The 128,123-nt window shown below is 32.9% G+C and overlaps 1 protein-coding gene across 5 annotated transcripts; it reads right to left on the bottom strand.

The window, feature by feature from the left end:
* Positions 1 to 359: 359 nt before the first annotated feature.
* On the bottom strand, positions 360 to 91,483 carry LOC129002319 (broad-complex core protein-like). 5 transcript variants are annotated; one of them, XM_054430027.1, is made up of 8 exons: positions 91,424 to 91,483; positions 28,537 to 28,727; positions 27,795 to 27,980; positions 26,861 to 27,010; positions 24,573 to 25,023; positions 21,583 to 21,645; positions 2,267 to 2,541; positions 1,193 to 1,281 (listed from the first exon to the last, which is right to left on the bottom strand). In XM_054430027.1, exons 2-8 carry the CDS (start codon positions 28,720 to 28,722, stop codon positions 1,273 to 1,275), a joined length of 1,320 nt encoding a protein of 439 aa, XP_054286002.1. In that variant the 5' UTR covers positions 28,723 to 28,727; positions 91,424 to 91,483; the 3' UTR covers positions 1,193 to 1,272. The 5 variants fall into 5 exon arrangements, with proteins under 5 accessions (XP_054286003.1, XP_054286002.1, XP_054286001.1 ...); XM_054430026.1 differs by lacking the exon at positions 91,424 to 91,483 and adding an exon at positions 35,227 to 35,741; XM_054430028.1 differs by lacking the exons at positions 2,267 to 2,541; positions 91,424 to 91,483 and adding an exon at positions 35,227 to 35,741 and having other exon boundaries at positions 360 to 1,281.
* Between the last annotated feature and the right edge of the window lie 36,640 nt (positions 91,484 to 128,123).

A 128,123-nucleotide genomic window follows, 5' to 3' on the forward strand; every position in this document is an offset into this window, starting at 1 on the left:
TACTAATGTCGTAATAATTAGGTCAAAAAATGTATAAAATATTGATTTGAGGTGAGGTGGAAGAGTGTTTATGTTGGCACACAACTACTTCGACATATTGGCTGTATAGTTTACGAGTGGAGACTTAGCAGTAGCCTCAGAACAATATGTTAGAAAAGGTTATATGTTATAACATGTCAAATCACTTTATATTGGTTATAAAAATGTCTTGTAAATATGCGACACCAAAGGAACCTTTATTTGATTAATATAAAAATACCAGTACTGATATTTGAAAAAACATTATTAGCTTATTAATGCATATATCGTGCCATTATTTATTTATCTTTCTAACAAACACATTCACCTAGATAGTTCAAGAAATGCGTTACCTACTAGTAAATTAAGTACTGTAGAAACCGCAATCAGAGAACAAATGCAGAGCTAAGTTGAAAACTGGAAAAATTGTCTCTCGGTTCAGTAAAAAAATATGACAGTGGATTTTTGCAAAATGCATCATAATACGCTGCCCAGATTGTAATGACTGTTTATCCAATAAAAACAACCAACATCTGGGAGAAAAATCAGAATTTTTTCTTTGATTACTTGAAAACTTGAAAATATTATGATGCAGAATGACAACCACAATTATTGATTACCTCACTCACTGTTGTTGGGAATGTCTATAAAAATACCAATTCTATAACATTAAGATTTCTCAAGATTAAACATTATAGGGCAAGATTCTTTACTGCCGGTTGAATAATATCGCTCAGCTGTTACATGTATGCATCAATCCGCTCAAAATTGTCCAAACATTATCTGTGAGCGTTAAAAATTGAATTTAAGAAATGTTCGTCTTTACTTGTGTGAAATATATTCAACTGAGTTACTATTACACCTCTATCCATACCATTTCGATAAGATTTGTAATTTTTGCTAAGATTTTAGAACATATTCAGCCGAGCAGACAGCAGTATCACAGGCATCTCAGCCCCTACAACATGAGTCGGGCGTTATCGTGTAGTTAGAAGGGCGGATGGCCGAAGAAAGCCGATGTTTTGAGCAGTCGCTTGAGCATGCCGGACGTACCGCGGTGCTGAAGACTCTTGTGCGTGGTCAGACTGTTTTTGGTGCGGTAACGACGATGGCAGAACTCACACACGTAAAGTGTGTCCGACTGCTCGTGTTTATCCTGGAAGTGACGTTTAAGGGAGTAGTAGCAACTGAAGGTGCGGCGACAGTAGGGGCAGTCTTGGGGTTCGTTTATCCCTCCAATCATGGGCGGTGGCATCACCATCCCTGTAACAAGAAGTATGAAACTAAAAATCGGGTTTTTTACCTCATTTTGATTGTTTTACTTGTGGTCAACACTGAAGATCTTATATTTTTATGTCGAGTAACTAATTGGATAATGAGGTCATCTAGTATTCAGAAGGTTTCCAGATTGATCTAGAAAAAAAGTAACTACCTAGCTTTTTGATGGTTTGAATATGAACGCAGCTCTACTTAATCCATTGGGCTTCATTTAATGATCCTAACTAAAATAATGATCTTAGAACAAATGTCATTTCTATTATTTAACTCTCATCTTCGCAATAGCTACGCACAATGGTGTGTCATACAAATCAAATTTAATAAGCTACAAATCCAACTCCCTAAAAGTTTTGTAGGATAAGTTCAATCTTCTTTGTCATTCATTCAATTGAATTGTGCCAGAGACAAATCTGTTTAACTTTTTTTTTTGTGCTGTTGATTCAATGTCAACATTACAGGAAATATATTAATAATTAGATAAGTCCAAAGTACACAAAAAGACTTTTTAAGATTGGAATTGACAGAACTATACATTTAAAAAGATATCACCAGTTTTATAATGCAAATGCAAATGCAGTTGAATCGACCTAGCAAAAGCCTGAGTTAATGGAAAATTACTGGTTTCGGTGCAATACGTCAACTTCATAAATAAGTCAATCTAATGAAATCAGTCTAATGTAATGAGTCAGTCTTTAGCTCAATCTGTGAGTGGTTCATTCAATTATGTTCTTTTAAAATAGAATATAGGAAGCAGCTGGTCCATATTGATGGGTTGACTACTTCAATATCCTGAAGTCGATGAGTCTTTATATTGATTTATTTTCATATTTGAGTCTCTCAATGGTTTATTTTAAGTATTCTCATGTGTATTTAGAACTGTATTTGTCAGTAAACTATCATGACGTGAGTAATTGTGAAAGTTACTGAGAAACACTAGAGAACCGTTTTGATTTGATAAACCTAGGCATACCTGGGGCTTTATATCAGGGTTGTACATAATATCGGTGAAGGCCGCGGCAGCAGTGGCGGCAGCGGAGTGGTGATGTAGGTGGTCTGATGGCTTAGGCTTGTGGTACGTGTAGATGTGCGTCATTAGCGAGTTGCGCGAGCAGTAAACTCGCTCGCAGATGGCGCATCGGTACTCCTCGTGGCGTGAGGCGTGTTTGTCAGCCACGTGGCGCTTTAGACTCGCTTTGGAGCACAACACCTTTCCACACGCCAAACAGGTGAACACCTTACGTAGACCTGCACACCAGCACACCATCAGACCACCACACCACCACCAGCCACCACTGCGATGTACGGGGCTTTACAAGGAGAGGTGTGTCGCTTCTGCGCGTCCTTTGTAAAGCCCTGTACAGCACAGGAATTACAGGGCATAAATCAACAGACAGAACATACACAAGGTTATACATGCCACTGATATTGTACGTTTACATCAGGAAAGAAGGAACAGGTCAAAAGTATATCCTGACTCAGGTCAAGTTGAAGCAGGCTACCTAACCAAAGAGTAGAACAGGACCATTGCAGGGCCCACCCTTCAAGAAAATCCCAATACACAAGCGTTCCTGAATACATCTCTTAAAAATGAAAATGTAACCAATAATTTGAAAATATTATTAATTTGTTACCTTGTTTTTTTCTAAGATAACGATTAATTATATTTTAAAATAATTGATAGCATTTTCACTTTTAAGAGTTTTATTCAGGAAGACTTGACTAATGGGATTTACTCGCAGGTTGGGCCCTGCCATTGTCCTGTTTTTCCTTTCGGTCAGCTAGGCTACTTAAACTAGACCTGAGTAAAGATATAGGCCTAACTTAAAAAAAAGAGTTCTAGGAAGTTGATAGTAGACTCAACAGGCACAACACATTAATTATTAATACTTCACCCTCTAAGATAGCTTACGCTTCATTCCCACTTCAAGATAAGTGTGTTGTAACCTTTTGGTTTACTAGACTGCCTGGAACTTTTTTCTTAAGCAATTTCTGCATCTGTTCCTTTTTTTATGTTTTAGTAAAATAAATGTTTAAGATCTGTAATATTCCAAATATTTCAAAGTCAACTGATGGTATAAAATATGATTAAGGTACAGGGAGCGGCAAAATGATCTGACGGTTTTCTTAGCTGCACTGTCGAGCGAGTAAGTGGCGGAGGGTGGTGGGAATAGGGGCGTTACAAAGCCAACGTGCGGACATTTTTAGTAGCCATGGGGCTGTGGACGACTGAGCACCATGTATTTGTAGTGGAAGTGTTTTTAAAAGTAGCAATTCTTGTGTAGCTGTTCAGTAGGCATTTCAATGTGGGTCAAAGAAGAAAAGTCCCAACTCGAAACACCATTTTGCTGTGGGTGGGTAGCTTTAGAGCTACTAGTTCAGCATTGAAACTAAAATCAACAGGCCATCCAAGGTCAGTCCGGACGCCAGAGAACGTCAAGAGAGTGAGGAAGATTGTGTGGTGTGGTTGAAAGTGCGATTCGTCACTCATAACGACTATTTTGTCACGTGTAAGTAAATTAATCACTTGTTATGAAAATGAGATGCGCTTTACGTAACCACTGTGCTTCAACTGCTGCAAGATTGCCATTTTGTATGAATGAAAGTGCGGGTCGTGCCGTAATACTCTTATACCGAGCGACCAGACATGTGCAGAGCTGCAGCTTATTTACGTGCAGGCCGCTGGGGACGGCTTCCACAGCTTCTCTCACTCACTAGACGTTCTCTGGCGTCCGGGCTGACCTTGGACCTGTTGGACTTTTTTCAATGCTGAACTAGTAGCTCTGAAGTTACCCACCCACAGCAAAATGGTGTTTTGAGTTGGTACTTTTCCCCTTGGGCCCACATTGAAACGTCTACGGAACTGCAGCTGAACAACTACACAGGAATTGCCACTTTAAAAAAAAACACTTCCACTACAAATGCATGGTGCTCAGCTGTCCCCAGGTCCATGGTTACTAAAAATGTCCGCACGTAGGCTTTGGAACGCCCCTATTCCCACCACCCTCCGCCCCTCACTTGCTCAACAGGGCGGCAAAGAAAACCGTCAGATCATTTTGCTGCTCCCTGTATAATCAATTCTTCCAAATTTAAATTACTATATTTAAATAATCTCAGTGGCCATGTATACTCCTAACGACAAGTGGTACTCTCTGGTGTGAAAAGTATTATACAGTAGACTCCCTCTTATCCAAACACCTTTAAACGGGACATCGGTTTAACGGGACTACACTCGATGGTAATGACATCTCTTTAACCGGACTAGATCGGCAGGAAGTGGGTAGTACTGAAACAACTGTTCTCAAAGGAAAAGATTTGAGACCAGTGATCACGTGTCTAAATACAATGCTCTCCTAAATTTAAGTCAAATACACTATACAGTACGCATTTAAACGGTCAGTTTTAACGAGGTTTTGGAGACGTTGGTTAAACCGGAAAAACCGTTATCCGGATTAGCCTTGGTCCCGAGGAGTCCGGATAGGAGGGAGTCTACTGTAAAGCCAAAAACAGAAAACAAATGTTCAATGTAATATGCTACCCTTATTTAAAACTGTAAACAATACTACTCTTCAGAATTTGTCTTTAAGGTATTTTGAGATGTTTTGTATTTGCAATCTGCGAATAAAATGTACAATCTGCAAATAAAATGTATATCTGTGGATAAAATAACATACTTCATGTTGATAAAGAAGTTATTTTACTTGTCTTGGAAAGTTAAAGTAAGTGAAAACCAAATGTTTAGATTAAAATGGTAATTTAATCCATGTTACTCAGCCTTAGTTTGCTTGTATAATGATAATATTTTCTTACCTTAGCATTTAGCAATCCAACCCTGATAACTTTTTCTAGAATCAAGTTATAAGTAGAAATTTCATCATAGGCTAGGTGATTACAGATATAATAACAAATATAATATTTTTACTTTAAATTTGATTCTAAAGAAGTTATTGATTTCAGATTACGTAGTTAAGAAAATACAATTGAAATTACATGTCTGCAGATTTCAGGCCTTGCCCAATATAAGGTCATGTGTTAAATTTGTGTTATTTATCTGTTAAGGTTGAACCTAAAATGTGTGGTAAATCTTAACTCTCTAAATATTCGGTTTTAAATTTAAAAAAAATCTATCTCACTCTCTTTCTACACCAATCTTTGACTGATATTCAGATTTAAATGTGCAGAATTGTGCTCCTGCCTAAATTTAATACATTATGAATGATTAATGGTCTTGTTTATACTCATTTCAAAATAATAGTTTTTCATCACAACTTTGTCTCAAAAGTATGCAAGGCGAGCGGTGAGCTTGATAGGGAGGAGGGAGAAAGAGTTGATTTCATGTTTATACTCGTGTGCTAGCGAGATGGTTTTTGTAGGTATCAGACATCAGGGGTCTTGTTAGTTACTATCGTCAGTTGTCTACTTTGACTAGGTTACTCCTGCTGTTTCTTAACATATTTTATAGTGCCGAAAACATAAACAAGTGTACTCAATGGAGAAAAAACATAGACATGTGGACCTCCAACCTGGTCATATTTCACGAAACAAAAATCTGGCGTAACCACCCTCGTATCAACTTCTTATGATGAAGAATCAGATTTAGATGTACACTGGCTCACGGCGGTTAACAGTTGAAATGGGGGGTTTTGGACATAGTTCTAGGTGTTAAAAATGGCTTTAGAAAGTCACCAAATGGCTTTAAAAATACTAGTTTTTATCATCCTTTCAGTAAGCAATTCATTAAGATTGTTCGAGTTTATATTATTGGAGTTCAATTTCACTGATATCGACCGACGTCTCATTAATCGTAGGGTTTGATCACCATGTGAGTTGTACTATTAAGTTCCAGACTAATGATAGTTAACTGTAACTCAATCTACCTAAGAATGCACTGTTAGTATTTAAACCATATCAAGGATATCCACGGAATGTTATTATGTGACGACATTTTACTTGTACAGAAACAAATCAATATTTGGCTCGTTGTTTATAATACAATTTCATTTCCTACCATAAAAATCATCAATTTTTCTTTTCATGTTCTTCTCAACTTATAAGCAATCACTAAAACATCAAACTTTTTGTCTATGCTTGAAGCATTTAGTCAAAAGTGAAATGCAAGTGAGGTAAAAAGCCTATTAATTTTTTTATATTTCAACCTTACATTATTGAAAACTTATTTAAACTTAAATTTATTGTATCAGATTTAATTCTATAAGATTTAAATTCTAGTATACGTAAATAATTTACAAGACGAGAAATATATGTAAGGTGTTAAAATGGGTCTCCGGAATTTTATCCCCCTGGAATTTTACCCCCTGGGCAAAGCTGACGTCACTATGACGTAGTAACCTGAGTGGCCAAAAGTTTGTTCGCGGCCGGAATTTAACCCCCGCGGATTTGGAAGTCTAATGAAAATAGTCAGAGCGGATTAATTTGATTAGCGTTAAAAACCGGAATTTTACCCCCTGTCCATATAAATAGCGTTTAGACAACTGAAGATGTACGGGCCGGATTTTTACCCCCGGATTTTTACCCCCGGAATTTTACCCCCGAACTTTTACCCCCCGGAATTTTACCCCCTGGCTGCTTTTAGAAATTGAATGATTGATTTTCTTTTTTCTGTTTTTAATTAATTGTAAACATTTCATTATTTAGTAGCCTATCTTTATTTATTTATTTTGTAATCTAAACTAAGTAAACAGAATTCACTGTTTTATTTTGATTATATTAACCAACAGTTGGCTTCAAAGATGGAATCCTTATACTCGAATCTCAAAATTAAAATTAAAAACCTGTTCGATTAGTTAAGGTTACAAATAAATTAAGATAGACTACTCAATAATAAAATGTTTACCATTAAATTAAAACTGAATGAAGATAATTAATAATCATTCTCGCTAATTAATTTATATATCTGGCCAGGGGGTAAAATTCCAGGGGTAAAAATCCAGGGGTAAAAATCCGGGGGGTAAAATTCCGGGGGTAAAAATCCAGGGGGTAAAATTCCAGGGGTAAAATTCCGGGGGTAAAAATCCGGGCCGTACATTCTAGTTTTTTTATAATTTGATGTGTTCTGATTAAATTCACAACCGTGAAAATATATGTTTAATTCCGCGTTTAATCCACCGAGCTGATGTCGCGAAACTCAAAAGTTCGCGGCCGGAATTTTACCCCCTGGTTTGTGACATCACGTTTGCCCAGGGGGTAAAATTCCAGGGGGATAAAAATCCGCTACCCCGTTAAAATGACGATACAGTATATAAGCCACTTAATTGTTTAAATTTTATGGAGTTTACTTCCATTATGCTTTGTGCAAAATCGTTTGATCCACCAGTTGAAGTAAAAAACAGTAAAAAAGTTCCCTGTTTTCTAATATTAAGACACTAATATTAAGAAAATCTACACCGTAGCTAGGAACGCAGTTGGAGACGGTGAATATTTTAACGCCTTCAATCTGAGAGACGCAATACTTCATACTGTTGGATCAAACTAACTCACATTTTAGTTATGGATCAAACGACCCAATCGAATGATCCAAAGTGAAACGTACAGTCTATTTCATAAGTTAACTCCATGATATAAAATTGTATTCCTGGTTATGACTGTACTTTGGATCAAATGATCGGCTTTATAACTGGTGGATAAAATGATTTTGGATCAAAGGAACGGCTTTTTAACTGGTAGATCAAAAGATTTTCGATCAAACGATCTGCAATATAAAGGGTGGATCAAACGATTTTGGATCATTTGAAGATGGTCCTAATTTGCATAATGTAACTTACATTTTTTAGGTAAAATGTATTATACACTGATTATATTTGAATAGTGAACTGAGGATGATAACTTTACAACAAGGGGATATCATAGTCGGTTTAGTAAATAAATAACTGTTTAATAACCAAACAATATAAACAATTCACCCCAAAATACTCAAGATCTGTTATAATTTGAGTAATGTCAATTGATGATGCTGATTTAATTCAGAATAATTACTTTACAAAATTCTATTGTAAAAATATGTTTGATTATGAAATCATACAAACTAATTAATAATGCGGACACATTAAACTTATGTAAAGTGTTAGTTTCTATTTGTAAAAAATCTTAAAACTTAAAAAATAAAACTATTAAAATTTAAAACCTAATAAATAAAATAGATTAATGTAAAACCCCTAAATTTAATCGAATAAATCGTCCAAAATTTCTAAATCACAAAACCTTTAATATATTCCCGAAACAAATAAATCCATACTATTATTAATTTTTACAACCCTATTTGCATTATAAATAATTTATTGTATATTTGAAATTTCTGTAGACTAAGTTTGATTATAAAACTGATCTACGGCAATCTGTTTTTAAAATATTTACTATTAAGGTGATTGTGTTTCAACATATATATTGAGGTATTTACAAATGTATAAACCTAAATATTTATAACAAACAAGTGCAGTGTTTTTATAGCAGTCTTGTACTTGTATGAACAAAATCCATACAAATATTTAATAAGTCTCTCAATAATTAATTGTGACTTTTTACATAATAAAAGGTGGTGTAATATTACACTATAGGTAAAAAAGGCATAGCATTGTGTAAAAAGATATGTGTAAACTGTATTGAAATTTATTATGTCTTTAAACAACTGGATGTTTCCAACAAAATAAGACTGGTGTTCTGAATTTTCAACATTAAATAGGAAGCATATTCCGAAAAAAGTTGATTCAACGATAATTAAACTTAAGTAGAAGAATAATGTTTCACATCATAGTATTGTGTATAGTCAATGACAGTATCTAATTTTGTTACTACAAAAAGATCCATCTCCTACTTTCCCCTAAGTAAAACGACTTATTGAGATAGAGTCTTGAAAATATTACCTATATAACATCAGGAAAATTAAATAATAAACAAAATAAAATACCGATCGTACCCCCACCGCAGTAAACCTGCAGACTAGGCAAATTTCCATATGTTTGATTGGATTTTTACTCAAATATTTTCTTAAACTTGTCAGATTATTTATTCCCTATTTTTTAAATGATATTCAATTTTATGAGAACCTATGTTTGCTGCTACAGGGAAAGAAAAATAATATTTTTTTGTAAATGTTAATAGTATAGTATGAAATAAATAACTTTGATTAAAATATATCCGCTCTACACAATGGTCTATTACGAGTGACGGTCAATATGTACATAAATTAAGAGTAAACATTTAAAAAAGCCATTATTGCAAAATTTTAAGCCCCAAACCCCATTCTCATGACCCAATCCTGCTAGTTAGCGAACCAATTCAAGTGTATCCAGCCCTACATTATCATGCCAAATTTGTTTGAAATTGGACCAAATTACTCGAGTTATCATGTTCACAGACATATATAAAAATTTGTGCAAATACCCAGTGTTTTGTCCTCTAGGGACATAGAAATGAAAAAGTAAATAGGTCCCGGGGCTAGGTCTTTTTCCCTTTAGGGAAATTCGCTAAAATATCAAATAAGTATTCAAAATTACTGTCATAGGAAATTCAGTTAAATAAAAACCTGACCATAAAATAAATATTTTTTGAAGGAATCTAAAGTTTAGTAGGCAAATCAACAATAAAAACGAAGTATAACAAAATAAGCTTACAAACTATTAAAATAATATGGGAACCTTAGAAACAAATTGTTACCCATAAATTATGTTTATTTTAATTGTAATGAAGTCTTAATAATGGAAAATGTAACACAATACGCTACAGAAAACAGTTTGTCATAGGAAACCTAAACTTAGATTAGTAATCATAGACAAATAGAATTAAATATAGACCGACAGCAGTGGTGCAGTTAGCGTTCTGGCGTCCAGCGCTGGGAGCACCGTGTAGTTAAGGTGCACGTGCTATGTAACTACACAGCGCTCCTGGCAGTGGACGCCAGAACAGATGCTAACCGCAGCACTGCTGTCGATCTATATTTAATTCTATTTGTCTATGGTAATATGCTTTGATTCTGTGTTAGATATGAACATTAAGTATATTTAATACAATACTCAATTCATCATTCCCCAAAATATAGATGCTAATACTTTTAGACTAATCAGTATTTAAAATAGTTTAGTATTTTTATAAAAATAAGCTTGAACAATTAAGAAGGCAAGCATTACAACGAATAACATGTATGCGGCACTAATATATAGGATTAATGATTTACTATATATATCTCTAAGTACATACTACAACAGGTAAGTATTTTTTTATACAATGTTTTTAGCCCTTATCATAACTTTCACATTGTTAAGGTATGTTTCATTTTATTTTTACATATCAATTTAAGTTGTTTGTACAAGTGCCAAGATGTATGGGAGAGTGTTTGCATCAAAACAAGCCTAAAACACATGTAATGGGGACAAATTTTACTGCCGTTTTCCCTTATACCGGCATTCATGGCAGAATTTTTCTATTGAAACACGACTTGATCCAGGCACATTTTCTCTGCACAAAACCCACAGTAGATGCATTTAAATGGAAAGTTAGGTTATTTTACAAGTGGTAAGACATGTGCCAGTTTTATTTTTTTTAACAACACCTGAAGAAACATGTCTCTGGCACATTTCTACAGGGAATTTTCTAAAATGATATATACCTTTTAAACTGTTAGATACCATAACACTGTTTGGAAATCATACTTTATACAACCAAGATGTAAAAAATGTCTCATCACACTGTAATATTTGGTTGGAAAGTTATCATTCCGAGTGTCAGTTTTGGAATGTAACAAATCACTCGCGTCACTTTACACTCTCACTTCACTTATTGAAACTGATTCCTGTCATCCTGTGTCGCAAAATGTGAGTTGCTCTCAGTTCGGAACTTTCTGTGGTAGATGCTGCGGTGATTTCGCAGGCTGTTCATTGTTCGATAACTCTTGTTACAAATGTCGCAGAGTAGTTTGGTGTCGGGCCGCGGGCCACCTCGCCAGCCTGCAACCAGAAGTCAACGTCACTTCTTCGCCAGGCTACGGTCCAAACACTTGTCCTCCGTCACTTCACTAACAACCAACACTAACAGGTTCACTAACAGGTTAGTCTTATTTGTATACATGAGTTTTGACTGGGGATTTCTCTGCTCACACTGCCTTGCTTCATTTACCCTTCCCTAGCAGCAAGAAAATGTTGTAAATAATTTGATTGACCCATCTTTATGGACACATTGAAGCCAATTATTTATCAAAACATAATTGAACGAACCACTCATACAGTGTGTTACCTCCTAAAGTCAAATTGTCTACCTTAATTTTTGTTACATAAATAGTTGAAATAACTTCTTGATCAGCATTGTACGTGTTATTAAATTTACGGAAAGTAAATAAAAGAAACGTCTTATAACACTTAAAATTTTAAGTGTTATAAGACGTTTCTTTTGTTTACTTTCCATAAATAGTTGACAAAAGGTGGTCCCTTCACTTTGGGTTTGTTAAGTGTTTCTATTTGATAGACATCAATAATGAACATTCATTCACTCTGTTGGTGGTCAACTGTTCATTTTTTCTAAAACTGACAACAACATTAAAATGGGAATAGAATGTGTAGTTCTATCCATAGTTGAAGATGATTTTTTATAGCCTTTTGTAAAATGCTTTTGACATTATTACATAATATTTTGATCATACTTACTTTTTGAAATATAATGCTAAATAATTCTAAATATTGTAATATTCATAAATTATTTTAACAAAAGGTAATATTTTACAAATATTTACAACGTGTCCTTGCTACTAGGGTTGGTTACACTTAGGTTACTTAAGGTGATAATGGTCTTAAATGCTGTAAAAAGGAAGCGCATATTTTTAGGAGGTATTATAAACCATACTTACGACTTTTTTATAGTTCAAGCCACATTTGTTTGCATATTTTACATGTTGAATACACTTTGAGCAGATGGTTTGTAACATATAATACATGGAGGAACTGATATATTGTGATTGAGGACATTTAAGTTCAGCAACAGTTTTCTGAGTCAAACAAAACATACAATAATTTGACACAACGACAAATACATTACAGTATGTGTATTCTACATGCTACAATACATAATCCAGACATTTACTTTCACAATATTGATCTTACAAACCATCTTGGCTCAATAAAACATTCTGTACATGTACAATTTTTATTCATTTAATTTTGTTCATTCAAAAAGTTTTATTGTTACATATACTCTCAATGGTATGGGACAAATGTTGCTAGGCCTATTTATTTATTGTAAAACTAACAGTTGAGTATAATTAATTACAACTTTACTGATCCCTACTTATCGTTTATACAATTATATTACATTTTACTTTTAATCTTCAATTTTAACTGACAAAGAAAGTTTTCAGTATTATGTATTTACAAAAATATTTATATTTCAACAAACCTACTCAAATGGGCTGAGCTAATAAGTAATGTTATGTGCATTCAATGAAATGCAAAACTTGCTAAACATTTAGAGATAATGAAAATTAATTAGCTGACTTAAAAATATCAAACAATGGTTTTACTGAAAGCAAAATCATACATTTTCCTTGGATATATTTTAGAATTGAAAATTACAATGCACAGATTTCTCACTTGCTCTTGGCTTGTTAGGTATAAAAAGATAACAAAAGACCCAACAGTAATTTGGAAAAAAAAGTCCTTATAAACCTGAGTGTTCAATTGATTATGTTCCTAAAAGAACTTTTCTCTGGTTAGGTTTGTTGACTAAATCAGATTAATTGAAATAGCTACATACTGTTTTGATCAAGAGCCAGGGACCAAAAAAAGTGACAAGATTATTTTAAAGTAGGTTAATTGAATTTTGTGTTAAACTAGCTTGTGCCGTTCTAGACAGGTTGTGTTACTTTTTTACAAATTTTGAGCTGCAAACCCAGGATATTTTAACTAGCTACTTAAATATTTTGCTACTTACACTTTTTAGGAGCAAGAAAATAGTTTCAGTTTTAATGCTGTATCTTAACACTAATTGTTGTGCATACACAAGATGTATAGGCCTGCTCTTTGAAAACCAAAGCATTGTAATTGTTGTTTAACCAGTACAATAGTAAATAAAATTTAAAAAATGTTTTTGAAGAATTCATATCACTTTATTGGTCTTGTTACAGTTCAACATCTCTGTTCTTGAAAATGTAAATAAAGTACAAATGGTGTCAACTTCTTTGCTGGCTCTTGCTCTAACAGTTGTGCTTACACATACTGCATACCCTTTGTTTCAATCACCACTACAGATTATTTAACTCAAAAAGTAAACAGTTTTTCTCATCACTTGACTACACTCTGTTCCAGTCTCTGTTTTTGGGATGGTACTTGGAGTTGTGTACGAGAAGGCTGTTGCGGGTGCGGTAGGGCTTGCGACATCGATGACACCAGAACTGACGTGTCTGAGAGCAGTGGATATCCTGAATGTGGCGTTGTAGTGTCGCGTAGCTAGCGAGACCTCTGCCGCAGACAGGGCATTGACAGCGAGCCGAACCTAACCAACATCACTTCTCAGCCTACCTGATAACACTGCCACTTCACCCAACTATAATTATGTCAGTCACTCAACTCGGGAGTTATCGTCATCCATATTTTATTCAAGGCAATTATGAATTTAAATTTGATCTTATATTCATAAATTTGTGGTATTATTTTATAGATAGATTTTGTATATAAGTTAAGGATCAAACATAGAGTACAAGAGTGTAGGTTTTAAGAATTTTGTGAGTGCAGCAGGATTACTTGTATGGGAAAGAGTACACGCTGGCACAAGAAGAAACACAAAACGTTACACTATATACATCAGAAGAGTGTAAATTATCATCAACTCAAACCATTCTCTGTTGAAAATGCTCTTGGTGACAGTGGAATGTTCTAATTTCTTAATAGTATAGTGTAAACTTAAATTGTTTTGTTTTTAGTGCCAAAATAAACTCTTTTCTATTCAGGTAGGTCTGCGTTCCTCACAAAAATCCTTTTCTCTCGATATATTATAATCAAAACATCTTATATAAATGTTTGGTTCTATGCCATAAAAAACACAGTAATAAAACTATATTAGTAATTGCCATAATTGGCGGTATTTAGACCCAACTTACAGGACAGAAGGTTTTTGTTTTAACACTAGACCAGTTGGGCCGTATTGGTGATGATAAGATGAACTTATTTAAAAAAATTTGTGCACAAATCTTCTACCATGACTTGCAAAAATTTAGTTTTTACAACATGGATTTGTCTTTTGATATGATTACATTTTTGGTAGTGCCTCGACTAAGGTCAAATCAAATCCCAGTTCCCACAACATTGGTAAAGTCATTAGTAAATCTTTCCGAGTTAAAACCTACCATTTCTATATTTATTGCCCCTTTAATGTGTAGCGTTTTCTAAGCATAGGTAATTAATTTCATAAACTAACGTCCATTTATGAATAGACCAACAAACAACTAACACAATAAAATAAAAAGGAGAGTGCTACCTAACTTATGACTCAGTTCCTACTCATCTAATACTTGTGTTTTTGTGTATAGTATACACCAAAAGTAAGTAAACAACTTAATCATAATGGTAGGTATAGATAGGTCCACTCTTTTAACATCTTAGATGTTTGAAAGCTGCTAAAAGACAATTATTTAATGAGGTAGAAACTTTTCAAGAGTTTGTGTCTTCTTTACTTTTTCAATGTCAGTTGACAGATTTGCATTCAGAAAAGTATTACGATGTAGATAATGTGCTTAGGTGGCTTTCTCGTATGTGCACTATAAGACTGTTAGAGGGGATACAGTGATGAAGTTGAGAAAATCTTGTTTGCTGATCGACAAGCTTAAGACTACCAGAATTCACCATCGTCCTTTATAGTCTCATCAGTTCATAAATCTCTTGTTAATTAAGTGGTTCGCTTTAAAATTTCCTCTAACTTTGGCCACTGTTTCAAGCAAGACTGATGAACAACCACAGTTGACAGTATGAAGAAAACATAAACATGGTGCAAATATTCAAGACCACCTTCAAACTCCCTCCAACCCTTAACAAAAGTTTTCTACATCCAATCACTTACATTTATCCACGTCTATCAACTGTCGATGAACTTAAATAGCAGTTAACGCCTTAAACTACAGAAATCTAATCACAGAATGTGACGTGTACTTGGTGGGAGCGTCGATTTACCTTTACCTTGTTTTCAGATACTATGATGAGATAAATTGTTGCTTAGGGGTTAGAAACAGCTATAAATAGAAATAGGGGTAGAGGAAGAAGCATCACACGGTTTGTCTAAGATTTGCACTAGCTTGCTTACCCGCAACGGGAGGTACACTGAACACCTTAAATTATGGAGTCTCATAATTTATTTCTGTATATAGGATTTTTCAGGCTATGGCTTTCAAAATGAATGGTATATAACTATAATACTATAAATACTAATAATTCTAAAGTTGATTAAGCGTCCAAAAGGGCATTGTTAGTTATTAGAGGTGAAATATTATCAAGTAAAATAACTGTTGCTTTATTTATTATTTAATATATTTTTTTATTATTTACAATTTTTGTTAATGAAGAAAGATCACCATTGTAGTTGAATATAGATAGCCAATAAAATAGTGAAAGTTCATACTAAAAATTCTTAAACTAAATCTTAAAAAAAACTCTAGTGAACTAACTAGTCTACCTACCTAAAATGTCATTTTAATTTAATGACACTATTACTACAGAGTACAAAAGTTAGTTAAAGTGCATTTTGTATATATATTATTTGCTAAAAAAATTGAACATAATCTTTCTTAAGGAATAATTTACAATGTTAGTTTTTAAATGATTTTCCTCTTACATATTTATAAAAATCTATTTTTAACTCCTATCAATTAATGCTTATCGGATAAAAATTGTTTTAAGACTGATTGAAATTGAGAAATAATTTTTATTACCTTTTATAACACAATACAGTGGTGCAATCCGTTTTATCTACCTAAATCAATCTAAGCATTTAAATAAATGTTTTAAATGTTTGACGTGTTTACAATTAATTTAGCATTTTTTTTAAGATTTCATTGTTCTTAAGCTTACAGTTTTGTAATTTTTATATAATACCAAATTGTAGGCTACTTTGAACTTGCCTTACACCAATTTGCCATAAATGCCAATCTCATCTTTGAAACTTGCTTTTGGTAATTAATAAAAAGTTTGTATTACTATTATATCATGTGCCGTCCTGTGCATGATTTAATAATTATGATTTATTCTACTATGGACGAGAATAACTCCCACCTGTTTTTGATTTATGTCCTACTGTTTCCTTACGAAATCTTTTTTTGTCTTCAGGAGTATCAACTGATATCAAAGGGTCATCATTAAACTCAGTTAGTCCAATATTTTTTTTATCGTTAAGATTTTGATTGCCATTTTTACCGGCCAATTTCCTAGATGGAGCATCTCTTTTTCCTTTACTGGGTTTATTATCCTCTAGACCACTTTCAACAGTAAGACCAGAATCTTTTTTCTTAGCAGACTTGGATTCATTTCTTGCATCTTCTTTCTTGTTAGATGTTGATGTAAGTTTAGTTTCTTCATTCTCTGCGTCTTCTTTCTCATTGGGTGTTGGTGTAACTTTAGTTTCTTCATTCTTTTTATCTTCTTTCATGCTAGATGTTGATGCAACTTTAGTTTCTTCATTCTTTGTGTCTTCTTTCATGTTAGATGTTGATGTAACTTTAGTTTCTTCATTCTTTCGGTCTTCATTCATGGTAGATGTTGGTGTAACTTTAGGTTCTTCATTCTTTGCATCTTCTTTCTTGTTAGATGTTGATGTACCTATAGTTCCTTCATTCTTTGTGTCTTCTTTCATGTTAGATTTTGATGTAACTTTAGTTTCTTCATTCTTTGTGTCTTCTTTCATGTTAGATGTTTCTTCATTCATTGGGTCTTCATTCATGTTAGATGTTGGTGAAACTTTAGGTTCTTCATTCTTTGCATCTTCTTTCTTGTTAGATGTTGATGTAACTTTAGTTACTTCATTCTTTGTGTCTTTTTTCATATTAGATGTTGATGTAACTTTAGTTTCTTCATTCTTTGCGTCTTCTTTCTTATTAGTTGTTGGTGTAACTTTAGGTTCTTCATGCTTTGCATCTTCTTTCTTGTTCGATGTTGATGTACCTATAGTTCCTTCATTTTTTGCGTCTTCTTTCATGTTAGATGTTGATGTAACTTCAGTTACTTCATTCTTTTTATCTTCTTTCTTGTTGGATGTTGATGTAACTTTAGTTTCTTCATTTGTTGCATCTTCTTTCTTGTTGGATGTTGATGTAACTTTAGTTTCTTCATTTGTTGCATCTTCTTTCTTGTTAGATGTTGATGTTCCTTTAGTATCTTCATTCCTAGAACTTATATTCTCTATAGATGTCGAATCTTTGGTTTCAGTACTCTTAGAACTGTTATCATTAGTAGATTTTAATGTACGTATAGTTTTTTTAATCCTGCTGCCTGAGGTACCAGTAGATACTCTAGGCATATCTTTAGTTTCTTCATTCCTGTGACTTTCAATTACAGTAGTGGTAGTTGATCCATCTTCAGGTTTTTCAATCATAATATCTTCATTTTCAGTAGTAGTAGTTGCTTTATCTTCAGTTTCTTCATTGCTACGATCTTCATTTTCAGTAGTTTTACTTGGTCTACTTTTAGTGTCATCATTCCTAGCACTTTCATTCTCAGTGGATGTTGATCCCTCCATAGTTTTATCATTCCTAGGATCTTCATTGTCAGTAGTGGTTGATCTACCTTTAAGTTCTTCATTCCTAGAAGTTTCTTTCTCAGTTGATATTGATCTACCTTTAGTTTTTTCTTCCCTAGAAACTTTATTTACAGTTAATGTAGATATGGCTGGAGTGGGAATAAATGTCGGACCAATTTTGTTTTTTTCACTCGCACTACCTTTTTCATTACTGGTCATGATTGATAGTGGACTCCTAAGGATCTCTTCGCCATTAACTTCTACACTTTTGTTCTTGCTATCAACTGTTGTCATTACATTTTTAGGTTGCATTGGTCTAACAGTTTCACTTAAAGGTGAATTGTTTGTTTGCTCACTAGGCTTGGTTTCTTTATCGGCATTGGATTTTTGCCTAACAGCTAAACTTAACTGCTTGATGAACTCATCAACTGATACATCTGGAATTTGAGCAGGAGTATTTTGTCCAAGACCGGGTGATAAACCCTTGTTCACCAATCCAGAGTTTCCATTGGCTAAAACAAAAACTGGAGTTGTTTTGAAATTAGAATCATCGGACTGGTCTCGCAATTTGTTGTTATTTGTTTTAAAATATTTCACACATAGGTTGGTTATGAGTTTTGCAATAACTTCACAAAATAGTGTTAGCCAAACTCTTTTTGCTATTGTTAAAAATGTTTCTGATCGAACGAACAATGTAACAGACCTAAAAAACGAGGATAAATAGCTAGACGAGGTTGAGTTTGCAAGTTCAGATGACTCATTGTAAGTTGTTGAGGTTTCTTCTCCATATTTATATACTTTCTTACTATTACTTACATTTGCTGAATTCTCTTTTTCAGTTTTGATCGAAGGATTTTTCCCAGAATTACCAGTCCCATGCAATTTCTTTGCCACTTTTTTTCCAGTTTTTTTCACAACATCAGATTGTGATTCCATGATATATTTTTTCACTGTTAGATATCCTTTTTCTTTTTCTATCTTTCCCCAATATTCAAAAGGTTTACCTGACTCCTCTGGCACGATAAACCTCTATCTACCTCTATCTGCAGAACCTAGAGTTTAAGTAGCAAAAAAAGTTTAGGTAGTTTGCAAATTTGTGTAAGTAAAATAACCTAATCTGATACCTAAATGTTTTGAAAAATGGTACATATCTTTTTTATTTACATTATGCTAATAAATTACACAACAATTATTACTCAAACAACAACCACACTACACTGGATAAAACTAAGTTAGAGAGATACTTTTATCTCTTTAAATATTATCTTAAATGAGCAATCTAATTACAAATATAACTTTACAATGATAATAAATATTGAAAGCATAGTAGATTCAACATTTTTTAATCTGAGTTAAGGCCAGTTTATTTGAACGCTGTGATTTTTCTGTATTTGTCAGCATTTTTAATTAAATATTTATAGAGATATTAATTATTAAGAGTTTGAGGTGAGTTAATAATATTGAACACTGTCATAGTTAAATATTTCATTATTCCTTGTAGTTCAATGAAGTGAACAAATTTAAGGTTTTTAACACCTTACTGAATTTGTACTTTTAGAGTCTGGAGTCTGCCGTTATGATTAACTTAAAATAAAATTAACATTTTTTTGGATTAGCTTAAAAAAATAGTATTACTAAAAATTATAAAATAAGGGTTTGGTTTTGTAATTAATTAGCAATTGATTTAGTTACCAGTATGCTTTACTTTGATCAAACAAAAAAAAAATCAAGCTTTGAATATCGATTAAGTTTTGATCCTGCTTTGCAATATAATATATAATTGCAATATAATTTTTCTATTATAAAATTTATTAAAAGCAATGCAATGTTGCAATAGACATACAATAAAATAGCAATCAATATTCCTCTTTATCCAATACAGTTTGCATGAATTTGTGGGAGTAATAATTAATAGGTTAATTGAAATATATCAAAGTAAAATAAATCCATTCTGCTTTTAACGTCATTGGCTAAACATTTGTATTATTTTTATTTATGATGTCTGATGACAAAAAGTCATTAATAAAAGTCATTAAGTGTATTTGTTAAGAAATTTGAAAATTATGTGCTGAAACATTTAATAGCTATCAATAGAATTTTACATCCATAAACTTAAACATGGCCATTTGAAGGTCCCAATAGGCCAATTTATGACCTGCGGTAAAAAATACTAACAAAAGTCTAAAACGCCGTGTTTCAATCGCATCACAACCCCTTCAATATTCAGTTTGAATGTTTAAAATTGGATCTTTTCACTGCTATGATTAGTACCGATATTGATATTGATTTATTATTATGATATATTTTTAATAAGCCTACTCACAGTCACTGCAGATTATTATAATAAAAGTTGTTATTGGCTTGTTGTATTAATAGTAAAATAACATTCAATTGACGTGGACTCATCAAAATTAAACTGTTCTAGAAGTGCCAAGAAAGTAATGGGAATATTTTTTTTCATAAGCCCAACGATACAATCCTTAAGGCTTAAAGTCGATATTAAAGGTGTCAAGGCTGATCAATTTGAAAACTACATATCTTTAAAGTCGAATGTGTCATGGTCTAGTTGCCAAACATCCCCCTTACTCTCCAGCTAGCTTTACAACAGTTGTAAAGTGTCATCAATAGTTCTGTTGTGTTTGAAACTGTAGCTTGTTCAGTAGAGCCACATGCCCTGTTGGGCCTGTTGTCAGATCTTGTGTTCTGCATATTGTGTCTAAATAGTATGTCTTAATTGAACATATAATTTTAAAACCTTAAATGTTTTAGTAAAACTGTTCAATTCCGCAAGTGATAGATGTTTGCCCCTACATGCTATGAGTGAATGCCAATTACAAGTATTTTAAAAACATCCAAAATCTTTTAAACACATCTGATAACTTTGGAAAGATGGCAAAGGTATAAACGTTTTCAATAGATATTCCAGTTAAAAAACATAAAAATTAATAAATAGGTAACTCCATCCTTAATGATTACTGTACTGTTGTGTTTTCAATCAGATTGTAGGTGTTGACAAATTAATGTAGTCAATGAGACTGGTTTTGCACAAAAATATTCGGTTAAGGTAAGTTTGTATTCAAATTGTACCAATGCCTCAAATTTAAACAAAAATCCTTCAAGAACTACAAAGAAAGGTTTGTGAAATTTTAAATTTAACAGAAAAACCCTCTGCTGTTGAAAACCTTTTTAGTACACAAGACTAATAACCTCAATAAATCAACAATGTAATGGCAAAGTCTGCACTGATCTTTTTATTCCCTCATATAATTAACATTTTTCTTCCAAAGAAACTCAGCAAGATGTGACAGGAACCAAATTTGTACCTTGTTTGAACGGACTATGGTTTTTAGCAGGTGGAATGTAAATGGGAAATGAGATAACAGATAATTATTATAAAACATGATGCCATTAACTTCGCCGTCTGTTGATTGGCCTACCAAAAATTTGAGTCGTTACTTTCCAGCCACTTCCTATATCACAGTTCAACCTTTACCATTTCAAGACAAAAAATTTATTGAACATGGTACATCTACTGATAATTTATCATTTTGCAGGTTCTATACATTTTTCTCTTACCTTGGGAGGTGCCTGCAGGAACGAGTTCATTTCCACTGCCAACGTGACCTTGATTATTGAGCCCTGCAATACAGAAAAGCGTTGATAACATAAACTAGCAAATATTCATGCAGAATAAATATCTGTTGACATTTTAGGTTTGAAATTGTTTTAGACTGGCTGCAATAATAATTTATCAATGGTATGACAAAGGAATGGAGGACATAAAGTATAATCAAAGAAATTTCCAGTAAAAAATAAATATGCTATTTTTATAAAATGAGTGAATTGATTTTGAGAAATTTAAAAAATAATTAATAATCAGCTAGAATCATTTCATATGAATCATTACTTAAACTGTTACCGCTCAATAAACCTCACAAACAAATTCACAACTAAAAATCTCCAATACTTCGTTATAGAAAGACTGCAGCATGACTACTAATTACAATTTAAACAATAGTGAGTTACTGACACAACAAAGTGTTAAAAATAACTTTGGACGGGTTGGCTCTTGTGGGGTCTTGGAAAACAATGGATATACAGCACAAATCCATCAAAACAATGGATATACGGCACAACTCCAACAAAACAATGGATATACAGCACAACTCCAACAAAACAATGGATACACGGCACAACTCCATCAAAATCAATATGAGGATGCCTCAGGGTACTTACGATACCCTCAAAATCTTGGAAATCCGCTTATTGAGGACCCTAAATTTGGAAACCATTTTGAACCTATCCCGCACAGTCCACATACTCCACATCCAGGAGCAAATTCTAACTTTAAGCCAACAATATCAACTCCAGAAAATTATAGTAATAAATTTAAAGAGGATAAAACAAATGACAAAGAACAATTTGAAAATCACGAGAGAGATATTGACAAATTCATAACAGATAAATACACCAAAGAAGTTGATATTTTAAATAGTTACACAGAGGTAAAATCAACTGTTTTGAATATGTTGAGAGGCGTATTTAGCAACAAGTGTGAGAGTTATAAAAACTTTGAAGATAGATTAACTGAGAGCCTTGACATTGGTGATGATGGAACTTCTCCCCCTGTAGAACACACTAGTCAAGCAAGGAGTCATAAATCAAACGATGCAAATAGAAACCATCCTAAGAATAATTTTGACTTGCCGTCTTTAAATGACATGTTCTTGAGGTACACAGGAAAAAACATAAACTTGGAAAATGGTCCAAGTTCTAAGAATACCATCATTGACAGAATGAACTACAATGATGAAAACAAGGATTTTTACAAAAAACAAACTCCTAATAGTTTTGAACAACATGAACTACCAATTTCGGGCGATCAATCTGAAGATTTAAAAATTGATTCAAAAACAACAAATGGACCTAGACGTACAAGTTACAGCTTTAAACACAGAAAAACTGTAAATGATTTGACCAATTTAATTTCTGAAAACGATGATAAACTTAAACAAGCTTTAGAAAATATTCAAAAAATGTATAAACAATATGACAAATCGCATACAACAAATGACACTACAGTAGGAGAAAGCTTAGATTTGTTAAAAAATACTTTCTCAAAAATGTCTGAACTGTCCAGAACAATATCAAACCAAAAGGACAATGTTTCAGAACACAAAGTTAATTCAGAGGAACAACTTGATAAGATAGAGCAAGATGAATCAGAACCTGTAAAATCCCAGAAGTTTCCCATTAATGTTGAAAGTTCTAGCATAAAACTTGTAAGAAAGTCAAGTAAAACACCTTTTTCGCCAAAAAGTGTTAGAAGCAAGAAGATAACTAATGTTTCGCAACAGGCAAAATTAAACGTGGCCAATCAGCGTGGAGCAAGTCAGCTTGAAGATTCAACTAAAATAATCGACAAAGGACGATCAACTATAAGATTAGGGAATCTTTCTTCTCAAGTCGGAAGCTTGTCATTAAAAGATCAAAGTGACCAGTACGGTTTAAAGAAATTTGCAAACAGCATAAATATAAATAACTCTAAAAATATTGGGAAAAATGTAAGATTGGATATCAAGACTACAACTGGAGTTGATGAATTTGATAGATCCAACGTAGTACGCAAGTCTGAATATACCGAAAATAGTCGTAGAAGTAAAAAGATGAACTTAAAACAAGTAAAAAATCTTAAAGTTGAAAATACTTCTGATAACACTCAAGAAACAACACATTTGTACCCAAAAACACCAGTTAATTCTAAATCGTTGAACATTTCAGAGAAAAAGGATAATGAGAAGGAAACAAGGAAGAGAAATGTAAAAATAGCAACTGCTGACCTCAATAAATTGGAATTTACAAAGGCAGTAAAAAGTATGGGAAAAACTACAAGTATTCTTTCAAAAGTGACAACTACAAAGTCGATGAAAGTACAAAATGCAAACAATAATTCTTATTTTCAAGGATTTAATTCCAGCAGTCGATTTCACAATGAAGATGCTGAAAATCCACAAGCTGGAATCTTGGAAAACATGACCCAAATGAGAGATATATCGATGAAACAAATTAGTGACAAAGATAGTATTTCTGTACTTGATACAAATGATACAAACACGGTTTCACCTACAAACAGTTCAAGTACAAATATTCAAGATGAAAACAATCAAAACACTGGTTACTTTGTGTTTTCAAAGCATGCAAAGTACAGAAGAATGTCTACACCTCAAAGAAGAGAACGAATTTCGAAAAAAGACTCTAAAAATGCAAGTCTAGAAGAGCCAAATGTTGAAACTATTTGAACCGACATACTGTATAACGATTTATGTTAGGAAATAAATGTACCTATATAGATTTTTAATATCAACTCAAAATAATAATACTTTTGTTTTACGTTTCTGTCTTAGAATTTATTACTACTATACTTATATTTATTTGTAGCTTGTCCTACAAATCACCTAAAGAAAGTGCATATAGGGATTTTATGTTGGTGCGCACTGTTTCAAAGCAAAAGTTTAACGACTTTACTTTAACACATGGATATATATGACAGATTGCAAGGTACAAACCTGCTAAAGAGTCAGCCGCTAGGGCTGCTGCCATACTGAAGTTGAAGGAAGCCCCGGCGACTGCGAATAGTTTGCTGTCGAAGTAGTTCTGGTGTGGTCCGCTAGGAATGCTGTCATCATGTTCTGTAGTTACAATCTGCGGCTCGCTGATGACAGCTGACTCGTTGCTGTCCTCAGGTTCTCCCCCTCCTCCCATTTCCACAGGCTCTGACTTGACGGGAGCATGGGAGTGGTTCTCATCTCTCCCTTCTCGTTCTCTTTCTCGCTCCCTCTCCCTCTCCCTCCCAGGCCCTGGACTGCTGCTCTCTGCATCTTGTTTCTTTACTTTTGAGAAGTCTACCGGAGGTTCAGAGTCGTCCTTGTCTTGGTGGTTGTTTTGTGCCTGCTGATTTTGCTCGTGAGCTGAATTGGACTCTGTCCTTATTTTCTTTGATGGAACTGAATTGCTCTCCTAAAAGCGACATTGTTTTAAAATTTAATATAAATAATGAAATATTTTAAAGTACAGTAAATAGTTTTGCGTGTCAAAAATCAATCTTTTAATATATTGACTGACAGTTGGGTAGCTTGTAGATGTTTTTAAAACAGAGCTTTACCATGTAAATCGTAGCAAAATATTAGTGAACATTTCATGTTAGTTAGATAAGTTACCGGTACTGTTACTGATTTTTGTTTTGATCACAGAATGTAATTTCACATCGCACAGAATGTAACTACCCACATCGCAGCAAACCTGCAGACTAAGTGAATTCTGATTGGATTTTACTAAAATATTGCCTTAAACATGTCAGATTTATTTTTATACTTAATACAACAAGGGTTTTCTATGTAACATTCCTACTTAATCAATTTAGACTGGGACGGGTGGCGTCGTCCTGTAATCCAGCTACTAGGAGGTCACGAATTGTGGATATTTATAGGGATGCACTGTGGATGTGATGCTCCCTGGTGTGGATTAACGTCCGCACTAGTGAGTACTTACAACTATCCGCAGTACTATCCTGATAATTAGACCAATTCGTAAATTACGAGGAAAAAATGTGGTTCGGATTCCACTATAAACTGTAGGTCCCTTAGTTGCCATTAGCTGTATGGGCTATTAATTAACAGCTGTGTCTAAGGAACATGTCGACCTTAGTCACTAACAAGACTACAAGATCGCGCCACTCATCCTACACTCATCCTTCACTCATATTTGGGTTAAAATACGCACATAGTGGCGTCCCCATCTTAAATAATTGATAATTGATAAAAAAAATGTTTACGCTTTGATGTGTTTTTTTAAAGCTTATGATCAGACAGATTGACGATTGGTAACAAAAAGGTTATTTCCTTTAGAAATTTGCCCCCCCCCCCCCACCTGTGTTTAATTTATTTCTAGAGTTCATTTTCAAAGATGCAGTGATGCTGACAAACTTTCTTTAAATGGTTTAAATGTTAATTGTAATTAACAGTTTTTCCTTTAGTAGAATATTTCACCACAGTCAGATTTAACAAGAGACAAAACAGTTTATGAAAATGTATTATTTTAAATAGGCTACTCTTTGACAATTATTGTGAACTGATTGTGAACTGATTGGTGGTAAATCACCTACCTCGTGGTAATTGTGTATAGATCTATTAACAAATGTATTGAAAATTAGTAAGATTATTAACATAATAAATATAAGTAAAAGGTTAAATGGCTATTGGCACTAGACATTATGACTCTACTCACTTTTGACTGGAAACTAGTTTTGAACCCTATTAAACTGTGTGATTTGCGTATATGTCCCCTCATTTCTAAGCCCAGTCACGTTTAGTGTTGGACTTTAAAAAAAACACAACTGTCTCTCCAGCATTTTCAAATGAAATTTTTTTTCTGGTAACATATTTTTATTAGAATGTTTACTTGTTTATCACTACATTTTCCCAAACTTTATAATGACTTCATAATAAGGTGAGAGGATAATTGATTATGTTTCCACAAAATGTTAGATTATTTAGTACTATCAGCAGGCCCGTAGTTTGCACAAGTTAGGCTACGTGCCCAGGGGATAATTTTGCACCCTTTCCCCTTCCTTGCAGGTCAATTTTTCACATCCTTGCGCGCCCAACAAACCGAAAACCTCTTGCACCAATGGGTCCGGGTTCACCGGGCCTGACTATCAGACAGCTCTCCCTTATTTTGATGGTCATATTTGTTCGTTATTATTAGGCAATAATAATTTAATTATTTCCTAATGGCTTAGAGGTAACATAATTTGAATTAGAACCATTCTTATTCAAGCTGTGAGCTCTTCAAATACCTGAGTGTCTGTATTTTCTGAGTTGGAAGGTCTGCGCTCACGATGCCTGAACTGCGGGTGATTGGTGGTAGGGGCGCTGGTGGTTGGGGTGCGTCTGTACGCCAGCCAGTTCTCCTTCTCCTCTAAACCTTCTTTTCCTTTTTCTCCAGCCTAAGGTAACAAAATAAAACATGATGACATGTAAGAAAAATTCACTAAGTAGTGTTTGTGTTTATGTCTTACATACTACTAGCATTTTACCATTTTTTTAAGGCTGTAGCGGTTCAAACTCTGGTCTCAGTACTATTTAAAGTGGAAGGGTACTGAATCCATCCAGTCTTGAACCTGCCGCCTTCAGATATATAGCGGATACCATAACATGGCTACCCTACACAATGGGGTATGCACTTAATCAAACACACTTTATCTAATTTAACTTTTTTTTATTTTAACCAACCCTCTTAGATTTAATTAGATCTAAGATTTAATTATGTTATTTTATCATGTATTTCTCAATTCTTATAATGCTGAAAATCCAAATCATTAAACAAAACTTTTTGTGGACACACACACAGTAAGGTTGGGTAACCAGTAGTAAAATATCTGATTTGAGTTGTGAACCACAATGAAATCAAGCTATTAATTTTCTCCCAATCCGTTTTATGTTATGTTTTGGTAGGCCTCTACCATCGAGCTTCGCCACAGACTGGCGAATTCTTCATGAGGTACAATCCAGACAAAAATTGCAATTCTTGATTTACGGTGCCCTGGACGGTGAGGCAGTGCCTTAGACAAGTGAAGCATAGTAACAGTACTAGTAAATCCCAAAATCCTAAGTAAGTGTGGTATTTGTCTAAATTTGACTCCAGTTTTGCAGCAGGTTACAATACTTTACAATGGCAACTAACAAAGAATGTTTCTATCAGTTATTATTTTTCTTATCTACTTCCATTACCTCTTCCTTGGATTCAGACTGTTGAGTAAGGCCGCTAACTCGCAGAACTTCTGCTGTTTTGAGGAACGAAGGCAGGGCTTTCTGATGTACATTCACTTCACCGTGGTAGATGAACTCTACGAGAGCGTGTAAATCTTCGAATATTACATCTTGTAACACAATAACTGGGTGTTTGCATGGTGTACTCTGTAAAATACAGGCTTAAGCTTTAGCTATAATGTAAGTGATAGTAGTTAAATAAGTTTAAGAGGACGTAAGCCTATTGCTCTTTGAAGTGAACAATTTAATATTTTATTGACAATAAAACTAGTTTTTTTGGCAAACAAAATTATAGAAATCTATTGCTCAAACAAATAAAGTTTTTAACCATTTCTCTCTATCAGAGTGGGTCTTAGGTGGTGCGGGACCACTGCAAACATTCAAAGCAATGCCCATTACACATAAAAAGAGTTTATCCCCAACAATATCGTGTTTCACCCCCGTATTTGCAAGACCCTATGCATCCACACCTTGTGCAAGTGCCCAAGGCCGGCTTTGCTCTCTTTGAGCCTGTCAACATTTTATTAAACTGTAAATTCTCAGTTGGCACTCGTTAAACTTTAAATAACGGAACTCTAATGCTATAAAGGGAAGGTGGTCCCTCAAAACTTTGTGGATATGCCATGAATCAAACATGTTTCTCTTACACCAAAGTCCAAGACATTTAGGCTAGTAACATCCCGAAGATTCAATCTTTACGCACCTTTAGCAGTTCTCGGAAGTAAGGACTGCAGGCAGACAGAACTACTCTGTGAGCCTTGAGACTCTTGCCGTCGCAAGCTAACGTGACATCCACAAAGTCTTCGTCATCTCGTAGGTTCTCAAAAGCTGAAGTGATGCTGGACTGGTAGTTGTTCCATCTCAAACAGAAGTGCTGCAAGTCCCCCATGGCCCCTGAAACAGACAAATATTTAGCGGAATTCTTTGTTTGAAGTACGTTTTTACTCATTGTAAACATATGTTAGTTTGGGGACTGTTAAGTAAAACAAGATAGGTTAGCACACAAATCCAGCCAAAGCTGGAAAATAACAAAAATACCCCCGCCGCAGCAAACCTGCAGACTATGCAAATTTCAACTTGTCTGATTACATTTTTACTAAAATATTTCAATAAGTACGGTAAGACTTATTCCCAATTTAAATAACATTACATTTAACAAGTGCTTAGGTTTGCTGCTACTGGGAAGGTAAAATGTGTTTTTTGACCATATGTCAATAGCATTGGATGAAATAAATAAATTTGCCAAATTTTACCAACGTATATCCATAAACAAGTAAACTATAGTAGGAATCAAAATTGAAGTCCCATGTCTGCAGGTAGAGTGGACCCATCCTAAGCCTGCTTGTCAAAAAAACGCTATTGTTGGGGGCTCGGCGATACAGGCAGGCCGGGAATACCGCCCTCCTTTCGCAGTTCCTAGAAATTCTGTGTCCTACTACAATTTGCATAAATCTAACCATAAGACTTGAAGCATCATGCGAAGACTCATTTTGTTCGTCTGAGAAAGAGGTACGAGCGGGATTCACAATGCTGATGGACGTGTTAGTAGGCGGGAGCACAGCGTTGACGTCGTTGTCGGTGTCAATCCCGCGTTAGGAATCCCGTCAGCCATTCTACCTGTAGCGGTATCACCGGGCGCGGCATTTCAATCCTCGACATCTATTGTCCAGTTCCAGTTGCTTTTGAGTTCTATGGTGCGATGCAATGTTCGAGCAGTTTTTTCGCGAGATAGAGGCTCGGCCTGCACTATAATGTGAAGAGCAAGGAGTATTCTGATCGCTATATAAGGCAAAAACTTGGAACGAAATTGGCATGTTCATGGAACGTCTTGACAGAAATTCTGTACATCTGGAAAAACTTTTCCAGTTATACCTCAAGTGGTCACAAAACATGGCATGGAATGTCCGTCTGGTTAGGCTGTTCGATAAAGTGTTGGATATGTCCACAATCGCCTCTTCTTTCCTAAGCAGTTCGAATGGCTGGAGTTGGATAATCCCAGCTATACAACCGAGCTCCACCAAGTCCATCCCGCGTCTGAACCGCCTAGTGAAGAATGGCCCAACAGGTTTCTCGCACACGCGCCACTCAACTCTGATCCCACCACGTGTAGTTTGCACAAATATTCGGTGCCTCCACACGGAAATTCCATCACGGTTTTCACGCTCGTGTAGAATGGGCCTTAGTGTGGTTCACTCCATCATTGTTTCTCCAACCAAAAGCAAGAAAAACTGCTCTCATTCATTGAGTAAGTGGAGTGGACCGCTGTACTCTGCAAATCCATGAGTAACTTTTGTGCCATACAATATAAGTCTACGAAGATATAAAAAGCATTAGGCATGTTAAGGAAATTGAATCGAGAGGAAATAAAATTTTGTTTTTTAGGACATACACAGGTCAGCTGTGCAAGATATCTGTTGCTTTACTGCTATGGTTGCATCTTTCTTCTTACATCCTACTGTCGAGAAAATACTATTATATATATTGCTTTACCTGTGCTTTGTAATAGGTTTGAGGACGCAGAGGAAACTAATATAGGTCTTCCAATCTACTGCAGCAATCAGTCACCCAGCTACTTATGAAAATAGAAAACATACTAAATTCAAGTGCATCAACTTTGGCCTAGTTCATGATCTACGGTATAATACAGAACGATTGATTTGGTAAATTCTTCATTCACTCAGATTAAACAGATACAGAACAGAAACCTCATCTATTTCATGAGGGGTTTCTTACACATATTTAAGTGCATTCTAAACAGAAATGCTCTGAAAATTGGATAAATTTGGCTTGAACTATAGATATTCCATTTGAAAATGAGTGATCCACAAAACCAAAATGTTTTGGAATTAAAAACATAAAATTAAAAATCCAATTTCAAAAGATGTTCTCAGGCTCAGGACTGTTGCAGCACGATTTCGCCGAATATTCGCTTTGTCCCACGAGCCAATCTACAAGTTTCAAAAGGTCACCCACAAGTTGTGGCAAAACAGGAATTTGGCAAATGTGGAATGGCGAGTAGATGGGTTCACTTTCACAATATATAGCGGCGATGTGCAAATGTGATGGGTGACAAATCACGATACAAAGAAATCATCTTAGCGACCGGATGCAATCCTTCATGTAGCCATTAAAATCAGCTTTTATCAGCTTTTTTAGCAGAATAGGTAAAATGCTTGGTTAACACAAGTTGTAAATTTTGAGGGATTCACTATCTCAAAGTGTACACATTGACTGACTGTACAATTCATGGTCTGCGATAACAAACTCTTAAAACTTTGTAAATTTGGACTTCATTCTTATCGAATACTATGTAAAGCTGGAATGAATTCAGAAGTACAGATTTATAGGATTTAACTGCAAAATGTAAAAACTAATTCATTACCTAACACCAAACTGTAATGCAAATAATGAGTTAAAACAAACCAAGTTTAATTTGTGATGATAGAATATATGTATTTGTGTGTCAATGTATTCTGTTAATTTCTTTTGATTTTATTAACTTTACAATTTTCAACTAATGTAGAACAGTGTCTTTAGACTATTGCTTACTGTCCAGTGTCCAGTGTTGGAGAGTAACAGTGCACATTGCAAAATTTACCCCAAAAAAAGGGAGGAAGGTGTATTAGTCATGAAATCACCCAAGCTTTGGGAAGCAAAAATACATATCAAAATTTTGAAGATTTTACTACACAATGAGACGTGTACTTGGAGTGCTAAAAACAGAGCTAATAACTTTTATAAGTTTGTGAATGCTTTTTGGAGCATGGAGAAATCAGCATGATCCTCAAAAAAGATTTTGAAATGTATGATGAGAAGTTTTTAATCCATTTATACACTTATCCAATTCACTAATTTAACTTCTCTGAATACATTAATCCAAGATTTGTGTTTAATACAATCTTAGCTGTTAAATATTTGATTAAAACATTGGATAAAGAGTTTGAAGCTCAAATTGTCTATGATTCAACAAGAAAACAATCTTATCTGATCTTCTCTGGGCAATTAATTTAACAATGTGTTTGATATTGTAGAGTATTTTCTATGTTGGGTATTTTAAAGATTTGATATTTCATTTTGTTTGTTTCACTGAAACATGTTTTTAAGGAGAGTGATCCAATGGTTGCTAACAAAATCAACCCAATGTTCATATTTAGATATATAGATGAAAATTACAAACTAAACTGTGGCAAACATTAGAGGGATGGTCCTAGTCATTAAAAAAAGATTTCTGTCATGGTTGAATTGGTATCCTTCACCATCCCATCTATTTACCTACTACAATTAAAAAGAGTAATGTATGGATCTTGCATCCCTCCAAACAAAAATTATGTCATCAGTAAACAAGAGTTAAGATTGCTTATTTAAAAAAAAAAAAACAATATTTATATTTTACATGCATAATATATCTTTTATTTTTGGCATTTTAAGTTCTAACAGAACTGGTCGCTGAAATAATTTGTCAAGGAGTATGGTCCATATCCTTTTTTATAGTAATCTCACTTACTTTACTTTTCACTTTGCTTCACACACTATAGGATGAAAAAGTGACTCAACATTTTTTGGACATTGACAATAATAGTTTGAATTAATCTAAGCACATATAACCTCAGGATTTAAGTTGGAGAGGTTTTGAATATCAATTTGGGGGAGAAAGGTTTCCATTCCAGTACCGTACCGTACCTATTTTGAATTATAGGCCTAATGGTTTTATTCACCGTATTTTCTCAAAATTTAAATAACTGTGTAATTGCTTTATTAGTACTTCTTCTTATCATAGATTGTATGTTAAGGGCTGAAAGTATCAACAATTGACCAGATGAGGTTAGAGGTAAAAAGTTATTTGCATCACAATATTTAGGGCAGGTGAGATAGGCTCATCGTTACAATTAAGTTAATCATCCTGATTACTGCCAATAGGTACCTAAATGATTTTTCACCCATTATACAGTGCACCTATCAGAAGTCCGAGCTAATATTTTATAAGCCTTGCCACAGCTCTCTAGATGGAATCTCAGTTTTTCCTACCTATAAATTTTCTGTAATCAAGTATCGGTATTGAGGACTGATTTAAATGTGTTGCAGCAGACAAAGGCGTCGTGTCAACTATAGATTTGGGGGGCACAACCAGTACACTTGGGGGTCTGGAATACCCCCATAACACTTGGTAACTACCATAGCTTATGAGTATAACACCTTAAGAAAGTAACAAAAATTTATTATTAGATGGATTTTTACCGTTGGTTTGCTAAAAAATTAATAATTTTAAGTTGGGGCGCATGTGCCTCATTATGCTCCCCCGGTACGACGCCAATGGCAGCAGAAATTTTCTGTGACATACTGCACAGGAGATTTGGGTATTATTGACTGCTCCTGTTTGTATGCACTTTACTTAAACATGTAACACTTTGGGTGATCCCCATACCGGTAAATCAAGTGCTACTTCACATCAAGGCAAAGTATTGGTGACCTAATATCAACTTTCTGCTAGATTCAGACTTTTAGAGAGCGTTGTGTGTATCAACACGAGAGGAACTATTGCGGTTTTCATAGAGAAAACTGTCAAAATGATATTAAAGTAAAGTAAAAGTGATATATTAAAGTCAGCTATCATTCGTAATTGATGTATTAATGATTCTAACAAAAAACTGAGCTCGCCTGAGTCTGTGGCGTGGTTAAAATAAAATAATTTTACCCATTCCGCAACAAAGAAATGAGCTTTTTACGAAATAACGACAAGTATAATAAACTGAGAGCTTACTGAAAGTGCTTATTAAAATAAACAAGAATTTACAGTACAGTAGCCTACTTAAACGGAAGGACATCATAACCTTTTGAGCCTAACTGTGGTGGGCGTTACAAAGGTTCGACAAAGTAATAAGGTTACTTTTAGTCATTGTTGTGGTTGTTTCCAATGAAAGTATAGTCTAATATTGATAGATGTTTGTATTTCAAGGCTGGGATAATCTATAAAGACAGATAATTTACAGAAAATAGGTAGCCTACTTCATTTACTGGACTAACCTAAACTAACCTCTCCAGACCTATACTAACCAACTAATGTGCTTTAATTTAAGAACTAGGTCTAACAAGGCTGTTCATCTTAACTTAAAGCCAAGACTTAAGATATTAGACAAAGTAGAATACGTCTGAATATTAATTTAATTAGCTTAAAATTAGTACAGTATCAAATGTGAAGGGAAGGACGAATAAACACAAATCGATACTCTGCCAGAGTTTTCGAAGAGGAAGCACACACTTTTGATTTATACTACAATATATAGGCATATCGTTCCTTTTTTCTTTTATAAATATTAATCTTACACTTTATAAACAATAATCAAAACTGTTATTTTTATATTAAAAGCCTATTCCTTTAGTTATCAACAAGGTATCGAAAACCAACCTCAACAGATTCCCCTCTAATGTTTTAGAAATTAAAATAAATTTAATAGGTCAAGTGTAGGCCTACTTTGTTTTTTATTTTGTTGGTGGATAAAATTTTCCATTTAAAAATGTTGTCATTTGAATAGTTTTAAAGTTGTATTTTAATATTCTGCAACAATTTAAAACTTAAAATAATTAGGCTAAATAATCGTGGTGAAATTTAATACTTTAATCAAATTACTCTAGCCTAATTTAGATTTTCTATTTAAGGTCTGACCTGAACAAAGGTAAAGTTAGTACTTAAGTTAAATATGAGGTAGCCTACAAAATGTAAGTTAAGTTTTCTTTCAAGTATAAAAAAAAATATGTAATTATATGGTTATGATTGCAACTACTTGTCATGACATCGACTATAAAAATACAATGTGCTTTCCCATTTCAAATTTTACTGTGGTTAACTCATTAATAAACTACACAAACTTATTTTCCTGCATTTTTAATATATGTAAATCAATAGGCATAATCGGCGAACTTGGTAAAAACACAAAGTATATTTAGAGTATGTAGGCTTAAATTATTTTTAATAAAATATATTTTTAATAATTAATTATATTAAGTAAAGATGAGTATTAAAAGTATATTTCACATTGCACGTTTAAAACCTGACAGTAAACAGGACGCATTCTATGATTACTTGATTTTATCAGTGGTCTAGGATTGTTATCTAGCTCTATTTCCGGTTTCCCATTTGATAACAAATCGTCTAGTTTCAAATTTGACGTTTGTAAACATTACTAGGCAAACATTGATTGTTATTCTCTAATGACAACATGGATCGATATGATAAAACGAACAAGACGAAAGAGAGAGTACGGTACAACATCTACAATGAATCAAATGACGGTCTAGGCGTATAGGCTATGTTGAGTTGTCATTCATTCTTTTGTCTTTTTAAACCGGATTCAAGCGATAAGAAACTCAACCTATTGATAACAGATGAAGAACTTACCTTATGTAGTATGTGGTCAATAGCCGGGGTCCAAATATGTAAAAGTAATTATAAAAATCCTAACTTAAGATCACAGCATTTTCTTTCTTGGCCATTATAGACGCCTGACGGAGTCTAGCGACATGCGCCGAATTTTCTACGCACCAGAGAAATTGATGTCAATGAGAACCGCGAAATTCAAACGCGACACTGGGACGCTGAACGTTTAGACGTTGTTTTGTCGAGATTTAAGTCGTGATCGGTAAAATTCTTGAATGTTAACGCGTGTATAGCAAGTGGTGTACTGAAGGGTTGTATATACTTTAGCCTATAGCAGAGAGAAAAATGTGAACCGGTATTATTGAGTTACGAGGAAAGTAAAAATGGCGGAAGAAAGTGAAACTGGAGAAAAAATATCTAGAACGTGTAAAATGCACCGAAACGTTTGTAATTTATCGAACGAAAGACGAGTGTGTACGGCCTAAAACTTCAATTTGGAAAAGAGTTTAGAAGGAATTCCGGTACGGAGACGCTACATGAGGCACTGCCCCGCGTCGAGAGATCACTAGCTATAAACTAACGCGGGGAGTGAAATCGCATATTCGTACACTTTAATGAGAGCGATTCCCTCCCTCGATTCGCACTACCCCCTCCCGCGCGTGCAAAGGGGTGGAGAGAGAAAAAATCATTAAATTCGTCGTCGCCCCCACGCACTTTTCATCTGCGCATGTGCCGGTAAAAAATTTAATTCGTTTTAACACACTACTGTAAATAGTGAACAATGTTATTCAAGTTTTATCCCGGCAACCCCAGCGCGTGCACCGCCCCTTCCACCGCCTCCACCCCGCTCAATGTAATTTACGACGGCCCGAATCAATACTATTGATATGAAAGTATGAAACGAAAAAACGCAGCCATGATTACGTTTCATCTTGACTCGTCCCGCGTCCTGTTCATCCACTGGTGACTCGATCAGCCCGAATGATGACGTCACCTCACAACTTCCGGTCGCTAATTACTCTCTCTCTCTCTCTCACCCTCTCCCCAACCTCTAACCCACTCTCTCTGTCTCACTCTCATTCTCTGATCAAGACGTCTGCTTCATTTTCCGTAATTCCCTCCTTCAAACTTTCCTTTGAAGAAACCCAACCAAGTTTACCCTTTGACCGGTGAAATATAACACCTTAACTACTATACACGTGTCACCCCGAAACAATTTTTGGCAAACTCGTAGCAGGATTTTTGTTGCATGTGCATCTCAAAATAGTCTTTTGATCTTTCTAGTTATCGTTAACTGGCAAAACAACGTGGAGGATTTTGATATTCTAAAATAGATAGCGTTGGGGTTTCAAACTAATACGTTTGCTTATTGGGTAATGGGAGGATAGTTAGTTGTAGCTATTGCCGTAGTGATAGTGATAACACCATCCGGGGCCAAGGTACTTATTCGTTTAAGAATCCCAGAAGCATAAACACTGTTAATAGTTTCGTTACACACTGTTTCTGTTGTGCCATTTATGTGTGGAGAAGTTTCGTCGCATACAAAAAAATAAAACAACTCCAAAACCTTAGAAATCTCTAGACTTTGTCCAAATTCAAATTCCATATTAATGGTAAATTTTTGAAAATTATAAGTATGGATCAATTATAAATATATGGATCAATCATAGTTTTGTATTAATATGTCTTCATACAATTTGGTAACTTTTTATCAAACTTAATTTAACTTTTTAAAAATTTTTAAGACACAGAACTAGTTTTGTGTTCATCTTAAGTAGTCCTACGTAACTTCTCACCCCATCAAGCTTCTGTCATTACATTAGGCGTGAATCTATAAACTCCTTTTTGTAAGCTTTATATTATAATATGATGATTTGGTTTAGTTAAAATAACAACTCAAAAAAGCAAATTAAAATTCAAAAAGTCTGCAGGTGTTGTTACGGCTGGGATGGGCTATTTATGAGTTCTTGGTTTATACCATTGATTGTATAGTGAATATACCTGTTGAACTGAAATGTTTTAACAGTGCTACACTATGATCAACCACACTCATAATCTACTATTTAGCTTAAAAAAAACGTAGCCTACTTAAAATCGCAGTTTTAGTTTAGTGATTAAGTGCATGGTTTTTAGAAATCTTGTAAAACTTGTTTTAATTAAATGTACTAATCCCCTCCAACATTTGGATATTTTCAGGAGTAAAATTTAAAGATGTAAAAGCGGCAGGTGACATAACCTCCGACCTTATGACACCGCCCCTATGATCTAAGATACTTCACCCCCCACCCCCACTCAACCCTTCATACTCACACACATACTCACACGTGCGCTCGCACACTCATCACACATACACAGGTGCATTGTACATAGGATTTTCTCGCATAAACCCGACTAATTATTTTCGAAGCTAACTCAGTCAAGTTGTCCTCAGGCTCACGGTTCATACAAAGCTTGAAAAGAAACATACTGCAACTCGTCAAAACCGAACAAACATGTGAGATAATGGCAGCATGTCAATCGATGTTTTTGTAGAAGGATGACATTTTACAAACAGTTTTTTTTTTCAAAGTAATTAATGTTTTTATGGACAATTATTGCTAATGAACAAGTAAATTTAAAAAATGCATAAAATACATTACAAACTTATTTTTACCATGCTTTTACAGAGTAAAGGTGGCTGCTACGACACTTCACATGCATAAAGCAAATAAGTAATTGATTACTATAGTCTACGTATAATTGCCTAATAGTTCTAATATACAGGAGGTTCAAAAATAATTGTGTAACACAGCAGTTAATGCCAACCATTGAAATATTTGTTTGGTATAGTTTGGTTTTGTCTTTGATAATTCCTTATTGAATGACTACTGCTACTTCAAAACAATAAAATGCATGTTTTGAGTCTGAGTTTGCTCGTTGGGTCTGGCTCTATTAGTTCGATAGTTCTAATAGTTCGAATGGCTTTGAGTCATAAAAGCTTGGTGCCCACCTAGACACACCTTGTTTAAGCAATCATGTTTTAGGGATATCCTATGTAAATCCCGGCGTGTTTCTAAATTATATCCACCCGATGATTGTGACAGAAAAATATATGTGTAATAATAAATATATGTGCAGAATCAATAAAATTATCAAATTGTAGTTTTTATCCAAAATTCAAATAAAACTTGTTCGTGTAATTACTTTGTATCTTTACTTTATAAAACATCTCAACTAAGGTAAAAAAGTTTTACAATGAATACACGCCTTTTGTCACGTTATAGTAGCCATTTAATAAACAAGTCAGCCACAGTTAATCAAGCTGCCAAGACTATACAATACAACCAAATAAAAGTAAACGTATAATCATGCTCTTCCCATTGTTGGCATTAACAGCTGTGTTGGACAAGGCAAATAGAAAATACAAACTGTTTAGTTCTGCCCCATTATTTTATAAGCAACCTGTATTATAAATTAATACTAAACTATTATTTAATTTCAAAGCCCGCCCTTCATTCTTCTTCACTTTGATAACACGCTCTTTATTGTTGGCGTAACAGTAAATTTTATCTAATCTAATCTAATTCATCCATCTAATCTAATCATATTCATCTAATATTGATTGTCTCCCTGTCGTAGTACATAACATGATGATCTTAGTTATCAAATAAATGTTTTTGAAAATATCAATATCGACTGATATGTTATATACATAAATATACATAAATACTGATATGTATTTATTTTTATGAAGACACTGCTAGGTGTGGCCATCACATAACGAACATGAAATACAAATTACTTATTTTAGGTTCTGGACCTGTAAAGTTTTTTTTATCGTGATGCGAAGTTAAAACACCACTAGTGCTACTCGTATAGTAGGCCTAATGAACGTGCAACATACATACTTGTATATAGTTAAAATATTGTATTGAATACTGAAGTAAAGTAAGTTTGAACTGTGGATCAGTAATATATTGGGGCTTACTTGAAAATAACAAATGAACATTAGAATATGTGTCATAATAGATGTGCTACTGTACCATGAAATTACCTTACATTTTTTCATTACTGTTTTTCCACCATGTGAGGGATTTAAAATTCTGTGGTTTACAAAAAGTTACCATTTCCATTTTGAAATAACCGAAAATTTGATACATAAAGAAAGAACATTTTCCAACATACAATCTTCCGGTATCGCAGTTAAAAGTAGTTTTTACTCCGGTATTATTTTTTACGCATTACCATTGTCCAAAGGTTAAATGAATTATTTGTCTAACTTGTACTGTTGTAATAATTCTACACTTAATTCCTACTTCTTCAGCATTTGAAATCTAATCAACAGGATCTTCTGTGGATTTGTACCGCTGGTATTTTAATGTTTTTATCACCACTTAAAAAACATATACCTATACTCCAACCTATGGGAAAATATAATCATCAATAGTTGATGAACTGTTGACAAATAATAGAAACCTGTCTCTCCCGGGGAGTAACTATAAACCCAAAGATTTAAATGCTATTCAGTTAGTTTTGTTAACGGGGTGTTCGATTTTCCATTTAATACATTTTTATATTTTCAAAAACTTTACAAAGCATGGTGTTCATTTACTTTGAAATACTTATTTGAGGATTTCCATCCTATTTTATAATTTGTACGTGTCATATTCTACGCTACTTTAACTAACTATAACTATAAACCCAAAGATTTAAATGCTATTAAGTTAGTTTTGTTAACGGGGTGCTCGATTTTCCATTTAATAAATTTTTATATGCAAAAACTTTACAAAGCATGGTGTTCATTTACTTTGAAATACTTATTTGAGGATTCCCATCCTATTTTATAATTTGTACGTGTCATATTCTACGCTACTTTAAATGTTGCTCTATATTTTTTAAGGTAAATACGTTTTAATCTTTGGTCACAAATCCAGACGAAAAGCAATGGTCTGTAAAAGGGTAATTTTGTTTGTTTAAAATAATTTTAAAGTTGGCACGATAGCCAGAAGTAAAAATATAATTGTCACGGCGCACTTTAAATATAACAAACTTGATTAAAAATTACGTCTTCAGCTCTTGCTCTTCTTATTTATAACGCAGCATTATTGAATTTTCCATACTAAAGTACCTAGATCCCATATTTTATGGACCAGCATAAGAATTTTTTTCATTAAAAAAACATAGTTTAATGAGCCACTCGTGCACTGTTGACATTCCCCCCTTATTTTTGACACTTTTATAGAATATTATAACATAAAAAAAGGAGCTGTAGCTTACAATAGTGTGTCATAAAAGTTTTGATAAGTTTTTTTTTAAGTGTTTTCGATGGAAATCGTTAATTTATTATCAGCACACTCTTTCAATTCAACTAGATTCTTATAATATTCCAAATTGACAATCAATATTTGTAAATGGCTGTCTTGTTTTATTCATAGTCATAAGTATAACGAGTCTTACGATATTTTCGTAACCTTACCTAAAATCTATAGGTAAGGTGTCTCACATCTGCGGACATCAATAGCTCACCGTCTTGCATTTATTCTGGAAAATCATTAATATAAAAAGAAACAACACTGGACCGAGATTGACCCTTGCGGAACTCCTGTGTTGAGACAGACCAAGACATTTGATTTAAACGTTTTTACAACATTCGTCTCACTAGTATTTCTAATATTCACAATTTGTTATGTGTTTTTAAGAAATGGCATTATCCAGTTTAAGAGATTTTTCATAATACCAATATTAATTATCTTGGCTTAAGTATTTCATGATCAGACAATCGAACGCCTTACAATTCAATAAACAAATAGTCTTCATACACTATTCAAAGTCAAAGGTATAATCTTGAGCTGTACAGTACGTCTGTCTAAAATCTCTTTGCTAAAATCCAAAATATTTTAATCTGTTGCTGTTTAATCAATTAGGAATCTACACATGTTGTTGTCAAATTTAATAAAATTGCGATTTTTTCTTTCTTAACCAACCGTGTTGTATAAATCTAACAAGTTTAACGCCATCACAGTTCAAATTTATAACGAGCTTAATAATCTGTAGTCGGACGTATCATCATAACTTAACATACAAGATAAGTCGTAAAAACTAAAATAACAGCCAATTAGTAAATCGCTCCATTCCCACTTTCCATCGGTCTTCTCAGTTTGTCATTAATTTGGAGGATTGCAAAATGTGAAAGTGGATTGACATTCTTTGAAGACCTAGATATACGGACCTTCCAAGACGTCCTTCACTGAAATATGATCTCTTGTTTAAAAGTTCAGGAGGAAATCATTTGATACGATGATTCTACTATTGATAAACCACCGTGGAATAGACATTCTTCTATTGGTAGATTTAGGCAGTTAAATTTTATTCGAGCCCCTGGCGGAGTGATGCAACTGTAACAAATATTTGCTTTCCTAATCACCGACATTTTTGCCGTACAAAGCTGAAAGGGAATTAATTTTACATTGCATGTTATATGTTCACAGAAACTATTACAGTATGAACAGCAGAACAGCCAAAAGACAATATAATTTTGTGTACTAGTATACTCTATTAGTCTGATCAACTGGGTTTCTTTCGGTAAAACATTGACCACATCTGGTCCAGGAAGATACTGGTCGGATGTACTGGTGGTGCTTCAGTATCCACGGTCAAGTAAATGTAGAGCTTGTTGGGATTTTAAACTTGGGAAATTGACTTTGTTAGGGAAAACAAAAATAAATATTCGTAAATTTGATTCAATCTTAATTATTGACTCCCCGAAACTATTTAGTCAGTAGCTTCATATTTTGAATTCGAGCAATTGTAGCAACTCTTAGGGTTGATTGAAAACTTGTTATAAATTGATTTTTAATGTGTAATATGTACTTTTATTTAAACGTTTTTTTGTTATAATAAATGTAAGTTATTAAATAAAGAGGTTATTTATCAAATCCTATTATTGTTTTAATATTGATTTTGTATTAAAATTAATTAAATTATAATATAATGTAGGAAACTTATATTTTGTCAACATAATAATTGGTATTGTATGTAGTAACAAATGGTGAAAAAATTTAAAGTAAATACGGTCGTACTCTGTTAATTTCATTAAAACTTCATTAGAACAACATTGACGGTATTGAAGTCTCTATTTTAAAATATGTGTTGCTCCTGTGTTTAATTTATAAATATATATGTCTGCAGAGGGCAATCCTAAAACAGCCTCAGTAGGGCTTCAGCTCTCTGGAATATCACGATCACGTCACGTAGTATTCTGCAGTTGAAAGACTTGGCTTGGCTCAAAGCAACATGCAGTTAACCAAGCAGGAGTTTTAGAAAATAAATTGTAACTTTCAAAATAGGCTGTTCTTGGGCCTTGTTAATTGTCATCGCAGAGGCTAATGTCATTGGAAATTGGATTCCTTATATTTTGGAAAGGAAGTGTACTTTCTGAGGTTATCAGTTTAACACGGGCATCACTGCACTTCCTCTTTTGCCACTTCCTGTCAGTACTTTGCAGTCAACAGGGGTTTTACACAATATTGTTACTTGTTACTTTGTTCCGTCTATTGGATCTTTTGCCGTCTAAAGGTTCCTTATCAAAATAACTGGTGAACCTTCTTCTGAAATCTGTGTAAAAATGAGGGACCAACATGGTTTAGCGTGTTGTATAACTTGCCACTACCACTAACCATTATATGTATTTACCGTCTTGTGAGACAACAGTATAAGTGTAAATATATATTTCAAGTGTTATTAGACGTATTTTTATTTAGTTTCTGTTAATTCATAAAGGAATAGTGAAAACTGTTTCAATCGTGAACTTTGCCATTTATATATTCAAGCTTGATTATATTATAAATCGAATGTAACGAGTATTATGTGTTGTAAATAGTAACCTTAAAGATTGTGTTGTTACTCATATAACAACATGAACTTTCAGAAATGTGTTTTAAAATTACATATATTTACTACATTAAAGCTACAAGAAATACTTTTAAACAACTACTCCATTAAACTTAGAGGGAAAATACAAATTCTAGCATCAAAACTTCAAATGTTTTAATCGTCGACAACTAGATAAAAAAGTATAAAATGCCATTTACATTATGTCAAATGCAATAAAAAGAAAATCTTCACTAAAAGTTTCAATTTTAAGAACTAATTTCAAACTACGAGATGCAATTCAATGTAGATTCTTCAATCCATGAGGTGCCGGTCGTTTAAAAATGAAAGATCAAATTTTATATGTTTATTTTTCTAATCGATCGGATGATTTAAATCGCATTGGCTAAAGCAAAAAATAAGGTTTAATTGCTGTATGCTTATCGCCTGCTTAGAGCTTAAAACACAAAATAATTTTTCTTCAAAGGAGTCGTAATCTTTTCAATCAAAATGCAATTAAATTAAACTACATTTTGTATCAGAATATAATAAAGAGGATAGGCTGATACGATTATGACACGTCGTATTTTTGCAGTATCCAATGGCCATATCAATCATATTTGGTAGATTTGAACACGTCTAGTTACAAACATATTTGATTTCCTTTCACTTGAAATGCTCTGTACATTGAGGTGACACAACATTTATAAGTGGATTTGAATAAAAGAAAGTTATCAAAATAAATTTCCGTAACAACCGCATGTAACAAAATCGTAACAGACACATGATTTTGTGTGTTTTAAGTACTTTTTTTTATTTATTTTACCACACTAAATTTATTTTATTTAACTACATGCACAATACCTATATTTTAGGGTCGATACAGAGTTGCGAAATGTTCCTGAGTTCACAAAACATTATTAAATCTACATATGACTCGTCATGAGCTCATATAAATCAATGGTATGTAGTATATTTATAAAAACATAAATTAACAGAAAATAATTATATTATAAACAAAACAGCAGTGGTGCTGTACTAACTCAAAGTAACATCTAAATAAAATATTGTGTACTTCAGTAAAAATATAATCAAATATGGGATGGACAATTACAAATATTATAAAAAAATTACAAGTTAAAAGGAAAAATAAAAACTCAAAAAACTATTGCCCGGCAACTACGCAAGCTGCCGTGCCGTGTGGTGCGTAGATTTTCAGAACAGGCGGGGAGTCGCCTCTGCGCATGCGCTGAGCCCGCGCACGCGCTCTGGCGATGCCCGGGTCAGTGTTCGCGCAGAGTTTTGGCAAAGACCGGTTCCAAGCCGCGCCGCACTCCACTATTATCGTCTAGCCTGTAGTTGTAGCCCCCGTCCCCCGCGACAGCATCTAGTCTCTCCTGACTATCTAGGTTACAAAGTATCTCGCAACTTCCTTATTGGATGTGGCAAAAACTTGTATCGGATTCTTTCGTTTAACATATAACGGTGTGCAGATTTATCTGTGGAGCTTTCTCATCTGAGTGGTTAGGGTTTGAGTGGTAGAACTTAAAGAAATTTCAAGTATAATTTGATGTAAAATAAAAAAAAAATCTTCAAATGATTTGTCGGATTACTAAATATTTTTAAGACACTAATACAATTTTACATCGTTAAATAAATTTGACAAAAAGGAGTCTATTATACAAATTGACCTTGGTGACGGAATACAAATTTTAATGGATTTCGTTCTCTTCAAAAGTTAGGTTTCTTCTCGAATGGCCTATGTCAAGGGGTTATGTTGTGACAAGAAATTAGTTATGTAGGTCTATACTAGACAAACTATTTGATGTACTCAATCATATGGAACGCCCTGAAGGAAATAACCGTCTGAAAACAATTTCCGGAATAGATATTCTCCAGTTATTTAGTATACTTTACTTTCTTGATCATGTCAGATTGATTATTCAACTCGCATGTACATCGAGACACAGTGTTGTTTATGGATAGTTTATGATAGTCGATGGGGGTACTGTAAATACTAGGTAAATAGTGTAAATTGTATTTAGTCATTGATGTTTTAGCAATCTTTGTTCAGACGTGTATCCTAAGAAATGTAAGCTTTTTGATTGTGAAAACTAGGTCCACTTGTCCTTAATCACACTATATGGACCTGGTTTCTAAAAAAACTTGCATTATCAATAACAAAGCCACACATTGTACTTCGTGCTAAACTACAATCTGGCATTCATGGTCGGCATAAAATACGCACCTAGGCGGTGTTGCTGTTTTCAAAGGTAATTATAATGCCTTAGATAAAACGTAAGTTGTATTGTGTAAACGAAACGTTAATGTCAACATGAACTGTAAAATGTTGTGATGATTTTTTTTTCAATGCAATGTGTGTACGAATATAAACCCATTATTCTAAACTTCAGTTTGATATTTTATTTCACCAATAACCTCCAACTAACTTCCTTTGTTACATGACGCTAGGTTTGAATCCTTCCTCGTTACCAAACTACAAGAGCAAGTTTCACACGTATCCTTCGTTAAATTAAAGCTCGCAGCGGTCGTTAAGTTAGATGTTCGAGTATTAATTTGGTAGTTTAATTGTTGGCTAGCCCCTATATAATTAGCATGGTCACGAACTAGGGCCTACATTCTCCTCTTTCAAGGCCAGCGTCCGAAATGCGCCAACATGCAACAATGGGATGGTAAAAATTAACTTGCGGGCTTTGGTTTTACTCACAGGTATTAATTCTTACTGGGATGTAGAATCATGAATTTAAAATGTCAATTACTTATTTGATCACTATAATAAATTTCCCCGATGATGGAGATGGGTTACTGCAACCCATGGGAAATGTCGGATGGTATTTTCGCCCGTTCAACGAAGACCCTCAGAATTCGTCATTCTACTTTGGAGATGAAAGCCTACAGTACTTTCTAGTTTTTTTTTTTTAAGTACAGATTTGATTTTTAAACTACACTCTTGAGAGGACATGTCGAATGGTTTTGGGAGACTAAAGTGGGTATTCCTTTCAACGTGGATGGCTGTTCAAACAATTATATCGTATTTTTTGTTGAATTTAAAATGCAATAATATTATATGTACACATTATGAAAACTTATGATAATTACCTTGGCGTTAACTGACAAACATTTCAGGATAAAGAACCGCTACTTTTTCAACTACACAATATTTATTCGGAACCACAAGGAAAAGCGGAATTTTTAAACATTAGGTACCGGTACTGCATTTTGAATATTGATGTGAAAATATTACAATTATTCTGCTAATTAAAACCAAAATCGTAAGGATAAACTACCTTTTCAAATGTAGTTGAACTGACTTTCTCGGTCCGCGATGTATTTTTCAGCTATTTGATTACAAACCGTCCTAGACAGATTGTTCTGGGAAGCAAACACAGGAAACCTTTACTAATTTTCCTAAGTAAAACTCTGTATGCATAATTTACTTTAATATTAAACAAAAACTTAAGAAAATCATGCATTTTAACTTGATTGTTAAAACTGTGTATAAGAAGTCACTGTATTTTGCAGCCTACTTTCTGCTGGTGACCAAATTCAACTTCTATATTTTATTAACTACTACTTTGAGACATAAGAATCAAATATATACTTTTCAGTCTACGCATAGCCGTCAACTATACAACATAACGAACCATTATAATGTACAGTCAATTGTAGTAGACTACTTGTATGGTTTGCATCAACCAACTCCAGCCACGACTTTCCGCGACTTCAACATATCTCGCGAATCCCAGATGAACAACCGTGGGTGACAATGCTAACTTATGTCTTCGCCCAAACAAAGGATTGTGAAAGTCTCGCAAAAACTAGTTAGAAAGTTGCGCTAGCCGCATAAATTGCGGACCCGGACCGCGCTACAATTATTGTCATTGGTGAAATCCGATGTTGGAAGCGGGCCATATGCAGCTGCATTCTACATCCGATGCAGGACTTCTGCTGTTCTTGATATGTCAAGGATGTGTTATTGGTTTTACTACACACACCAGTGGGATTTTGTACGAACGGAACTTTATAGTGATTTTAGGGGCTAGAGATATAATTAATACTTGTTCTTTTCTACATCTTTGGAAGTTATTTTATTTACTTACGACAAACTAACCAACTCTGATGACTTTATCACTAAATAAGTTGGTGATAAAGTGTTGGTCAACCCGTTACTATTTTTCCGGACGTTGTATCCGTCCTCACATAGAAATACGTACAATCTAGAATAGAAATTGGTTTCTCATTTTCGTTTTGTTATTAGCTAATTAGTTGTTATTCACTCAACCATTGTATTACTATAGTAGTAAGCAAGTCTTGTATGTTTTTTTATAAAATCGTATCAAAATATCAAAATGGAGCTGCCCGTAAACAAATAAATAGATGTTTACACTGAAAAGTGCAACTGCATAGAAGTTTCTTTTTAATTACAATTTATGTAAATTTACCACCAAATTACCCCATAAAATGGGGTACGGAACTAGGTGTATTTATCTCACCAAAGAATTCAAGATGAGTGTGAAATGGGCGTGATGTATGTCACTACAACATGCGGACCAGTTTCTATAAGCATCTATAAGGTACAGATCTCTCTGAGAATCGGAAGCCTTATCATTACTTAGCAATATAATCACGTAATTCTCCTCTAGCTCCTCTCTACATTGGTCATTATGATATCGACATGCTCAAGCGTTAACGATAGTGAAGAGATAGACATGAATGTTTCATACTTTATGGCACTTCAACGATAAGCTACCCTAGAATCGATCGTCTATGGCGATAATCATAGGCTAGATACTTAGCAAAACACATTTATGGAGCCTCGAAAAACTATTTTAAAACGACCGAGAGATCTGTTTTCGTTAACAAATTAAAACCTAACACATGAAATATTCCTGTGTTGGAAATAGCAATTTTACAATTAGACTAAAATACCCCCGCCGCAGCAAACCTGCCGTCTAAGCGAATTTCCATTTGGCCGAATTGATTTTCAATTGATCTATTTAAATAACATTAGGTTTAACGAGTACCTAGGTTTGCTGCTACAAGGAAACTAATAAAGTAGTGTGTTTTTAGTAAAATATTGATAGCTTACTATAAAATAAATAAATTTGCCAAGTTTGATCAAAATATATCCATAAACAAGCAAACTACAACATTTTACAATATTCTCCATAAGAATAACATGGGAATTTTAAATTTACCATTTTTTTAGTTTTCTCCCTAACCAATAACCGTACAAAAACACTTTGATATACTGAATTGTTTGTTTTTTTAAGCTCTTTAAGAAGGTATAGAGAAAAATTGGGAAATTTTGTGTTTTGAGGGTAAGAAGTGAGAAAAACCAATTTTTACCCCATAAAACCCCCTATAAAACCCTGTTCCCATGGTCCGATCATGCTGGATCGCGAACTCATTCAAGTTTATCCCGCCTTACACCTTCAAACCAAATTTCATCAAAATCGGATAAAAATTACTCAAGTTATCGTGTTCACGGACACATATATATATATATAAATCTATATATATATATATATATACATATATAAAAATTTGAACGAATGGTGTTTTTGGCCTCTGGGGACATTAAAATGAAAAAGTAAATCGGTCCCGGCCCTAAGTCTTACCATGAGACCTACGGTAATAGCTACTTCCCTATAGGGAAATTCGCTAAAAAGGAGAGTTTATTGATTTTTTTACAAAGACGCAATCCCAATGTAATAACTAACACAAACAACCTATTTTGGATATTTTTGGAGAAAAAAACTACCACCGAAACAATCTAAACGGTTACATAGACAGTGGAAGGTAAAACCTGTTGACTACAGATATTCTACCATTAAGTAGACATGCCATTCTACTAACATTTATATAATTTTATTAAAATAAAACTATAACCAGATAGTACAGTTGTAAAGGTAGTTGAATAAATATTTCAATGGAAAATACTGTATATATTCTCTTACACGCCAACTTTTTAGTAATTCAAAACTAAGAGGATAACTAACCTTGTAATTCAACTTAAAACTATAAGAACAACGTCTACGTAAACTTAAAAAAAACTTTAAAAATAACAATGGGACACTTTTTTCCATCGTGAAAGGACCCCAACGAAGGCTCAGTTTTATTTCCATTTCTAGCATATATTTGTACCGAGTTCCTCTTAATTGGAAAACATTAACATGTTCACTTAATGGTAGTGTGTGTATAGTAAAAGATTTTACCTTGTAGTTCTGTTTATGACAAATTTTTAATAGACGCGTTTTTGTTCTAATATTCGTGGGCGTTACTATTAAACGAGTCGCCTTCGTTTATTTTCCGGTAACAACTGACTGCAACTTTCACATATCAATTGTTGTCGTCTTCAGAATATTATTTAGTTTATAGTTAAGTTTATACTTATATTATATAGTTAAGGTTTTACCGTAAACACAGACTAACGTAAAAAAAATTGGGTTTGGTTGTAAACTATACGATCGCGTTTCTTTTCAATGAAAAACTGCTCTAATGTAACTGCAGCATACTGTACTTTCTAAGTTAAAAATGTTCTGATAATACAGCAATACAGCTTAAACATTGAGACCACAGTATAACAATTTAGTTTCAGTAAAATATTGTTCAACACCGATTTTTAAATACACAAAATATCTGGAATGATAGGGACTGAAATCCACCTTAGCAGTGTGATTTCTATTTGGCTAACTTTCCCCATAATCAAAAATTCCCCTCCTAACACAATTTTAGAATAAAATTACTAGACCATACACATTTAAGCTTTTCTCATTGTAAATTATTGATGTGTATTGATGTGTGATCAAATCTGGATACTTATTTAAAATGACAATAGGGTAATATCTACTTCACCCTGTCATCCAAAGTCAAATGATCGACCTTTTAACAAAATTTCAGAGCATGGTAAAATAATTTGGCTTTCTTGTAAACTATTTCTCTGAGATTTCGTTTAAACACTACTAAGTATTGTATAAGTATAAGGTCAATATCAGTAAACCTATCCCAACCGGCTGAGATTTGGACGGGCGTTGTACCGTTACGGCATCTGGAACGGCCAACTGTGGGGGCGTCGAAATTACAACTTCTCCGCTGAAATTTACATGCTAAGCACTATGAGGACATGGTGCGAGGCCCTATAATCTGATCTCGAGCCCTAAATGTAGAGCATCGCTATACAAGACTCTCTACTCTTTCTCAAATTAATGCTGTTCCTTCAATAGTCAATAAACATATGCCAGTCTTTCAAAGTGCAAAGCCATTGTTGATCAATAATGTAACGAGATAGCTGATAGTATTGTAAAATCCGGAACCAGTTTTGATTAGTTTAATGTTGATGACGCTAAAGTAAGTTAATGCTAACTAAATATTTTTCTTCTTGTAGGTAAATTTTACGATCTGTCTTTCCGCTTCGGTTATAATACCAAATGAGCAAAACTTAACAAACATATGTTGTTACATTCAGTTTAGAAAACAACAACAAGCAATATATTATGAACTGGGTAGAAATAACCAGCAAAGTATCCCTAGCTGAAACTATACTGAAAGACTAGCTGAATAAGGGTGAAAATTCTATAAGAGGTAAGGTTAAATAAATATAATGGCAACTCATTGTAAGGTTGGTTGAAATGTAAAATTTATTTACGGTAGTTACTGCAGTTTAAATTTTGTTTTAATGTCATGTTTGAATATTTAGTAGCCAGAAACAATTTGATAACTCGTTGTATTTTTAAGATTTCTTCCTATTCAATTTAAACGTAGGCCTGGACGGCATATACTCTTAGTTAAAAAAGTGTTTCTAATGTATTTTTCTACTGGTGGTGGACAAACTACTGTTCATTTAAGCTTTTGAAAGACGCAATAATGTGTATACATACAATTTTAAAACTTTAAAAAATGTTAAAACCAGACCAGGGTTTGGACCGTTGCCTTGCACAAAACGAAAAAAAATTGTTTTAGTAACAAAAGTCATAAAGGTTTATATTTACACGTCAGATTGATGAAAACTGCAGTATATTAAAATAAGTAATTTACAATACATATGTTAAAGGTACAATTATGTACAGTACTATACTCATTTAAAGATGAATCTCATAATTAAAAATTATTTAAACAGTCGGTGATTTTTTGGACCACAACTTTGGGCATGGACAGATTTTAATCAATTTTCTTTCAAAGCTTTGGAAATAATGATTTCTGATGGATTCAAGTGCTTGCTAGGAAACACAAAATCTTAACCGAAATCATGAGATTGCAATATAACAAGAATTTAACCGCGGGTTAAAGCACGGTAATTTACTGTACGAAATGTGGCCATTGACTAGAATATGTATTTGAACTATTTAAAATGGTTATTTTTGATCATACACAGGGTATTCAGCATTAAGAAACTTGAATTTGGGAAAAAAGGGAGGGGGTGGGGTTAACTCAAATTACAAATTGTATAAAATATGCAGTAAATTACTAATGCATTATTTATGTGCCCATAAATTAATTGTATTTTTCAACATAATAATTTTTACCATTAAGAAGTACAGGAGAATAAGGACAAGAAGTTTATAATTTTCTTTACTTACCTTTGTAGGAAACAAGTGGATACTCAAGGAGTTATTCATTGGTGCATTCACCCTAATCAGTTTTAGAATAAAAATAAACTAATTTGAATATAGTCTTCGACAGCGTGTGCTAATGTAAAACCCATTTGGTTTTTAGCGAATTTCCCTATAGGGAAGTAGCTATTACCGTAGGTCTCATGGTAAGACTTAGGCCCGGGACCGATTTACTTTTTCATTTCGATGTCCCCAGAGGCCAAAAACACCATTCGTTCAAATTTTTATATATGTATATATATATATATATATAGAGATATATATATATATATATATATTTATATATATATATATATGTGTCCGTGAACACGATAACTTGAGTAATTTTTATCCGATTTTGATGAAATTTGGTTTGAAGGTGTAAGGCGGGATAAACTTGAATGAGTTCGCGATCCAGCATGATTGGACCATGGGAACAGGGTTTTATGGGGGGTTTTATGGGGTAAAAATTGGTTTTTCTCACTTTTGACCCTCAAAACACAAAATTTCCCAATTTTTCTCTAAACCTTCTTAAAGAGCTTAAAAAAACAAACAATTCAGTATATCAAAGTGTTTTTTACGGTTATTAGTTACGGAGAAAACTAAAAAAATTGTAAATTTAAAATCCCCATGTTATTCTTATGGAGAATATTGTAAAATGTTGTAGTTTGCTTGTTTATGGATATCTTTTGATCAAACTTGGCAAATATATTCATTTTATACTAAGAAATAATTATTTTACTTAAAACACACACTTTATTAGTTTCCTTGTAGCAGCAAACCTAGGTACTCGTTAAACCTAATTTTATTTAAATATATCAATTGAAAAGCAATTCAGCCAAATGGAAATTCGCTTAGACAGCAGGTTAGCTGCGGCGGGGGTATTGTATAGATCATGCCAAACTGAAGGGAGGACTATGCATGTTGTATGTCCCTGTTAACTGTGATATCACAGACTTAGTAACCAATATAGTAGTGTATCTGTGGTGATATAGTATGAAATACTGAAATTGGAAATGCAATATTATTGATAGTCTACTCTGAGAGTCGCTCACTCAACCAAGAAACATTTGAGAAAGGATTTGCTGACAAGAGGTCAAAATATATGACCTGTCTACTTAAGTAGCCAAGTACGATAAAATATTTAACTGATGTCAGTGATGTTTCTAAATAAACTACAGTATGTTATTGTTAAGATGTGTATTACTTTTGAATAGGACATTCCATGGAAAAACCACTCGATTTTAACGATTAGCTTATGACAAATTATTTTCATAACAATCGATAAACGGATTAAGTTTAAGTTAAAACTAACAAAGCTAGTGTCCAAGCTTTATGCTTCCAGTCAAAACTAACGACTATATTACGGTTTATGACAAAACAATCAAATCTGAAAAAATTTTTTCTGAAGAAACAATTTTAGTATAGCTAGTAAAAGGAAAACAAAACATCGAGGTGAATATTTGCGGAATATAAGTACCAGTATAACAGGAATAATAGAAGTATATACTTCTAAAATCGAATCAAAAGAACAAATCTACGAGTATTTCAAAGAAGAAGGGAGAAAAACGATGCAAAACCCTTTTAAAAAGAAAGTGTTCAATGTTATAAGAACTATTTTAAAACACTACACATACAGTATCGTAGAATAAATCCAAGGATACCTCTACTTAAAGGTTGGCCTTGGTTTTCTTTTTTTATTATAGACAATCAATCCCACTTAATTGTAAGACGTTTTTTTACTTGGATGACCTTAAACACGCATTGTTAAACGTTAAAAGGGTGTTTTTACATTTTGACTGATTAAAGGTTTATGTATGGAATCATTCAATGTAACTCTTGACAGGATTTACTAGCATTTTGTCATTTTTCCATGGTCTGTAAATACTTATGCTTTGAATGCAAATACTCTTTGAGGAAAAAAACACTGGCTACAACTGGTATAGAAATAAAATGTCTACTTAGTATCCGAAGTAATTATTTTTAGATTTGCTATTTTTATTGATATGACAATGTCACTCTGTTTACCACCTCCGTAGAAATTGTATTTGAGATGGAAAATATATTTATGAAATTTTGTTTAATACGACCAATCCATAAAAATAATTTTTAACTTACAGAAAAAAATGGTTGAATGTGTTAAAATGTATGGAATTTTTTAAATATTTTACCTTCAAACAATTAACAAAGTACTGTGAAAATATAAGATGTCTTCCTCACAGTAGTTAATGAAATTAAGAAACAGTCTTTTTTTGTTGTGAATAAATTCTGTATAATCACAAAGTAGTTAAAATTATATACCTCATTTTAAAATCTGTTTTAAGGATTATTTGTTTGGTAATGGTGTCCTTATTTTGCTATTGCTTTAGCGATTACATAAATGTCTGCCATTTTGTCGAGTCCCATAGATATGTCGCTGTTTTAATGTATTAAAAATTGAGGGGTTCCTACTTTTTTTAGCAACCAGTTGTTCTTTTATATTTGTAATCGATTTCAAATTATTTATTCGGTAGAAAACTAGGCTTACATTTTTTTTATTTTCAAAAGAATTTTTCAAATCCAGTGGAGCAGAGGAGGCAAGTGATAACTATTAACACACAATACAAGCTTTACACTACTAGGGTACTAGAATAAAAGAAATTGACTTTGCATACTGTTGTAGTAAGCTATGTCTATATCGACCAGACATAGCCAGTATTCACCGTTACTCCATGAGTTTTGTCTGTTACTGTGTGTTTCCTGACTCAAAACACGCTGTACTGTACCAAAATTTTACCTTTCACTATGCATACAAATAGAGATTCCACTACAGTACTATGTCAATGCTGTTGACGTGATCAGTTGTGGAATAAAAATATGTTGTAGTTCGAATTTGATCCAACAACAGAATGCGCTGCTGTAAATTACTGATTCTGACGAATATGAACTTTCCAGCCAAGCTAAATTGAAAGGATAACTAGGAACTATATAATTTGTATGTCACATAAATTATCACAGTAATAACTAAGGGAAAAATAATATAATAAAATATACGTATATAATTTATAATGAACAGTGTTATTTTTTTACAACAAAATGGCTACAGCTCTATATAGATGGGATATCTATTGCATGCGAAACTCAATAATTGCTCACAATGTACAGTCATAGATAAAACTTAGTCTATGGTACAGTGTAGAGTAGATTTTTCTGTACAACTTTTAAATTTATAAAAAGTATATATAAAGCACACGCGTTCCATCTGCATATTCATTTACAGTTTTTCAGCCTATAATCAATCTCACCGACTAGCCCTACAATGATGCGCACGCGCCGGAGGGAAGATACCCTTGTAGTATTTACATAAGACTTGTACATTCTCTGTGTACAGGATCGCCTATTGTAGTCACATACAGCTCGGCACGAACCCCAGTCACTCCCCTCCCCCCATCCCTCTCACCCCGCGTCCCGTCAAAGGGTAAATAATATAAACGTATGACTGAGTGTCTCGATTACTGGACGAGGGGCGTTTTGTCCAGTTTTGTGTTAATATGTTGTATACTGGACCGGCTCAGTAACATTCATGAAGAATGGTTTCGACTGAAGGGTTCATAAAACGTTATGTTTCATGACTAGGTTTATTTGTGTTTGGAATCATTATAATAGTATTAGCACAGACGTTTGTGTTTTATCTATTTATTTATAAACTATAGCTTTTCCGGCCGCACTATAAATGGAACACTGTAAAATATAGACTAAAGTAAGGAAAAAATACATTTAATCGACAACAACACACTTAATACAAAAAAATGAAGCAGACATTAAATTAGTTAAATTTAGTCATTTTATGCTGAAACTACTTTAAAATGTCGAGCTAAAATATTGTTTTACTAAATCGACATCGGCGCATTCAAATGTAAGCAGATATTAAACACACATCAGAACAGGCTCAGATTTTATAGGGTGAGAAGTCTTCTCATAGTTGCTATGCTATATAAATTCGACGAACTTCGTTTCATTACGAGCGAGGCGAAGACCACGAAAATATAAATTATTGTAAGCTATAGTATCTTTTAAGTCACATCAAAAAGGCCTCTCTGAGTATCAAATATAAAGCAAAATATATAGTTTTAAACCAAAAACCACGTTCTTTGAGTAGCCTCCTCAACTACGTTCACAACAGCTGGGCCATAAAGTTAGTATTTTTACTTCAGTAACCAAAGTCAAAGCAGGTGACCAGATAACCCACAAAGTTGCCAGGAGTTTAGCAAGAGTATTTACAATCTTTACACCCAGGCCTCTAATAGGGTCTGTTTCACACCCACGTTCGGGTGTTTTAGAAAATAAAAAAGTTAAGTCGCCAATTGGCCAGACAATGAATGGTTGCCAGTCTGTTTGGGCAGACAGAGCGTGACCCCAGTTGGCCAAGTAAAGGTCTAATTATTAGTAGACAGTTGGTTCTCGCTCTACAGACTACAGACTACAGCTGCTATGTACTTTTCGATGGTGCAACCGGTGCAATGACACACCTTGGAAAGCTGTGCGAAAAATAAACCCAGGCCTCGGTCAAGTCAAAATCCAGCAAAGCACTTTTCCTACTGTTACCTAACAATGTACATCTTCTCTCACTGATTTGAGAAAGCAAAGTGGCCAATTCACTCATCAGTGAAACATTGTCTTACTCACTCCAGATTTGCAACGTGAAGGCACGAAATAGTGAGTGCGTAACATGCAGACAAGGTCGTATGCGCGCGAAATACGTTGACAGCACTGGCTGTAAATCAGCTGGTCAGCTGTTGTACTGTTGTATCATTAAATGTCATATTAAAAGTTCACTTCTGTGTAAAAATATGTTATGTTTCTTTACCAATTTATTTGTTTTATGGTAACTGTAGGAAAAATATAATATGCAACTCGAGTGCAAAGTGCAATTGCCTCACTCAAGAAACCATTCCTCACTCGCCTACGGCTCGTGAGTGAGTATTTCTCTCGAGTGAGTCAATTGCTCACTTTTCTCACTAGTTGCACAAATAACTATAGGCAACTGCGAAAAGACTTCTCATATGGTTGGGAAATCTGAATAGGTACTGTTTTTATGCATCCTTTATGTTGGCGAATTAGGAATGTGCTGATGTTAGCTAAATATTCCTATGTTATTTAACGGTATATTAGATTTTCTGGAAATCCCTCTTATGTTATAATACTAGAGGATGAACAATAGTTTCAAAATAAATTGGTAATTAGTAACACGGGTTTTTAAGTTCAATGTGTTAATGTTTACCACTTTTTAGGGTATATTTTACAATTTGTGTTTTACTGTTTGTCTATAATACTAGGGGAGAAGTAATATTATAATTAGGTAATTTTATAATATATATTTTTATGACGCCGACATACATTAGATTTGATTAAAATGGTTTTAAGTATGATGTATTACACAACAATATCATAAACAACAAGCCCCTTATAGATGGACTGGACAGAACTACCTTACAACTGTCTACAGCTGAGATCTATAAGGATGATATTTGTATAAGGGGATATGTTTAATCATTGACTTTTGTACAGTTAGTAAAACTCATTTTACATAAATTGAGATATAAATAATAAACATATTAGTTATAAAAGGTTTTGATAGCTTACAGCTTTTTTCTGGGTTCTCTTTTATACTCTTTTTAATACTCTTTTAAATTATTTACTTAATATTTACTGATCGATTTACAGCAAAATAACAATTTTTACAATAATTGCAAGTATGCTACTAAAATTTATGTTAAGAATTCAAAACTTGTAATCAAAATTAAAATGCCTTAAATGTGATTTAAGATAGATATTAGAAAATTAATTAAAGCTGACTGTTAACTAGAGGTTATTTGATCATAAATGTTTTCAGTAAAAGTAAATGAAATTAATTGAAATTAATAATGACGTTTTGACTGCATGGTAGTTATAAAAGTCCAGAACTTTCGTAATATTTGAATGGAAAAACCCGATTATCGTTATTATTCTTCATCATTACCTTAAGAGCAACGCTACTTAGGTGTTTATTGTAAAGTGGATATGAGAGCAAGATGAATGTATAATATAGATTGTGTAGCATGTGCACTGCCTGAACAGCCATTTCTTTAGTAAGGACAGTTTATAAAAAGTCTAATGATCAAAACTGGAGGGTTTAGTTTCGAACTTTAGAAAAAACAATACTGTTTTCAGGTTCGAAAGATGGGTGTAAAATTAGCATTATAACCACTCAACTACTTAGCTTATAAACGACCAGGTTATTATAAAAATAAACTGAGATTTAAAACGTAATTTTTACAAAATATTTCAAACTAACCTTTTTATATCTAAAATGGCACGGCCATGTAAATATTCCACACAATAAACACCACAATGTTCAAAATTATGCATTCCAATTGTGCGGTAATTTCCATACTTAATAATCCAAACACAACGTTAATGCGGATGCGCACAATGGCGGGACCGTTTTGTTTCGAGGTAACATTTTATTTAATAAATAAATCTCTTTTTGCCGATCACACGCGATATGTAATTCCGTCACAACAGGCCAAGTTGCTCCCCCGTCGAGTACAAAGGGTAAAATTAATCCTCACATTAATCAGCTGGCAGCCATGGCGCTGGATCGATGCTGTGTTCATTTAATAAAATATGCTACTTTAATTATGTTATAAATGCGGATAGGCTGGAGGCTCGATCTGGCGGGAGAACCGGCAAACAGCGCGCATCGCATTATGTTTGAAAAACAGCGTTTGTACATTTTTGATTTCCTTTGTCGAAGAGCGGACATGTATCTGCATGGGGTGGTACTTTGGAAGAGATTTAGGGGTGGTTTGAAAAGGAGGGTACATTTTGAAGACACTGTATTTTTGAACGGTGATTTTGACGTTTTGGAAGTTTGCAATATATTTCGAAGTAAACCTTCATTACATTCTGGACGTAATAAAGAAAGACAGTGGTATTCCAAAACTGTTTGCATACCAATTCATCGAACCCTCTTTTTAGAGTCAAATCTTGATAGTAAGTTTTCTGTGGTACAGTAAGGCGTAGTCTACAGTGACAACTTCCTACTGTGATATGTATAAACTACACTTAAACGGCTGTCCGAATTATTGAGGGTATGCTGTACAACTTCTGGGCCAATGTTCTCTTGAGTAGATTTAACGTACATTTTGAAATGTGGTTGCCATCTTCGTACAAAAGAGCTACAAAAGAATACCTTTAGTCAATGATCCTACGATGAAAAAATTTACTGACGAGCATTATTGGTGTGAAAACACATAAGCAATGAATAAAAAGAGGATAGGGCCTACTTAGATTTTTATTACGCATAAAATACTCTCATAGTATACCAATGTACTTCCTATTGAAAGCTGTACAATTATAGCATAGCAACAACTACATTTAACAATATCATAAAGTGAAAATAGTAGGTTATAATCAAACGAACGTATTAAGTTATAATTTGAGCAGCATTATTTGAAATGTAATCGAAAAAATTACTACATCATACGTAGAATATCTTACTATTAGAATATTAGCTAACAATTAATGGACTGTTCTTACATTTTGACAGTTTCTTAGGGACTTAAATTTAAATGGTAGGGGTTTTATTTTCACGTTGACACGTTTGTTCGGGGACGCGGAAAGGTCGCCCCCGGAAACATCACCCCCCTACGTCATATTGACGTCAGAGACCGGGGGGTGATGTTTCCGGCCGCGGACACTCAATTTCAGTTGCAGCATGCACTCGTCGATATGACGAGTTATTTTAGAGTTTGCGTATTATTTAGATAATTATATCCACTTATCATATACAATTACCAGATTTTCTAATTACAATTTATGTTAACCGGATACGTTACCCCCGATCGTTTTCAAAATGCACACCCCGGAAAGGTCCCCCCCTGCCATGATCACCCCCGGTATACCTGCTGTAGGGCTTGGGCTAGTGACTCGAGCCAGCTATTGTTCACAAGGGTGGAGACTGTCCCATATTACCACCGCTCGACTGAACTCTCGTGAATGTTAAGGATTTTAACTTGCATGAATGGGAAGAATTTTGTATTATTACGCAAATTTTGTCGATATGAAGATAAATACAAATTAACACTTCGATATTGTGCTTTCTCTAGACATTTCCCGTTAATTTTATACATCAAATGTATAAATCTTACTAATATTATAAATGTGAAAGTTTGTGTGTTTGTTTGTTTCTTTGTTTGTTTGTTTGAAGTTCAATCACGCATTAACTACTGGACGGATCGGGCTGAAATTGACATGATAATAGCTCACATTCCCGAATAACATATATGCATATTCTTATTTCCAAAACCCTTTCGGGCTCCGCCCCAGTGGCTCTGTAGTTCCCCATGTTAACCTTATGAGTATTCATATTTAAAGGGAATTAAAGAATTTAGTCAGCTGTTACAACTAACAAAGTTGGATCTATGATATGCAAAAGCATTAAAAAGTTATAAGATTTACCAACAGGTTGCAGCACTATTATTTTTGTCATGAATAAAAACAGCTATTGAACTAAGCAGCAACGAACAACTGTGATACGCAATGAGAACTGTATAAGTAGGATTGTTTACAGTTATGTTTATGTTTTTAATTTCATGAATAATTTGTGATAATTTACAAACTAGTGTACCTGTTGCTCGAATTCGAGCAATTGCGAAGCATTACAGGCGTTATTTTAAAACGAATAGCAGTCATAATTTCCGATGACTTTATAAGAGTCGACTCAAAGATTATGGAAATACTCAAGATGTACACAGCAGTTAGATATAATCAAAATATTTTGTAAATATCTTATCTTTTTTCAAAAGCTGACCTTGTTTTTTAGTGTTTTCTACAAATTTTCCCCACTCATAGCCGCATTAGGTTGTCTATAATAACGATTATAAATGATAAAAAAAACATTATTTCTATTTCTTCTACTGTACTTGGTTGTGTTCTATGACTTTCCTGTTTCCATTGTTTGCAAATCGGCTCTTTCAATTATTGCTCAAGAAATGTAGCACAGAGTTAATTCAGTTTTATTTTTAGTATATCAAATTGTCCAGTATTTCTCACTTTTTTTCATTGTAATTTTAAAAATTACACCAACCAAATATCGTCTTCTACAGATGCAATACGCCAAAGAATATCGTCTACGTGCAATCTCCAAGAAGTGGTAAAAAAGGCAGAAACCAACCCATACAATAGATATAAGTTAACTCCATAAGAAATAATTTTAAGAGTTACTGTGATAGTAGGATTTTCCACTAATTTGGTAATAGAACATTATATTGCAAAACATGGCACGATTCAGAAGAAAATCGATTTTAAAATAAGAAAAAAACCATTGCAAATACTTCATTTTGACAAATTTAAACACTATTTAAATATTAACAGCTGTTTCATTCAAAAGTAGTGTAAATGTATGCATATGGTCGTAATGTAAACAAATCTGAAGAGGGAACTTTAAAGGCCTCTGGGGCAGAGCCCCAAGGGAATTTACCTTGTTTCTCTTTTGATGGCTCATCTACAGACTAAGACCTTTCTTTAGAGACCCCTACCAAGTTTCTACGCCCAGCCGTTCTCTGTAATTAGCTGTGACAAAACCCCGTTTTTCCTCCATAAGAATAACATGGGATGGGAATTTAAAGGCCACTGGGGCAGAGCCCTAAGGGAATTTACCACGTTTCTCTTTTGATGGCTCATCTACAGACCAAGACCTTTCTTTAGAGACCCCTACCGAGTTTCTACACCTAGCCGTTCTCTCAAATTAGCTGTCACAAAGAAAAACCGTTTCAAATTAATATATAGATTTATCGTAATTTATTTTTTTCTATTGTTTAGGTGAAGCGGTAGAACATTATGGCTATTGTAGATGTGTAATACTATAGTATACCGTAAATTTAAGTAAGCAAATTTTATCAAACTGTGTCCTCCCCCATTGCAAACGCAAAGCTCGAGTATAACTTTACTGCAATAAGCATTTTATACTTATATGCCAACCCCGTACGAAGGACGGATACTCTGCTAGTTACATATAGTTTTTTCCGTCAACGTACAAAATGTATTTGAAACACGTGGAAATGAAATAAAATGTTTATAGTAATCTATTCTATATATAATTCAGTTTTAAAAATCTTTGTACAACTAAATCTAGAGTTCTACTGGACCGATTTTATTAATTAATGGGTCGTTGGAAATCTTGATTTGTGTAGATTTGCAAATAATTATGAAAGTTTGTTTTTGGTATGATTTATGGTGAAAAATTAAAAAAAACATGATTTCCATAAGAAATACATTGAAAACTGTGTTTTTCACACTTTTTATTTGGGTGAGACTTTTGGCTGCCATTTTTTAGTGTTTCCAAGAAGTATATGGTATCAATTTGTAGGAAATTTTATTCTCTTTCAGAATATTACCTTCCACTTTAGTCGATTTCCTCACCATTTAAAAGTTATTTGCAAAAAAGCTAAGCAACCTTCGAATTTATAGTAATGAGAAAATACTGAATTAGGGATATTTTTGTTAAACTTTGTACAACTAAATCTAGACTTCTACTGGACCGATTTTGTTAATTAATGGGTCATTGGAAAGCCCAACTCATGTAGATTTGCAAATAATTATGAAAGTGTGAAGAACTGCTGGAATACATCTTTATTTTAAGTAAAAAATCAAATTTATATTTTTTCGTTTAGTAATACATTAGATAAATTAATAATGACGCTTGATGACAAATATGTGCTTGTATAGCTTTATTTTAAGGCCAAAATTATGAAAATCGGGCTGGTAGAAGACCTTTAACCCGACTCGGAAAAGAAAAACCAATAATTTTTATAGATGCCAATAATTGGTTTACCAGTATGCATAGTCTAAACATACGAAACATGTGTTAATACAGCTTATCTGTTGACATTAGATCAAACCATCAAACTCAATTCCCTTTGTTTACAACTAAATACAGGGTGTCTCAGACCACCCGGCCGGCTTGTATAGCTCCAATATGAAAGCAAATGGAAACCTAATTGCAACTGGAACCCCCTATTTTGACCCCAAGGAATTCAGCTAAATTATTTTCAACCCCAAAAAAGCACCCCAAAGGGCAGATTTTGGGGGGTGGGGGTGGTTTTTTGAAAAATTTTCAAATGTAAAGGGGGGTCGTGTTATACCTCTTTTTAAAGGTCCTTTAGTCCTGAGTATTTTAGTGGAAAAAGATTTAAATTATCTTCATCCCTATTTACAGGGTGTTCAAAAACTTACAAAAAATAGACCTTTGAACTACTTTTCACTGTAAAGAGGTGGAATTTTGTGGGGGGGGGGGTTCAAATTTTGATAACACTTTAATTAATAAATGAGCTTTCAAAAAACTCTGGTTTTAACCCTTTTGCTATCTTTTGACTTATGTTCCCAAACTTTAGCCCTTGACTGAACTTAAGTGCCGCCCTTTCTTAATATTCTGAGACGTATTTGCACATCTACGCGAAAATGTCTTTAATTTGACACCTTAAGCGTTAAAATACGTCAAGCCGTTATCGAGTTATGACTGTGAACAGAAAACTGCTTGCGTATTAATATATAGATTAGTGTTGGCAAAAACTATACGATTTATTTGGCCAAGTGGTGCTTTGTTTTCAGCTTTAAAAATTGCCGCGACACAGGTAGCACCATTGTAAGACACTTCTTCTGTCTCTTATTATGTACATAAGAATCTCACTTGACTCCTCGGAGCTCTCGTCCCTACTGTCTGCCACAGTCTTCAAAGATTTGCGTTGGCATTGTAACTCTATTTCCCGCATATTTTTTCATTGCATTTTTTGTTTGAATTGTGCTTAATTCTCCTTTGTGTTCTAGTGACATTGTCCTACTTACTTATATATCTGTGCAAATTCAGGATCATCACCTCCTTGAGGAATTAGAGGACCCACTCGGTGGTAAAACGTGTCACGGATCTTAAAATTGTAGATCCCCTTTGAAACTTTCTCATCTTAATGAGCTTCGGAGCTGACCATGGTAAAGGCAGAATTGAATTGACGATTTTTATCCAAATAATTTCTGGATATAAGTCTCACAGTCCTATTTTCAGATTGGGAGTTTCCAATAAGAACCTGAAGGTATGGTGAATTGCACAAATGAGGTAAACGAACCTTTCATTTATGGCAACAAAGATTAAAAACTTAACTGTCTCGGCCAGTCTTTTCATGCTTAAAAATATGTAAGCCACTACAATGTAAACATTTAACGTTCATTTGTCCGAGATTGGACTATCACAACGGTTATACTACCACTATGTACCCATAAAATGTGCAATTGAGAGGTTGATGCAAGCGGTCATGTTCGCGTTCCCTCCAGCCACTCACAGTACTTCGTCGTACTGGCGGCATTTGATTTTAAATTGAAATGAAATAAAAAAGTTAACCAAACAACAAAAACACTATAAAGGAATTGAAGTTTTGATACACATTGTAAATTACATGATAATCTGGTAATGTAACGGATAACCGCCCTGTGAATAATCACCTTTAAACATTCACTTCATCACATCGAACTGTAACTACATGATAATCAGTAAAATACGACGTAAGGAAAATCAATTTAACCATATACAAAAAGAATGAAATATTTACTAAATATTTATTCTTAAACACTTTGTTGTCTAGTATTGATAGGAAACTCTTCATTATGAACCAGACTTTAGTTAACAGATTGAAACAAAATATAAATTCCAGCTTTGCTCTGGAGTTTTAAGACCTGCAGTCTGTGGTTAACCTTTTAAAAACTATTTCAAACTACGTCCATATGTTATTAGTAAACAAATGGAAATGAGTTTGATCAAATGTCAACAGATAGCGCCACCTTCCAAACTTTAGCCCTTAAGTGTACTTAAATGGTGCCCTTTCTAATTATTCTGAGACGTATTTGCACATCTACGTGAAAATACCATTAATTTGACACCTTAAACTTTTAAATCTATCAAGCCGTTATTGAGTTATGACTGTGAAAAGAAAAATGCTTGCGTATTAATATATAGAAGATTTAACATTAGGTTTAATAAATACCTAGGTTTGCTGCAACAATGAAACTAATGAAATGTATTTTTTAGTAAAATAATAATAGCTTAGTATAAAATAAATAAATTTGCCAAGTTTGATCGAAATATATCCATAAACAAGCAAACTACAACATTTTACAATATTCGCCATAAGAATAACATGGGAATTTAAAATTTACAATTTTTTGAATTTTCTCCGTTACCAATAACCGTACAAAAACACTTTGGTATAATAAATTATTTGGGTTTTAAGCTATTTAAAAAGGTCTAAAGCGAAATTGGGAAATTTTGTGTTTTGAAGGTAAAAAATGATAAAAGTAATTTTTTACCCCATAAAAACCCCCGTAAAACCCCGTTCCCATGCTCCGATCATACTGGTTCGTGAACTCATTCAAGTTTATCCCGCCTTACACCTTAAAATAAAATTTCATCAAAATAGGACAAAAATTACTCACGTTATCGCGTTCACAGACGTATATATTATATCTATATTTACTTATTTAATACGCAAGCAGATTTATTTGTGACAATTACTTCTCCGAAACTACTGAACCGATTGTCATGTTTTTGGTGTCATTGGAAAGAATGTAACGTGAAGTTGTGCTTGTAGTAGGCTTTTAAGGAATTTTGTAAATATTTTATGTATTACTGTTGACATAACCAAAGCATCAAATTATGTAAATCTGGTTGAATATATATACATATATAAAAATTTGAACGAATGGTGTTTTTGGGCTCTGGGGACATCAAAATGAAAAAGTAAATCGGTCCCGGGCCTAGGTCTTACCGTCCCACCTACGGCAATAGCTACTTCCCTATAGGGAAATTCACTAAAAACCTTGAATGATTGAATATAAAAGCTTTTTACTACGCATATAATACACATATAATTTATAAAAATTAATCTTTCTCACAAATCTCTATACCTACAACTGGAATGGCCATTTTTGGAATGAGATTCTTTAAACAAAAGGACATTGGAGTTCGGAGTAACGTACGAAAGGATTATTGAGACTTCCTGTACACTGGTCACTCTAATAAATTCTTTCACCTTTCCAAGATTTTTCACTGTATATCAGTTTCCTTGCAGTAGTAAACACAACAAATACATATTAAAAATTTGAACTCACGTATATGCCTATATTCCCCTTAGTAATAATGAAACATAATTTTGCAAACTTCAGTAGCAAAACGGTTTTCTAAACATACATCTTATAACAAAACTAATTTATTGGTATTTCAACACTGATTGCAAGTAATCTTCTCGATTTTAAGTGATTCTGATATTTTTATTATACTTTCATTATATTTTGACTCTATTTCAGTGATATGAATCTAGCCTAGGCTGTTTCTGGATTAAGATACTTTTTGGCATAACCTTTAGAATAGTATAATTTACATATTTGTAATTACTAACAATTAATTATTTCGTTAAAATTAAGGGATTAATCCTCTAAAAGATATTAATATGTTTACTCTTATATAATAATTTGTTTCTAATTCTTAAATTATTAATTAAATCGTGGCCAAACCTAAAGCAATGCGATTTATTTTTAATACATTTAGAAATTATTATATTTTAAACAAATATGTTGCTTAACAATTACCATAGGGTGTAAGGTGAGTTTACTGATGTTGATAAGTATAACTACTATTTAATGCAACAGAAAATGTATACGCATTATCGCTGGTAGTTTTTTTATGAATTGAGTATAAAATAATAATTTTTTTAAAGTCAAACTATGCTCTTATTATTTAGTTGTCTTAGAAGTTTATACACATCTAAATCTACTGATTGATATTCCACCACAACGTCTGTTATTTTTTCTTTGGAAAAGTGGTTGTCCAAGCGACAGTAATAATGAACTAGCGGCCGACCCTCAGAACAATGGGCTGGGGAGGACGGGCAGCAGGTAGGCTGCCGAGCAGCCCAGCCCTACTAGGGGTAGCGTTTCAGGGGGGGACGATTCCGGGGTGTACATAGGGGATGTCTTGCCGGGGGAGACCTTTCCGTTTCTACTAGTTTGAATTAAAATTAATAACATAATTAGTTCATATCAACTAGACTTTGATAAATTACTTATCAAGCCCTTGGGGGGTACGATTCCGGTCGCGGACATAGATTTTATACCAGCTGGTTGTCTGGTTTCGTGACGTCACGTTTAGCCTGGGGGGTGATGTTTCCGGGGGCGACCATTCCGGCGACCCGTTTGTTCATAGGTTCACTTAAAATCGTAGATTTTTATTTTAATGGAATGTAAAAACTGCATTGGATATAAAATAGTATAAGTAGTGAGGTTTTACTCTTTTATGTAATTTTGTTTACATACATTTTTGATACCGTAGAAAAAAATGTGTATATACTGTAGTAGAACTAAAGGGTTTGCACAATGTAAGATTCATTTTCATGATTATTGAGTTGGGTTTTGGTTTTCAACAAATTAACATATACTTTGTCAAAACCAACAGGAACAAAATATTTTAAATAGAAAAAGAAGATATGCTTAGTTTGTTACGAATAATTTGATTTGGAAATTTTGTGTTTACAGATACTTATACGGCAAATCCGTACGAAGTACGGGTATTGTATATTTGTACGGGTATTCTGCTAGTATAAATATAAATTTGCAATTTGTATATTAGTTCTCTGCATTATTTTTTTTATCAGATGCTTAGTAGTGAATAGTTATTGTCCGTGCATGCACTGGAAAAGCTCAAACTTGTGTATTCAGCTGGGGAATGTTTTACGGGTTTTGATATTTGTGCACGCTTTTCAATACTCCCTATATTTAAGTAGGTAACTAGTAAAAAAATTAACAAAGCCAATTAAATATTACGTACAAATAATTATTGTACCTCATGGTCATCAATTGTTGTACAAACGAGGAACTAGATATTGTGATATTAAAAGAAAGTTATCCCTTAAAAATATGCTGGCTAAATTTCACTTGTTTGATTATTTGAATCACCTCTAAAGTGTTGACATTCTATACCATCTTTGTTTTAGAATAAGAAAAACAAGATTATTTTATCGTTTTAAACACAGAGGTTTTCAGATTTTATAGATAATGCCACATCCATAACAAGATAAAACATCGTATTCATTATCACACTGATGTTAAGATTCATCATTTAACCATACAAAATTTGGCTTATTTCGTTTCAGTAGTATAAATTTACTTTGTGTAGCCATAGTCATAAATGTAGGTATGCGTTCTTTCTAAAGATATTTGAGTGATCAAAAGTAGTAGAAATGTCTTAGTGCGAAACACAACTGCAGTTTAGACACGCCTTTTGTGAAATGTTGCCCAACCAATATACAATGGTACCACAATGGTTGATGGTATCAACAACCTCAATACCAATACCAACCTAGCCCATGTTGTATCAATAGTGGTGTCTGGTCAATGGCTGGACCTGATGTGGTAAACACTCATAATTTTATGGATAAATCCGGTAAAAGTTTACAGTATCTTTTCTTGGAAACTTTCTGGACAAAATTGTTAGCCAAGTAGACACTTAGGTATGAAGAAATGAATATTAACTCGGGAGGCCAAGTGGGTTTTATAATATATAATCCAACGCTAAGCTATGTACTGAGGGTTTTAAAAGAGCCAAAATCTTTCCTAATACGTTTTGAGGATAGCCAAAATTGGTTAAGATTGTAAACGCCTTTACTATAACTCAATTAGCCTTTTATGTAACCACTCCATCTAACACAGTGTGGTTTTACTTTAAAAAATTTATGGAAACTCGTTCTATTTCGGAATATTCAACAACATTTCCAAAATTATCTTAACATAAAAAAAAAAAACTATGCAATATCTTTTAATAAGCTACGAGTTTGTAACATATTACTGTGCAATCTATTTTATCTAGAATTGCTAATAATAATGCATTTTCAGGATTAAATTTAAGGTGCCTTCATTTTCAAAATTATTTATACAAGGTGATTGGTAGTCAGTGTGACAAAAATTTTTTTGGTGTATGTACAAAGTAAATGAAGTGTGATGATGCATATGCATAGGATAATACTATTGAGGTTTAGATATTCTTTTGTTTGTTTTAGTGGTTTGAATACCAGAAAACAGGGAACTTTTTACTGTTTTTACTGTTCAAGTTGAAACAAAAATAAAACTTTTGTTTAATACATGCCAACTTTCTATGTTTTAAATGTTAAAGACACCATGTTTTGTAGTCTTCAAACCACTAAAGCGTACACAAGGAGACATAAAACTCAACGGTGTAGCATATGGTTGGAAATCTTATAAAATGGCGCAGATTTTACCATATTCGGACACTTTCTTGTATACAGGGTGTGAACAAATGCAATAGACCAATGTTTTTTTAAATGTTTATCAAACATTTTAATTTTTATCTTTGAATCTATTAACAATGGAGTTTTTAAAACTGATCCTCCGTCATTTTCTATTATTCTTATTCAACATTTAATGTAGAACACGAAAATGAGATTATTTACTCAAATGCATATACAGGTAATTGAGAAATGGCTGTATTAAGTTAAAAAACATAGTTATTATTGAAAAACAAAAAATAATTCTTTGGGACGCTAATTTTTAGACTTGGAACCTTTTATATGCATCATTACACTGCATTTAGATTGTACACCAAAAAATGTTTGCCACACTGAGTACCAATCACCCTATATTGATTCAATAATACCACCATCCCAGATGTTAAAAAATAAACGCTATTGACAAAATTTAGCCCCAGATTTCTTATTTAATTTCTTTTTGCTTATTGAAGTTTCTACTTCCAGTTTGGTTTATGGTAACGAAAGGTTACAAACATAATTTTGTTAATATTTGTACTGTATGCTAACTTTAGGCCATTAGATAACTACATCAACACTATTTGAATTTGATTCTATCACTTATTTTAATTGCCGAATACAGTTGCAATTTCATACAGTACCTTACATGATGAGTAGTATTAACATGTTATTAATGACATAAATTTAATATTTATATTAAATACGTGTTAATAATTCGTAAACACGTAACAAACGTAAACGTAACGTAAATGTAAACGTGTAATAATTCGTAATTCGTAATTTATTAAATTAAATATTAAATTACGAATTCTAACTACTAAATGATATTGCAAACATTATGTAACCTATATTTCCATTCACTCTGAAAGGTCAGCGTTTTAAGTTGCTGGGACTATTCTCATTAGTTTATTTTCCAAAAACGGCTTAAAATCATGACATTTTAACTGATACTTAAATCTAATCCCTTTATTTTCACTATTTAAGATACACTTTCCAAAGATGTGGCTCAGGTCTATTATAGCCTATTTGCAGTCTGGTTTAGATTTTTCCTCGGAAGTCAAATTAATTGGCAATTTAAAATCCAAAAAATTATTTTTCTTTTTACAGTATATAGTATGTGGTAGTAGATTTGTAAGCATAGAGTAGCTGAGTTAGTACATGGTTCAAGTTTTGACCCTAGGTACACTAATGTGGTTTATATAGATATGATGTTTACTACAATTTTATAAGACTATAGTTTCACATGAATCTATATACTGTAGACATTGATAAAACATTTGATATTGCACTGGTCCCGATTATAATTTTTGTTCTTAGATTATACATTATATGATTTCAAATCATTTTATTTTTTTATGACAATTTGGTATAGGATTACCGTTAAACTATCTTAAACCCAGAGTCTTATGTTTAGTCTTAGTTTCGAGTCTTATTAATTAATCGGCTCTTGAAATATTTATGGCATTAATTCTGAAGGTTCGATACACCGCACTAATACTTAATGCACGTATTAAATTTAAGTAAAAATAAAACTTAAAAACAAAACTAACTTTTAAGAATAACATTGTAAATTAGTAAGGGGAAGGTTTACCAACTTAAAGAGTTTTAAAAATCTGACCAGACCCTTTTAACGAGTACAAAATATCCTTTGGTAGGGACCTTTGTATTGAAGGTCCCAATCATCAGATGAGCTCTTGGGTGTGAGAACAGTTTCTGTTTTATACATTTCCTTCCACGAAAATCCATCGGATTGTTTTATTAAATTGACGTAACCGTTAGGTAATTTTAGCACACATATTTCACATAGTTTACAAATTAATTAAATCATTCTCACATAAGGCACCCCATTGAATTCCGTTATAGTTTGAATATTACCAGGAATAAACAAGTTTGCAAATAAATTGCTAACTGATTTCCATCCCTTGGTTTACTCCCTAAACTACTCCTATCATTAGTAAACTCCCCAATGCTAATCACCAACCGACTCAACCGATATTCCAGTGGGCGTTTCGACATATTCTAACAGAACCCGTAAATTACTACCCCAAGCAATCACTACTCAGCGTACACCTGGAGATACACCCACCCTTGTATCTCACAGGGATGCTGCGACCACTGTACCGGTTGTCCGAGATATTCAGTTAAAACTCGACCTAGTTCTGACCAGTCGGGGGTGGATTGACTCAAAGGCCACCCGCCTTAAACGGGAACCGGTTTAAAAATTCCGGTGTGAAACAGGGTTAATAGGTTAGTCCACCCCTGCGATGTCTTTATGCGACCCTTTACCTATTTTCTCCTCGGTTGACGATTGTAAGTAGTTTCACGTGTGACCCCGCACTTGTTGCTGGTTATAGAACCGAAGGGTTCCCAGGTTAACGGTGGCGAGGGAGTTTATAGGTCATGTTGCAAGCTTGCGATTGATTAAAGGCACTTTGAGGTTTTGTAGCTACTTTAAATACAGCAAATTAGATTACAAAAAACTTAGGTTGTTTTACCAGTTACTTCAACAGCGTAACATAAGTTATATTCATTATTTTCGGGGGCTGAGATATGCTCGGGTATAAATTAGTATACTAAAGAATTCAGAATACTTTGCTCAACGGTATCCATAAAAAATATATTCTCCATTTATTTTTAATATTTACATATCAAACTATAGTTCACTTTAGTTTGGTTTCTCAATAAATATCAAGACATTAAGCACACAATGAATTTTCCCCCCCTAAAACACCATTTAAATAAATAAATCACATAGTTAAGACTTGTGACCCACATCATCGGTGAATTAAATTTATAATAAATAACCTCAAGTTATACCTAAAGGATTTTAATTTGGTCAATTAATTTTATTTAATATAATGGTTATTGTTTAACCAATTTTTACGATCATACGTTCTGAGTAATTCCTAAAGTTTAATTTTGCTCACATAATAAGAATGTCCAAGTCATCGAATAAAACCTACACACAGAATATGCCTGCAGACACATTATTTGTTATTTACTTTTTAATTAGTTTAGATTGCATTATTAATGCCTTGTGTACGTGCATTTATTAAAATCATTACCTAGAAGCTTTTTAGCACTGAAAAAGTAAATATAATTTACGTAATTGACCCTCCAACAGACTCTGTGAAAAGAGCTAATATTATTATGATCTCTTTTAGCTCGTAGTAAATATGCTATTTTACTAAATATTCGCTACAAAAAATGTTATATTTGCACTACAACTTCATACAGCCATGAATACTTACATTGTCTCCTTGCACGCAACAACCTATCCAGTTTCCGCAACACTTGTAAATCAAAAAAACATCACCGGCGAAACAATGTATCGACACATCAATTCAACTTCACAGTGTGCAATTATTGAAACCGGTTGGGCTGACGCGACTGTCTGCACTGCACAACTGTTCTGCTCTACAGTGTCGCAATGCACTTCAATGGAGGTCTATTCACTGTTGTAATGTTGGTAGTACATCGGATGCACTACGACTGCGCAATTCGCGAACCCCAAGGTGATCCGGCTCGAAGGACCAGGAAATACCTTGCCCCCTCTCTAAGTGCGCGTACTGCATCTTGTCTTTTTAGAAATAAACCTCGGCCTACTTATCGAGTTGCATACTGCATCCTGGCATCCAACAGATGTTCAGTTCTCTGAAGAGAAGAAACGTCTTTCTAGAAATTCTACATGGTGACGTCACAAGATTTAATACCACCAACCCCTATGAGTCACGCTTTTGATCATGTGTCATGTACTAGTTTATCATAGAAATTCTATTGTGTACCTTTTTAAATTTGGAAATTTAGTGACCGTGAATAGGGTGGTGGTAATGTAATGTAATTCAGTTTCTTTTCGGTGGGTATAAATAGGTCGTTTTCCATAACGAGTTCAGCAATAGTTGTTGAGCAGTGAAATACGATTTGTATTTATACTGGGTACCGGTGAACTATTACACTTCTAAAACAATTAAGTCTTATTTAATAGCTAAAAGTTATGTAAAGTTACATTAGTTAACGTATAGTGACGGACAATAAATAGTATAATAATTTAAAACGGCATATAAACAAATATAAAAATAATTATGAAATATGTATATCAAATTGCATACGACTTTTATTAGGCGCAAATCAAAATATAGTTTTAGGAAAACTACTTTTTCGAAAAATAAGCTGTCACAATATGGTCATTTGAAAGTCTGCGTTTCTCTCATAAAAACATTTTTACTGCATAAGATCTCAATTTTGTCTGCTGTTGAAGAACTATTCAGAAACGAGGTACAATTTTGTTACAGAAACAACCTATACCTTATATGTCGCAATAAAATATGTAAGGGTTAAAGACACAGAGGAAGTAAGTACAAGATAAGAACACAGTTTGCAGTTGCATTAACTAATGTTTATATGGTGTACATTTTAATACACAAACCTTTTACATAGAACCATATTTCCAAATTGTTTTGTTTGTATAAAATTTAAAAAGAGTTTATAACCTAACAGATTTAATTTGGTAAATATCCATACGCATAACTAAACCACTTACTTATTTTTTGTGCCAATAGAATAATGAGGAAATTTGGGAATAAGGAGGAAGTTTGGTATTGTTCCTCGGTCACTAAATACACGGTAAATTAAGATCTGTATTTGTAAATAATTTATACTGGTCTTCACTATGGACTAGAATTTAAAATTCAAGAGGATTTTTTCTTTTCGAGGAGTTAAATGTATTGAATACGAACTTAAACATATTTATTTATGTGTACAAGCACAGACAATATAATACTTTAATGGTACAAGTCTATGAATATATTTTTCATTCTTAGAATATTTCATTCTTGAGTGTTATATGAAAACGTCTTTGTCACATGATTAATGTTATAAAAACGATGCTTGGTTATAATGTAGTTGCTTTTTATAAACAAGACTCTAAGTAATATCAATGAAAAAGATCTCTAATTTATCTTAGTTTGGCCAGTTGTTCATATAACTATGACATAAATCGTAAATTCTATTAAATTATAGACCTATTGCCACATTTATAAATCAACTATATGGACGATTTTTAGTTTCAATCATAGTAAAATTACAATGCGTAATCAACATGTTTTCTGTTAATTATGAAATAATTTGTAAGTACAACTAAAATGTAAAACATGTTTTTGACAATCGTATTAATCTAATAATAACATAGACCATTATTGGGTTTATTTCAGAAATGTTTAATTCAATTAAAATACTCGTAAATATTGACTGTGTGACATACTTTGTAAACAAATCATTCAAATATAAGATTTCTTAGTAATAGTATTTTATCACCAATCAATATTTACTTTTGAAACTCTTACCTCAGAACTTTGAAAGCCCACAGGCCAACGGAGTTCTAGGTCAATATTGAAGCGAGAATAGTTCTTTACAAATCCTGTAACTTTATTTGTGTTTAAAGTCGGTTAAGTCGTTTTTGTGTTTACCATACAAACACACAGACACATCATCTTCATAAAATTATAGATTGTTTGTATTCAAGTGACATGGTGTTGGTGGAAGAAATACATTTAAAGCTCAAGACTACACAATTAAACTTTAGGTTGGTATAAATTAATCTGATGTGATATAAACAATATTCAACGGTGTTTTGAATTGTAATAACTACTTTCATTTACAATCTTTTAACATCTGGTAAAAAAGGATCAAGCAGTGCTAAAAATACCCTCACGAATTACCTATTAGAATCTTGAATTTGGGTAGGAATCATTACAAAATTAACGATAAATAACATGATAGGTTTTACATTAAACACCCCTAGTATGGATCTATAATAGCAATGATATTTATATTTATTTTACGCTAAATAGCACTTAAAGATAGGTGCTAATATATCATAAACCATTCGTACAAATGAGGAAAAAGTAACAGGTTGGAATATTGAATTTAAGATTATTTGTAAAATGTATTGTAAAACACGATTTTTATTTAGTTCAACAATGTTAAATGACTCCATTATTTAATATGTGCATTTGATTTTTTCTTATTTAGACCTACTGTTATTTTATATATGTTTTTATAAATGACTGAAAATGAAAAATAACTATGCACATTTAGTAATAATATTCTTGTCAAAGAAAATCAATCGTAATTCTTTTGTTTGGTGCCCAAACTTATGAAAAATGGTATTTTTTAACACAATGCATTTTAGTATCCAAATAATAACATCAGACTATATAAAACATAGCTATTACGACTTAACTCATTCCCATTAGTTTAATATTATCATTAGTTAATGTCTACTTTGTCTTTGCGTGTTTATAAAATATATTTTGTACTAGTTATTATTATTTTTTCTAATTTTATCATATAATTTAAATGATTTTACCGGTTAATATGCATTAGAAAAAATGTTAAATAAAAATGTACCCATACAATTGTATTTTTGTACTTAGATTAAATTAAATGATAATGTAATTGTAAATAAGTTAAACTGCTTTTAACATGTATATTTACAAAATTATAGTACATTTGAGTGTGTGGGTTATTATAATATATGTTATCATAATGTATGTGTGTGTTAATACTGTACCAATTTACATTTGAATAATAATTTACCACTCTTTTTACATTTTTTATTTGTTCAAAAATGACACAAATAAAACATATGTTTCTGGTACATGTTTCAGATTTTTATTTTGTCTGACAAGACAAGCCATATGTAATTAAATGCAATTAAATATATACAAATATAAGTTGAAAATGTATGGCAATAAGTGAAAGAAGTCAAAATTACATATCACTTCATTACTTTCGTAAATTGTATGCGTATGTTTTGGATTACCTGTGAACTTTGTTTTTCGATCTTACTTTAATACAACGCAGCCTAATTATTATTAGCTAAGTGAACTTTTTAGGCTTACACCAATTACTAAATTGCAATAAACACCTACTTTTTCATTGTGACTTCATTATGGATTTTTATATTATTTAATTTAAAAACTTAACACTTGGGAGTTTTTTTTACACTCGAACCTTTTTGCACACAGTTAGGTAACATTTTAATTTACAAAAGTGTTATTTGAATTTATTTATGCTCTGTTTTTGACAATTCAAAATTTTAACCCCGCGAGTATAATTATTAATTTACATATGATTCGCCGTATGTAATTTGTGCCTAATTTCATCCATCGTTTGATTGGGGTTCTGAAAATTGTATTAATAAAAAATACGCACCCCTACCCCCTCCCCCACGCTGCGTTCAAAATGGCCGCGCATTGTCGACTGTCCGCGACAGTGGCTTTTGAAGTTTTAACTAAGCTTTTAATAATGTCAACAGCACAGGAAGAATTTCCTTCGGTACTTTTGTGATCTGTCAAATTCCCGCACTCGGGGGCAAATAATCCCTTATTCCATGTTTGCATAATTTATTCCCGAAAACCAAATGTATTAACTAAAACAATACCATTTTATTCTAGGCAAGGGAGTTATAGCTATGATTTATCTATTATTTTGTAAATTAGTTAAATACGAGTACATATAACAAAATAAGGTGGGAGTTTGCATTAAATAATACTGTTTGAATCAAAATTGATCTCCATAATTATAGTTTATCGATACTAAATTCAGTGTCCATAATGAGATACGCGATGAAAGAGTAAATACAAATTTTTCTTTTAATCCAAAACGTTTTTAATAACTTGCAGTGCAGCAACAATGTATTGCAGCGCAGAGTTTCATTAATGTTTTTGTAAAAAATTAGGTTTAGAATGTTTTGTTACTGTACGGCTAAAACAGTTTGCTTTATATTCGTTTAGAGTATGCTACAGTTACTCTAATTAAAACAGTGTTTACAAATCCTCGCACGTTTTTGGTATAGCTACCAACTGCATTCGACAAATTATGGTAGTAGACAACACTTATACTGCTTTGTTGAATTGAATTTCTGTATATTTTCGTCCACTAGTCGTTTCTCTGTTTGTTTAAGTTCTCAAAGTTTCATTGCCAATAAGTTAAAACAACACCGCTCTTAAAACTTTATTTAATCTTAGGAAAAAGAAGACTTATTTACATAATCCAATGCAAAGAATGTTCATAGATCTACAAAAGTTATACCTTTACTGTATCACTATGTTTTTATATCATGTTTTGGATCATAAACCATACACAATATTAATGCTAAAAATCGATTAACCATTTTCGCAGAGTGATATTTAATGTGAGGAAATTGGTTAAAAATCGTTATTACAGGTTAAATTACAAATATAGTTTATTTATTTACTAGATTATAAAATAATATATTTACTCCACTACGGATAAGGTAAGAACATTGTGTATTACATTTGTATGTCTCTATTTTTGAGTATTCGCTCTGGTATACTGTTTGCAGATAAAAATAATCACACACAAACGAACAAAAATAAAGTTCCACACAAACTGAGTTAAATAATTATTGTTTTCCGTTACACGATTTCCGGTTGAAAACTATGAAAACATTGAATTGGCAGAAAAAAACGATGGTTTAGGAAAGTTTTAATTGGCATAGTTTGCATTCAAACTATTTTGGGATGCCATAGCTTGAGGTTTTGCTGTTCACAAATATTTTTTAAACTCAATAAAAGAGGCATTATTATACTTCTTCTAAAATTGTTTAGGTTATATTACAATAATCAAAGCAAAATTAGTTGTAGTATGATACTTGTATTTATATATTGCGAATAAAAAGATCTAAAATACAATTTAAATGTATTTTGTATTATGTGTTACGTATTTTAATTTATTTTACTCTTATGATAGTTTTATTATATTAATAAAAGTTAAAAAAAATCATAATTAAGTTTTTTATTTCATTTTATTTTTAGCAAATTAAGTGTATGGCTCGTCAATTTTGATTTAACATACTGTAGTCTATAACTGCCTGAATAGTTATTTACACGTTAGTGCTATTGAGTATTAAAGCTTGTATGTGCTTATTAATTTTACACACGTAATTGAACGTAATAACATAGCTAACAGATGGGGAAATTGTTAATATGAAGTATTATTATCATACATTACCCTTATTAAGTTTTTGACATATTTCTCAAGACTAAAACAAACTATGAAATGCAATTATGAACTAATTTTCCGACGACGAGAATGTTCAACAATAACAATTTAAGGTCAAATCTTTCTTTCGGTTAGACAACAACGTTGTTATAATATTCTTACACTTAAGTAATAACCGTAGTAAAATGTCAGCTTTTACAAATATAAATACATTTTTTAAAGATTTAGATAGGTACTGTGAGCTTTCTAAATTTAAAACACCAAATACAAGCTCTTCCAGATATTTTGGGCTGCGCGCTATAACGAAATACTGTATTGGCAAATTGAAGACAATCCTCCATCCTTAAGAAGGGACGAAGGATTGTCTTTAATTTGTCAATATTTCGTTAAACCATTATCTAAATTAAATCAGTTGATTTAATTGAACCTACAACCATAGACCAATAGAAATAATACTTCAACTGGTGATCTTGAATAGAGCAAGTCAGTAGACTTCACACCCCATAAAATGGTCAATTGTGTACAAAAGGTCATTTTACTAATGTTTATAGTTTGCTAGTGTCAACTGTATGTTTATTTTCGTAGAATCAACACATTATTTATGATTATCCCTGAAATATTTTCCTAATGAGTTGAATGAAAAAAAAACCAATGGTAAACAAATGAACCGCGCGCCGTCTGCATGACCCGGGCAGGACTAACTTAAAATTGTCTTTAACTACACAGAAGGATAATGCATTTATGAGGATATGCCCCATCTAAACTCAAGCTCAAATATACAATTTCTTAAACACTTCAATCGCCTCCTTCCTCACACATAACTGTTCTAGCAATAACAAACAAACTTCACCTAACTGTAGGTCAGTCCGGCTAGACTGTTGACTGTTGCAGTTTTAGTGGTTGCTTTCCCAGACATTTCGGCCGGTTGTCCGGTAGACTGGAAGATTTGGAACTACCAAACCTATCATCAGCCGATGATAGCAGACACGACTTCGGTTGCAAATCGAAAACGAAAACCGCGTAGGAACCGTTAAACTACGGTGGAGCTCCTGGCCAACTGCGCGGTGCGCGGGCGATCGGAGGGTTTCTGAATTCGGCAGAAGTTAAAATAGCAAAACCAATATGCTATGAGCTAAAAATACTAAACATTTTACTATTAAGAAACATTCAAGTAAGGTAACTTCTGTACAATGTTCAACGAAATCCCGGACCGCGCCAGTTATTCTGTTTGACGAAAACCTCTTTTTTAATTCTAGTGCTTTTGGTTTATCAATAAGTAAAAATTGTATTTTTATAATTGAACGAGTCTACAGAAAAAAACAAAAATAAAACGTTTATGACTACAAGCATTTTAGAAAATCAGTTTAGGTCTTTTTGGTAACTGTATTAAATTGTTACACAAGGATGTTTAAGTTCTGTCGATTGCTCGAAAACTAATGCTGATGTTTCTGAATTTTGTGAAGGCAATCAAAACAAAGTTACAAATTTTATAAAACATATTTCATATCTGATGAACACAAACCTTATTGAAGGTGTAGGCTAGTTGTCTGGCACTGCAGTAAAACCTATGGAAGTTCATTCTTCCTTTGACGGAAGTGATAGCTCGAATATTTCTGAATTTGAGGATCATAAAACTAAATTGAACAAATGAATGTGAAAATACTATTCAATAGACCAATAGACTTGGTCAATTTAGTAGGCAACTTTTCAAACTACAGTTTTCCGTTGAAGGAAAAGCAACAAATCATTGACTGATTCTGATACATCTGAAGTTAGGCAGGAGTAAGAATCGGGTGTTGCTGACGTTTTGAAATGAGACTATTCAAAATGTAAATATAACAGAACAGTTTATGATGAGTAGTTGTTTGAGAGCGGTGTGGTTCTTATGAACGGAAGCCTTTTTGGTAGTTTGTGTTGGTTTCGCTTTTCTTAGTGTTTCACCTTTTTTTCTTTGATGAAAAAAACATTCTCTGAATTTTTCACACTTTAAAAATGCAATAGATGCTTTGAACAATGAAATCGACGTAATGAAACTAAATGGACAGATTGATATCAAAATATTGGGAATATAGAGTAAAATAAGCATTTTTGGACTAATCTTTTAAGGTTCTTTTAAATGTTCAATAGGCGGAAAAATAAATAAAATAAATATAAAAAATATATAATAAATATAAATAAATAAATAAAAAATAAATAAAGTAATTATTTTGTACCTGGGTTTTTATGAAGCCGAAACAGCAAAGATGCTACGAAAAGAGACTTAATAAACAAACAAAACACTTAAAACCGGTTTCTGTAGTTGTTAAATATTATTGGAGTAAAATCATGAAAGGTTAAGCCAGTATTTGTCTTTTCATATTACATCTTTCTTTGAAAAAACCTAAGGGCCTAGACCACATTATATGGATTAAAATTAAGCGTTCGAATTCCAATTGGAGATATAACCAAGGAAAGCTTAAGAATGAGCGACTTTATGATACCTGTAATTTATAAAATCTTTGGTTAAAAATTTTTTAGGTTAAAATTGTTTTTATTTGATCAAAAAATGAGGTTATAAGGCAATATTCTTGTAGACCACTCTAATAATACTCTGTAGGTAACATTGTTTAAATTTAGCTCTGCGTGTAACTTGTTATGACTATGACAACACTTTCTACGAAATAAATAGTTTTATCGTAGAAAAAAATCTATATAATATATTTTCTGAATTTTTCTTTCATTGCAAGCAGTAAAGAACATATTATAAAATATCGACCCAGTATATTCTACCTATACCATTTAAATAAACAAAAGACCATTAAGTCTGAATAAAAATGTATACACCCGTTTTATTTCTTTCAAACCTTAAGTTTATAATTGAATTTTAGCATCACATACATGTTAATTAATCCCTAAACTATTCGAAATCTAATATAAGTATTTGGTACAACTATTATTGTTTTGTTGATAATAATTAAACCAAAATAGTATCATGCAATATACCAAATATCCCAAACAAATCATGACCACAATTTAAATTCAAGTCGCTGCACTACTATTTGCAAAGTTACAAACTCAGAGTTTATGGATATAAGGCCAAAACTCAAGTATTAGTTAATTTACGCCAATTTAAAAATATAATACGGTTTAGTCTCTTAAAAACTCACATAAAAATTATTAGTACGACTTTAAAAATACCAGCCCCTCTCGTTGTATTTCTTTTTATAGAAGCGTACAAAAAAGTGCTCCACCTTAATATCGCTTAATATATGAAGTTAAACCCGTATTCCTTATATAAAATTCAATATTTTAAACCGTAACTAAATCAAATAAAACTTATATGAAACTTGAATACTTATTTAAATTATATATACCTTTTCTCCACAACTTTTGTAATCATACCAAGTGTCATTTAAGCTAGGTGAACCGTCAACGGAAACTTGCAACAATGTTTTACAAACGATGAATATTTATTTTTGTTTTGAATAAATTCATGAATAAAACTCTATCTTAGCGGCAACGGCCTGCGAGACATCATACAAGATCTTGATAGTAAAGCGAAAGTCAGCCTTGTAACGTCTCACTTGACATTTCATTAATTTTAATATGGTTATCCAGAACATGGTCAGCTATGTGGTTAAATTAATCTTACTTAACTATTTTATTTTGAAATGAAAATATTTAAAATATGTATGAGTTACCAATGAATGTAAATATGTAAAGTTTACAAAAAGTGTAAAATAAGTTAAGGTTAGATACATTATGGGTATTTTACTAAACATATGCAATTTAAATGGATTTTAACATAGGTGAAATTCTACTTAAACATAAAATTTAATTCCAAAAAACAGTATTTCTAAGCTAAAATATCACCAAAGCTACGGCGTTTTTATATATTAATACCTATTATAGCAATCAATTTTGCACTATGGGCATCAGTAGATAAAGTTAATTGTTTACATGTAGAAGAACTAATAGTTATAGTACTATAAGTGGTCCTGTTATTGAATTATAAATGCAGATTTTACTAAATGCACATTTATTTGCTCAAATATTTTACTACTCTAACCTATTCCCTTAGATTCGTATAAAATAAATACACATTTGTTTCCTGTTTTCTATGTACAAATTGTTCTCTGATTGTTTATCAAACATTTCTTGTATAAAGACAATTTTAATTGTTATTAAGTGCAGATTGTATTGCATTTTTTTACACTATTAAATCGTAACTGCCTATTGATAATTGTTTCACAAAAATAAAATAAAAACTGTACCTACTAAAACACTGAATTAAAATGTTTTTCTTATAATAAAAAATACTAACTCAAACATGTTTATACATGCTTTTCACTTATTTACACGGTTCTAGATAGAACATATTTACAGTATTCGGAATATATATAATTAAGGTATCTTAAACCAATAAATGAATACAATCAGGTTTCTGTTTGTGCTTAGCTACGAACAAAATTTAAAAAAAAGAAACTTGACTTGTCTTTAGATTAGTTTGATCGATAATAAGCCTACACGCAAACTTTTATCATTTAACAATCGAAAGAAATTTCTCTTTCTCGTAGACGGTCGTGTAGCTTATGATATCCATTTAGAAAATTTGGTTAACTTGATACTGGGTTACTCGAGCTTTGATCAATGATGATTGTGCGTAGTTTAATATACTTAATACATTTTGAGGGAGTTTACATTGATAATACACATTTTTCGTATCTAGTGACTACGGATTTGTACATAACGAAAATCCTATTCACTTAGTATTCAAATTCTTTATGTAATGTAATTATTTACATAAAAAAATAGCATTGCAAAAACGAGCAGCTTTGTTTTAAAGATTTGAAAATATGGTTTCACAATTCCATTAAACACGTTATTACATTGAAATAAAATATTATTAGATCATTTCCGAACGCTTACGCCCTAAAGAAGCTATAAACCGTAAAATCAAACATTAACTTTTTAAAGAAAAGGCAACTCACGGGCATGTATTTAACATATTATTTAACATTCTAGAATCTAGATGACCACATAAAAAATTCTTACTTACAACTGGAGGCGAACTACCCTGTGATGTGGAATTCCTCGATTCTCTTACGACCCTAACAGAAGGGTCAAGACGCCTACGAAGCACAGGTCATGCCAGGAAGTGGTGTTGGAAGGGTTAAGGCTAAGGGTTAGGGGTTGTGTCGGGGTCGTTGGGGTTCTAAGGTCGTTGGATCTGAAACGCGATCACTGTAAGGGGTTAAAATCTGGTCTAATCAATGTACAGTGTGTACCTGTCGGAGAAGTGTGGGAAGTAGAAGTTTCGAACTGGTTGTTTTCTGAGCAGGGAGGAATTATAATTATAAAACAGCAAATGTGAAAGAACAGGAATCGGCTTAAATATCAGTTTTGCAAAAATATTACCGAATTCATTATAAATGTAAGACTTAGTTTGTTCTCAAACACACAAAATATAGATTCTCAATGTATAGGCCTACACATTAAAATGTAATCGGGCTGGTTGTCCACCGAGGCAAAGTAGATTTTTTAAAATACCAATAATTGTAAAAGAACAACGATATGTAATTCTAAGTTCTGTAGTTTTTTCATACATCTAGTTACATTTTTAAAGATAAAGGCTTATGCTTTATCACACTCAAAGTTATGTATAAGTTTGATACAGGTTTGATATTAAACAAACTCTTAAACACACTTTTGAAGTGTTTTACGACGGCAGAGCAGAATTATAATTACAAAACGCTAAAAAAGTGCAGGAATAGGTGATCCTAAACATTACTTTTTTATAGTTTTGTTAAATTTGTAATGTTAAGATGTTATCTTTAATCCCACACTAAAAAGTATCAAATCTGTAAACCTTGAAAACACATTTGAACTGTTTACTTTCAGTGGAAGGGTGCATTTTTTATATAAATATATATTTACCACTATAATAGAGTAGTTAAAGATATTTTATTAAAGGATAACTCCGTCGGATTTGTGTGGAGGCAATTTCTTTGTTTACTATCTGGTTCTATTAACTGAATTTATAGCGATTTTACCAATTGAAAAAATCTAATCATTCAGCTTATCTTCTGGTGTTATTTCAAAACAGTATTTCTTAAATAGCAAAAAGTACTAAACAATTAAAAGAATGCATAGTCGTCCTAAGGACATGCATCACATTCATCTAGATGAAAAACACACATAAACGGGTTTCAGATTTTATGATAGTATAAGAAGTCTATTTGCAGTTTGCAAAGTAAATGATTTACTCTAGAATTATGTTTCCACGTCGACATTTTGTCATTATTAAATAAATTATTTTTCCACAAGCTGCTTTATAAGTAGGCTTCTAAAGTAGACAGGAGTAAATTATGCTTGACATCACTTTTATATCATAATATGAGATACCAAACTATGATAATATGAGTGGACGAAACTGAAAATATGATGTATTTGTCTAAGAATGCTTGATGGATTTTTGTTAAAGTGTTATATATCAACTGAATACGTATAATTCAGAAAGAAAAGTAAAATCTGTTTTCATCATTGTATTAATTATCTAGGATCCAGTAAACTATTTACTGTTGAACTCTTTTGTGTTGTTTGTATAAACATTCTTAAAACTTTAATAATTTTGATTTTCAAATACAGAAAATTAAAACGCATAAAAACTCAAACGCTATATAATACACAATTAAATGACTATTAATAAAAGGCAGTGGTTGTGTCCTGATTGCGAACAGTCCAGATTGCGAACAAGGGTAAAATCGTCCAGACTGCGAACACCTCAAAAATGCTGTGGACTACCTGAACATGAGTCGTCCAGACTGCGAACAAATATTTTGGAATCTGTAAAGATGGTTTAGTAGCTGTTGTTGAACGTGAGATTTAATTGCTTGTTGAGTTGGGAATGTGATTGAATGATTGATGTTGTAATGTGTAATGCATATACATGTTATTTCGGATGAAAGATGTATGTAAGTATGGTATTTATTTTAGTTGCTATTTAAATTGCTCGTTGACGATATTTTTTTAGGTAATGATTGAGTTTGGAATGTGATATTGGCAAATGCATGATATTTCGGCTAATTATGTTAAACTATAGTCAGTTTCTCTTATATTAATATGTGAGGCTATTTTGGTGAACAAAACTCCTCCGTTATTTCTGGACCGATTTTAACGTTTGAGGTGTCAAATAATTCGTCTCAATTTTTAGTATTGCATTAAGGTTTTAGAACTTAAAAAAACTCTTAACCTTAAGGGCACGAGACGCTATCAAAGGTCGCATCTTCCCCATAAGAATTAAATTGAAAACAAATTTAAAAACAAAAACAACTGTATATTAAAAGAAACTCATCAGCTTTTGGGGAGTAAATATTGATGTTTGTAATATTTATGAGGTAATAGACAAATCTAAACAGTCAATCAGTTTTGTTGGAAGAACAGACAATTTCTTGAGTTGAAAGGAGAAATGTTGAAAACAGGAGGAGGAGACAATTAATAGGAAATCTTATAAGAATAAGAAGAGTAGAGGAGAGGCCTGGTCTCACAGTAAGGAATCCAGGTATACACTCACTTGGGGAGATGAATCATTTTTGTCAGTTATGCTAAGCAACTTAAAAACATGAAGAATATACAACAGATGTTGTCACAGTGATAAAGTAAACCTACCTAAAGTCCGATCAAATAAATACATGCAAGAAATGTTTACTGGTTAAAGCTTTAAGTCGGGAAACATTTGTAGAAAACACTAAAAAATAAGGCCGGGTCCAAAAAATTCTAAAATACAAGAAGCGATTATTATTTCAAAGAGCTATTTAATAGCGTGAGTATTACAATTAGTCACATTTTAAGCATTTAGTCGGGTCTTTTAAACTCATCGAAAATTATTACTGTTATTACTGTAGTTTTAAAATAACTTCTGTACCTATAATACTGGCACTTGACAGTTGCTCGATTTCGAGCAACAGGTACCCTAGTTCATATGAAATGATTGTTTTATTTCTTTTACTCTGAGATTGTTTAGTAGTTGCTTGTTCAAGTCAAACATATTATAATGAATTTTAAATAAACAGCCACTTTAAATACCTATTATCAGAACGAATTTGTGAGTCTGGAAGAATCTGTCTGTTAATAAGGGGCTTTACCTATAATTATACTACGTCTCATAAAGATATGTGTCTTCAAGAACATTCATCCTTTCCATTATGTATATTACCAGTCTTAAGTTGTGATTTAGGCTAAATCATTCTGTTAAGGGTTTCTATGAAAGGGTTGAAAACCCCAACCACTCAAAATGTGTTCGCAATCAGGAATCCTCCCCACCCCACGGACGACCCCCTCCACCTCGTAGACCCAAACATGTTCGCAGTCTGGACTGTTCGCAATCAGGACTGTTCGCAATCAGGAGGACACCAAGGCAGTAACTAAACTAAATAAAATGAAAGAAGAAAATTGGTTGTTCTCGTTATTTTGTTCACAAAAGTATTAGAAAATCTAGAAATTTGATGAACATTACAAAAGAAAATATAGCATTATGAGGTATCGTAGAATTTAAGGTTACATAGGTAAGATTATTGTTATATAATTTCAAACAAAATGAAGTATAACAAAAATAAGTATATATGGATGCTTTCTACTTGAGAAACTGTGACAAAGCTTAAGAAATTATTATGAATATTACCTTATGAAACCTTACAAAGTCAGTTTTGAGATTTTCGTCCAAGAATGATAAAACGTAAGAATAAGAACGATTGATAGTTTATGTATCTTTTTTATTTGTGTGTTTCTACGCCAGTGGCATTTTTTTATGTTTTGATAGAAAACTGTCCAAAACCCTGGTATTGTTTTTATTTGTTGATAGACTGATAAAGTGTTAACACACAAAGTTTTCGATAATACGTCCTTTGTCTTGGCCTACCATCCAACTATCGTGAAACTTGAAGAAATTCTTCTGTTTTTAATGGAAAGGATTGCTCATTTGCAAAAAGAAACACTTAACACTATACAACTACAATATTATGTTTAGCTTTTGAGCATTATTTTATTTATTGGTTTCTATAGACGCAGTAATAAACTTACATTGATAAACTAATTCATTTACATTTGCTGTGTTTGTGTTTCAAATTAGTAATTTATGTTTTTATTCTCCTACACAGTCAATCTGTTGTTAAACAAATACAGTTTTATAAAACAAAAATAAAACAATTGTTGCTTGTGATCAATGTTGGAGTAGTACAACTTATTCTACAGCTGCTTTTAAGAAGCACAATATTATCTTCTGCGTTTTATACTCTGTTGAAAAGCACGTTTAAAGCCTCAGGGACAGCTTACTTATATTCTTTTAATTTTACACTCAGTCTAAATTTCATTTTACTAAACTATTCAATCTTATTTTACTTTTATAATGTATTGATTGAATATTTGTAAACCGTTAATAATTGCAACGTCAATCGACGCTAAAACGTAAAATCCACTTCGAAAAAATATATTATTTACAGTCAACATATTAGGGAAGCTTATAATATATGATGTGGAGAGACTTAACGTTAAAAGTGAAACTCGAATCATAAAATATTTGTTGCAAGAGTACCCCGTACCCTTGACAACCGTGGAAATAGGCTCTTTTGCGCAGTCGCGGGTGACGAAATAGGGCGGCCATTTTGAATTTTGGGGCTCCATTCTACCGGCGATGGTTTTGCGCCGAAGTTTGGAATGGATTTTGGGAAAGCCTGATTTAGCTAATCAATAATTAACATAGACATAATGTAAGTCGGGTGCCAAATAAGTGCAGATGTTTGTGTAATTTCATGTTCATATTTGTAAATACATATTAAAGTAAATTATATTACTTTAGTTTCTGTAGAGTGTAACGTAATAGGCTAGGTCCAATAAATCGAGAATTATAATTTCCTGAATACGTTTAATGCACGATTAATTAGAATAACCTTTCTAAAATGTTGTTCAAAGGTTTATTGCGGACATTTTCCATCACGAATGTAAAAAAACAATACACAACGTTTCGGGATCTGGAATCTGATCCCGTCTTCAGGTGAAAAAACTTAACTAACACATTCACCTGAAGACGGGATCAGATTCCAGATCCCGAAACGTTGTGTATTGTTTTTTTACATTCGTGATGGAAAATGTCCGCAATAAACCTTTGAACAACATTAACTCACCATCACCAACAATGAACTTTCTAAAATATTGTGTCTAATTTATATCAAATACAAAAAGTGCAAAATAGCTGTTACAATTTTGATAGATCATTTTAAAATAGTTTTGCTCTGGTAAAATGTGAATACAATGTTTCAGAAAATATGTTATAGGGACATTTACCTACGTGTGTTGACTAAGTTTAACCCCTTTCCCGCGAAACCTACAGTATAAATCTTTCCAGTTACGCAAAAAGGAAAACGAACAGGCCCGCCTGTCTTGCAAAAAATTAATTTGGCGAAGAATTGAATGCTAAGTTATTCATGTGTTTAGTTTAATCAGTCCGCCAAATCTATAAAGTTTTTCTAAGTCCAATTAGTTACCTTGTTTTCGTTACCCGGCTTGGTTTCCATTTACAAAGTCTCTAAATAATAAAATAAAGTAATAAGTAAATAAAGTTGAAATGATTAATTGTCTAGCCTACTTGAATATGTAAGTGTTTATTATAATTTGAAATAAAAAAAACACTAACGTAGGGTAAAACACTATAAATTATTAACATTATTTTAATAGAAGCGAATTTATATAATTCAAGTAAATTAATGTATGTGTACTTGTATATAAATGTAAACACTGTGACATTTCAAATTAAATAAACATACTATACAAAATAATGGTAGCCTAGTAAATAATAATAACGTAAAAATAATAAATATATTTTGGAAAACTAAACTTTAATATGTAGGCTAATAAATATGCGAATAAAAGAAGAATTTTTACAGTAAATATTTGTGATATAAACACTATTTACGCACATCTCAAAACTAAAAGTGACGACTACTACAATTAAAATATATTTTTTGAAACGCAAAATTTAATTTCAGAAGCTTAAAATATCCAATATATACGTTAAGGTAGCCTGTGTGGACATCTCTCATGTTAAAGTTATAGTCACTATGATAAAGAAAAAAACGCCGATAAATGTTACCGCTCAAAAATCCCATTTTATTTATATGCACTTTATCTTTCCTAACTGAAATGGCAATTTATTTTCACCTACGTCTTTAACATTCCGTTCACCTAACATAATGTGGAAATGCATAGAGAAATAGTACTTAAATAGTTGCACGCTGTACGTGCGACTCATTTAAATGTATTTTATTTTAATTAAAAAACCCGACTAAAGATCGTCTATTTGGATACGACGTCGATTTCAGTTTCGAAAGCTAATGTTAATAATATAAATAACGAAAGAAGTTAATGTATTGTAACTCGCAATAAGTTGCCGATTACAGGCCTTAAGTACAGATTGAGCTAGTTGGTTCTTAATAACTTAGCTAATAACTTATTGGTGTTTCTTTCTTGCAGCCAATAACGTGTTATGTATAGTTTTTATGAATAGTAGAGTAAGGAATGAAACTATACATTGTAGGCCTACTGCAGATGACTTGTGTTTATAAGTATCTTTATTATTACATATTGTTCTTCAAACTATTTTGACTAATTTGAAAGCAGTAACGATGATTTACAGCCTAATTAAAATCTTATTAGAGAATAGCATATGTTTCAATGTAAACATTTGATTTTTTTCACTTAAACTGTAAAACTATTTATTGGCAAGCCCACAAACACTTTGGAAAAGCAGACATAGGTTACCATTTAAAATATACAAATTCAATGTTTCTAATAACTGAAAATGAAGATGTACGAAATTATATTTTTATACCCAAGAATAAGTGATGAACACCTTTCGCCGATTAATAGTATTATCATCCAGGCCTAGGAATGGAAATATAATGATTTTTTACATGTTTACAACGTTTTCCTATAGATAAACTATACGAATACAAGTATGTGAACGGAAAAGTTTTAATATGAAATATCAATAAATATTAAACAGATAAACATTTCGTTCTTAATAAATGAGTTAAAAGTGACTCTGAATTATATCTAAAAGTAATCCCGGTAAAGCAAAGACGTATTAAATTCTTTTCGCTCATTACGTATAAATGTATACTGAAATTAAAGGGGGTTATACAAATATCAATGATGCTTTTAACTTAGGTGCAGCGTAATAAGTTACCTCTATTTTAAATTAAAAGAAAAGGTAATTAAATTTATGTAATTTAGGACTTTCAACTAGTATAAACAAAAATGTAAGTGGATGAAATCATGCGGAAAAATAAGGGTTTTCTTTTACAAAAAACATCTTATGAATTATAACATATTTTGTAAATTAAATGTGTATTAGACATGACTCCACCGTGTTATTACATTTAACTAGTGGAACTAATTTTATGGTTTGGACTAGTTTACAATTATTTTATTTTGATTTCCTTACGAATATAATAAGTAACCAGTGAATACATCATAGAACTTTAAAAGATGTAATGACTCAAAAACCGTCGAACTTGTTTGTTGTTTTACTGAGTTTTATAATTTTTCTACTTCATTGTTTTATTTTGAGCCAAGCTTTTTTAGATATTTAGAATTTCTAGGGTTTTAAGAGAAGATATAGTTATAAATCATAAGTAGAAAGAATACTTATTGAACAAAAAACTTACAATAAACTGTATCATTAATTCAAGTTTCAGTAAGTTGATGGTAAAGAGATGATAGAGGTAAAATCTATAATATTGCGGTACGTTACCTTATAACACGATTTTGACATGATACCCTTACAGGTTTAGGATTATCTTTAACCAAAAAGTTGTAATTTCTTCATGTAAACGGTCTCCGTTAGCCTATAGTTAAAATACCGATACAATAGTTCATTGAACGTTTTGTTAGTTAGTAGTTTTGCCAAGTTTGATTTTTGTTGGGCAAATGTTAGTAGTCTTTGATTACCTTTCAATATTATTCTTTTGGATAAGGTTCCTTATACTTTAGTTTTATGTAATGTAAAGAAGAATTAGTGACGTACATCGGGTCAACATCTATATTTATGAATCTTCATTGAATGTCCAGACATTGTTGAAATAAAGTCAAAACGGTAATTGTATTTTTACCAAAACATTACTTTCAATATTTTATGAAAGATTTAAAAGCATTATATTGTCAACTCTAATGTGATATTCAAGCTACCATTACCTTTGGACCAATGTTTATAAATGATTGTCTTACTTGCTTCAGCGAATGCTAACAACACTGTTAATAGAACTTAATAATTTCTAAACATTTTGCTTGCCATTCCTTGAAAATGTTTGAATGAAAAATAATTAAAGAAAATATTACTCAATAAATTAAAAAAATACTCACGGGATTCAAGTGGAAGTGCTGGTTCTTGGTTCGGAGCCCGAAATTTGTTCCCAACGGCCCAGCGGGCTGTAAAAAAAAACAGAAGATTACACAATGTTCTAATTTATAAAAATATTATAACTAAACAAGAATGAGTAATAATCCTGTTAAGATTTGTAAAGACTTGTAAGTAGTTAGCAGTAGTATTAAGTGTTGGAATTGTCAAATACGGTAGGAGTGAATCAAGAAAGTATGAATTCGTACGGCCATGTGGGATACTTAAGTTTATTTTTTAAACGTAGGTAATGTTTGTTATCTTTTATAAGATAAATTCATTTGTTGATTTAGAAAATAATCATAATAGTATTGTGCATTACAATATTTTGTTATGTGGAAGAATTGACAATAAGGTTTACATCTTGTGGTGTTTAATTATATTATTTTAGGATTTATATTATGAACTTAAATTAAGCAAACAATCATAAACCTGTTTCTATATATGTATTTTTTTTAAGGGAACAAAATTAATGTTTTTACGCTTTATCAAAACCACATAGCTACATAAAAAAGTGTAAGTTAACTTATTTTTTAAATATAAAGGGTTGATCTCATTAAATCAAATAAATCTTTAAGTTAAATTTGTGTAAACCTCCGTAGCAGTTATTTAATTATTTATTTGAAGATAATAAGAACGTTAAGCTAACTAGGCCTACGTTAGTTTATCTAATTTAGTTTACTTTCATAATATATTAAATCTTAAAAACCTAAAATCAGTGTTAATTGTACAAAAAGTAACACAGTTACATATAAGTTAATCTTCATTCGAATTAATTTACACTGTGGTTTCTTTAAAGGCTAACATAAAGTTTACTAAATTATACCAATTTTATTACAAAACATACCAACCCTAACATAAACACAAACTATTGAGTAACTGAATAAATGCAAGGTAATAGCAAACAGTTATATTATTTTAAAAATGAAAATGACCATAACAATGTATACATTTTGGATACATTAATAGATTACAATTCAGTAAAAAAATGTTTAAAAATCATTTGCGAATTATATTGCAATAACAAGAAATCAAATAGTGCCTAAACATAAGGTATTGAATCGACATTATTGTAAACAAAGTAGCGAATATTTGTTTACAATCTGCACTAGAGGTAATTTATCTACAAAACAAATATGGAAGAATAACATTTGTTCAGTTTATTTATAACGTTTAATTTTCCACTAGAGCGTCTTTAAAAACAACGATACATGTACTGAATACTCAATGTTTACCGTAAAATATTCGCAGGAAAAAGATTTTAGGTTTACTGAAACGTTAATTCAAATATATTTGATGTTTTAATTTTTTTGCTTCATTCACTAATTGAACCAAACAAAATTCAAAAAGTTACTATCGTTAGACACGAAAACATAGCACATTTACACACATTTGGCAACTTGTACACTATTGAATGAAGTGTTGTGATATTCCTGTTATCAGGTGACAATCATATGGTGTTTGAGGTACTTACGCATGGGGGCGTTTCTCCTGGATAGATCCACAGTGAAGATAGCAGAGTCCTAGGGTGCGAGGATCGAACGCAACGGCGAGGACCACTGCCAAATATCAGACAACCAGTTGGACACCACTTTTGGTACGAAACGAAAATTCTCTCAAAGACTCCCTCCCCCCACCCCGCGTCGGGCCCCCGTGGATTTTATGAATCCGCCAAAACTGGTAGACTAAGTACAGTCCCGATTGGCGGGCCAAGTCTAGCGCAAGTACACTCCCAGCCGGAATTAATTGCGCAATTCTTCTTCCGCGAATTTTCTTTGTTTCCGGATCGAAGAAAATTCGGAAATCTCGACCGGGTCTCGAGATGGTTCCCAGATGGTTTTCACAGTTTCCCGACGGTCGTGGGGGATCTTACCGGTGTTTTTGGCGTATTATGATTATGAGACTGCCGAAATCACATTTCGTTGGCCCTCCCACGGATCTCCCACTTCTTGCCCCCCTCTCCCCCACCAGCATTGCCGAAACTGGTCTCTCTCCCATGCTTGTGTGTTTATTCCTTAGTACTTACCAGTCTAAGAAGTTTATTTAAATTAAACACTCCGTCTCTGTCTAACGTCTAGCGTCTCCTCTCTTACGCTCTAGTTTCTCTTTGTCTCTTCGCTCTGATTCTGCGTTAACCGGTTAATTATTTGACGAGTGTGAGACGGACCATCCGTAAAAACTATGGGTACGTTAACGAATGGCTTGGGAAGGTGCCAAGCATTGGGCTGTAAAGTTGCAAATTTAAACTCCGAATTGGCAAAACATGTAAAAGTATGACGTAAACCTACCTTTTCTGCAACTTTGTTGAATACCTGAACCAGTTTGGAATTACGAATGAACTGTGAATTACTAATTTTTGTTTTACTTACTTAAAGGTTATAACAATAAAACATTGCTAATTGGTTTTAATTGGTTCATTTTCATATTTGCATCTGATAATGCCATTTTAATTTTTTTTATATGCCTCAATATCAATCACTTAATAAAACAGTACTGTGAATTTACATAGATTTCGAATAAAATTGATATTTAAACTCATTTTAACTATTAGTTCTATATTATTTAAATACTCATGTTAATCCTCGTTCTGATTCGAGCTCCAATAATACAATAGAAACTATGTTTGAGTTTAAATTTATATCATACACTTTGCTTAAAGGAAATATAATAACTCTACTGTAATGGTTTTACGGTATACATAAATTCTTCTGTAAACTAACTAAGGCTGTGAGCATTTACATGTTAAACAAATATTTAATTTACCAATTAAAGATCCTAAATTGAGTTGAAATGAGTGAGAGTCGCTCATAGCGTCGGGTCGGCTGGCGTTTAGAGCTATTTGTTCACTAGTTCGCAAACAAAAAACTGTTTATTATACTGCTCTGAATCGTTAAATTGACTAAGGCAGAAAACCAGCACAGTCAGTACTATTCAAGGTCCATTATAACCAATCAACACTCAAGTAACATGCTCTATTGTAACATGTAAACAGAGCTGTACACATTCCCCACTGTCAGTTTTCTTAGCGATTTGTTTCATACGTAAGAAAAGTATTTTCTTCTAAAATTATTTTTAACCTCAACCAGTCATAAGCATAAAATAAGCAGTTCTCAGATAAAAGATTGGTGACAAGCGATAATACAGCATTTCAAAACCAAACCATATACCTGTGGAAATTTAAGGACTATTGTTCATCATAATTTTTGCTTCACAGGTTTGTATTTTATTCAATATTTAAGATTTTAGTTTTTGAATCGAAAGTATAGATTTATAATATATGTTTATTGTAGCTTTCCCCGAGCTTTGCAACGGAGTAAGCGCGTATTATTACATACGTAAGCTGTGTAATATTAATACAAAATGGACTAAATGAATAATAGTGGGATAGAAAGGAGGATAAACTGTATTTATAGAAATTGAAGTTTAGAATAAATGTAAACCATTTAAAAAACCGCACATCCAATGTTAAAATTAGTAATATGAGAAGACAGACATTAAAAATATATTGTAAGGAATTATATAAGTCTTGAACATTAGTAGTTTTATGCTACTACAAAAAATATAGTAAATCAAATAATTATATAACTGTACACCTAATATTTCAGTAATAAATAGCTAAATTAAAGAATATAGACTTACAACATAGTTTAGCAAACTGTTCTTTATATTTTTGAATATTTTACTTGATTGGTGTGAATTAGCAGTTGGACATTGTTCGGTATAAAGCAATACGAGTGTTCTATAAACAATAGTGACATAGAATGTTTTATACTCCAATTGACTCCGATCCTTGTGGTAACTTATTCACAATAATTCTAAAGGAAGTAAGTTATTGTTATTGAAAATTAACCAATCAAAGAAGATTGCTAGTTTAGATGGAAAACAAAATGTTTAACCCTTATAACTTTCTAAATGTAACTGATGCTTTTCTAGAAGTTCAACCAAAGAAATTTTGCTTTTACCACATGGTAGCCAGCCCAAATACTCATTTCGCATATTTTAGTTCATCCAAGTATAAATTTTAAATATGAAATATCAATGAATGTTGTGTAAGCTCTTGCAAAAAGTTCAAATGAGTGTATAAAGTTAACATTAAATTTACTCTTATTTAAAGAGAAATAATGGTTATACACATTCAATAAACAGAAAGAAGTTATTTATTAAATAATCAAAAGTAAATTAGCTTTTTGTACAAGTTTGCTATTGCGGTCTACTGTAACGTCTTATTATGTTTTTATGTAACATTCTAAGTATGTTTTTTTACTGATTTCATTATATTTTTTTTATTGATGTTTTACGCTACATACTTGCTCATTAGAGTTTTCTCATTATTTTTTTTGCCATTGCAGAAAAACAAACATTTTACAGAAGTCCTCAACATACCAGCTAATCACCTATGAAAGAATACTAAATATAAATATTAAAAAACCTTATTGGGTTTTAAAGAGATTATGAAAAATAGTTAAATTAACTGATCTGGCATACATCACAAAAATATATATTTGTCTATGGTTTTAGCACTTAGGAAGTTTTTCGTTTCGAGTTAATTAGTGGCCAACGGGTACCTTAAGTCACACTGTATCTTCTCCTGAAGCCGTTACAATAGACGTAATCACACTTTTCACAGAAAACAGTTCCAGTTTATACTTATCACTACACACCCTTTTAAGTCAAGCATCTAATTCACTATCAATATAAATATTAGGGCTTATAACAGCATTGTCTTATTTGTTCATCCTAAATTTCAAATATATTTTAATACAATCTTCTATATCATTATAAAATATTTAATATACAACATAAAAACGGAGGTGTGAAGTAATGTATTTTTTGCTAAGCAGAAATTTTACTTTGTGTGATCTTTTACTGTCAAAAATAAGTAAGTTCAAATACATAAGTTTAAGTTCACATAAAAAGGTTTTAAAATTACATCCATTGGCCTAGCTGTAATAGGTATATGTAGTAGTAATTGTATAATGACTAATTGTAATACAGTTTACTTTTGGGGGCTTTTCATGTGTCACTCTTTCTTGAGGACCACGAATGAAGAAGCCAAGCGTTCAGGAATTGTCACACAACTTTCTTAATGTACAAACGAATTTGAGATATAAAAATAAATTTTGACCACTACCTTCTTTATTACCTCAGATTAAACAACTTATAGATTTCTAATATTAACATAAGATAAAAAAAATTACTTTTTGTGTTAATTAATGGTCCGTATCTATCAGCTTAAGATCTAAAAGTTGTTAGGAATTATATAAGTACTGAACACAAGTAGTTTTATACTACTACAAAAAAAAATTTAAAAATATCAGCTTAAGATCTAAAAGTTTATTCAACCCGGGCTACATGAAGAGACGTTTAGTTGTTTTTCGTTTGTAAATAAGCTTACCAAACACAAACAGGTTTGGTTATACAAGATTGCTTGTCTTCTGGTAATATGAACATGTATTCTTGGAAGAAACTCATAACATCTAACCTAGATCAGATTGAAACATGTTATAGCCAACATCAGTGCGCTCGAACGTTGCCATGGAACAGGCTTCAGACTTTTCAGAGGACACTGCACTATTTAATTGCAATGCTATTATAATTTTAGTAACACCGTCTCTTGTAAAAAATTGAGAATATACCATATTGATCGGTGTGATTGATTAACTTGATATAATATTTATTTACATACAACGTGTTTAATTGTTCACTTCCAGTTTAGTTTGTCAAATGATCAGTTTTTTGTTATATTTAATTTTCATTAACAAGATGTTATTTACGAGCCATTACATGCATTATTTTATTGAAAAAATAGTCTCCCTTAAAAAAAATCTACGAATGTAAATACAATGAAGGGAACCTGCACTATCATAGATTAAATGATTTGACATTTTTTTTATGGTTCTACTGCGCTGGTGTACAAAAGATGAACTTTTTATCGCTGAAATAATAATAACCCTACATTGTAAATATAGCCGATGAAACGAATAATAAATGGTTCTCTTTAATTTTCATCACGGAACCCAAAGTCCTTATATCACGTTGGTATGTTTGGTGACAATGATTTTTCGATCCTTAGCTGTTACTTATAGAGGAATTGAGCTTCTGCTCTCTCGCTGGGTTTGGGCATGTTAGTTTTATTCTAGTACAAATTCCCTGATCAATAAACTAACTTTGAATATTTGTGAAATATCGTTAGTTAGCGCAAACCATTATTATATCTAATTTTATCAGCGCCATCAATAAGTTATAGCTTGTTAAGACAAATTCCAATGCAATTTCTTTGTAAATAATCATGTAAAATACGACTCTTTAAATAAGTAGTGTGATCGTTTTGCTTTGTTCTAAACTAAATCTGTTTTAAGTTAAATTAATAGTTTAGATTAAGCATAATCTCTAAAAATACTTTCATATAAATACACCATTCTTATAGACCAGTTAAAGACAAGTTAAGATTAGCCCTGTCCGGTTTAAGTAGAAGGTGAATTTTTTATTGTTAGCGGTATTCATGTAAAATATTGGTTACTTTGGTATTATGAAACGTGTATCATAATATAAAATCCACCCTTAAATAAGATAGAAACATTAAGTCTACAACAGTGTAATCAAATGTCAGACACACGAAAGACCCAGCATCAAAACAGGCTCCGGATTCTACAACAATGTAAAATGCCTACTTGCACTATTATCGTGCATATAAAAGCCTATTTTTGCATAAACATTGTTTTATTTACATCTACATAAGATAAATAGTTATCTTATCTTGTATATTAAAACGTGGCAGTGTTTTTATTTCCCGATTCTGAATCATCCATTTGACGGATTATCATGGTTTTTGAGTTGAAGATAATTTTAAAGTAAGATAATGTCGAAGCCATAATTTTAGTTTAGGATTTATTTTTTTTTTATTAAGTTTTATTTCTTAAAAACTAGCAGCCGACGATAACAATTTAAAGTTGTTTCAGTGCTGGTTTCACTAACAGCTGGTTTCAAACTGTCGATTGAAATGTTTTTGTTACAAGTCATTTGTTTACACAAATATCTTAAGTGTTTGCCTACATACTATTTCCCTTTAAAATGTAGTTTATTTCTTACCGTAAAGGATCTGCGTTATCAGGAAATCAGTAGTTTTTAACTATAGGCTACATCTCAAGCACTTGCGTATAATCAAGTGTTGCCGTAAATATAATCTGTGTAAGTATAACTATGTTGTATTAATAGTTAAAGGTATAAGTTAATGTACTATTAAAATGTTATCTCATGTTACATTTATTTCAGCAAACACTTGCTTAATCGTTTAAGATATAAGTGGTTTACGTGTTGATACTTCTTTTTCTTGATGTTCGAATCTGTCGGCATACCAAAAATTTAGTAAGTAATGAAAATATCAACCGGAGGTATCTAGAAAACTGCCAAATAAGCTTCAGGGTGACAGTAGAAAACAAAATCAATTCATATTATACCATAACTATCCCAGTAGTACTGTGTGGTTCAGAAACATGTGCACTGATCAAATAGAAAAACCTTGTTGCTGAGTTCTAGAATAGAATGTAGAGAAGAAACATAGGTTGAGATACGAAAGAACAAAAAGATAAAAGAGAAATATGGGTGCTTTCCAAAAGTAAAAGGCTCAGATCAGGATATACGTGGTGGAGAGGAGACACATCAACTAAGTGTATACAAGGGGTATAAAAATGTAGACTTAGAACACAAAAAATGAAGTAGAAAGACCAAGTGATGAAAGACATCTCAAAACTGGGATCTTCATTAGAAGAGGCAGGAAATCCTCTTAAGGTTTCAGTGGCCACAGAGGTAAGATAAGGTACGTTAAGGGTAAGTTATTGTATCATCGACTTAAAGACTCAAGATCAAAGACTTAAAGCCAATGATACTATGCAATGGAAGGTGGCATGTAGCTACTGTACTGAAATCCCAGTGTGTGTGTGAATCGGCCGCCGATCTCACTTCAAGGCTTTTCAAATCGACACAAATGCTGGTTTTTATAAAATTGTTGCATCTGAAATGCATTTCGTATATGCTATCATCGGATGAAAGAAATATGTGGCCAAGTGACATTTGTTTAAAAGGTGATTATCACATTAACTGTCAGAATTTGTCTTTACACGTGTAAACTAGCTGTTCTGAATTGTATTCAGTTTTAATTTACTACTCAATTTCCGTACGCAGGTCGATTATTTATTTCATTGTCGAACGAAAATTGTTCACTAAAATTTATTTAGTACTTGGCTGTAGATTTTTTGTGGGAGAAAGAGCCAAGTAAAATAATGAGTATGTAAACGGAAATATTTCTTTGCAATATCTTGTTCGTAGCCTTTGCTCAATGGTTATTAGGCATACCTACATACTGAAGATTCGCGGACCAGGGAGCAGTCAATTTCAGTACCTGCTCCCGAATGTTTCTTCCTTCGTATAATATTTCTGTAATTTGCTAGTATACTGGAGATAGCTTGTAAATTGTGATATAATTATGTTATTTACGTGTTCTTTGTTATTTCGTTAAAACCAACATGGCAAATTGACCATCGTTAAAATGTTTAATTTTCAAAAATAATTTCTGTACCTAAATGTGAGTTTTCCTGAGGTGACCTTCACCTCAAGTGAGTGGCCTTCACCAATCAAGTTTTTAGCCCTAGAAGTTCCTAATTTCAAACTTTATACAAAATCCTCCCACTGAATTGTGAGATACATTTTGCAAACCCACAAAACACACACAAACTAATAAACACAGAAACAAACATAGTTCGTATGAGTGTATAGAGCCATTAGGATAATAAACAACACAAAAACCGGTCTCTTTTAGAATTTTAAAGGTTATTACTATTAGGAGTTCATATTCCTTTGCACAGTACTAGCAAGTAGTATACAAAACACAATTTATACGACTGGACTTCTTATATTTCTAGTTCTACTCCCTCGTCCGTTGACGAGTAACACAAACCAGAACCTCTCTAACACAGTAACCTCCAGGACGACCCTCACCCAAGTCCGCCTACGGTTCTACCCTCTCAGAACCGGTCATCCCCTGACCTAGTGCTGTCCAGCAAGCCTGACCCAGAGTCCGGCCAAGCCACCTGCCGACCGTTGGGGGGTGGGACCGGTTTCACCCTAAACTAGGTCTTCCAAATTTGAAAATTCGTTGTCGACCCTAGATACCCGATAACTCACTTGGGGATTTTTTGCCAAACATCTGCGAGTCTTTGAATAGTGTTTTTGCAAAAAAGGTGTTCGTGTAAAATAGTTTTTTTTCAATGTCCGTTGTCGAAAAGGGTTGCTATGCTATTCTGGTGTGAGAGGAGTTTTCAAGCGTAAGTACGCTATTTTGATTTGGAAGTGGTTTACGTTAAAGAAATGCATTTTGATATTAAAAAAAGTATGTCTGTCACAATTTTCTAGTGCTGAGGTGGTTTGGTTAGGTTACGTTAGTTTATAATGATTATAAAAAGATTATATCATTAATTTACAAGATTACTTTTACTCGAACACATTGAAAAGGCAGCTAATCACATTGACGTCCTTGTATTTTTTTCTTTTTAATAAATGTCTCATAATCGTAACTTTCGCTTTTGTACCTTCTTTATCATCATCAGAAGCTATACTAACCTAACCAAACTCAACCGAACCTAAATTAACCTACTCTAACCGCCGCAGCGCCATGAAGCAAAGCGGCGGCACTTCTTCTTGAACAGACAACATAATTTACTGTGTGCAAACATGTTATTTGTTTCAACAATTCATAAAAAAAATAGTCAACGTGCATAATCTTTGACTTAACATTGTTTTGTGTTTATTAAAAAAAGCAATAACCAATTAACCTAGCAATAAAAATCATTTAATGAGAGCCCTTTTCAATTTAATTTACTTTTTAGAAAAAGTCCCGTAATTCGAGTTGAATTCGAAGTATCACGCCTAGACTAGACAATGCTGGCTTTATTATATAAAATATAAAAAATAAATTATGTTCTTAATAGTTCGTAAACCATGGTGAACAAAAATATAGTAAGTTCAAAAATCTACTTAATACCTCGTTAAATTCATTGAAGTTCCTACAAATTTTTAATGCTTTTTTACCGTCATATATTATATACATTTTCCCATATTTACCTAAACAATAGAAACAACATTTTTGAACATCTGAAACAATATAACAAGATAACTTTAAAGTGTATAACTTAAATTTCTTTCTTTACACTATAAATTAACGTTATTTATAAAGTGTAATGGTTTTGTTAAACTTTATCAAGAAACCCAGTCAGTGTGGGGAAAAATCCGCTATGTAGTTAACAATTTATAGTACGGAGAAAATACTCAAACTAAACCATTAAAGCGATTTAAATCTTGGATTTTCATAGTAAATTAATAGACAAAATTGACATACTAAACCTATATACGTGAAAATGTGCACCTCCTACATATTCCTGTATTTGATATGTTTATTATATTCTTCTTTTTATCCCATTGCGAAGAAAAATATGGGATCCAACCAATAGTCAACGTGCATAATCTCAGACTTAACATTGTTTTTGTGTTTATTTAGAAAAAGCAATAACCAATTAACTTAGCAATACAAATCATTTCATGAGAGCCCTTAAGATTTAATTTACTTTTTAGAAAACGTCTCGTAATTGAATTTGAAGTATTACGCTAGGCTAGACAATGCTGGCCTCATTATATAAAAAATACAAAATAGATATACATAACAGTGTCATTGTTTTTTTTTTTATTTATTGATGTACAGATTACGTAAATTGTGATTATATTTGATAAACCTATTTTATTCTGTTTTTTTTTTTAAGTTGAAGTACATTCATGCCAAACTGTGCACTGTTTGCTTTTTGGGGTTATGGCTTATTCTGGTTGAACTAGAAATATAAAATTGTTCCGTTAATATAATTATTTGTTATTTGTAAAACAGTGTTTGTCTGAGAAAAGGTTTGCACGAGTGTTGTGTAGGTGGTTTTATTACCACAATGTACTTTGGCTTAAATTGTATGTGTAAAAATGAAGTTCGTCCTAGTTATGTTCGAAATTTAAAATCACTTTCCGAGGTAAAAATTATCTAATGATTATTTTGAGTCAAAATTTAAGAAAATATTTGCAAGAGTGTCTATTTATTTACTCTATGCTTCTTAAGAACAACCACCGTCAATTGTATTTTATTTGTAAAATCCTAGTGTGTGTATGAATTCTAAACTAAACAGAAAGTCCTTACACTCAACGTCCAAGCAAATGTACAGTATGTTTCCAGCTTCATATTATTCACATCAACCGTATTTATTTACGCCTGCTATAAATTTTTATATTCCAATTTAGTGCTAAATACAAAAAATTAACTCTTACAATATTTAAATCAACTACAAAATCAGTAAACTCAGAAATTCTGTTGAATAGTATACGAAGGCTATTACCTACATTGGTTTATACCATCCTTTTCCACGCCCAGTCAATTAACTTTCATTTGTAAAATATAGGGGTTCCAGTTTCATCTGAAGTACAGAGTGCCCCAAAAAGACGTTTGATTTTATATTACTGCCAATTTAATCACAATAAGTTTTGAATTTTATAGGCCTACAATTTATAAGGTAGGGTTTAAAAATATGCTAGTAGCAAACCCCGGCTTTGTCCGGGTAGAAATAAAATGGACAATAATAGTTATAGAATCAGTTTTTCTGTTCCGTAGGTTCAGAAATCTTAGTAGTAGCCTACCATTACATCTAGTAATATAATTTTTTTCCTCTATTGTAAAACATTATAAACAAACTAATATCACGCATTTTCATATTTTATTTTGAAAGTCATAAAAATATTCTAGACCAACTGTAAAACTCTGAAATAGTTTATAAAAATTCAATATTTTCACGTACAATCATATTTTACGACACATTCAGCACGATCTCAAATATGAACTACATTTCGCCAATTAACATAACGCTATTGTTAAATTAAGACACAAATATGCAAGATTTCTTCAAGAGCTGAAGACAAAACATAACCTGCGTAAAGGCAAATTCTTTTAGTTTTAATTCAAACAATCACATTGTAAGCAAATGTCACGTGGCCACCCATTTATTTATCCAATTATATATTATGGCATGTATTTCACTTCTAATGATTTTACAATAAGACAGCAACTTTTTCGATGTGAAAACTCTTGATATGATAGGGGGCTAGGGTTTATTCTCACAATGGTTGTAAGTAGCTACATACCACCTTCAATTGAATACTATTATTAAACTTATCTTACCTTCTTGGCCATTGAAACTTGGACGTGGAGTTGAGAGGGGTTTGGACTCGCGAACTAACAAAACCTCCCCATTTTCTTGTATCACTTGCCTCTTCTAATTTAGACCCCTGTTTGGAGACTTATTTCATTACTTGGTCTTTCCATTTCATTCTTGGTCCTCCATGTGGTCGTCTACCTTGTGGTACTCCATGGAATACACTTTAAAGTTAATTTATCTTCTCTCCTTCAAACATAACCTGCCCATCCGACCCTTTTACTTATGGAAATCACGCCTATATCTGGGTGTTTATCAATATTCCTTAACTCTCTCTCCTTTCGTATCTTAACCTTCGTTTTGTTGCCTGCTCCTTATATTTTCTCTGTACCTCATTCTCAAACACAATACTGAGGTTTTTCAGATTTCTTGGTCAGTGCCCAAGATCCTGAACAATACTGTGCTACTGGGATGGTTATGGCACGGTATAAATTGATTTTGGTTTTTACTGACAGCCATTTGGACGGACACTGTTTACTAGAGACCACTAATATTGAATACCTACCTTCTGTACTGGGTTACATTTTCATATCTAACCAACATTTTGGTATGTCGACGGACATGCTTTCGAACATAAAGAGAACAACTATCCACACGCAAACCACTAGTTAATTTAATTATGATTAAATTTAAGCAATAGTCTGATGAACAAATATTTCCCTAACATGAGTTCAGATTTCCATAGCATAAACTTATATTTACACGGATTATATTTACGACGAAACTAGATTATACGTAAGTGTTTAGGATACCTGGTTTTAAGTACACATTTCCTGAAAACGCCAACCTTTACGGTAAGAAAAAACTATATTTAGTAACATCGTGAGAATATGTACAATACCTCTACGATCAATATTTTTGTAAAGCATGTACCTAACGTAAACATTGTAGTGACAGTTTGAAATCACCTATTATTTAAACCAAATCACATTGAAACTAACTTAAAATGATAGCGTGAGCTGCTAGACTTTTTGTAAATTAAAACTTAATTTCAAAATAACTGACCGCCCAAACTGAAGTTATGGCCCTTTCTTAAAAAATTCCTTTTCTTTCAACACAAAAACTGAAAATCCTTCAAAAGGTGCAGAATCTTGAAATATCCAAAACACAAAAACCTCTCACGTTTTAAAGTAAGAAGACTAACTACACATTTTATCTCTCTAATAAAACTACCAGATTTTAACAAAATATCAGTCAAATTAGTTGCAGTTGGATTATTTGGTGTATAAATTCTGGGCAGGCAACCCGTGGATGTCAACCATTTTTGTAACGTTACCAAAAGCAACATCACTTGCCACATCATTTTGCTCAGCATTAAAAGTCTAACCTCGAACTAATTTCGAGTACTACACTGTTCTCTGTTCCTGTGTTCGAGTCTTACACTTGAGAGGGCTGGGTCATGTTTTTTATGGAATATTTTCCAATGAAACGGCTGTTCAACAATATTTGGACCAACTGCAATACAGAAAACGAATCAAGTAATAACTCGAGAAACTAAATTTGGTTGCAAATAGATCAAATTTTCAATACACCACAACAGTTTTATTTCTCAAATTTATATGAAGCTGACATATTTCAGAACCCACTTTTAAATTTGTGTAACATTTAAAATATTTCGGTACATAAATGGGCTAGTGATACGAAATCAAACTTCTAAACCCTTTCGTGAGACACTGTACAAATGTAAAATAAACTTAAGTGTATTCAAAGTGTATTTTAAAGTGTGAGCAGATATCACCTATGTTTCCAATATTATATTTATTCACGTCGCTTGTATTCATTTACACCCGCCACTCGTACCGACGCATATCCGCTGTTCGGTTGCCAAAATCGCGTCTGTTCCGTTATCTACTAGACCCCCAAGGTCAAACTAGGCCCCCTCGCTAGCCCCCCTCTAGCCCCCTCAACATTCCCACCAACCTAGACGTGCAAAAACTGCTTCCAGACCGTCTCATGTGCAAAACCACCGAACTAAAGCCTCATTCATTTATGATTACTGGCGCTCGGAATTCGAGAGTTTTTGGCACGATTATTAACATACTTGGATTTTGGGAAGCTCAGACGAAGACGCTAATTAATGTTTTCATCAATCGCTTTTTTCCTAATCAAAATTTTGAAAGCCTGATCGACAAGTTTCACACGTTATGATTAGTTAGAGAAAGCAGAGAATTTTAAAATCGGAATTTACAAGGTAGTTTTTTTAGTTTTGTTGTTTTCTGTAGTGTAGTGTTTCTTATGAGTGTGTGATGAACAAATATTTGTGATTATTTATTCATGTAAATTGTCCTTAGGATGAATAAAGATGAGTTTACAATCTATGTACAATTAAACCATTTACAGAACTTGTAGTTAGATAACAGTAGGAATGTAAACCCTAACTATCCTTAACTAGCCTTTAGAAATTTTTGAAAATGGTTCTCAAATGCCAGCTCAGCTTGAATTATTTTTACCTGAATTCACACAGGAAACTGTAAGTAATAAAGGCTTAAGCATTTTTAAATGTAATGTAACATGTTATGCCATTCCTAAGGAAAATCGGAGTTCCTAAATGGCCGTTCCTAAATTACTGTTTTTATTGACTATGATGGTTTGTGTGATTGAACATTATTTGTCTAACACCGGTTCCAAGTATTTCATTGGAAACAACGGAAATCATAACAGGAATAACAAGAGTTTTTATAATTTTGCAGCTGTGTAAAAGAATTTTATAATTGTACAGGTAATTAAAAATAAACCATTTTAAAAATAACGTCAAATGAATACTCTTGTATCTTTCGTAAAAAGTCATAAATTTTCTTAAGATGATTTGCAGTTTAAAGTGTTGGACTAGATCGTAGGGTAGAATTAAGCCGAACACTATAATGATATAACTCTGTATTTATTATTTCTACTTAAACGCACTAATTTTGGTCCAAAATTAAAATTATTTTGGAGATTTTAGTTTACCCAAAATTTCTATTAATATATTTTGTATGTACTGCTAAATTACACAAAAACAAAGTTTTGCTGCACTTTTTAAGTTAGGTACTCTACGTTTCAAGATTCTTTTACTAAATTTGATGTTATTTTTTTGTTCTGCCATTATGTTCTGATCTTTTTGGTATTTCTTTTACATATCTTGTTATTATTGTTAACTGTATTATAAAGTTAGCTGTGTGTTTTCAGCATAAGTTTGAAGTGTATGATTCCACTGCGTACCTATCATTGTTGCAGTAATACCATCGTCTTGAGGAAAAACAAATGTTTTGCTAATTAATTTTGGAGTTGTTAGACGATTATTTATCAATTAAAATAGAGTAACATCAATCTAAGTTTGAAGGCGCAAAACGCAAATCCCTCACGGCGCGCCTGTAGCTAAATCTTCAAATGCTAAAGGGTTGTTGAAGGCGCTGCGTTTACTGTATACTCTTCATGGTAAAATATATTTCTATCGTATTTTGTTCAACCGAAGACCAAACATACTAACTCATGCATTTATCATCCAAATAATTGAAGACAACGTTGAAGTAAGCCTATGCTTACATATGGTAAGTGAAGTTATACACATGGTAAGTAAAGCTTTTCTCAGGTTGCAAATAAAAAGTTTCAAATTGAAAAAAAAAAAAAAAAAAAAAAAACTGAAATGTCATTAGAAATTCTGGTTTGTAATCTTAGAATTGTTGTGCTTTATACGGGGAAAAAATCCATTGTTCCTGATTTCTAATTCCCCATCTCTAAAGTTGTACATTTATTAATTATTTAGAGTTTAGAAAAATACTTTGGCTGTCAAATAAAACTGTGGTGGTAAAGATAAAATTAAATAAAAGCAAATTAATATACTTTTTTAACTATTTTTTATTTGCACCGTTGTTCTTTCTGTAAATATAAAATTAGTTTACATCGAGCTTTCGGTATCAATAAGTATTAGGTCAGGTCATTTCGCTGTAATTTTATTATTTTCTTCTCAATATTAAGTGTAACAAACGGCTATGTTGCCCTCACTTCGCCTGTGATAATAACTAATATTTAATTTAATTTGATAGTTTGAAAGATATATTATTAGTTTTTACTAAACTGATTTACTAAATTTAGTTGATCACAGTAGGCGAGGCTATAGTTTCGTCTGATAGAAAATTGGAAGGGCGCGGTGGATCTGCATGCCGATCTGCTACTACACTAGCAAATAACGGGGCTTAGAACAGGAACAGCCAGATTTGGACCCACGACCTACTGTTGGTAGACCTGTTGAGATAAGTAGTGTCGTGGTAGTGGCACAGCTGTCTGTCAACCAAAACTAGATTTTGTGGACCCTATTGGGCTTGGTTTCATGAATAAATATTTTTAAATTTGAATTACTTGCTCGGGTAGTGAAGTGTTGCATGTCACTCAACTTTTTCGAAAGATGTTTATAATATTGGTACTTAAGAGGTTTATATCATTGCCTCTTTTTTTTCTCTGGGGGTCATTAACAGGCGCAGTGGTCTCAGACCATGGCATTACCTTGCAGTCCCGGTGTGCCACGAAGAGGTTGCTATTTAATATAGTAGACGCATTGAACATGCTTCGGACTTGAAACTTCTCAGCTACAACAAACACTAATGAAAACTATATCCTTAAGTTCAGCTTGGTTCCGACCTATCAGACCAAATTGGTGAAACATCAAAACTATATAGCGGTTTGTTTGAAGTTAATATGCAAAACCATTAATCAAATTAATTCCTCATTATCTAACAACTTTACGTAAGTAAATAAGACGAAAGTAATTAAACAGATAAAATATTGATATGTATTATAAACTAAATTAATTTGACTATGCAAAACCATTAATCAAATTAATTCCTCATTATCTAACAACTTTACGTAAGTAAATAAGACGAAAGTAATTAAACAGATAAAATATTGATATGTATTATAAACTAAATTAATTTGACTCAATCTCTTCACTAAAACTTATAAATTGCTATGCACTTTTTAAATTACTCTATGTTTTAAAATTATTTTGCTAGCTTTGTTGTTATTTTGTTGTTCCGCCATTTTATTCTGATCAAAGAGAATCAAATGAGACTTGGAGGCATTTCTTTTTAATATCTTGTCATTATTGTTAACTGTATTTTAAAGTTAGTAGAGTGGTATAGTAGAGTCTATACGTCTGGTATATTATTTCCAAAATAGTAACCTCTTCGTAGAACATCCTGTATATCTCTTTATACATTTTTACTGAATCATGAACTTTTGTATTTTACATCATTTTTACTTTGTGTCTCAAAAATAAAATATGCTAAACAAAATTATTGTGGTAAACACATATACAAAAACACTCAGTAAAACGAAAGTCAATACTTTGGTTTAGCGCTAAAGAACTTTTACAATCACAAAATATTATTTTAAAATTAAATACTACTACAATATTAAATCGTTGCAAACTATTCCTTTCTTTGTCAACAATCACTTTATACTCAACTAGTTATTTATTTACTCTCCGTGGAGATAAGTTACTTAAATATGAATAATTCTATTATTCATAACTTTTGTATTGCTTCGATTCGGAAAAGGTTCTTCGATTTATAATGTTTAGACCTGTATTATGTGTACAGTATTATTAAGGTTATGATTACAATTACGAAGTTCATATTTTTATAATCTTAATTGTTTTCAATCAAACCCAAAAGATATTTTACACCCAGATATAACTATAGTCAATTGCTCCAAGAATTGGACCAGCCGTATCCCAAACTAATGCTGTTTATTTTATACCACAGCACTCGCATCAAGATCCAAGATCCACCCACTCGCATTACGTAACGTCACAGAATTAAGAATAGGCAGTTAGTAGGCATATTAGTTAAGTATCTATTGTTTATTCTATGGTATTGTGATTAGTGGAAGATGAGCCAGGGGTTGTCCTAGGACTTGGTCCTCTTCAGCCAGTGAGAACCAGTGGCACACGCAAGTCCAGCTGCAAACAGGTTTCACCCTTACCATAGACAGAAATTCCGTATTCTGTTTTTACACCTTATGATTTTCAAAACATGTGGACATCCAAGGCATTGTATGGTCGGAGCAGCGTTGGCCGCGCCGGGCAGTAAACTGGTGATGTGTCGTTAAAGTCGACTGTAAAACATAAGTCGGTAAAAACCCGTCCTGCTTATGGATAATTGCGTAGGCCAAAACTTTGGATACGATTTCTTGCCCGGGACACTGCGATACAACAAACGATACAACGCTTTGACAAAAATTGTGAAATATCATTTACATATTAAACTTTATCATATAATCAAAGACATGTTATAAGAAAAGCATCACAGATCTGTATACATATATTTGAAGATAGTCCGAAGGTAGTATTCACATTTCCAAAGCAATCCAATAACTTGTATTAACAATTTGTAACACTCTTATCTTCACTGATATGATGGAAAATATATACATTTATACATATAAAATATACGTAGAGAGGAATCATTTCCAGTTGAAAACGTCTATCATACGCTCTGTTTACAAATCATCATTTTGGTTACGAGTCCCAATATCACGATACAATCCTATCGTTTGAAATTATACTAATAACTATGCCAACTAAAGTGAGACCACTGGAACATAGTGTTGTTTTTTTTCATGGAAAAGAGGGAAATAGTGATATTTATTTTTATGTACCTGTTTTGTAAAACTAAAATTCCAGGATTTTCTTCATGAAAATGTAAAATTATAAACTGAGGCTCTCTTTTGATTTCTGAATGTACAACTGGTACAACCTATCATTTGGCAAATAAAATATGATGACAAGGTTTCAATGCAAGTAAATGAATAGTAAGAGTGGTAATGAATCCCTCTATTAATACCTTGTAACTTAAAAGTTGATTTCTTGGGCTAAATTTATCTCACATTAAGTTAAGAGGATCTAGACTTTGAACCATCTCTAACTGTAACCGAAACTTCAACCTGTTTTTGCTTATTTGAATAAACAGCAAGTCAAAGTTATCATCATGAGTCAGTCTCCGTTTTTAGAAGTTCGATGGAATGTAAATGTAGATGTTTTAGCATTCAACCGTTATCTGAACCCAACATACAGTACTTGTACATATAACATCCATAATTTTACTGAGGGCACTGCAATTGAACTAATCTAGCTGTAAAATCTAGATCCCCCGGTTATAAGGAAGTTTCATGACGTGTTACATTTAGCCTAAGTCAACTACATGTTTCTGTCCTTCGTAAGGACAAACTTTACATTCTGTACTTTACTGATCGTGGATAACACCAGGAAGAAGCAATAGTTGACAAATAAATCAATATAGTTTGTTGTTGTAGTTTTGGATTGAGTAAAACAGTCCCCATTCAACAGGTGAGCCGTATCTGTCGTGTTGCTGTTGGTAAGTTGAGACGGTTACACAGGTTGAGGTTCATACTGCCGACTTAAGCAAAACTTCAAATAGTACAACCGGTGGTTCATCCATCTATTAACTAATGCCTCCCTACTTTATCTGGTTGTTTAACGAAATAAAAAATCAAAATACTGACAACACTCCATATTAATGCACTAAGGTAATTTGTAATTTGAAGAAATTTGACCACATCAGTGAATTCAGATTGAAAGCTCATACCACTATCAATACAGAAAATCTCTGATCTACATACATCAATTTTGGTTCACAAGACGATGCCGACAAACCAGCCTCAGTATCTGAATACCAAGTTGGTACGAAGATCTGAGGTCTGTGAGCGCAGTACTCGTCATGAAGGCTTGTTGCAGTTACCGCGGGTCAGAACTGAGTCAGGGATAAAGGCCTTTTCCTACTTTGGACCCCTGGTTTACAATGCTTTACCATCAGGGGTAAAAGAAAAAAGATTACAGGCATTCAAGAAGAATGTTAAATGTATGCTCCTTTTGTTTTATTTCTTAGGAATGTTGCATTTTCATTTAATTTAATTTACTTCTAATTGACAAAAGTTTGCATGTAAAACAGAAATTTTTATCTGATGTACGCTGGATAAATAAAGACCTTATTTATTTATTTATTTTATTCAATCCATTCAAAGAACCAAACAGCATTATATTTATCTCATTCATAATTATGTTAAATCTATAGTGGTTGCTCTAGTTTTGTAATCTATGACCATTGTGGAAGACATTGTTTGTCTAATACACTTTGGCTGTGCCACGATACCATAAACACTACAGTAAAAAAATGTGACACAATGTAGGAACTTTACTACAAAAAAAACTACACACGCTGGTTGAACAAGTAGATCACCTTTCAACCCCCGAAAAATTGACCACTACACCAGAAAACACGTAAGCATAATCCGGTTACAATGTTTACCTGTAAGAAATTTCCGAAAATAAACACAGTAACGAGATCGGTAACAGGAGAACCGACAGGTCCGGTGGTCCTAATAAGTAGCCACTCATGTTTGGCCAAACCTGAGCAGGCAGCAGAAGATGAGTTTTAAATTAATAAGAAGTGATGAAGTCGACCGGTCGACGTAGTCTCGGTGTATAAGCACTACAAGGGGCGGCCCAGAATCGGCGTGTAAATTACAATATAAACTCACTTCTGTCACTTCACTTCACATTTAATATCTCACTGCCAGACGTTTATAAACGAGTCGTTAAATTACACTTTTTTGACGTTTGGCGCCGTTTATGTGTGTGGGTATAGAAAATGCTCAATATAAAATGTATATTTTATGCCTTGAGAATTATTCAACTTTTAGTGAGCCCTACAGAACCATAATTAAATCGAATAGTGCTAGAAAAGGTATTTTAGTTTTTTTTTTAATTTCTATACGTGTAATGCTAATTACAACGTTATTTAATAATTTATGTGAACACTCAACACAATATGCTAATACCAACGTCGAGTATTTGTCTCGATGATCGACAATAGTGAATTATAAAAGAGTTAAATATATATTCCTATCATTCCACTTTTTACAATTCATTTAGGCTCGAAAAGATTAAACATTTACTTTTATGCTGTATATTTTAAGAGTAATGATCTTCATTATCAATTTAAAAATATTTACAATAAACCTACATTAGTAACAAAACATCTATAATAACATCTAATAGTGTTCTGGCAACGACATAAGACTGGAATTGGGTGAAGAAAGAATAACAAGTAAACTATATACTCTTCATTGTGGAATTCAATGATTGTGATAAACAAACGTAGTAGCGTAACAACTCGCTGGACGGTATGTGTATGTGGTCCTGTAAACAGCAAAAATTGTCATTGCAACCAAAACATTGCTTCAAAAAATACCAATGCAAATGCCTTTGGTAGCCTACAACCAGAGGTGCTTCAGCAGCGTTGATTTAGTAGAAAACGCTACATCAGCGATGAAGCAGTTAGGTCTTCATTGAATAATCCAGCTGCAATTCATTTAACCGTAAATACTTAAGCTGCGAATGCTTTAGTAAACAAATCGGTACTTTCCTGTTAAAGGGAACATTCATTATTATCGATGATTTTTTCTCTCGATATATCGATATTAACAAATTGAAACATATCAGCTGACAACTACGATAAATATTGTTCAGTATCAACAAACAATAATGAAGGAAACTGTTCTAAAAAAATAACCTAACATAACTAACAAAACTTGCTGTGTAACATTTAAAAATTCCGTGTTTAACTTGCCTTTTCCGTTATCAAAAGGAATTTTTAAATAGTACAGCAAGTTTGGTTGGTTATGATAGGTTAGCTTAGAACAGTTTAATTTCTTAATCCATATAATAGACTATTTTAGCCTAAACAAGATCAGTTGTCAATTTGTAATGGATCGGAAAACAAAAATATCGATATATCGAGAAAGAATCATCGATAATAATGAATGTTCCCTTTAACAGGAAAGTACCAACAAATCCTAAAATTCTTCTGTATCTATTTTTTTAGTGTTTTGCAGAATTTTATCCTAAAGTAAATAATTCATCAGGATGGATGGCTTCCACAAAAAACTATTCAACGTTTGAAGGAAACGCTTCCATAGTGAATGATTTGTTAGCAAACGCATGAGTATCAAATGATTCAGCCACAAAAGCTTCCGAGGCTAGTTCTCTCAACAGCAAGTGATACAACGTAAAGGCTTCAGAAGCTATTCTATAATTTGCTCACCAGAAAATTATTCAGCATCAGCATCAAGTGCATCAGGTTGCAAAAGCTTCAGAATCTGACCCTCCCAACCCAACAGCATACTATTCGGCAACATATGTTTCCACCGCAAAAGCTTCAGAATCTAACTCTTCCAACAGCAAACCATTCGGCATCAAATGTTTCCGCAGAAAAAGTTTCAGAATCTAGCTCTCCCAACAGCAAACCATTCGGCATCAAATGTTTCAGCCACAAAAGCTTCAGAATCTAAGTCTCCCAACAGCAACCCATTCGGCATCAACTGTTTCAGCCATAAAAGCTTAAGAATCTAAGTCTCCCAACAGCAACCCATTCGGCATCAAATGTTTCAGCCACAAAAGCTTAAGAATCTAAGTCTCCCAACAGCAAACCATTCGGCATCAAATGTTTCCGCAGAAAAAGCTTCATAATCTAACTCTCCCAACAGCAAACCATTCTGCATCAAATGTTTCAGCCACAAAAGCTTCAGAATCTAAGTCTCCCACTAGCAAACCATTCGGCATCAAATGTTTCCGCAGAAAAAGTTTCAGAAACTAACTCTCTCAACAGCAAAACATTCGGCATCAAATGTTTCAGCCACAAAAGCTTCAGAATCTAAGTCTCCCAATAGCAACCCAATCGGCATCAAATGTTTCAGCCACAAAAACTTAAGAATCTAACTCTCCCAACAGCAAACCATTCTGCATCAAATGTTTCAGCCACAAAAGCTTCAGAATCTTAGTCTCCCACTAGCAAACCATTCGGCAACATATGTTTCCACAGCAAAAGCTTCAGAATCTAACTCTCCCAACAGCAAACCATTCGGCATCAAATATTTCCACCGCAAAAGCTTCAGAATCTAACTCTCCCAACAGCAAACAATTCGGCATCAAATGTTTCCACCGCAAAAGCTTCAGAATCTAACTCTCCCAACAGCAAACCATTCGGCATCAAATGTTTTCGCCGCAAAAGCTTCAGAATCTAACTCTCCCAACAGCAAACCATTCGGCATAAAATGTTTCCGCCGCAAACGCTTCAGAATCTGACTCTCCCAAGAGCAAACCATTCGGTATCAAATGTTTCCACCGCAAAAGCTTCATAATCTAAGTCCCCCTAGAGCAAACCATTCGGTGTCAAATGTTTCCGCCGCGAAAGCTTCAGAATCGAACTCTACCAACAGCAAACCATTCGGTATCAAATGTTTCCGCCGCAAAAGCTCCAGAATCTATGTCTCCCAAGAGCAAACCATTCGGTATCAAATGTTTCCGCCGCAAAAGCTTCAGAATCTATGTCTCCCAAGAGCAAACTATTGGGAGACAAACATTTATCAAATGTTTCAACCGCGAAAGCTTCAGAATCTCTCTCCCAAGAGCAAACCATTCGGTATCAAATATTTCAACCGCGTAAGCTTCAGAAGCTGACTCTCCCATCAGAAAATTATTCAGCTTCAAATGCTTGGACGACGACAAGACTGGTGTATAGTGACTGACAAACGAGAATAACCTCACTTAACCGCATGATAAATCACCGCAATTAACCTCGCATTAGTTGGCGCATGTCGCTGCTGCACACTGACACTGACACCGAGCGAACTGATCTCTCAATCTACCTATACTTTATTGAACTTGTTCATCGTGACAACGGAACAATAATGTACAGACCAAGCCATATACTTCCTTATAGATTTGCCATCTTCATGGATCAGCTAAAGACGATTTTAAAGAATATTTGAGCGGTATATGTCAATTTCAAGATATAATCTTTTTGTTGTTATTCCCCCATCTGTAAAAAACATGCGTAAATAAAACCATCGTATATTGTTATAAATGACGAGTATATCAAACTATAATACATTATTATTGACCTCCATACTTTACTATAAAATTTGCTCGTAAAGGGAAGAAAATGATTTATTTTACATCAGTACTCTCAAACTTAACCGGACATGACACACATCAAAAGATTTTCAAGTAGGAGTCAACTCAGCCCAGTCAATGACGTAACTTGATGTAATGTAAGAAATAAATATGAATACCACTTGCATTCCTTTTGTGGTCTACATACCTGGACTGATAAAAACTGTAACTGATAAAAACATCAGTGCTTTTTTTCCTGATCATAGAATCATTTATGGCTCCTCCCTTTGGGCTTACAAATTAGCATGTCATGATTATGAAAATTATCGTATTGGGGATGATAATAGCAACGGTAAGAAAACTAAAAAAAAACTGGCTGCTTGATTTGTATTTTTTAAATAGGCTACTTTTTTGTATACTCACTTCCACATAGATAGTTGGTTAAAACAAATTAAATTGGATAATCTGCAACACTCATTTATTATCATATAAGAAATTATTTCAGACATTTACCATTGTGAATAGTTAATAACATAGTTTTCACGACATTTCGGAATTTGGAATCTGATCCCGCCCTCAGGTGAGAAAATACCTAAAACATAAAAAGATTAGTCCACAAATCCAGCCAGCCAAAGCATGAAAATCACGAAAATAACTCGCTGCAAAGCACGGTAAAAGAATTTTCCTTTGTAAGCCTTAATAGATACCATCAACGTATGAAGGTGTTCTAAGAACTAGCAATGACCACTAATTTGTAAACCACATCACAGAATAAATCTGCTAACGTCTGGCCAATTTTTAATGAGAAAGCCGGTCGGTTCTTTCTTTACTCTGTGGATGCCGCCATACTCTATGGAGGTAAACAGCTGATTAGCCCGCCTCGTGTGACACTCTCAAGCTCTCCACTTGAGATGTATCCAGGCCACCTGCTCTCCCTCCAACATCACCAAACACCAAACTCACACTCCGAACTATATGGATAACAGTGTAGAGCTTATTAGGGATATTTTTGAAAAGATTCTCGGTTTTATTCAAAGATACAAATAATTAATTTTGAGATTTGAGACTTGTACCTTATTGCTTGTTGAACATAATCAGATTTTCCTGTTGGAATTAGGGTTAGGGGTAAATTTGCACTATTCAAAATCATATTGGTTATAAGATTGCAGAGGTAAAACTTGGTCTAAATTGATTTAGCCTTGGTTGTGTCTTGATTTTGTGACAGTAAATCTGTGATTCACCTCTACCCTAACCAATTTAAAAATAGGAAATGCAACTCAATTAGATCTTAAATCACAATCGTAGGTTTAAGAACAGTTACAACAATTTACATACAATTAAATTTATATTATGAAATGTTAAACAATGATTTGGTTTCTTTTTCTCAAACTTCAACCAAACCAATATTTTGCTGCAAATCCCCTCCTCATACATTTTAAACATCTATAGTAGTTCAAATACCTTAACTATTTTAGTTGATGAAACATTTATATTTAGTATATTTTATCCATATTTCATAATCTAGCCTGTACCAACAAACAAAATTAAATACATTGAGGAAATGTCATCAGAATTTGTATTAGCATTGATCTGACAATCATAAAACACACATACAATGTATTTTAAAGTAAAATTGAAATTTAAACCCAAACATAGTCAAGCTTCTTTCCTATTAAATTAAATTAAAAAAATAAATCTTTCGTAAATACAGTACGGCACATAGTAAGTTTACAAAGAAGAACAAGTATTTGGGTTGCACAGTTTTATTCTGAACAATCTGTGTGGTGTTATGCTGTTATGCAACGTATTATGCTGTTGATTACCTAAGAAATAAAATAGCATATCAACTGAAGAAAAAAACATAGCCATAACGGTAAGAAAATCAATTATTTTCATTTGTTGCGTCAATAAAAAACGATATATTAAAATCACAATAATTACAAAAAGTCTTGGTTTCCAGAGATATTTTCAATTATCAATACCTACATATAGTAAATAAATGATCAGCCATGATGCGGAGGAAATTCGGCAAGCAGACATAACAAGGCTACCAACCTAGTAGTTTCTCCAGGCTGTCTCAAGGTCATAGTTGCCAAACTTGCAGCCGCCATCATCATAACCTTGCAACTAGACTCGTCTATTGTTGGCGATGACGCAGTGCTGCCAAAACTACAGACTGAAACGCACAACGAAATTACATACTGCATGAAATTATATAGTTGGTTGTTTGGAATTACATTGATAAAAGTATGAAAATTGCTTCAGTTTGTTTAATAAGCACAATCATCGACTTTTGGATACTGTTGACATCGCATTTACATGGACCAAATGTAGGTAATTCTTTGTTTTAATCAAACACACTTGAATGTGCTACTCACAGAGTAGAGTATGTGCCAGTTGAAATTCTATGTTCTCACTTAGTACTTGGTACCATAATAGTGCATGTGGCTAAAATGATGCACACTACTCATTTCCCTAGAAGTTGTTTGCGAAATGACCTTAGGGTTTCTCTTTAGAGTTCAAAGATTGTGTAATCCTACAGAAACAGATAAGTACGTACAAAGTATTGAATTTAATGCTTTCGTTATTGGAACGTGTACTAACAAAATGTCACAGATTCGATCTTGAGACTAGTCTGTACTGTTACTGTAGCTCTGTGATAGTTCGAAACTGAATACAGCTATCGTGATCATTGGGCTTAAAATAAGTAGTTGGATTCTTACCATTAACTCAATTCTTGTTGCTTTCCAGTTTTAATTAATGTTAATAACAATATTTGTTGAATTTTATTACTCACTTTACATATATACTATCTAACTTTTAGCGACAACATGAGGCAATACACGAGTAATACGATGAATTAAATGCAGAGATAATTAAAATATTTCCTATAAATTCTTTTCAAAGATAGTCTTTACAAGATCGGATATTATAATTCAATAACTGTACTATCTTAACACATTAACTTTGATTGGGTATTATCTGGACCAAGCGGATTAATGAGTAATGACAATAAATCATCAATTTATCATTGCTTGCTGAAAAACAAAATAGCTGAATTACTTTATTTCCGAAGTTTTGGGTAAGGAGGAATTTGCTAAATATCCACTTCACTAATTTTGTTGACTTTCAGATGGTGATATAGACGTCCCAGCTATAGATACCAGTTGTAGTTAAATTTTTATTTAAAATATCATAGTATAATTTCATAGCAATAAACATGGTAAAACCATTCCAGAGTAAGCTACAGTCTAGAGTTTAACTTCCTCGTTAAGGTTTTGTTACTGTGCTGGTTGATGTAAATTGAGAGATCCTATAGTCTACGTTAAAATATTTTTTCAATATGTTTTGGTTAACAATTGAAAATTTGGTAATTTAGACCAACGCACACATTTGGCTCAATTCGAATAATTAACTTGCATTTTAAAACTGGCTGCAAGTATACCATGGAATTGGGATGTGTTTTTCTGTTTTTCTAGTCAATATAACATGCCTGTTATTGTGGGTGAGTAATGTGGTAATATTGTAGATCAGCTGATGATCATCTGACTGTAGCGAGTGTACAGCTGGGTTGTGGCCCACACTACATGGGCTAGGCCTTGACCGAGATGCGACGCCGGTCCTGGTCCCTAGGTTTGGCTAATATCACATAACTAGGCTGCGAAACCTAACCTATCATAACGCAACACACTAGTGTCTATCCAAGGCCACCTGGCATAGTTTCCCTTTTGAGAAACTATGTCTGACTGTTATAAAACACAACTGAGAACAACTTTATATTTATTGTAATCGTCTTCAAATCTGAAGGTAACTGGTTCGACAACGTTGACATCCAGGTGATCGAGAACAAAATATATTGTTACATTTTCCCCATGTTGAAATATAGCAAAATATTTACATTAAGCAGCAACACCAAGCTAGAGTTTGGGCCGTTCTCTTGAAAAAACGTAAAAAATGCTAATATTGGTTAAAACAAATAAAAAAATGTTAATGGTGTTAAAATAAATAAAATGCTAACTGCGTGGGTAAAATAAATGCTAATTGGGTAAACCCGATATTTTAATATGATGTAGTTTGTCAGTAATATGTATTATGATCTGGTGCTTGTACGACCCCAATATGAATGTTGTCAAATGCTCTTACGTTGGTCTGCTGATAAACGTACAATCCATATCCATGTGGTTTTAGCCTGTAATCGTGAGTATTATCTAGAAAATATGACGAATCAAATATCTTTGAAGTAAAATGAAAACAAACTCAATAATTGCACCATTAGGGGGTAAAGATTCCACAGCTTGTATTTTTTATTTCGTATTACATAACACGTAAGGTACTTTTATTTCCTATAGGCCTAATTAGTACATAAGCCTTCATAGATAATTTTATCAATTAATGAAAACGTTAAAATTAAATGCATTATAATTTATTTTTACTCTTAATTTGAATAAACTAACTTGCAAAATTGAGCTTTCTGGAGCGAACATAATAATCAACAAAAAATGATCAAACATGAACGTGTACGTTGTTTAATATTATTATACACTAATATGTTACCCTACTAGAATTTCTCCACCATTGGACAAGCTACTTTATGTTATTTTGTCAACATTTAATTCTGTGATCGAGTAAGTCATGATAGTTATATTTGATAGTAGAGTTTATATAAACGTGAAGAAAAAAACAGTTAGTTTTAATTTTAATGAGCTTAAGCCCCCTAAACGTGTATACATCGAATTTGATCAGTATGTAAGCGATCCGCCTCATATATGTTCCAATAGTCATGTACAATGTACTTGGATTAGCTGAAGGCAATTTTGAGTTATGTTTTTTCTGGTGTATGTTGAGGGTTGTTTACGATTCATTTAATATTTTAATTCTAATTAATTAGTATTTAAACTAAATAAAACTATATAATTTCAAACTTTTACTTTCCCGTTAGCAATACGACGAAATATTAAAGCACTCAGTGCAAAATGTATCTTAATATAAATAACAGCTTTTTCACTAGCAGAATTTGCTGAACAATTAAGCCAAAATAACATTTTGTAACTTACATATTTTTTAGATGAATATATTTTTTTATTTGCAATTTTTGCAGTGATGTTTTAGTTTTTGATAGTTAACGCGTAATGCTTGATAATGACAGTTTCCTAATAGTTGGTTTGTAATTTCATATGGACGGGGAAATTACTCTATGTTAAATATGCACATTCATATTACAATGCATTGACTAATATCATTGACTATTGCTAAATCTATTTATATGTGTTGCAGAAGAACTGGATAACGGCAACCAGAAACATCTATAATGTTTCAAATCTTCTAAAAGGTTATGTAAAATTTTATAATTAATTATAAAATATTATATATTAATTATATATTAATGTTGTAGGTTGGTCAAACTTATAACGAGATCATCAGTTCAAGACATCAGTTCCACTTAATTGAAATGTTCACTTGTTTGAATCAACTTATTGTAAAAAACTGCAACGAAAATAAAATGTGTAAACTATTTGTTTCATCCAGTATTAAAATCGAATACCTAAGTAAATGTTACAACATATATCCTGAAGATAAGAGAATTAGTTTGTAGATTTATTTAACATGAGCGCAATCAAATGCAACCTATAAAAACACGCATTTAAGACAGGCTTCATATTTTAATCTACAATGCTTTCATTCTCCCTCATTCCGTTTCAGTTGTTTAAGAGTACAAGCTATACACCTTAGGTGTAGTAAACCAGGAGAAAAACACTCAAATTAAAATGTGTCCTAAATTAAACAAATAATTAATCAACATTAGTGAGCCCAAACGTAACCAGAAGTAAAATACGAGAATGGACATCATAATCTACACTAGGACCAGATCACCACTTTGCTGTATCCTTAGTTAATGGCTGCAGATTTAAAGGAACCTAGATATGATTCTTCCATGATTTTGGCCACGGATGTAACTAGACACTTCATTCCGAAACCTTTTTTATAATAAAAAATGAACGTACGGTATGTGAACTGAGCCTCCGACAGAGTACACCCCAACGTTTTATCTATAAAATCAAAGGCAGCCCCGAAAAGTAAACGTTTGTATCTTTTATGTCACATGAGGAATAAAAGGAACTCGAACTAAGGGAGAAGGCAATATTTTAGACATTAGCACCTTCTTTGAGTAACATGTTTCCCTATGTTCTAAAAAAAATAAATCACCTACAGCTGATCCATAGATAGATGGGAAGTCTACTTCAGTATCCCAAATTCAATTGTCCAAACCAAAGCCTCCTCTTCCAAACTCGTGTCTAGTGCTTCACAAGGCTCTTCCACGGCTCCAGCCCTAGAGGTTTCTTTCAATCTTTGCATGTTCGGCAAATTATCGTTTAATGACTGCAGCCGCGATCATGCTAACGTCAAAATTAATCTAATGCAGCCCAAAACAGGCTCTAATTGAGCCCAAAATTCGGCGGCCGTCGTGAGAATGGGCCTGGAGGATTGGTATCCAACTGCAGGTTGTAATTGACCCTAAGTTTGGGGGGGGGGGGTGCATACCTTTTTTGATTGCGCTATAAAGAAATGCAAGCAGCAATAAAAACTTCGGCTCGTTTTTTATATCATCAGACTACGAACGACTTGTAGATAACACGGAACATAAAAAACGAATTTGTAAATACTGTTGTGTGTTTTTTAATACCGCGGATATTAATGTTCAACTCCCGTATAAGGTGAAGGAAATGCCAAACCTTTTGTAAAAGTGTCATGTTCGTATTTTTTATAAGACGATGACATTGGGTGTTTCATAAATATTGGAAGCTGCAGAAAATTCAAATTAAAAAAAACCACGTTAAATACGTTTATATATTTGTATCTTATATTTTTTCAATATCCTTCACTCCTTTACTGTGCAATGTGAATGGTTTTATTAATAAACTAGCAACAGAGCCCGTTGTGGTTAAAAACAACGGTCTTTAGGAAAATAATAGTTATGAAATCCATCCACCACTTTACTAACTAATTTTAATGTTACAGAGTAAGCACATAACTTTAGAAACACACCCATAATATAAAGGAACGCACTTTATTAACGCAAATGCAAATTAATTATGAGCAACCACATACAAACAAAGAAAAGATAATTAAATAACAAAACAACAATCCGCTGTTAAATTATTAACACATGTTTTTTAGCCTATATGATTAGATAATGCATACCGGCAAACCTATTACTGCCATAGATCTTTAAAAAAATCAAACGTTCATAATTATTTGCAAATCTATGGATGAAGCTTTCCATTGTCATATTATATTTGAAAATCTAAAGTAGAACTGTAGATTAAAATATACAAAGTTAAAAAAATATCTCTAATTCAGTATTATCTTACTACTATAAAAGGTTGCTAGCCCTTTTGCAAACAACTTTTAAATTGTGAGGAAATTGACCAAAATTCAAAAAGTGATATTCAGAAAGAGAATAATTATTCCATCAAATTAATCCTATGTATTTCTTGAAAATACTCAATAAAGGCAGTATAAAGGTACAATTAATAGAAGCTTGGAAACAGAAACTTGAATAAAGCCGTTTTTATGTATTCTTGTTTTTTCACTACAAATCTTTAATAAAATCCCCCTTCCATAATTATTTGCAAATCTATACGAATTAAGGTTCTTAACAACCCATTAGTTGACAAAATCGATCCAATATAACTGTGCATTTAGTTATACAACGTTAAACAAAAAGATAACTAAACTCAGTATTTTCTCACTACTGTAAATTAGGAGGTTGCTTAGCTTTTTTGCAAATAACTTTTAATGGTGAAGAAATCTACAAAAGTGGAAGGTGATATTCCGAAAGAGAATAGAATTTACTACAAATTGATACAATGCATTTATTTAAAAAATTGAAAAGGCAGCCAAAAGTTGCATCCTAATACAAAATGTGAACACCCCCGTTCTTCACGTATTTCTTATTGAATACATGTTATTTTTTTAATTTTTCAACGTAAATCATAACAAAAACAAACTTTCATAATTATTTGCAAATCTACACGAATTTAAGCTCTCCAAAGACTCATTACTTAAAAAAATTGTTCCTGTAGAACTCTAGTTTTAGTTGTACAAAGATGTTTAATGAATTATTTGTGAATTTAAAGAAAAATAATTTCAACTGGCAAAGTTCGTGTCGCAAGAAAAATCAAAGCTTTGTTCAAGTCATAGTAGAAATAGTAGAAATAGTAAGAAATATGTTTAATTGCAACAACAACAGCAACGAAATACATACTCCTACGATTCGCTGTTAATGACGTTTCATCTATTTACTTTTAATAGGAAACAAAAAAATTAAAATAGACGAGGCTCTATGTAAATATGAAACAACCAATTAAATTTATATTTTTGGAATTGCTAAAGTGGAGAATGTAGAAAGCATGCACACTGCATCCCTAGAAAAAAGGGTGAACGTTATGTTTTAATCCTTTTTGACTAAATATACTTTCAAATAATCCTACCATAATTAATAATAATATCAATTTACTGAGTATTATTAATTTGCTATAGTTTTCCAATGAATATATTATGGATATTACTGTTGTATTCAAGATAAAATAAAAATGTCCAATACAGCGGTTTTTTCATTTTAGAAATCCCAGAAGCTAAAACTAAACATAGTTTTTTAATCATTATAATTTTAATTGTTTGCAAACTTGTACGATCAAATCTAAGATAGGGTTATGTATCCAAACAAATCATGGGTTTTCTTGTTTACTTTTTGATTTTCTTAAACACAAGTTCACTTTTAAAATTGATAAGGGATAAAAAAAGTTATAAAGGGGCTAAACGCAAATGCACCTTTCTTGTAAACTCTTAAAGAAGAATAAATGAATTTACAGTGTGGATATTGCTTGTGGATACTACATTATACATCTTGGAACATGTCATTACTTCAATGCACTTGTGTTAAATTTAATCCAAACGCCTCTTTTTCTGTCCATTGTTAAAGTGTACTATGTACTCATTACACCGATGTATGTTTAGTGTGGATCTAAGTGTTAATCAAACTGAGAACCTGTTTTTGATTAGAAACTCAAAAACTACTATCAATTCGCTAATGAAGCAGTTTGCTGTAACTCGGGTTCATAACGATATTTTGGATATATTATCTAAGTTGTTATGACAATATAAAACATTATTAATGTGGACATTTTAGGAAAACTCGTTAGTTTATCAACACGGCTAAACGTTGGTGTCCTCGACCGAATTCAATCAACAAAAACTGCATCAAATCCGTTCTACTAATAGAGCTTTCGCAACGGTCTCAAACCTGTCTTCTTGTCATATGTTTTACAAGGCATAACTCGATGAAACTTAGATAAATAGGTATGTGAAGTGTTTATTGTTATACAAGTGTATGCTGTGTTATTAATTTTCAAAATAATAACGAACAAATATATTTGTAACTAATGCTTTTCATCTTGTATTAAAATCAAATATTGCAGTACATAAACCATCGTAGCCTAAGAGAGAAATTTGATCGGCATTAATGCATTAACTACTCAACAAAACAAAATTCAAACAAGATTTTTTTCCAATACAGAAAGGTCAACTATTGCTATCTCATGAATCTTTTCATTACATACGAAACGACCAAAATGAACAAGAGAAGTATATAATCTATAATAGGTTCATTCAATTATGTTCTTCTCACTTAGCTGGTTCATGATGAGATATCTAATTTTGTCTCGAAATACAATACTGTAAAAGATACGCTTGAAATTCTGTAACACCATTATTGTATAGACTATTTCCACTGAAATATTTGTTAAGTATAGTATACATTGGTGCATTGTAAATAGACCATAGTTTTACTTCGTTTGGAGAATAATAATGCATACGCAAACTTTTTACGGTTTTGGAATTAATCAATTTTAAGGAACATTTTCACCTAGAGCCCCGATGTCCACGTCAGGATGTAGTGGTATTAAATAGAAATTCTATTTAATACCACTACATAACCTTTTTGTGTGGATATTCTATTATAGAATATCCACACACAAAGGTTCAGGGGTAAGTACAGTCATTTTTTTTAATTCAGACTGTCTAACTCCGGAAGCATAAGTAAGTAGTTAAGTTCTTAATAATTTTAAAAATAGGATATTTTTCAAATATGAGTAACAAACCTTTTAGAGAGTGCTCAATACGGAAAATGCCGTCAATATTTTTCATTAATTATAAGTGTTTTAAGATGGTATTAGTACATGTGGTACGAGTCAAAGAAGTGCGCTCTCCGATTTGCACTGAGGTTTCGGCTGGGTCCCAAAATGAGTCATTGGCGGCAAAGTTTTCTAAAACATCGGTAGTTATATAGTTATGAGATTTCATGATGATTTTTTAAATGTCAAATTATATAACCAATCAATTGAACCTCATCGTCACAGTACTTTGGGTATGTACGTAACACGTTGATTTTCACCTACTTCTCAGAGCTCTAGAGTTAGACTCCTCGTCAACGCTGCCTCGCAAGTTTTAGACCTTAGAACGTTTTCTATGTCCCCGGTTGACAAAGGCCGGGACGTTCGGCGACGCGGGGCGGGGCGAAGCCCGGGGTCATCGGCCAGACGATCGCTAAATTCCCCGAAAACTAGTTTTGCAAAGAAAGTGGTTCGGTCCGGAGTAGTCAAAGTGGTCCACCATAAAACAATCTAGTAAGTCGTGAGCGGGCCGGGCCAGACAGGACACTTTTTGTGGGGCCCACACCTTATTGGTCGAGAGCCGAGCCGCAGCCGAATTTTTATGCGTTATTTGCAATCCTTTCTGCGCACTCGTGCTATCGCATCTCGTCTGCCACTGCGGCTGCGTGTTGCGCCGCGCACCTGCGTTGTACAGATGCAGCCGCGAGCTCTGCGCGCACCCGGTGTCTGGTCAGATAACATGTCGATCTGCTTCCTTACCTTGCACATGCATATCTTGGCAAAACTCAGATAAAACCAAAATATAACATGAAAGAACCAGGATCAAAGTCCAAAATGCTTTCATGCACATGCATATCTTGGCAAAACTCTGAGGAAAACGAAAACATAAATAGCAATAATCAATATCAATGTATTATATGCTTTCTTGAATGCCCGTTCATATCTACTAGCAAAGATCTGAGAAAAACCAAAACATAACTTGAAAGATGCAAGATTAAAGGGCGAAATGCTTCTACACCATGTACATCCGTATCTTGGAATAACTTCGAGGAACTTCGAGGAGATTGTTTAAAGAATCAAGTTTAAAGTGCTTAATGCTTCCTTACTGCTTTCTTCCGTATGACTTGTATTGGAAAAACTCCCAAGATAACCAATACATAGCTTGTATAACTAAGACCAAAGTGGTGAATGTTCTTTCTGAAAAAACAAACCCAACCAGGTTTTAAACGTAGGCAAAGCTATATACTACTTGCCTTCTGAGAAATGAGTTCGCATTATACTTCATGATAAACTAAGGAAGTCCAGTTGATATGTCCACCACATCAAAGGCCAAAATATACCAGAGTCCTAAACAAGCCTCAGTCACCTAATCATCCAGTCAAACGACACGATCAAAACCTGTGTATCTTGAACTTTTTTTACGGATTCAATCAATAACATCCTGGTATAGTTCCCAGCAAAAGAATAGACTCATGGCTGACACGACATCAGGAGTGGATGCAGAGAATATTTTAGGGCATCAGCAACCATTCTTCAATAGCATTCTTACTGGTTTAGCTAAAATTAATTATTGGATATCGAAGCGAAGATTGACGCACAGTCCGTCATGTGGCTGGTGCGGGAGTTTCAGATATAGTCAATGGTATCTGTTTGATGGCTTTTTCTAACGGAATTCCGAAGATTTCCCTAGATATTTTCATGGTATGAGGGAATATGGACTTAAATAGCATAGCATCTTCAATTTATATAAGGGGGCGACAGTTCTTCGTATGTTGTTGCTAATAAGCAGATGATGGCTGCCCAGTTGGTAACTCAGATAGTATACCTAAACAATGGAGCACCTGAAATTATTGATGGCACCCTACTGTTCACGATTGGATCCAATGGCCTTTACTTTTCCCGTGCGGAGAAAAGAGTTTGTTTAGGGAGATGCCCGAAATCAAAGTAAGTGCTACTGCTCAAAGAAATAAAGTGACCGAACTTCAGTTTGCTTCATACAGATTTTTGGTAAGGCAAAAATTGTGTGCAGTTTTTCATACTGCAAAAGCTTTGTTGCAATATATTACATACATGTTCATTTGAATTTAAGGACAACGTTTAGCATTCATTAGAATTAATCAGTCAAAACTGAGAAAAGAAATATAGTAAGTTACATGAAGCTTCATGACGCAATTAGATATACTTAAACTCAATTGTCTTGTGTTCAGACAACTCTAATAATCTTACTGCAATTATTAACTTGCATCCAAGCAGCAAA

Source organism: Macrosteles quadrilineatus, unplaced genomic scaffold, assembly GCF_028750875.1.
Source record: "Macrosteles quadrilineatus isolate MER2022 unplaced genomic scaffold, UCM_ALF_1.0 Scaffold_9__3_contigs__length_116548681, whole genome shotgun sequence".
Taxonomy (NCBI): domain Eukaryota; kingdom Metazoa; phylum Arthropoda; class Insecta; order Hemiptera; family Cicadellidae; genus Macrosteles; species Macrosteles quadrilineatus.

What these genes read in the sequence shown, in the direction of transcription:
- LOC129002319 (XM_054430027.1), bottom strand. Translation starts at nt 28,722, where the DNA reads ATGGGGGACTTGCAGCACTTCTGTTTGAGATGGAACAACTACCAGTCC. An exon ending in AGTCTGAATCCAAGGAAGAG is followed by an intron (nt 27,011 to 27,794) that starts GTAATGGAAGTA and finishes TTGTTACCTTAG; the next exon opens with GCTGGAGAAAAAGGAAAAGA. An exon ending in AGCGGCTGACTCTTTAGCAG is followed by an intron (nt 21,646 to 24,572) that starts GTTTGTACCTTG and finishes TCTGTATTGCAG; the next exon opens with GGCTCAATAATCAAGGTCAC.